The 135111-nt window shown below is 36.6% G+C and overlaps 1 protein-coding gene across 5 annotated transcripts; it reads left to right on the top strand.

Moving 5' to 3' along the window:
* Nucleotides 1-21935: 21935 nt before the first annotated feature.
* Nucleotides 21936-109332, top strand: MRPL1 (mitochondrial ribosomal protein L1). 5 transcript variants are annotated; one of them, XR_015725436.1, is made up of 10 exons: nucleotides 21936-22114; nucleotides 38385-38496; nucleotides 48363-48621; nucleotides 51371-51454; nucleotides 52824-52895; nucleotides 56572-56683; nucleotides 66755-66861; nucleotides 78994-79156; nucleotides 98434-98515; nucleotides 106933-106987. XR_015725436.1 is itself a non-coding variant. In XM_087864055.1 (10 exons), exons 1-10 carry the CDS (start codon nucleotides 22075-22077, stop codon nucleotides 109329-109331), a joined length of 960 nt encoding a protein of 319 aa, XP_087720181.1. In that variant the 5' UTR covers nucleotides 21945-22074; the 3' UTR covers nucleotide 109332. The 5 variants fall into 5 exon arrangements, 4 of the variants coding, with proteins under 4 accessions (XP_087720182.1, XP_087720181.1, XP_045646138.2 ...); XM_087864055.1 differs by lacking the exon at nucleotides 78994-79156 and adding an exon at nucleotides 109285-109332 and having other exon boundaries at nucleotides 21945-22114; nucleotides 106933-106977; XM_087864056.1 differs by lacking the exon at nucleotides 78994-79156 and having other exon boundaries at nucleotides 21943-22114; nucleotides 48363-48513; nucleotides 106933-109332.
* The last annotated feature ends 25779 nt before the right edge of the window (nucleotides 109333-135111 follow it).

Raw genomic sequence — 135111 nt, 5'->3', positions numbered from 1 at the left:
TATAGTCCTCCCTGCTGGAAGTATCCAACATGAGGTGCCATGATTCAAGTCTGGGGATCATTAAGGACCAGCTAAAGCCCTGTGAAGAGTGATGACCAAATTTAGATACTGTGATTATTTGGAAGTTTTTAACTCTTACTTTCATGGTCATCAACAGGACTAGTAAGGGGCTGAAGATGCCAATTCTCTGTACCTTGCTACTCATACACTAGTGTGGCAAGGAAGCACAATAGACCACTGATCAACTAGGAGAAGCATACAGCACTGGAAATACACTGCTGGCAATCTTTGAGTAACTTAAGACTCTCTTGGGTTCTCATCAATTATAGAAGAGGTTTGACTGTCAAATTTCCTAGTACTTTGGGAATTTCTACTTTCTTGAGTCATCTATTATAATTTAGTATACAGAAAAACAAAGTCTGGATGAATAAACATGTTCACAGTGGTGACTCCTGGGGAATGGGATTGCTGGGGAGAGACTTCCATATTTTTTTTACTCATTGGATTTGTATTACTTTTGTAATTAAAAAAAAAGAATTTTAATGTGCTATATTAACAATCTTAAACTGAAAATAGGCTTGTCATCCAGACATTTCAGGCAATGGGTGTCATTCTCAGGCTGAAAAGAATTATTCTCTATTTTCTAGAGTAGATTTTACCACAATGGCTTAGGTTTGTAGGTATTTGGAAGAAAATTATTTTCATTTGCTTCCTTCTCTTCACGAGTATTTGATTATTTTATTGTATCTAGAGATTTCTGTGTGTTTATTTTGTCAAGGGATAGATTGATACATGTATTCTTGGTACGTAGCAAGTGATCAATAAATGTTTGTTGAAGGACTATATTAAGTAAACCTTAATCCTAGTCTATTTTGAAATCAGAAAAACTTTTAAAGGAGAAGGATACCAGTTTGGGTTCTGGAACAGTGTTGTTATTATTGTTGTTGTTTTTCCCAAGTAACCTTAAAGATTTTATAATAGTCTCTAAAAGTTATCTTTTTAATTTTCCTACTTACTTTCAGGGAAATCTGATTTAACAAATAAGTTGATTGTGAAAAAAATCAGACTTAACAAATTAAGTCATTTACGATAGCTCAGTTTCTAAAGAAATGATTAAATAAAGCACTTTATGTTGGCAAAGCACTTGTGTATTATTTAATTAGCTGTTCCTCACAGCTACTCCTCTGGCGCTGTTATCTGAGTTCAAAGGGAGTAATCAAATGAATGAATGGATGAATGAATAAATGCTTTGCTTAAAATCCCAAAGGTAAGGAGCAGCAAAGACAAGTTGGTGTTCATTGGCCCCTCCCTTGCCTGTTTCCTGGAGCCCTGTCGTCTCCCCAGAACAGGGAGGTAGAACTGCAGAGCTTTCTTCATGGCAGTAGTAGTGGGTCATTTGTTAATGCTTGGCAGGAAAAGTTGAAAGACTAAGCCAGATAAGAAATGTCTGCTCGCTACAGGTATGGTTTAGCATCTTGGTTTATAACGTACCTATAGTAAATATTATGATCACTATTAGCTAGGCTTTGCATTTTTTTTTTTGGCTTTGCACTCTTTAAATGCACAAACTCACATTTCTTCTCCAGTGCCAAAACATAATTCCCTTCTGTTCTATGCCAAGGAGGGAGAAACGGAGAGGAGGGAGAGAGAGAATAAGAACAAAATTTAAATGGATCTGAATTACCAAGGTTTCTTTGCTATATGTTATTGAATTTCACATTTTAAAATTGATGGAACAGTTCTTACTGAAAAAAGTATTGGTATTGATAGGTATACTTTGAAGGAAAAGAGGGAAAATTATATTTTTGGCAGTAGGTCAGCTTTTACTAAATCTATTTTCCTTTCTTTTCCTCTCCTTGTTACATTTTATTGAGTGTTTTCCTGGAGCTTTTTTGGAATTCACCGAGTTGCTCTAGCGAGAAAATTGTTTGCATGCAGAAATGAGGATTTTTTCCTCAATTCATTTAATGTTCACAGGAATTTTTATTCAGTTTCTTTGGCTTTGGGTATTCACCTCTCTTCATCTTCTGTGTTCTGAAGAGCATTTTCCCTTCCACCTATTGTTCATGTGAATGAGGCGTTCACAGTTGCATTTACAAACTGTTCTGGAAATTAGAAGTTTTCCTTTGTGGCATGCAACTCTTAGAACACAATCTACTCTTGGCATGTGCTAGTTAATGCTTAGACCTTTCCAAGGCTAAGCAACAGTACAGGTGATTGAGAGATGTCGATGTTGAATTAAAGCTTTTGGCTAATAGGCACAAAACTCTTTTGTTGCATAGCTGTATTTCGAACATGAATTCTCTGAGCGATTTCTGGGTGCTTTACTTTTTTCAATTCCAAACTCTTGTTTTTAGGTTTACCTGCCTCTTTGAAGTATTGACCAGCATTATGCCTCTGTGTAATCACTGACAAATGTACATTATTATTGTGCTGGCTTTAATTCCCTACTAAAATTTAAATATACTTGAGATATTATTAATATCCATTTACAATGTCCTTGTGATTCTTAGTATGGAACAAATCCTGCTGGATAACATTATACAAACAGCAATTTGATTTCCTGAAAGTAAACCTAAGTAATGAAAATTCCTACCCCTCGGGCTTATGCATTATTTTAAATGTCAAAATCTGCCTAGAAAAATCAAGTATATTCCCCTCCCAGGTAGTTAGCTACAACCAGAAAGGAAGAAAGAATTGAAATACTTTTATTTAAATGTTATTACAGCATTAAATAAATTTGTCTTGAGTTTCTAATATAAAATGCCTAATAGAAGTCCCTCTGTTTGGGAGATGCAGCCCACTTCCAGACTTTTGTTTGGGAAAAGATTAGTTAGCAATAATTGCCTTTAGTCCTTTTGCGTTATTAAGTTCTATTTTTCTCACTTTTTTTAAGGACTGTGGCAGGTATCCCCACCTTTTATGGTGCCAAAGGAGGTTTGTGATGAAGCTACTAGTTTCTCCCTTGTCTTTATTAAAAACCTTCAATCCCAAGGACTGGTGACAAGTCAAGCTCCTTATCCTAGCAGACAAGGGCTGCTTTTTCCGTCGGGTCTCTCACCCATCTTTCCTAACTTACAAACATCCTATACCACTTGTTTTCTGAGAAGCCTTTCTAACAGTCCTTGCTTTTGTCAATGCCAAACCCCTTCCAGAATCCACTATGCCTTGGATTTTCGTTACAAATGCCTTCCATTACAAAGTCAGCTGTGAAGGCTTCTCAAATACCAACCTTCCTCCCAGTTAGTGATTCCCCCACGGCAGTGGGTTTCCTAAGTTGAAGGTGACTTATCAAAGGCACCTCATCACCCTGGAAACTTGCTAGAAATGGAAGTTCTCTGGTGCACTTTAGACATAGTGAATTAGTAAGTCTAGGGGTGGGACCTTTTGTGTTTTAACCAGCCCTTCTCTGGATTCTGACCCATGGCCCTAGGGCATCAATTTATAGCCGTACAAATATCTCCAGACTCTCACTAGTTTTCATAGCAGGTGCTCAAGAAGACTTTCATATAAAACCAATCCTTCTAAACAGGCAAATAAAAACAAAAATAGTTACCTAAAATGGGTTAACTCATAATAAATTAGCCTCAACCCAATTTTCCCAAATGTTAGTTACTTAATGATCAGGACTCTTAATGAACAATTTACCTAAAGTTCAATCTCTTTTGAGTGCTTTTTACTTCCTTATCAGTTTCCACACCTACACATTCTTTAAGCCACTGATGATTTCTCAACTTTCATTTGAAACCTGATCTTTTCCCCACCTGCGCTAAGTCGTTCTCTTTTATTTGTTCCCAAAGTGAGTTAGCTGCAGTTTTGTCCCGTAACATTGTGAATTTCTCATGAGTAAAACTCTTGTTTTTCTTGTTATGTCTGATATAATGCCTTGCATGTAGTAGACATTTGAGGAATGCTTGATGGCTTCAGTGACAGTTCACAGAATAGTAGATAGGATAGACTGGAGCCACGCCTTGTGTTCAAACGGCGCTTTATTTCTCAGCCACGTGACTTTGGGCAAGTTTTTAAAAACCACTCTATGCCTCAATCTCTTTATCTATAAAATGGGCATAATACATAATAGTACTCATGTCATAGGGTTGTCATAGAATAAAAGGAGTTTATATATGTGAAGTGCTTAGAACAGTGCCAGTATAGAGTAAGCATTATATACGAGTTAGTTATTTCTTGCGTATCCAAATCCTAGTTCTGCTTTTATTCTTCTATGGGTTCTACTCACCTATCTTCATTTCCTCTTCGATGTGTCTTGTTCTTATAGCTTGGGTGCAGGGGAGCAAGAGTAACTAGCTCCAGGGGTCCCAAACAGACTAGGTTTAGCCACTCACTGCGAACAAGATCCAAAAGCAGAGAGAGGAGGAGCAGCGGTCTAAGAAGCAAAGAATTCAGTTCAGTGAGGCTAACACCGCGAAGTCGGCGGACTAGCCTGGCACCTTGAAGACTGTCTCCAAAGTACTGAAAATACTTCCAGGTTTATATGAGGAATCTGTGGGACAAAGGTGGGTGGATACGTGCAGGTAGGCAACGGAGGTCAAATCGATCATTGTCTTGGAGTCAGTCATGGGTCTGGTCTTGCTGGTTCAGGGCGGTCCTTATGGCTTGAAGGGGTAGTTTCAATTCCCAGAAGGGGACACGTTGCTGTCAAGGTTTTCTCCCAGAGCCAGGAGACCAGCTGTAAATGAGAACCCAACGAGAAAGTCTGAGGTCAGAGTAGAAGCAGACAAAGTTCTCTTCCATTCTTATTTTACTGCCTCTGCCTCATTTGGATTTAATAGAATAATTAATTTTGTCACAAAAAAATAAAATATTACCACTTTTAGAAGTTAAGATGCATGCTTTAAATAGCTCATATTCTCTGACCCAGTCATTGTCCTTATAGAATTCTGTTTTCTTTTTTTTTAAATGGTCAAACACTTAGCAAAAATTTATGGACAAAATATTCATTTTGGCTTTATTAACAATACTTAAGTTCTTTAAATATTTTGGATATGTCTTTTATCAGATACGGGGCCTGCAAATACTTTCTCCCAGTCTGTGGTTTGTCTTCTCATTCTATTAATATATGTTTCACAGAGCAAAATCTTAAAATTTTAATAAAGTCTAATTTGTCAGTTTTTTCTCTCATGGAACGTGCCTTTGGTGTTTTATCTAACATGTTATGGACAAAACCAAGGTCACCTAGAGTTTTTCGTATGCTTCTAGAAGTTTTATAATTTTGTGTATCACATGTAGGTCTATGTTCCATTTTGAGTAATTTATGTCAGGCGTATGCCATGGGTTAAGGTTCATTTTTTTTTTTTTTTTTGCATTTAGATATTCAACTGTCCTAGCATCATTTGTTGAAGAGACTATTCTGTTCTTTTTAATGTCAAATTCTATTATTTCTCTTATGAGAAAACACTCTATTTTTATAGTGTGTGTTGAAACAGGTTTCTAGACCCAAAATGGAGCTTGCATCTACATGGGATGCCGTGTCAGCAAACTGAAACTGGGGTCACTTTTGTGTCCCTGTAAATGCTCTGCTTGGCTAGAAACATAGCATATCAATCAGTTGATCCACAAATGCCAAGCCAGCTTGGGCCTTCTCACCACAAACAAGGCTGACTATTTGGAACCGCCAATCAGATATTTTCTGTTTTTCATTTCCTTCTTCTTTATCCCTTATCCTATAAAAGCTTCCCATCTTCCACCTCATTTTACAGTTCTCTGAAAGAATAATTCATGAAGTGCTCATTTTTCTGCATAACCTAAATTGTCTTCTTTTTTTTATTTAAGATTTTATTTATTTATTTGACGGAGAGAGACAGCGAGAGAGGGAACACAAGCAAGGGGAGTATGAGAGAGAGAAGAAGGCTTCCCGCTGAGCAGGGAGCCCGATGCGGGGCTCAGTCCCTGGGATCATGACCTGAGCCGAAGGCATATGCTTAATGGCTGAGCCACCCAGGCGCCCCCTAAATTGTCTACTTTAATGACTTTTTAACATGTGACTGAATGTTTCACTTCTTTGAATAGAAGAGAGTTTTTTATTTAGCTCATTTGGAATGAGTAGCTGGTTAGTTAATCATATAAAATTATAACTACATACCTTAAAGATTTTTTTAAAATTTAAAATGTATAGAACTCATTTGTTTGCTAAACTTTTCTTTGAATATGGACCTGCTGATCGTTGTTCTAAATTATCTTTTTTTTTCATAAAAGACACATACAATGCATTGCCTATGATAGCCACATGATAGTGTTTTCAGCTAGAATTCAGACTTAGGTTTAAAAGTGGGTTCCACCACGTAATTATCCAGAGCATCTTACCTAGCCTGTCTGGGCTTTAATTTCCTCATCTGTAGAATGAGAGTAATAATAGTCCTTATCTCATAAGAGAATAAGTTAATATATGTTAATCACTGAGAACACTTATCGTACACATGGTTAAGTATGCAATGGGTGTTTGCATTAAAATGGAACAAGAACTTGTGGCACAATCTGAAGGAAGAATCTTAGATTTTTATTCTTTTTTCTATATTTTTAGAGTTGCCTTGTTACCCCAAATTTGGCAGCAATGGTTTTTAGCGGGTTTTAGCAGCTTTATCAAAATTCCAAAGCACTCAGATACATTTTATATATATAAAAAAAAGTTTCTTGTACGCACACATTTCATCAACAAACATGGCAGATTTGGGAAAACAATGAGCTCTTAGGTATAAAATGGCGCTAGTGGGATAATTAGTGGGCAGACTACAGAAGAGATGGGAAGAGAACTTCAGCTGACTCGATTTTGGCCTCAGACTTTCAAGTTGGGTTCTTTTTACCAGCTGGTCTTCTTGCTTAGGCAGAAAACCCTGACAGAAAGAGGGCAAAGCATCTCCTGATGGGAATCGAAACTACCCCTCAAGCAATTCAAACTGCCCAGAGCCAGCAAGACCAGACCCGTGATTGACTCCAAGACAATGATCGATTTGACCTTCGCGTACCCCACCCACCTTTGTCCCACATATTCCTCATATAAACCCGGAAGTATGTTCAGTACGTTGGAGACAGTTTTTGAGATGCTAGGCTAGTCTGCTGTCTTCCCGGTGTTGGCCTCACTGAACTAAATTCCTTTCTTGTTTCACCACTACTCATTTCTCTGTCTTTGGATTTTGTCAGCAGTGAGTGGACCAACTTGGTGTGTTTGGGACCCCCGGAGCCAGGTGCTCGTGCACCCCTGTGCTCCGGCTACAAGATTACTAGCCAGGTTTTCAGGGTGCAATGGAAATCAGTCATTTGTTTACAAAGGCGCTGGTCAGGTTCAATTAATTTGGTTAACTGATTATACAGCGGTTGGTTAATAGGTGTACAAATGCAACAAGACCATCTTTATCGGTATTTTTAAGCCAGCAGTGACCAGACCATGGCAATGTTTAAACGGGCTCTGTGAGATTTCCCAGTGAGCAAACTAGTCTTAAAAGTTTTAGGACTTTATTTTGAATTCCCCTGATGGCTAATGATTTTGAAAACCACATTAAGATACCACCTTATGCCAGTTAGAATGGCAAAAATTGACAAGGCAAGAAACAGCAATTGCTGGAGAGGATGTGGAGAAAGGGGATCCCTCCTACATTGTTGGTGGGAATGCAAGTTGGTACAGCCACTCTGGAAAACAGTGTGGAGGTCCCTTAAAAAGTTAAAAATAGAGCTACCCTATGACCCAGCCATTGCACTACTGGGTATTTACCCCAAAGATACAGATGTAGTGAAGAGAAGGGCCATATGCACCCCAATGTTCATAGCAGCTCTGTCCACAATAGCTAAATCATGGAAGGAGCTGAGATGCCCTTCAACAGATGACTGGATTAAGAAGTTGTGGTCCATATATACAATGGAATATTACTCAGCCATCAAAAAGAACGATTTCTCAACATTTGCTGCAACATGGACGGCACTGGAGGAGATAATACTAAGTGAAATAAGTCAAGCAGAGAAAGACAATTATCATATGGTTTCTCTCATCTATGGAACATAAGAAATAGGAAGATCGGTAGGAGAAGAAAGGGATAAAGAAAGGGGGGGTAATCAGAAGGGGGAGTGAAGCATGAGAGACTACGGACTCTGAGAAACAAACTGAGGGCTTCAGAGGGGAGGGGAGTGGGGGATTGGGATAGGTTGGTGATGGGTAGTAAGTAGGGCACGTATTGCATGGTGCACTGGGTGTTATACGCAACTAATGAATCATCAAACCAGGGATGTACTGTATGGTGACTAACATAATATAATAAAAAAACATTTAAAAAAAGTTTTAGGACTTTAAAAATAAATATAAAGTTTTCTTGACAATGGAGATTACATTTTGAGCATACAACTTCAGTACAAGTATAGAGAGAAAAATGGAGTCTCTCACGTCAAGCAGGGTCCTGTGTCAAGCGCTGATGCAAGCCGTTAAAGGTACTGCAGCTAGGAGATTTCACCAGGACCAATGTCAGCTGACCCCCTAGAACTGATAACAAGCAGAACCAGAGGAGGTCTGCAGAGACCCTAAACCTATTAAATCCCTTTAAAAAGGGAAGGATTTTGGCAGCAATCTGTCAGACTCTTCAGAGCTGACCCTTCTGTGTTTGACCACTTAAAAAAGGCTCTGCCTGATGGATCTCCGAACAGAACCGAGATCCTTCACTGCTTGAACATGAGAAGCCGTAAGTGCTGAGAGCTGACCTGAACTAGACCGGACTAGACCGAAGCCTTATCTCAACTGTGTGCCCATAGACTGACTTCACATTTGATTCGTTAACTTCCTATACTCGTCTGTTAACTTGTTTATTATGCGGCATGTCTTCTGTCCTGCTTTGTGTGCCGTGTTGGAAGCCAAGCTTCACCACATGGTGAAATGTCATTGAGTTTAGAATCCTGAACCTGCTTCATAATTGTGATTTAACTTTGCTTTATGATTGAATAAAGCTGACATTGTGGAAAGACACAACTCGTGTGTGTGCCTTCATAGCATGCTCATGGCAACAGCAGACCTAATAAATTAAGTGTTTCATTATATTTCCATACGTAATGCCAGAAGTTGAGTTTAAGTAATGGGTTGAGATTATAGTGGGCAGGCTACAAAGAAGAATTCTGGACTGGGGATTTAAAAATATCTCAACTAGCACTGATGCAGACTGGCCTGGTCCAAGGACCCAGATGGGGTGGGGATCCCATAGATCCAGCCAAGGGGGTTTTTGGCTTTGCACAGGATAGAAATCAAATGCAAGCTGGAAGGAAGTGAGAGTAGAATTTATTGAAGATATAGAAAGAGCAGATAGTGTCTGGGAGACTCGGGAGGAAAGGCGAATGACTCTTGTTTTTGCTTGGGGTCTGGGGTTTTTATTGAGTATTGTGCTCTGGTGTATAGGTCTTCTCACGCATCCAGGAACTGGTTAAAACAAAGCTGAATGCTCAGTTGTCCTCCATAAGTCACTTACGCCCTGGAGCCAGGGGTCTTGATGAATCAGTGGTTTTGGAAAATGCACATGCAGAGCGTGCCCAGTCACTCCTTAGATGTTATCTAGTGTGCTGGAAGACTCCAAAGAAATCACTAACTCCTTGACCGTTACTAGGAGAACATACATTATCTGTACGTAAGGCATATATGGGGCAGGGTGCAGGTCCTAACAAGAATAGAAGCGGGAAAAGGAGCAAAAAGCAGTCCATCAAGGAGTCCCCTCGATTTCCCTGACATTCTGCAGCATATAAAACTGAGTCAAACTGGACAAAACCCACCCAAGATTCAAATGGAAAAAACATTTAAAATCTCATCCACTTAAAAAGTGTAATCGAGTGAGCTCAGACCAATTCACTAAAAGCGTATATCTTGGGGCACCTGGGTGGCTCAGTTGGTTAAGCGTTTGTCTTCAGTTCAGGTATGATCTCAGGGTCCTGAGATCAAGCCCCACATTGAGTCCCACAAGCCCCATATTGAGTCCCACGAACCCCACATTGAGTCCCACATCGGGCTCCGCAGTTCTGCTTCTCTCTCTCCCTCTACCCCCGTCCTGCTTATGCATGCACTCAGTGCTCTCTCCCTCTCAAATAAATAAATAAAACCTTAAAAAATGAATAAATAAAACCTAGTTTATCCAAACCACTTTGACTAAGAGTGGTGTTAAAAGTATATAAAATAGAAAAAGATAGCAACAGGATATAAAATATCCACCCCCTTAACACAAAGTGCAAATTGTATAAATAATTATCAAATATAATAAGAATCAGATGAAAAGACCCTTAAAATACGGAAGGCGAAAGGACTTTCTCTAAGAATTTGGTCAGACCCTTACAAGTGGTAATTTTGCAGCTTTGGCCTGGTGTTTGGATGATGGAACTACCATTAAGAGGTTTATTCTTCAGCAATAGGCCTATTTGTTATTCTGATAGACATCAGAGCAGGACATTTGAAAAGGAGTGGGATTAGGGGGTGCAGACTCAAGGGTCTACAGGGTCTTGGCTGACTTTGTGAGTGAGTGAAATGCCTCTAGAGGCAACAATGATTATGGTGCAAATGCAGCTTGACCTGCCATCTAAAAAGCGTGATGCCTACTCAGCTCCAGTGGGTCATGGCCATGTAGCAATATGGGCCCAGTATGGCTTGGTCTGCTGATTACTTTCAAAAGAAGACAGAAATGAAAAATGTTAGCTTAATTAGTTGTCAGTATAATTTAAAAAAATATTTGTGGGCCAATAGTGTATTAACAAAGCATATCGTCTAAGAATTCATATTTCTCTTTAGGATATGTGTGCATGTCTGTACGTGAGTGTATGAATAGTCTAATAGCTTTCTGCCTACAGTTGAAGGAAGAATGTGACATTTTGGCAACTCACACTAGAAGGAAAAGTGAAAGAGGGTCATAGTCCAGCGGCTAAGCCCTCCTACTGTTCTATGGGCCCTGGAGCGTGCTAAAGAACGCGAAGAACTATCTTGGAGCATTGGAGTCTCCAGGCCATTACTCTTAACCAAACAACTACAAATATTGAATATGTACTGTGTTGGAAGGGGTGTACGTCATGGGGGTAAGACCATCTCTTTTATGTACAGAGGGGTTCAGCAGACTGGTGTAGCACTGCAGTTTGGAAAGAAGATGAAGGTGGTGTTCTTACCATAAAACATAAGCCTCAGGGCAGAGTGAAGAACGAAAGTCAACCATAAGACAACCTGCTATGACTTCTTGCCTGTGTTTCCTTTGAACTGTGGAAATTGTTATTGTTAGCATATTGTTAAAAATTTTTTTGCCAACACATGTAATTCTCTTTGTTTATCCCACCAGCTCAGTTAAAATCTGATCTAACAATATAGTGACCAGGTGTCTGTATTAGTCAGGGGCCTGGCAGGAAACAGATGGCAAATTCAGAGTTTAACCAAAGAGAGTTTAAAAGGGGGACTATTTACATAGGTGTGGGCAGGGTTAAGGGCACTGACAAGGGATGTTGAAATAAACATAGAGGAGAAAGGGAGAGAGCTACTACCACGCCAGGCCTGAAGAACAACGGGAAACATGGTGTGAAATGAGGTGAGAGGTAGAGCTATGGAAGGAAAGCTGCCTCAGAGAACCAGGGGCCATCGACAAAATGCAGCCACCTCCAGGACCCCAGCTAACCAGAGGGAGCAGGGCAATACCTTGGCTTCTCTCTCTTCCTGTGCTCTGTCTCTTGCTGGAGCTGCCTACTGCCAAGCCCAGTGAGAATGCAGAGGCAAGGGAGCCCCGGAGGCGCAGTTTAAAAGGGTCGGTCTCTAGGGGTACACCTAGCAGGGTGGACAAAAGTGAAGAATAAATGTGGCCGGTGGCAAATGGAGTATAATCAATACATCATTCTGTTAAAATAAGAAATTACCAGTAATTTACCGGATTAGAGCAAGGAAGGAAAAAAATCTGTTAGGAAAAAATGAGTAATGATAATGAAATATTTTTGTAGCAGGTGGATTTGTGCCAACATGATACGGACAATTTAGTAAAACTAAGTAGCTTCTTTGTAATCTACTAAATTATTTGGAAGAGATAATATAAATGACAAAGAACGGTTAGCCAGTGAATACAATTTATTCCGATTTTGCAATGAATTATGATAATGCCTTCTTGTAGTTGATGAAGGATACTTAATTCTCATGGAATAAGGGATAAGGTAAACAGTCATAGGTAACTTGGTAAGATTTAGTAAATTAGTAAGAAACAAAACAGATGAACGAAGAAAAAGAGACAAACCAAAAGAACAACAACAAATCCACAAACTTTTTTTTTTGTTTTTTAAGATGTTATTTATTTGACAGAGAGAGAGTATAAGCAGGAAGAGCAGCAGGAAGAGGGAGAAGCAGGCTCCCCGCTGAGCAAGGAGCCCCATATAGGAGGCTTAGTCCCAGAACCCTGGGATCATGACCTGAGCTGAAGGCAGACACTTAACTGACTGAGCCACTCAGGCGCCCCAAAACCACAGACTCTTTTTTTTTTTTTTTAAAGATTTTATTTATTTATTTGACAGAGATAGAGACAGCCAGCGAGAGAGGGAACACAAGCAGGGGGAATGGGAGAGGAAGAAGCAGGCTCATAGCGGAGGAGCCTGATGTGGGGCTCGATCCCATAATGCCGGGATCACGCCCTGAGCTGAAGGCAGATGCTTAACCACTGTGCCACCCAGGCGCCCCAAAACCACAGACTCTTAACTATAGAGAACATACTGATGGTTACCAGAGAGTGGGTGCGGGGCTGGGTGAAATAGGTAAAGGGTACACTTTTCATGATGAGCACTGAGTAATGTATAGAATTGTCGAATCCCCATGCTGTACATCTGAAACTAATGTAACACTGTATGTTAACTATTCTGGAATTAAGATAATAATAATAATAGTAAAAATAGCAATAATAATAATAATAATAATAATAATAATAATAAAGATTTAGCAAGTTAGACAAGGATTTCATATTACAATGGTCCCTCAACATGGATTTGAACTGCCTGGTTTCCCTTAGAGGCAATTTTTTTTTCGATAGATACAGTGTAGTACTGTAAATGCATTTTTTCTTCCATATGACTTCATTAGTGGCATTTTTTTCTCTAGTTTACGTTACTGTAAGTATACAGTATGTGATACATACAACTACAAAATATGTGCTCATCGACTGCTTATGTTATCCGTAAGGCTTCTAGTCGACAGTAGGCTACTAATAGTTAAGTTTTGGGGGAGTGAAGAGTTATTCATGGATTTTTGACTCCAAAGGGGGTTGGCACACTTGACCCCCATGTTGTTCAAGGGTCAACTGTAATTCAACTAATAGTAAGTTAAGATATAGGGTACTGTGTGCCATATTTCGATTTTTTAAAAATATTTTATAAAAAGGTACAAGGAAAAAAACCTGCTAACCTTGGCCAAAGGAAATCTAGGAAAATCAAACATTGGATGAGATCTAATAAACTTCATAAGTGGGCAACATTATTGTAAAAAATAATCATAGTTGCTTGTCTTATTCTGAGATGGGTCTCTACATGCAGCTGGTGTTTTCCAGACCAAGGGTGAGCTAGAGCCTTGGTATTTCTCTGCTTTTAGGACCCCACTAATAATGAGTGGCTCTACCTGTCACCCTCCAGTGCTCCTGAACTCTGGCTGGATGCACTGATTGTTGCAAGGGACTGTCACATTGAGTGGTCCCGAACACATCTGCTACTACATTGTGTCTATCCTTTTTATCCTCCTCTGCTGTTTTTGGTTCCTTTCTGTATGTAAGAAAGGAGCCAAAGCCATCAAAGCTATCACTGTCCCAAGTGTGTCAGACTGCAGCATGGTGCATTCAAGAATTTCTCACATGTCCTCTTTGTTACCACCTGGTTCCCATAAACAAGTCCTGTGCTCACGGGTCCCTGGGTGGTTACAGTGAAATGTCTCTTTTACACATTTTTCTTTTGCCTCCCTGACCAGGGTATAACACTCATGCTTGTAAGGCACTGGGCAGAAGCAGGGCCCTGAGGCACATACACTCAAGCCTGCCTTCTCTTCCACACTGGTGCCGTGTCCTTCGAATGCTCTCACCTCCCTTACAAGGAATGGCTCCTCAGAGCCAAGCAAAGACACCCTGTAGCTCTTCTGTCTGTCCAACGGGTGTCTAAGTCTCGAGAAGCATACAGCTTGGGTTCAGTGAAGCCCTCCTATGACACAGCCACTACTTCCTGAATCTATTCTGTATGCTATAGAAGTGGCGAGTTGTGGTAACACTGCAAAAATCCCCACTCACCGTCAACCACAGAAGGCTCTGGGCCTCTTGCGAGAGTGGGACATTGGGAACCAGGGCATCTTACCCTCCCTGAATTTCTGCAGCCCTCCTTCTGGAGAGAGTTCAGAAAAGCAATGCATTCTTGTGTCTTCTTGAAGAATTACATGTTTTATATCAGTTTGGGTGGTATTTTAGAATAGATTATTACAGTTGAAAATAAATGTTATTTAGGAACCCATCTATCCTTATTTCTAATCCCAGCCATTACTGTTTTCCTTTGACCTAGGGAGACATTTATTAATTTTTCTAAATACAATATACTTTTCCTGATGGAGAGGATGCGCATTACTCCCTTTCCTTGGGCCCCTGTGTATGTCTTTGATCTGTGTTTGTTTTGTTTCCTTGGGTTAGAACCGTGTCATCTTTCCTAGAGGAGCCAGAAACATCTTTTATTTGTCCATTAAAAATTAACCCTTTACAATTATTCGTAGTTGGTTAGCATAAATTAACAATATGTCACTGACGCTTAGGAATACAATGAAGAATCACGTGCCACAAAAATGTTGTCATCCCTATTTTCAGATGGAAAGATTAAGGCACTGAGTGGGGACATAACTTGCTAGCGTTGGCCATGCTAGGAAAGCCTGACCCGAACCTCCGGCTTCTGGATTATTAAAGGTTCCTCCACTCTGAGTCCCTTTCCTCCCCATCCTTCTCCCACCATTCCCTCCAACCCACCATTCTACCTCCAACCCACCTTTCTACCTCCACCACCTGATAAGTAAGGGAAGAAGACAGATGCTAACCCAGTTGCAACACCAGAAAATTTGTTAGACAGAATAAGACAATGTGGACAAAGATGAGATGCTACTGTACATGGGTGAAGAGTGGAGTATTTAGGCCCAATATTTTTCAGATAAAATGACTAAGAGATAATTCCCAAGATTCCCTAAAACCCTTGGGCTCATTTCCTGAAGCAGTAAAAAGAAGATGTCTGGAAATATAGAAAGAGCTTGTTAACCCCTAAGACTGGGACTTGAACCCAGCCTTGGTTTGACCTTATCTAAAGGAAAGACAGGACCTGAAAAAGTGCAACAACAAAATGTCAAGTTCACTTCTAAGTCTACAAAACAATAAAGCCACACAGTACAAAAGGGAGGAAGAGAGTCATATCCTTTCAGTTACTTACAGCCTCCCCTTGTGGGTTGGGCACACTCTTCTATAAAAATAAAACATTTTCCCGAGAATTGCTTTGTTGGTATTGTTACCTTTCTCAGAACCATAAAATGTTTAAAATATGCATTTCCAGGGGCACCTGGCTGGCTCAGTTGGTAGAGCATGTAACTCTTGATCTCAGGGTCATGGGTTCGAGCTCCACATTGGGTGTAGAGATTACTGAAAAAATAAATAAATAAACTTGAAAAAAAATTTTAAAAAGTTGGGTAAGAGAGGCTCTTAAAAAATAAATTTAAGAAGTAAAAATGCATTTCCACATTTAGATAAATATTTCAAGCAAGTTTTACCACTGCATGCGTTAAAGATAAAAATTAACTCTAATTAGTGTTTTGTTGGTGCTTGTGACTTACATGCTCGGCTTTGAAGATCAAAAAATAATACACATGTGCTTACATGTTATTTACTTTCTCCCACACACTCTGATATTATCTGGCCATTTTCTAATTTAAAACATCGGCATCGAAAATATTGAGTCACAGGTGTATGTATGTTTACACAGCAGAGTTTCAGGGAAGTGAAGCAGGAGGAGGGTACAGTGGTCAAATATACTGAACTGATATTAGGCTCTAACACTAGCTGTGTGGCCCTCAGCAAGTCACTAACTTCTTGGAGCTTCAGTTTCTTCATCTCTAAAATAGGAATTACGCAAGATACTCTTATGTATCGTGCTCAGCACAGTGTCCAGCATGAAGGATGTGTGTGATCATGTATAATAGTGGTTAAGAATGGAGTCTCATCCTGGGTTGAAATCTCAACTCAAGTACTTATTACTTGGGCAAGTTACTTAACCTCCCAGTGCCTCTGTTCCTTCATCTGTAAAATGAGAATAATTATAGTGCCTATCGTATAGGGTTGTTGTGAAGATTTAAACAGTTAAAATATGTAAGAAAAGTGCCTGGCACACAGTATGTTTTCAGTAAGTGTTAGCTGTTATTCTTCTTCTAAAATTGTGTTACTGTGGCAGCCACATGTGGCTATTGAGCATCTGAAATGCACTTAGTCCTAGTTGTGATGTGCTCTATGTGTAAAATACGTATAGAACTTCAAAGACAGTATCAAAAAGTAATGTAAACTATATCAATATTTTAATATTACACATTGAATTGATATGAATATATTGAGTTAAACAAATTGTGAAAATGAATTTTGTGTCTTTTTACTGTTTTAATGTAGCTACTAGAAACTTATAAGTACATATGTGACTTGCATTATATTTGTTTTGGACACAGGTCTTCTAAAATATGGAAATCTGACACCGTAGAAAGATGTCTGGAGATAGAGAAAGAGCTTGTTAACCCCTAAGACTGGGGCTTGAACTCAGCCTCAGTTCGACCTTATCTAAAAGAAAGAAAACCATCTGACCCAAGGAAAGTTCATCAACAAGAACCTTACCTTTTGGTTTAGCTCAAATCTGGGATATTTGTGGTATGCTTTTAGTCATAAATAAAGAAGTACTGCGGAGAAGAAAAGGAATTGCAATGAACTAAGTGAAGCCATTAGAAGTTGCTGCAATTTCACGTTGTGTTAATTTTTCCAGGAGTGATGCTCCTTTCTCCTCTGGAGTGTTTTGTTCAATTTTGGGATTACTTTTTAAGAGACACATAGGCAATTCAGAATATATCTTAGGAAAATGAGAAGATTTCATCACCATGCCATGCAAGGGAGGAACTGTGGGTGGGTAAGAACATGAACATACTCACCTAAGTGAGGAGAAGACTTAAGAGGCCTGATAGCTGTCACCAATACCAGGAACGTGGATTTGCCATGTGGAAATGGAATTGACCCAAAGGGTTCAGTTGGGTCCAAGTTAGAGGGAAGATGATTTCAGCTTTAACATAGGGAGCAACTTTAACAATTAGAATTGTCCAAAAATGGAGTGAACTACCTTATAGAATATTCAAAACTTTGCCACTGTAACTTTAAGCAAAGAATTATAGATAGGGTTAATACATCAGGTAGATAGAAAACCTCAGAAGCTTTTCAAACTCTGAGATTCCATGATTAAGGCTTTGCCACTAATTCTGGTAGAGAGCTGCCAATTCATGCATCATGACCAGAATAACTAGAATTCCATGATTTTAATTAGTTTTTTTTTTTTTTGGTTTTGGTTCTTTGTTTGTTTAGAAGATACAGAAGTTCACTGGCACTAGCTCAAGCAAATAGGGGTTATTGTGGGGATATACATGGTAGATAGGGATCTTACAAGAACACAGGGACAGGCATTGTGATACAGCAGACTTGACGGAAACTGTAACAGGAACTGAGGCTGCATCCGCTATCTCCCTCTCAGGGGCCGGCTGATCTCTTCTTCATGATAACTCTGCTTTCCTTCACATCCTCGTTCTAGTCTATTCTTAAAACTGACTGGCTTCATGTAACTCTGTTCATGCGCCATCTCTGCTCACTAATAATTTCAGCTTGTCTTTCAAAGCTTCTCTGGCCTCGAATCTACTCATGACCTTATAGGTTGGGTTTTCCCACCTAAACGTTTCTGTCTTTCATTTTCCCCAATTCCAGTTTTGTGAGAAAAAGGATTGGCCTAGCTTTTTTCAAGCCAGCTCAGTGGCTACAGAATGGATGGACTTTCCTTGGGTCAGATGGCTTCAACTGGTCCCGATAGCAGGGGTTGGGGAATTTTCTTCATGTGGGAGGGGGAAATTTCCACCAGAAACAGATGTGGGTGGGTCAGGGAGTTACTGATATTTCTAGTATCACTACTGAAAGATGGAGGCCATGGAGTTTATACCCAGAAATTTAGGAATCCACTTCAGTTTATTCTGTGTATTAAGAAGAAAGAGCCTATTCAAAAGATTCTGCTTTGAGACTAATGATAGAAATATGAATTTTATTCTAGGATGTGTTCTGGGAACTTGCTGCTCAAAGTGTGGTTCATGGATTGGCTGCATCGACATCACTTAGGAGCCTGTTAGAAATTAGAAGCTCAGGCTCCACCCCAGACCTACTAAATTAGAATCTACATTTTAATAAGATTCCCAAGTGATTTGTATTCACATTGAGGTTTGAGAAGTGTGGCTCTAGGATAAGTTGGTCTGGTTTAGGTCTTTTAAGTCACCAAAGGCTTTTACTAGGAAACCCCTGGTAGTGTGCTGTAGCTGTGGGAGAACCAAGTGCTACTTGTCAGAATTTTGTGGATCGGTTGATTTTATGTAGAGCCAGTTGTTAAACATTTACCAGCATTCCACTGGACAGTTCTAAATCTCCTAATTCAATCTGGAATTAAAATAGTCTCCGAGGGGCTGTGGGACAGAGTCACTTCCATATTGGAATGGGTGTGGAGCAAGACAAAATGAGCTCTAATTCCTCCCCAAATTTTCCACCTTAGGACTAAGAAATCATTATTCTAGGTAGACATTTCTGTATAAAAAATAATTTGAGTTTGCAGTAAGCACAAGGAGGGAAGGCAATCTAGGATTTGGTAATACTTAAAATCCAAATAGACAAATAGGCAGAGACCAGAAAATCTCCCAGCTGGCAGCTGGACAGTTTTGGAGCTGAAACCTAGGTATGGAATAGCAGTTTCTGTATAGAGGAGAAGATAAGAGTGGGTAGATTCTGGTCCTAGAGACGTACCACATATGGGAATTAATGCTTTTATTGCCTATATTATACTGAGTATAAAATTGTTGAACAAAACAACTCCAAGTTAATGATAGGTATGGATGCAAATGTTTCATGATATTACATAGGGAGTGGTTTTTAAAATGTGGTCTCTGGACAACTACACCAGTTCTCAGCACCACCTGAGAACCTATTATAAATACAAATTCATGGACCACACCCAGGCCTACTGGATCAAAACTCTGGGGGATAGAGCCCAGCAATCTGTTTTAACAAGACTTCTGGGTGATTCTGATGCATACCATTGAAGGAGGAAATGTTATCGAGTTCCTTATTTTTGTCCAATGAGAGAATCCATTTTCAACTTGAACCCAGAATGGGAAGTGACTCTTCTTGCAAAGGAGTTTCCAGAACAACTGAAAGATGGTTGAAGAAAGCAAAGAGCACAGATCAAGGGAACTATAGGGCTAGGCAAATAATCAAAAGCTTTTCCCAGGGAAGTTAGTGAAGCAGGCAGGCAGCTGGCATGTTGCCAAGACTCCTGGAGAGTATAAACCTTCCTAGAAATCAACTGGGAAAAGTTGCGTTAAAGTGAACTTTAAGGAAGTGCATAAACAACAGCCTAAAGACTTCCTGCAAATACTAATCAAAGTTCTGATATAAAGAATGTGACATCCTAGCACATGTATCATACATGTATCAGCATGTATTATAGTAAGAATTTAGCAGATAATGGAAAAAAGGTACTAGTACAACTTATTCATTTTGCCTCTCTGGTTAAGAGCTCTCACTGGTTCCTCACTAATGACAAGTTGTAGCATTTAATGAATGTTTACTCTGTGCCAGGTACTATAGTAAGTACCTCAATAAATTATCTCACCAGCTCTGTATCCCAGATAAGGAAACTGAGGCCCAAAGAGGTATAGTAACTTGCCCCAGGTCACACAGCTGGTAAGTGATGATACTGAGATTCAAACCCAGAAAGTCTGGTTCCAGAGCACCATTGCTTAACCAAGAGCTCTACTGCCCCTCTTTAGAGAGAACTTCATTACATATTAAATATTTAGAGGCCTGGAGTTCCCATTTTAGAGTGTGGATTTTTGTAGTTTTTAATAAGTCTCAAACTAAATAACCTCTTTACATATTGTTATATACGGATAACTGAATTCTGGACCCCATCTGACTAATGCCATCCAGTTCTGGTGGCCAAGTGGGCAATCAGAGAAGTTGCACCTCTACAGGACATGGCTTTAATACGGCCACTACTACAAGCATACTACATGTTACTCTGAGTCCCAATATTAAGTGTTTAAGTTATCTCATTATAACAGGAGGCATAAAGAAGTACACAGATGGGGGCCAAATGACCCTGGGTATAGAAAACGGGAATTGTAGAGGCTAAGGAAAAGCACCTTTAATCACCTTTTTTTGTCTGAAAATGGATTTGGTGGACTTGCCCCAATTCTTGAATTTACCCTCAAATGAAATTAGTCTTTTAAAAAAGATTTTATTTATTTATTTATTTGTCAGAGAGAGAGAGAGGGAGAGAGCGAGGGCACACACAAGCAGGGGGAGTGGCAGGCAGAGGGAGAAGCAGGCTCCCCGCTGAGCAAGGTTCCCCTGCAGGACTTGATCCTAGGGTTCCAGGATCATGACACAAGTGGAAGGCAGACGCTTAACAGACTAGCCACCCAGGTGTCCCTTGAAATTAGTTTTTAAGCACCATTAGAGCAATGGCTATGTTGGTTTTGTTTGCTGCATGTATGCATAGCCAACCAAGCACACTGCTTGACACATGTCAAACAGTCACATATTTGTGAAAAGGGAAGAGAAAAGAAAAGAAGGAGGGAGAAAAGGAAGACAGTTATAAAGGTAGATTCAAGTTCTTTGAGTGTGTGTGTGTGTGTAACAGTCATAAATGGGTATGGAACCTTTGAAGTAATTGCTTAGGTGTTAATTGGACAGGGGAATAAATTAGAAATCTTATTCTTCATTTAGTTGGGTACAATATATACATATGAAATAAATCATCTGGAAAATTCCTACTTTGATCCAGTCTAACTTCTCATGGGTAGCTTCATGGAGAAGGGAGCTCCAGTGTGTGTGCGTGTGTGTGCGCGCGCACGCGCGTATATATGCGCGCGCGCTTATAGATGGACAGAGGGACGTTGGCGGTGTGTTGAGGCTGGGGAGATAAGCTGAGGCCAGAAAGAAGCTCCAGAAGCAGTTACTGGAGGGTTTTATTTAAACTGGGAAGAGATATAATCTGTAATAAGATTTTTTTTAGATTAAACTACGCTGACAACAGCTGTGACGTAATGGAAAGGATACTGATATTTTTTTTTCAGTCCTAATAACCTGTGCGCAGGTCTCAAGACCTGCCATTTTAATACCAGAAGTTATATAACTTTTTTCAAGTATTATTCAATTGATCCTAATGGCCTAGCTTGCCAGTAGAGGGAAAATGTAGAGCTGATTAATATTACGATGAGCTTAAAACCACGCTGATCTCGCGTTGAGATGAAAAGAAAGTTTGTTAGTGAGTGGGGCACCCGCGTTGGGTGGTAGTGGAAAGTTTGGCGATTTTAAAGTTTTTGCAAGGCTGGAAATGGGGCGATGGAAGCTGGTGAGATTCTTCAGATTTTGTTTTTCATGCTTCCCTGGATACTCTCTCAATATATTAAAATTATCGTCCTGAGTACATACGAAGACTCAAAAAGGAAATAAAACAGGGCAACGCCAACAGGACCGTCTATTCCACGAAGCGCAGATTTCTCTGAAGTTAGTTTAAACTGCCGTACCGGAACCACGAAACACAGGGTCCTAGCACGGGAGACTAGCACGGAAGACTGACTGTAACACCGCCACGGGGCACCCGCCTCGTTCGCGGTTCCCAGCCGGCTTGAAAGCCTATTTTGGTTCCCGCCCCTTTTCCTCTTGCTCTTTCTAACCCTTCCCCCTCTGCCAATTCCGGAGCGGAACCCCTTTTAAATTTGTTCTAAGTTGAAGCGTAGGACCAATTTCGTCAACACAATCCGGAATGGTCAGCATGGCGGCCGCCGTAAGATACCTCGGTAGAGGTAAAGCAAGGAGTTTTTGGGCTTGAGGGGAAAATAGCTCTGGTATGGAGTCTCCCGTTGTATGCTGGATTCTCCTAGGCACGGGTCTGCATTGGGTGCTCGAAAAGCTCAGGGCTCTACGTTCTTCAGGTCGCTTAAAAGCGACCTTATCAAATGCTTCACTCCTTTCTGGAGCTGTCTTTCCTAGGGGTAGAGTGGGAGGGGGATGTGGACCGCCAGTCCTCCAGCCACAGGTGGGGACGAAGGTGAAGACGCGGTTCTGTCTCCAATACTGGGGGTGTGGGCTGCGCGGGAGAGTGTGACAAGCCAAGTGAGTTCTGGTGTGGAAAAGGTGGTATATTTAAGTGATCTACGTCTATAAACTTCAACGCTTTACAGAATTCTTGTTGGTGCTTTGGGAGTACATCGTTGCAGGCAATTCTAATTCTTAAACGTCCAGACGTTGTTTAATTTGCATCAACATTTATCATTTGGAGACTAATTGTGTAGTACTTCTTGGTAGCAGCTCTTTCAGCAGTTAGTAAACTCCAATTTATTGTCTAGGAGGAAGCCCTTTTTTGGTACAATGCTGTTTTATGGTTTTTGTTTTTTTACAGTGCTTTTTAATTTTTGTTCTGTGTTTTTGAAACACTGATATTGTTATTTAATTAAGATAGCTCTTTAGGTGGAAGCAGCAGCCAGCATCACTCCCATTTTGCAGGGGAATAAACTGATCCTGTTAAAGTATGTGGTAATGAGCATATAACTAGTAAGTGGCGGGGGGGGGGGGGAGGGGGGACTGAAGCTTCACTCCTAGGCCAGTGATTTTTTTTTTTTTTTTAATTTTAAACTACATACTAGTTTTCTCTTTGAGGTTCTTATAGGAACGTTTAGTGTCAAGACAGGATTCTGTTTTTGGGGTAGTTGTTTAAAAGAGTGGTGGCAAGAGATCACAGCAGACCTGATAACTACTAAGCGAGCAAACCAAAAAGTATATCTTTACTGAAGAGACTTACAGTATTTTCTTCATGTGTGACAGAAATAACATTATTTTAGATAAATCAAATAAACCAAAAAGAGAACTGAAGATTATCATTCTCTCCTTGCCACGTTTTCTTCTCTCGGCTTCTAGAATTCCTCACTCTTGATTTTCTTTTTATCTCACCTGTCATTTCTCACATTACTTTGCTGGTTCCTCCTCCTCTCCCCAATCTCTTACCTTGGAATGTCTCAGGAGCCAGGATCTTGTCTTTCATCTTCATGTCTATAAATTCACTCTGGTGATTTCATCCAAGTCTCATGGCTTTGACTATTTTCTATATCGTAATGGCTCTCAAATTTATATCTACAGTTGGGACCTCTTTTGAATTTTAAAGCTTCTTAAACTCATCTGCCAATTCTAGATCTCCACTTGTGTATCTCATTAGCAGTTAACACTTGTCTAAAATCAGACTCATCATAACCTGCAGTCTTCCTCATCTCATTTGATGGTAACTTCATCCTTTGAATTGTTTGGGCCAAAACCTCAGAACATCCTCAACTCCCCCTCTTTTTCCCCACACTTTACATTAAATACTTGACAAATCCCATTGGTTTTACCCTTGAAATAAATCCAAAATCTAACTTCTCACTACACTACTGCAACTACCTTGCATGTCATTACCATTCCTTACCTGAATTTCACTACATTCTCAACAAGTAATGAAATCGGTCCTTTAAGAACCTAAGTCTTGTTACTCTTATGCTTGAAACTCTGCAGGGCCTCCCCATTTTTCTTAGTCCTTAGAATGGCCTACAGTTGTGCTGTCTTTATTGTTATCCACTGTTGAGCACTTCAGATGTGGTTAATCTGAATTGAGTGTGTCAAATACACATTAGATTTTGAGGACTTAATACCCGAAATAAAATACCTGAATTTTTTATATTGGTTAACTGTTGAAATGATAATATTTTGGGGTATTAGCTGTAATAAAATATGTTAATCTTTATTAATTAATTTCACTGGTTTCTTTTTTACCTTTTTAATGTGGCTATTAGAAAATTTAAAATTATACATGTAATTTACATTCTACTTCCATTGGACAGCACTGGCCTGGGGTCTTCACATCGTCTTGTGCCTACCTTGTTCCCGCCTCCCCTTACCCAGTTTACTTCTCTAACTTCTTCTCCAGCTACCCTCCCCCTCATTCTGTGTGCTCTAGCCACACTGGCTTCCTTGTTCCCTAATCAACACCAAGAACATTTATGCCTTGGAAGACTTTTTCTCCCAGTTAGGGTGAGTCTTGAACACTTTTTCTAGATATTTGTGTGACTTATTTTCTCATTTCCTTCAAGGCTTTGCTTAGGTGTCACCTTTTTGATGAAGTCTACCTTAACCATCTTACTTAAAATTACAACCCACTTTCCCCCATTTTACCCACTGGGTCCCCTCCATCACTACCATTTTGTGTTTATTAGCGTTGTCTCTCCCACTAGGATGTAAGCTCCATGAGGACAGGGATCTTTGTCAGTTTTGTTCACTAAATGTTTAAAGTGGTGCTAGCACATGTTTTTTTGGCATAGTGTGCTGAATAATGAATAAATCAATGGATCTTCAATGTGGTGCCACCCCTCTTCCATGTGTTGTAACAAATAATATTTAAAGTAATTTGAATCCAGTTTTTGCTTTCATTTGTTCATATTTCCTTCCTCCATTCAACCATGGTGAATAAGCTATACACATTCCCTCCCCGTGATGCTTATTATTTATGAGGAGCAGGCATGAACTGGTTGATTATTTTCTTTAATTACAGTTGTTCTAAGTGATGTGAGGGAAAAGTACAAGGTGCTGTAAGAGTGTCAGAGACCTAGTCTATTCTGAGTCTTCAGGGAAAACTTTTCTGAAGAAGTAGTTTAACAGAGTCCCTGAAAGATCACTAGCTAATTAGGAATTAGCTATGGAAGGGGGAGTGGGACGTGGCAGGGGAGAATGTTATGGATGGCAGGGAGATTATATTTGAAATACCAAAGTGGTTAAGAAACACAATGTGTTTAAGAAACGGAAAGGTGGGAACACCTTTATGCCTCAGTCCGTGAAGCGTCTGCCTTCGGCTCAGGTCGTGATCCCAGGACCGAGCCTGCATTGATCTCTCTGCTCAGCTGGGAGCCTGCTTCTCCCTCTGCTCCTCCCCCCAGCTCGTGTGCTCGCGCTCTCTCTGTCTGTCTGTCTGTCTGAAATAAATAAATAAAATCTTAAAGAAAAAAAAAGAAACTGAAAGGAGACCAGTGTATTATTTGAAGTACGGCAAGCATGAGAGAGGGTAGTGTTAGATGCAGCTCACTATAGGTTAGGAGTAGCTCATGGAGGACCTTGTTAGGAATTTACTCTATTCAAAGAGCAAGATGAAGCCATCCAGGTGTTTTAGGGATGTGATGATATTTTCATTTTTAAATGATCCCTCCTACTAGTATGTAGAAAAGAAATGGAGGAGACCAAGAGTGGAAGATTGAATAGTTTGGAATTTGTTGCAGTAATCCATGTGGTAGATGATGGTGGCCTGGACTATGATGGGTGCAGTGGGAAGGCAAAGACTAGATGGATAAGACCTCGTAGGGAAATTGAGGATTATAGAACTCTAAGCTTTCAGTATCAGCCATAAGAATAAGCTAGGAAAGGAGATGGAGTAATTTCCATCTCACTGCCAAGGGGTGGGATTGGAGATGGGGGTGAGAGAGACTTTTGAGAACGAGTACAGATTCAGGTAGGCTCCTAAGTCGTTGAGATAATTCTGTTTCCTCTGAAGTAGCAAGTGAGGTTATCTGCTAAGAGTGAAGGGAGAAGAAATGTGTTAAATAAGTGTAATAATAACAGATAGACGAAATGACCTTAGAGGGATTGAAAATACAGATATTATGGTTTTACAGTGCTATTTAAATATAGTTAACCCTTGAACAATGTAGGGATTAGGGATGCCCCCCCCCCCAATCCCATGCAGTTGAAAATCTGCATATATTTTTTTGAGTTTCTTTCTTTATTGAGTCTACCCCCAGCCAGGGAAACAGGGACAGACCATGATAACTGTCACACACCCACCCTCCCCGCTCCCCCCCCCCCCATAATTTTTGACTCCTCAAAAACATAACTAACTAATAGCCTAATGTTGACTGGAAGCCTTACTGATAACAGTCGATTAACACATATTTTGTGTGCTATATGTGTTATGTTCTGTATTCTTACAATAAAGTAGAGAAAAATGTTATTGAGAAAATCATAAGGCAGAGAAAATACACTTAGTACTGTACTGTATTTATTGAAAAAAATCTGTATGAGTGGACCCACGCAGTTTAAACCCGTGTTCAAGGGTCAGCTATAGTGGTATTTTTGTGATTTAGTTTTTATTAGTCTGTCACAGTTTCATAGATTTCTGTTGAAAAGTTTAATTTCTGGTTGTCATGACTTGGGATTTTAAATAGTAGTGGTTGATTGCTTTATAGTAGGTTGCATTTGATGTATTCAAGATGATTATTATTTTGAGGACCTTACCAAGGTTGTTGGGTTCTTGTTTAGTACAATTAGAATTATTGTTTATTGTTTGGAAGTGTTTGCCAAACCTTGAATGGATAATTGCTGTTCCTTCATTTACCATGTGTGATATTTTGAAGGTAGCTGGCTTCTTTGAAATGTGGAGGATCTCCTCTTAAATTGTTGCATACCAGCATAGCCCACTAAATTTGAGATTTTTGAGGGCAGGAACTAGATATCTTAGTCTAGTTCCCTCTTCTTCCTTAGCCTTTAGAACCCCTTGTGGCTATTGTACCACACAGAATTCCCAACATTAAACAGGTGTCTTACACTGCCCCAAATGTTATTCCTGTATGTTCATAGAATTCAGTTTTGGTGATTATCTTGTACTTCAACTTTTTCTTGAAAGATGAGGGATGAACTTAAGTTGTTAGGCATGTGACTTTGATGGCATTTGAACTGATGATAAGGAGTAGGCTAAGGTAATATATGAAGATGGTGTATCCCAGTCAAATGGAACATTAAATGCAATGGGACAAACACAGCAATTAACTTGAGGGATTCAAGGGTTAGAAAGTAGGATCATGGTAAACAAGTAGAAGAATGCTATTGAGGATAGGCAGGGGCCAGCTCACAGAAAGCCTTGTAGACCTCAGTAAGGAATTTGTACCTATTCTGCATGTACAGTGCTATGCACTTGGAAACTTAACTAATGAAATGAATTCACTTGATGTGTAGACAAGTATTATAATTCCCATATTATTGGTTGTTGCATGGTTTTATATAATGAATGGATTTTAAGATTAGATTTTAAGTCATTTTATATGAAAATCTCGTTCTAGAGTACTAACTTAAAAAAATTGAGTTGAAGTTTGTTCAACAGAAAAGACAATATAGAAGTCCAAAAATATGGAAACTTACTCTAATGTATAAGAAAAATACAAATTAAGACAACTCTTCATACCATCTTTCATTTACTAGATTGGCAAAGACCAAAATGTTTGGTAACACACTATGTTGGCATAAGTGTGTGGAAATAAGCAACCTTTCCATTGCTGGGAGAAATGTATATGGTGCTATCATTATGGAGAGCAGTATTTATCAAAATTACAAATGTTCATATCCTTTGACTCAGCAAATTTACTTGAAATTTATTCCATAAATGTATTTGTCTGTGTACAAAATGATGTTTACACCAAGTTATTTAACACAGCACTGTTTATAATAGCAAAATATTATAAATGACCTAATGGTTGGTTACTGATTAAGTAAATTATACAACCATATAGCGGAGTGCTTTGCAGCTATAAGAAGATAAAGTCTTTATGAACTGATAGGAAATTATCACTGTAACATATACACGTACACACACTTTTATGAAAGGCCTATGTGAGATTATGTATGTATATCTCACATAAATGTATTTATATCTATGTGTGTGTGTGTGTGTGTGTGTGTGTGAAAATAGACTCTTAACTACCTTTAAATGAGAAAGTGAAGTGTATAGAATAGTGAGTAGAATGTATTACCATTTTATTGGAGAGGAGGGAAATAATATGTCCACAAAGAGGCACAGGAAATTGCTAACATGGGACGGGGGAATGCTGGGGGCTAGTGATGAGAGGAAGACTTTAGTTTTGAAGATTTTATTTATTTATTTGTCAGAGAGAAAGAGTGCGCACACAAGCAGGGGAGTGGCAGGCAGGGGGAGAAGCAGGCTCCCCGGGGAGCAAGGAGCCCGATGAGGAACTTGATCCCAGGAGCCTGGGATCGGGACCTGAGCCAAAGGTGACGCTTAACCAACTGAGCCCCTCAGGCCTCCCAAAGACTTTTTGTGGTTTTTTTTTTTTTTTTTTTTTTTTTTTTTTGTGGTTCTTAAATAAGGAGATTTTCCTCATATTTCTGCATGCAAAAGAATATAACCTATATAAAGAAAAATGTAAAATTCTGAATACTCACTATTAATCTTAAAGAAATAGAGCATTATTGATTCTTTAAATGCCCAAGTGTCTTTTTCTTTCATCTGCTTCTTCCCCAGTAGTAAGTACTTTCTCTGAATTTCTGTTTTATCCTTCCCTTGTTTTTCTGTATAGTTTTAATGCACACACATACATACAAATAGTATATATATATCCATAAATACAGTATTGATTAGTTATGTATGTTTTTGAACTTTAAGTAATACTAAATGAATTCTTCTGCTACTTACTTTTTTTGCTCAAAATTATGTTTGTGAAATTCATCCATATAATACATAGTTTAGTCATTTTTACACCTCTCTAGCTTTCCTTTATAGGAATATACCACAATTTATTTATCCATCCTACTGTAGATAAATGTTTGGGTTCTCTTCTGTAGTTTTGCCATTTACAAAGATGTTATGATGATGATGATGATGATTTAATTCCAGTATAGTTGACATACAGTGTTATATAAATGTTTCAGGTATACAGTTTAGTGATCCAGCAATTCTGTATATTGCTCAGTGCTCATCGTGATAAGTGCACTCTTAATCCCCTTCACCTGTTTCATCCATCCCCCCATCTACCTCCCCTCTGGTAACTATTTGTTCGTTCTGTATAGTTAAGAGTCTTTTTTTTTTTTTTCTTTTTTTCTGGTTTGTCTCTTTTTTTCTTTGTTCATTTGTTTCTTAAATTCCACATTGGGTGAAATCATATGTTATTTGCCATTATAATTTTTAAATCCATCCATGTTGTTGCATATGTCAAGATTTCATTCTTTTTTATGGCTGAGTAATATTTCATTGTATGTGTACACATGCACACACGCACATACACACACAAACCCCACATCTTTTTTATCCATTGACTGATTGATGGACACTTGGGCTATTCCCAAAATTTGGCTCTTGTAAATAATGCTGCAGTCAACATAGGGGTACATATATCTTTTCAAATTAGTGTTTTCATATTCTTTGGGTAAATACCCGGTAGTGGAATTAGTGGATCATATGATAATTCTATTTTTAATTTTTTTTTCTATTTTTAATTTTTTGAGGAATCTCCACACAGTCTTCACAGTGGCTACACCAGTTTACATTCACCAGTAGTGCTTGAAGTTTCCTTTGTCTTTGTATCCTTGCCAACACTTCTTTCTTGTGTTGTTGATTTTAGCGATTCTGGCAGGTGTGAGGTGCTATCTCATTATGGTTGCGATTTGCATTTCCCTGATGATGAGTGATTTTGAGCATCTTTTCATGTGTCTGTTTTATGTCTGTTTTGGAGAAATGTCTGGTTATGTCTACTACCCATTTTTTAATTGAATTATTATTGTGGGGTTTTTAAAACTCTTTATATGTTTTGGATATAACTCTTTATTGGCTATGTCATTTGAAAATATCTTCTCCCATTTTGTAGGTCATCTTTTAGTTTAGGTATTTCTTTTGCTGTGCAGAAGCTTTTTATTTTGATGTAGTGTCAATAGTTTTTTTGCTTGTGTTTCCCTTGCCTCAGGAGATATATCTAGAAAAATGTTGCTATAGCTGATGTCAGAGAAACCACTGCCTGTTCTCTCTACTAAGATTTTTATGGTTTCTGGTCTCACATTTAGTGGTTTTTTGTTTTATGTTTTTTTTTTTAAGGTTTATTTATTTTAGATAAGAGTGTGTGAGCAACAGGAGAGGCAGTGGGAGAAGGAGAGGAGAGAAAGAAACTCAAGCAGACTCCCCTCTGAGCGTGGAGCCTGATGCGGGGCTTGATTCCACGACCATGAGATCATGATCTTAGCTGAAACCAAGAGTTGAACATTAAACCGACTGAGCCACCCAGACACCCCTCACATTTAGGTTTTTAATCTATTCTGAATTTTTTTGTATGTATGGTGACGTAAGATAGTGGTCCAGTTTCATTCTTTTGCATGTAGCTATCCAGTTTTCGCTGCACCATTTGTTGAAGACATTGTCGTTTTCCCATTGCATATTCTTTTTTCTTTTTTCTAAAGATTTTATTTCAGAGAGAGTGCAGAGTGAGAGAGAGTATGTGTGCATGCACACACACGAGTGGGGGGCAGGGGTTGGCAAAGAGAGAGTGAAAAGCAGGTTCCCCACCAAGCTGGGAGCCCAATATGGGGCTCGATCCCAGGACCCTGGGATCATGACCTGAGCCGAAGGCAGATGCTTAACTGACTGAGCTGCCCAGGTGCCCCCCATTGCATATTCTTGCCTCCTTTGTCAAAGATTAATTGATCATATAATTATGGGTTTATTTCTGGGCTTTCTATTCTGTTCCATTGATCTATGTGTCTGTTTTCGTGCCAGTACCATACTGTTTTGATTACTGCAGATTTGTAGCATATCTTGAAATCTGGGATTGTAATACCTCCAATTTTGTTTTTCTTTTTCAAGATTGCTTTGGCTATTCAAGGTCTTTTGTGGTTCCATACAAATTTTAGGATTATTTGTTCTAGTTATGTGAAAAATGCTGTTGATATTTTGAGAGGGATTGCATTAAATCTGTAGATTGCTTTGGGTAGTATGGACATTTTAACAATATTTGTTCTCCCAACCCATAAGCATGGAATATCTTTCCTTTGTGTCATCTTCAATTTTCTTTCTTCAGTGTTTTATAGTTTTCTGAGTACATGTTTTTCACCTCCTATGTTAAGTTTATTCCTTCATATTTAATTATTTTTGGTGCAGTTGTAAATGGGATTGTTTTCTTTTTTCTTTTTTTTTTTTTTTTAAAGATTTTTTATTTATTTATTTGACAGAGATAGAGACAGCCAGCGAGAGAGGGAACACAAGCAGGGGGAGTGGGAGAGGAAGAAGCAGGCTCATAGCAGAGGAGCCTGATGTGGGGCTCGATCCCATAGCGCCGGGATCACGCCCTGAGCCGAAGGCAGACGCTTAACCGCTGTGCCACCCAGGCGCCCCTCTTAATTTCTCTTTGTGCTATGTCATTATTAGTGTAAAGAAATGCTGTGGATTTCTGTGTATTGATTTTGTGTCCTGCAACCTTACTGAATTCATTTATCAGTTATAGTTTTTTTAGTGGAGCCTTTCCTGTTTGCTTTATATAGTATCATGTTATCTGCAAATAATGAAAGTATGACTTCTTCTTTACTGATTTGGATCCTTTTATTTCTTATTGTTGTCTGATTTCTGTGGCCAGGACTTCTATTACTATGTTGAATAAAAGTCATGAGAGTGAACATCTTTGTCTTGTTCCTGATCTTAGCAGAAAAGCTCTGGTTTTCCTCACTGAGAATGATGTTAGCTGTGGATTTTTCATATATGGCATTTATTATGTTGAGGCATGTTCCTTCTAAACCTACTTTGTTGGGGGTTTTTATCTTGAATGATGTTGTGCTTTGTCAAATCCTTTTTCTGCATTTATTGAAATGATACTGTGTTTTTTTGTTCTTTCTTATTGATGTGATGTATCACATTGATTGAATATCGAACCACCCTTTCATCACAGGAATAAATCCCACTTAATTGTGGTAGATGAGTTTTTTAATGTATTCTTGGATTCAGTTTACTAATAATATTTTGTTGATGATTTTTGCATCTATGTTCAGAGATACTGACCTTTAGTTCTTTTTCTTTGTAGTATCTTCTTTCAGCATCAGGGTAATGCTGGCCTCATAAAATGAATTTGGAAGCATTACTTTCTTTTATATTTTTTGAAATAGTTTTGAGAAGAATAGGTAACGGTTCTTTAAATGTTTGGTAGAATTTTTCTCTGAAGCCATCTGGTCCTGGATTTTTTTTTTGTTGGTTGGACTTTTGGTTACTGATTCACCTTCGTTGCTGGTAATCGATCCATTCATTTTCTGTTTCTTTCTGCAGTTTTGGTAGATTATGTGTTTCTAGGAATTTACCTATTTCTTCCAGGTTGTCCAATTTGTTGGCATATAATTTTTCATAATATTCTCTTATAATGCTTTGTATTTCTGTGGTGTCAGTTGTTATTTCTCCTCTTCCATTTCTGATTTTGTTTGAGTCTCTGCCTCTCTGCCTCTCTCTCTCTCTCTCTCTCTCTCTCTCTCTCTCGTTGAGTCTGGCTCAAGGTTTATCAATTTCATTGCTCTTTTCAAAGAACTAGTTCCTGGTTTCATTGATCTGTTCTATTGTTTGTTTTTAGTTTCATTTATTTCTGCTCTAATTTTTGTTATTTCCTTCTACTGGTTTGGAGTTTTGTTTGTTCTTTTTCTAGCTCCTTTAGGTGTAAGGTTAGGTTGTTTATTTGAGATTTTTCTTGCTTCTTGACATAGGCCTGTATTGCTATGTACTTTCCTCTTAGAATAGCTTTTGCTGGCTCCCAGAGATTTTGACCACTCTGTTTTCATTTTCATTTGCATGTATTCTTTAATTTCCTCTTTGATTTCTTGGTGACCCATTCATTGTTTAGTAGCATGTTATTTAACCTTCATATATTTGTGTTTTTCCCAGATTTTTTCTTGTGTTTGATTTCCAGTTTCATAGTGTTTTGATAGGAAAAGATGCATGGGATGACTCTGATCCTCTTGAATTTGTTGAGACTTGTTTTGTGACCTAATATGTGATCTATTCTGTAGAATGTTCCATGTGCAGTTGAGAAGAATATGTAGCCTTTTGTTCTGTTCTGAATATATCTGTTAGATACATCTTGTCCAGTGTGTCATTCAAAACTGCTGTTTCCTTTTTGATTTTCTGTTTGGATGATCTATCCATTGATATAAGTGGGGTGTTAAAGTCTCCTACTATTATTGTATTACTATTGATTACTCCCTTTATGTTTATTATTAGCTGCTTTGTATATTGAGTCCTCCCATGTTGGGTGCATAAATATTTACAATCACTATATCTTCTTGTTTTGTTTTTCCCTTTATGATTATATAGTGTCCTTTTTTTTTTCTCTTGTTACAGTCTTTGTTTTAAAGTCTATTTTGTCCATTATAAGTATTGCTACCATGGCTTGCTTTTCACTTCCATTTGCATAATAAATGCTTTTCCATCCTTTCATTTTCAATTTGCATGTGTCTCTTTTTTTTTCTTTTTAAAGTAAACTCTACCCCAGATCAAGAGTTTCGTGCTTTACTGACTGAGCCAGCCAGGCACCTCAATCTGCATGTGTCTTTAGGTCTGAAATGAGTCTCTTATAGGCAGCATATAGTTGGGATGTTCTTTTTTATCCATTTTTTCACTCGCTGTTTTTTGACTGGAGCGTATAGTCCATTTATTCAAAGTAATTATTGATAGGTATGTACTTATTGCTGTTTTGTTACTTATTTTATGGTTGTTTTTGGAGTTCTCTGTATTTTTCTTCTCTTCCTCTCTTCAGTCATGGTTTGTTGGCTTTCTGCAGTGATATACTTGGATTCTTTTTTCTTTTTCTTTTTGCATAGCTATTACTGGTTTTTGATTTGGTTACTATTGGGTTTGTATATGACATCTTATGCGTATAGCAGTCTAAATTAAGTTGATGGTTGTTTAAGTTTGAATCCATTCTTTACTCCTCTCCTCCCCATGTTATAGGTATGTGGTGTCATACTTTACATCTTTTTATTTTTGTGAATCCCTTGACTGATTTTTATAGATATACTTATTTTTACAGCTTTTGTGTTTCCTACTTTTCATACTCCCACTTATGGTCTTTCCCTTTCACTCAAAGAGTCCCCTTTAACATTCCTGTTGTGCTGGTTTACTGGTCATAACTTCCTTTAACTTTTGTTTGTCTGGGAAACTCTCTTCCTCTATTTTGAATGATTGCTTTGCTGGATACTGTATTCTTGGCTGCAGGCTTTTTTCTTTCAGCACTTTGAGTATATCATGCCACTCCCTTCTGACCTGCAAATCTTGCGCTGAAAAGTTTGTGCTGCAAAGTTTGTGCTGAAAGCTTTCCCTTATATGTAACTCTTCTGTTGCTGCTTTTAAAATTCTTTGTTAATAACTACTTTTTGTCACTATAATTGGTATATGTTTTGGTGTGGACTGCCTTAGTTTGATTTTGATGGGGGATCTCTGTACATCTGTATCTGGATTTCTGTTTTTTTCCCAGATTTAGAAATTTTCAGCTGTTATTTCTTCAAGTAAATTTTCTGCCCCCTTTTCTTTTTCTTCTTCTTCTGGGATCCCTGTAATGCAAATGTCATTATGCTTGATGGTGTTACTGAGTTCCCTAAGTCTATTTTCATATTTATTATTACTTTTTCTTTCTCTTGTTTAGCTTGACTGCTTTCTATTATTCTGCCCTCCAGGTCACTACTGTTTATTCTACCTAGTGTATTTTTAATTTCAGTTATTGAGTTCTTCATCATTATTTTATGCTTTCCACCCATTTGTTAAGGGCCTTACTAAGATTCTCTTCTTTTTCTTAAGTCCAGTGAGTTATCTTTATGATCGTTACTTTACATTCTCTATCAGGTGTATTATTTATCTCCATTTCATTTAGGTCTCTTGTGATTTTGTCCTGTACTTTCATTTGGGACATATTGATCTGTTTCCTCATTTTGTCTAACTCTCTATGTCGTTTCTCTTTGTTAGAAAAGTCAGCTATGTCTTCTGCTCTTGAATGTAGTGGCCTTATGAAGAATAGGTCCTGTAGTGTGCTGCAGTGCAATGTCCCCTGTTCATCAGAACCTGGCCCTTCAGGATGTCTTCTCTGAGTGTTGCATGTGCCCTGCTGTTGTGGCTGAGCCATGTTTGCCTTCAGTCCAGTCATCTGCAATGGCTCCCTTTGCCTGTTGTGGGCAAGGTTTGGTCCCTGTGTTGTTAGTGGTCCAGTCTGGGGACACCTTGGGCTTTAGTTAAGTCAGACCAGGCATTTGCCAGAGATGCAGTAGCACCGAACTGCAGGTGAATGTGGGGGCAGGGTGCTTGGTGCCAGCAAGGTCCAGATTGACAGGACTGGACCTCCAGCACTGGAGAGTGAGGCAGGTTGTGTTGGAGGGGGCAGATCTGCAGAAGTGCTCTGGGTTGGGATGCATGGTGTTAGCAAGGTTTACATGGGTTTCTTCTGGAAGACCTGGATCAGAGGCCTGGCTGGAGGGGGCATGTCAGCTGGAGAATGGGGGGGGGGGGTGCACTGTTAGCAAGTTAGGTACCAAGTATTGGTGCTGCACTGGTTACCAGATGTGTTGGTGTGTTTATGCTGGGGGTGAGTCATGAGAATGGTGCCTGACGGTAATTTTGTTCCTGGAGAAGTCTCCCAAAGATCCCTGCCTCTCCAGCACATGCTCTGAGATTTGTATAAACAAGTCTCCTTCTTGTCACTGCAAGCATTTTTCAAACTGCTGCTTTTGTGCTGTATCTCCATGGGGGCTGTTTGTTTTGCTGTCTCTTTAAGGGTGGGGACTCAGTTTCTCTTGCCCTCCTGGCTCCCTCCTGTCTTTCTCCCTCCTGTCTCTCCCATAAGCCTGCTGATTTTTAAAGTTCCAGATGGTAAATCTTACTGATTGTTAAGAACTCCTAAAATTCAGCTCCTCTGGTTTTCAAAGCCAAATGTTGTGGGGATTGGTCTTCCCTGTGTGAGCTCCGTGGTGTGAGGTTCTCTTTCTCTCTCCTCTCGAGCCCATGGTGTCCCTCCCTCCTGTGGACAGTCCTGCAAGTCCATTTACCTCCCAGCCACATCTCTGTCCTTCTTACCTTCTTTGAAGTGGCCTCTCCTCTACATTTAGTTGTGGAGAATATGTTCTGCCAGCCTTTGGGTCATTTTCTGGGTTATTTATACTGAATTGGCTGTTGTCTAGTTGTGTCCCTGGGATGAGGTGAGCTTATGGTCCTCTTACTTTGCCATCTTCCCAGAAGTCTCCTGATGTTATGATGTTGTTATTTTTGTGTATGTTTCTTAGTACACATGTGCAGGAGTTCCTCTAGGGCATATTCCCAGAAGTGGAATTACTGCATCATTGATATGTATATGCCCAGCTCATTGAATTATGCCATATTGTTTTCCAAAGTGGTATTCCAATTCATACTCTTATCTACTATGTGTAAAATTTACCCTTACTTAACATTTTCAGCAATCTCAGACTTTTTTTAAAAAGTTGCCAATCTGACGTATGTAAAACATTGCTACTTAAGTGCTTGCATCTAGAAACTGTTACCTGTCCACAATTTAGTCAAAGCACTGCTTGCTTTACTGAGGAAGTCTTGTGAAAAAAAATATTTTCAGCTGCAGTAAATAATACACTTAGTGATGTGGTTGATTTACATGCTGGTGTAGTTTTAATTTATGGGCCAACTGACCACTCTTTAAATAGCACTGTGGAATGATATTTTATTGTGGTTTAAATTAATATTTACCTGATTACTAATGAGATTTTGCATTTTCCCATCATTCATGTATCATTTATGTTTCCTTTTAAATTAGAAGCTTGTTCATCTCTTTTGTTTATTTTTTAATTGGTTTGATCTTGCATATTCTGGATATTAATCCTTTGTTATATAGGTTGCTATTCTGTTCTCCCGGTTTTTGGCTCGTCTTTCACTTTCTTTAATAAACAGAAGTACTTAACACTATTAAGTCACTTTTTGGCTAGTGCTTTTGGATTTTGTTTGTGAAATTGTTCCCTCCCAAACAGTCAAAAAGATATTTTCCTGTATTCTAAAAGCCTTTAGTTGTACCATTCAAATGTAAATCCTTAGTCCACCTAGATTTGATGTTTGAGTGTGTGTGTGTGTGGTGTGAGATAGGGATTTAAATATACTCTTTTCCCTATGGATAATCCCTTTCCTTAACACCACTTAATTGAATTATTCACACAAATGTAGTAACATTTGTCATATTTCAGATATCCATATGTGTATGGATTTGTTGCTGGGCTGTTTTTGTTTTATTAGTTTGTCTTTCTATATTTGTGCCAATAGCCAAATGTCTTAATTACCATAGCTTCATAACAAGTTTATATCTGGTAAGGCAATTCCCTCCACTTTGCTGTTATTCTTCAGAAGTACCTTAGGCAACTCTGTGAATGTATATGTTTATATATGTAAGTAAAGAATAAATTTAAATTATAATTTTTTTTTTTTTTGATTTTATTTGTTTGATAGAGAGACAGCAAGAGAGGGAACACAAGCAGGGGGAGTGGGAGAGGGAGAAGCAGGCTTCCCGCTGAGCAAGGGAGCCCGATGCAGGACTCTATCCCAGGACTCTGGGATCATGACCTGAGCTAAAAGGCAGATGCTTAATGACTGAGCCACCCAGGCACCCCTAAAATTTAAATTATTAAAAAGAAATTCAGGATATGTATACATATTCCATAACAGTAGAGCTAACATACTCTGTTGAACCTGAATTGGATTAAGTTAAAAATAAGTGAAGACAGGGGTGCCTGACAGGCTCAGTTGGTAGAGCATGTGACTTTTGATCTTGGGGTTGTAAGTTCGAGCCCCATGTTGGGTGTAGATATTACTTAAACATAAAATTAAAAAAAAATAAATGAAGACAGAATAATTCAGTTAGATGTTTAATTGGCTTTAGTTTCAAGAATTGCAGTTTCTGCTCTTAAACTTTTTTGTTTTTAAGATTTATTTATTTATTTGTGAAAGAGCACAAGTGGCAGGGGTAGAGGTAGGGGGAAAGAGAATCCCAAGCAGACTCCACGCTGAGCACAGAGCCCAACACTGGACTTGATTCTGCGACCCTGAGATCACGACCTGAACTGAAATCAAGAGTTGGACGCTTAACTGACTGGGCCACCCAGGCACCCCTACTATTATGCTTTTTAAAGAATGGTTGAGACTCATAAAAAATTGACTATTTTTATTTTGGACAACATTGATTAAGAATGTAAAATTGATGGATGTAATGGTTAATATTAATATTTTACATGTTTTTTTCTCTCAAGTCTTGATACATCATCAAAAGCATAGTCTTTCCAAGATGGCTTATCAGACACCTCTTTATCCTTGCTCTGTATGTGTTCACGTGCCCAGCAGACATTTTGCTGCTGCTACAAAGTAAGTATTTTTTTTATTAATTTTGTTTGCTTTCATTTAAAGTTTTGATTAAAGAACATTATGCTTTGTCCCATAAAGATGTACAGAGACATACAGTTGTGAAAGTTTATCGTCTCTGCTTTTTTGACCTTTTATAGTTGTAAAGGAAAATATGACTTATTATAGTAATGCTTAACATTTATTGAACACTGACATTCAATGACTGATCTGATTTAGTCTCCACAGCTACTTTATGTGGAAGCTGTTGTTATTATGTTCTTTTTTGAGTTGAAAAGCATGGCATTGAAAGATGATGTAACTTGCCTAGGTTCACAGAGGTAGTAAGTGTTGGAGTTATGACTTGTGACATAATAAGAAATATTTATATTCGTCTCTGCCTCCAGTTCCTGATACAGAGCTCCTAAACTTCTGTAATCTTCTGAGTGATAGGGATACTAGGAGCATCTATTATTCTAATATTTGGTCTTTGACCCAGTTCCTGATACAGAGCTCCTAAAACCCTTGTAATTTTCTGGGTGATAGGAGCATCTTTTGTTCCAATAAGGCACTCTTGGTGGGCTCCTAGATGGAGGCTGGTCACCAGAACGACCAAACCATGATTAGAAGTTTTCAGCCCCACCTGTCATCCAGAAGGGTGAGAGGAGCTAGAGATTGAATTCATAATTGATCATGCCCCCATAAAAATCCCTGTACTGTGAGGTTCTGAAAGTTTCTGGATTGGTGAACATATACATATGCCCAAAGGGTGGTGCACCCAGACCCAACGGGGACAGACACTCTTGTACTCCAGACTTCTGGACCTTGCCCTATGTACCTATTCATCTGTATCCTTTATCATATATTTTATTATATAATAAACTGATAAATGTTATATAAGTGTTTCTCTGAGTTCTGTGAGCTATTCTGGCAAATTATGAAGTCTGTGGAGGGGGTCATGTGACCCTTTGATTTATAGCCAGTTGGCCAGAAATAGCCAGAGGCCTTGAAATGCGATTGGCATCTGAAGTGGGGGCAGTCTTATGGAACTGTGTCCTTAACTTGTGGGATCTGATGCTAAATCCAGGTAGGTAGTATCAGAACTGTCTTCAATTGTTGGATACCCGGCTTGTGTCAGATAGTTAGTTGGTATGGGGGAAATAATCCACATATTTAGTGTCAGAATTGTTATTTCTTATTTAACTGTATACCCTGTTCTCCATCTTGCTTCTTATTATATTGTTAAGTTTTAACTAAGTTAAAACTTAACAATATAACTTGGAGATTGTTTCAGATGGAGCTGTCTAGTTATTTTTTTTTGATTGCGATATAACTGAAATATATTAGTGTCAGGTGTACAACATAATGATTCAGTATTTGTATGTTTTGGGAAATGCTCACCACAGTAAGTCTGGTTAATATCTGTCACTATACAGAGCTACAGTTTATTTTCTTGTGATGAGAACTTTAGAAGACTTACTCTCTTAGTAGCTTTCGGGTAGACAATATAGTATTATTAACTATAGTCACCATGCTGTACGTCACATCCCCATGATTATTTATTTTATAACTGGAAGTTTGTACTTTTGACCACTTTCGCCCACCCCCACCCCTGCCTCTGGTAACCACCAATCTATTCCCTGCGTCTGTGAGGGTTTTTTTTTTTTTTTTTAATATTTCATGTATAAGTGAGATCATATGGCATTTGTTATTCTCTGACTTATTTCACTTAGCATAATGCCTTTAAGGTCATCCATATTGTCTCAAGTGGCAAGATTTCATTTTTTTTGTGGCTGAATAATACTTCATTGTGTATCTATACCATATTTTCTTTATCCATTCATTCGTTGATGGACACTTAGGTTGTTTCCCTGTTTTGGCTGTTGTAAATAATGCTATAGTGAACATGCATATAATATTTCATTGTGTGAATATACCGTAATTTATTTAACCATTTCCCTGTTTCCCCCTATGGTACACATTTATCTTTTTAATCATTTGCTATTATAAAAGAATAATCATGTACATAGATCTTGTCAAAGATTATGAATGTATTTGTAGTATAAACTCTGAGAGAGAGAATTTTTGAATCAAAAGATATGTGCATTTATAATTTTGGTAGGTAATACTAAATTGCCTTCATAGAGATAGTGTCAGTTTATATCCTTACCAGTAAATTGTATTAGAATGTCTATTTCTCCATATACAGTATAGTTAAAATTTTTGAACTTTCCAATTTGATAGGTAATAAATGGTATCATCAAGTTTTAATTTATATTTTTTGTTATTATTGAGGTTGTATATCTTTTCATGTGTTTAAGAGCCATGTATATTTTGTTAACTGAATTTTCCTCTCTGTATTATTCCAGCTTTAGTATATGTACTGCTGAAGTGAGCACTGATGACTGTGAATTTTTTGTTCATGTCCTATTCCAATTCTTTGTGGTTGATTAGTAAGACTTCTTTATATATAATAAATTAGCACATATCTGCACTATAATTTTATATTTTAACTGTTATGGTAGAGAAATGGAAGAAGTGCTATGGGATCACAGATGAAACGTAAATTAATTCTACCTGGAAGAGGGTATCGCAAGAAGTACTTGAGCTGGGTCCTAAAAGAATTCTGCAGGGGGATTGAAAGAAACATATTTCAGTAGTGCAGAAGCATGAAAGTGAATGATGGACAAAATACAGTCGGCCATGGCTTGAATATAGGATGAAGAGGGAGGTGGCAGAAATGTAACCTTCCTTTGAGTGTGCATATTATCTGGATTCTTTTTTGTTTTTGAGAAGTTGGAGGCATATTAGTTGTACCAGTTTACATTCCCATCCCCATCCAGCAGTGAGTGTCTGCATTCCTAAAAACTCTGAGTAGCATCAGTCTTTATGTTTCTTCATCGTATTTCTTATTTATATCTTTTGCCTGTTTTTCTGTTGGAATATTTGGTTTTTTTTCCTGCTTTTTGAAAATATTTATTAGGGATATTAATTACTTTGAGAATATTTTATCTTTAAATGTTTCTTTTATCCAGCAGAAATTTTTCATTTTATGTCTTCCCCATGTTCTATTCCAGTGCAACTTTAAAAGCAATTTCACTCACCTAAAAAGTATAAGAAATACGCATACTTAAAAAGACCTGAAAAGTTTTTAGCAATTTTTTTCATATCTGACAATGAGAGTTATTCAGTAGGTTGAGAGAATCATAGAATTTATAATTTTAGTTGTGATTTTTTAAAGATTATTTATTTATTTATTTATTTATTTATTTATTTATTTATTTATTTGAAAGAGTGCCCAAGCATGCATGCACGCTGGGGGGGTGGGGGCAGAGGGACAGAGGAAAGAGAATCCCAAGCAGACTCCATGCTGTAGAACCTGATGTGGGGCTTGATCTCATGACTCTAGATCACAACCTGAGCTGAAATCAAGAGTTGGATACTTAACTGACTGTGCCACCCAGGCGCCCCTGTGGTTTTGATTTTTTAATATGCTGACTTTATAATATACTAAAAAATAGTTTTTGTATGGCAATTTTTTTTTTTATCAGGATCTAAGACAGGATGGAGAGGCTTGTGCTTGCTTCTCTCTTTTCTCTTGTCATTTTGAATCTCTTCATTTGTCCATGTATGTGCATATACTCGTGGTTTGCCAGTGACAAATGCTGATAAAAAAGGCCACTTTGGTCATCTCTGACTTTGGTTCTGTTTCTCTGTTGATAATAGGTTCTTTTTCTTCTTCACGTATCTCAGAAATTTTTATTGACTGTCAAACATCTTGTGTAGAACAGTTGAAACTGAAGTACCTAGTATTCATGCCCAGGAATCCTGTTGTCACAGTGTTGAATCAGTCCACTAAGAAGTTGAGCTAGGTTTTGGTTTTGTTGTTGCTATGGTTACCGCCAGCTTCAAATTTCTTTATCTTATGTGTAGGATGGGGGCTGGGTTGCTGGACGTTTTTTCTCAGTGTTCCTGTTTTATGCTCTGTTTTCTGCTTACCCATGCAGCTGTGCCCCAGAGGCGGCGGTGGGGGGGGGGGTGTTCTCTCTTTATACAATTGCTCCTTCTCTAGAGTAGATTGCTGTTGCTTATTAGTGCTTGCTAGTCTGGAGATGGATGCAGGAGGGATTCTATTTTCCAAACCAGCCTTTATCTTAAGTGGGCCCAGTGTGGCTGGACCATCAGGATGGGGTTTTCTCAGTATTTCTGTCCCTTCTCCCCGTGGTATTTATCTACTGCTGGTCTTTGCCAGAGTATCCAGGCCCTTCCCCAGGTTTACTCTACTGGTAGAGGATACTGTGCTCCGGATGGTTTCCTGATCTACGCCTAAGGGTAGAAGTTTTTGTGTTTTTTCCTTCTTTCCTTTCCCTATACATATGGGTGTTTATCTGTGCCCTACATGGTTTCAGGGTTACATGCCTTCCTGGCAGCAGTGGCTAATCTCTGTGCCCATACTCTTTAGGGAGGCTTTCTAGTCTCCTGGCCTGCTTCAGTCTTTCCCAGGAGCATCTGGTGGAGGTCTGTGGAAAGGGCCTACAAACTGTGAACTCCCGTTGTGTGTGGATGTCTCAGGGGCTTTCCAGTAGCCCTAACATTCTTACCTGTTTGCCTTCTCTTATACTCTGCTACAGATGAGAGTGTCCTGAGTATGCATGCATGTGGAGTGGGAGTAGGGAATGCGGGCTGATTCTTCTTAGATTTAAGGCTACTTGGTTGCCCTGTGATCTCAGCTTTGTGATGCATTCAAAAAAAGTGGTTTTATCTACTCTCTATTGTTAATACTCTTCACAGGTTTTATTTTTAAATTTTCATTTATTTGTATTATTGAGTGGGTTTTATTCTTTTGCCTTTCATGGTGTAAGCATAAGCAGAACCTCTGCATTTAGTTTCATGAATAAACCAGTGTCAGAGATATTAGTTAATTTATTCACAGGATTGTACTGAGAAATGAGATGTCCAGATGTTTGCATTCCATTAATAATTACATGCCCTAGCCATTTTCTCTTTAGTTCTGTTTAGTTCAGTTTAGTTTGACAGAAGTTGTGTATCACCATGCGCCCCCAACTTCCATCCCCCTATTTCTCAATGTAAAGGGTTTTTCAGCCTCAAAGGGACTTGAATCTCGGGTCACAGATCTTCAAAGGTCTTGAAGTGAGCTTTATTGTAGCACTGATTTTTTTTTTGTTTGAGTATGACGATGGGATTATTTTTCCTTTCATGCTTTTGGAGTTAAGGGACAGGTGAGGCGGGGGGGGGGGGGAAGTTATTATCTGAGTATAATCTCTTACTACTCATTTAATCTATGTAATTTAGGTACGCAGGTAATCGCAGCAAAATTCTCTTTGATTCAGACTGCCAGGTATTTTTCCCTTACCTTTGCAAAAACCTTTTTATTTTATTTTATTTTATTTTATTTTGCTTTATTATTTTTTTAAGATTTTATTTATTTGTCAGAGAGAGAGAGCACAAGCGGGGGGAGCTGCAGGCAGAGGGAGAGGGAGAAGCAGGCTCACTGAGCAGGGAGCCTGATGCGGGGCTGAATCCCAGACATGGGGCTTGATCCCAGAACCCTGAGATCATGACCTGAGCTGAAGACAGAAGCTTAACCAACTGAGCCACCCAGGCGCTCCTTGGCAAAAACCTTTTTACTGTGATTTATTTTTATTCCCCAAGAATCATAGTATTTAGGCTCTCCTGATAGGGCCTTACATAATTGCATGAACAACATAGATCTTCTGGATATGATTCTAATGAATAAAGATAGACATTTTTTGGAGGGTCATGGAAAACTGGCAGTGGGTATATAAAATTAATTATTGACAGATTTTGTTCAGTTGTGTTTTTTTTTTTAATTTTGGAAGAAAGTGTTTTTTAGAGTCCTATTTGATCTGTTATAATATTATGCTTTTTTTCCCCCTTTAAAACAGTGTTCCATTTGTAACTTAAAAGTATTTTTACTGAATCACCTCAAATATTTTGTGAAACAAGGAGCAAAGTATAAATAAATTCCTGTATACTCAGCTCATTCTGTATATCAGACTTCTTTTGGGTGTTGCATATATTTATTAATTTAAAAATCATATTTCAGTCCTTGGGAATTTGATATTAATTATAATTTATATGGACAGGTTTGGCCATGATTAAAAATTTCATGCTGAAATCAGTGTTTATGTAAAGTAAGTCTGTAGGTTACAGCTAGGACATTTATTTGTTTTGTTTATTTTAGATGGAGAGTATTTTACCAACACATGCTCTTTAGGCTCCTTCTTTTATTGGCCTCCCTATTCTTTTACTAAATGTAAAATGAAAATGTGATTTCTCCAGTTGGGAAGATTCGAAATTTTGTGGAGTACTTCCAAAGTAGCTATTGGGGCATGTTGCATCCATCCGCTTGGACACCTGCTTAGACTTGTTGTCATCAGTCCAGAAGGACACCTGTGTCCCATTAAAAATGAGCATTGTCATTATCTGCAATTCTGTTGAATTGCTTATCAGCTGGGAGGATGCTGTTATTTGTGGTAATAAGGATTCTTTGAGAGTGAGTGAGAATGGAATTATACATTCAATTGGATTTTTGAGTTTCTTTTTTAAAAATTTATTTTACTGTCATCTATTTCTTTCCCATACATTTTATAGGACCCCGTATTTGTTTTCTGTTAACAAATTATCACAAACTTTGTGGTTTAAAACATCAAAAGTTTGTTATCTTGCAGTTCTGTAGGTCAAGTCTGTCATGGATCTCACTGGGCTAAAATCAAGGTGTCAGCAGGGTTTCCTTCCTCTCTAGAAGCTCTAGGGGAAAATCTGTTTCTTTTCCATTCCCACTTTTGAGAGGCTACCCACATTCCTCAGCTTGTGGCTCTCTTCCTCCATCTTCAAAGCCAGGAATGGCAGATTCCCTTTCATGCTCCAATTTCTTCTCTTTCTTCCCATCTCTTTCAGATGTAGGTGGGAAAGGGGAGAGTTTCTCTGCTTTCAAGGACTTGTGTGATTAGATTGGCCCCCTGGATTTTCTAGATAACCTCCCCATCTCAGAGTCTTTAGCCCTAATAAGCACATCTGCAAAGCCTTTTTTGCCATGTAGATATAACATCTTCGGAAAATCATTATTCTGCGTACAACAGAACTCAAAACGTTTTTCTAGAAATATTACTTAACTAATTTAAAACTCTGTGGTTGAAAGATGATAGGTGTGATTTGAAATAGTGTTGAGAAAATACGTCATATTATCTCTAGCTCTTTTTTTTTTCTGTCTTTTCTTCTTAGTTTCAAACTCTTATCTGGAATTATCAGTTGAACATGTTTTCCTAGATATTTTGTAAACACCTTGTTAGCTTTTGTTATATACCAAACCACTCAAGAATTCTTCATCATTGCACATACATCTGTGGGTCAACTGATCTAAGCTGGGTTTGGATGGGTGTCTCTTAGGACCTTGGCTGGGCTTGCTGCACATCTGTGAGCCTGCACATCAGTTGTGAATTGTCCAATCTAGCCTGGGGCTTTGTGGGGGCAACTCTGTTTCACATATCCCTTATTCTCCTGCCTTTAGGGTGGCACAAGCATGTTCTTATGGAAATGGCAGAAATACAGGCATGCAAGTGGAAACATGAAACTTCTTATTGGCCTAAGCTTAGAGCAGAGGAACTGTTACTTTTCCTTTATTAAGTGCTTTGGCCAAACTAGTCACATGACCAGTCAAAGTACTGGAAAACATGTGCTACCCCTTTAAATGAGAGGAACTGCAAAGTAACTCAGCAAAGGGACTTGATGAAAAGAGGGGATAAAGAACTGGGGCCAGTGCTACCCCACACTCAAACTCTGTATTGCCCTAAATTGAACTCATCTCTGTGAATACCTCTCTTACAAAAAACTGTTTTGCCTTCTTTATTTCTGGTCTTAATGATATTACTCTATACCTAGTCACCCAAGCCAGAAACGTAGGACATATTGCGTATAGTCTTCTTTTTCCATCTTTCTTCTTCTGCAGTATTTACTTTATAAATATCTAATCTCTCATCTTCTCTGGCCTATTACCACCACTGCTCTAGAGGCTGTCATATCTCCTTGAGAAGAAAGGGAGGGATTAGTCTTTATATTGTCTCCAGTCCATCTTCCTTCAAATCTATCTCTTATATTGTAGCCGGAATACTCTACTGGAAATACAGATGTTACTCCTATTCTGTGGCTTCTCATTGCCTCTAGTGAAGGCATCTATGATCTAGATTCTCCAGCCCCATCTTCTGATGTTTCTTGCCTTCTGTTTTGTCCTGTAGTTCAGGAGTCAGCAATATATGTCCAGGGGGCCAAAAAATGTGTTCAGCCATCTATTTTTGTATGATTCATGAACATGGTTCTTACATTTTTAAGTGATTGGATTAAAAAAGAAAAAACAGTATTTTGTGACACATGAAAATTATGAAATTTAAGCCATTTGTTCATAAATAAAGTTTTATTGGAACATGGCTACTCTCATTCATTTTTCAATGTCTGTGGCTGCTTTCACATTACAGTGGCATAATTGAAATATTGAGATAAGAGACTATAAAATATTTGCTCTCTGGTCCCTTAGGAAAATTTTGCCCCCCTCTGCTCTCGTCAGTTAGAATTTATAATAACTCTCCTTATGTACTTGTATTCTGTTTCATGACTCAATACTTTTATTATGTTGTTTCTTTGCCTGGCTAACTGTACTTTTTAAGATAATAGCTTTATTGAGCTATAATTTACATACCATACAATTCACCCATTTAAAGTGTACAATTCAGTGGTTTTTAGTATATTCACACTTTTGCCACCACTACGGTGTCATTTTTAGAACATTTTTGTTAGCTTCCCCTGAAACCTCATGCCCATTGGCAGTTACACCCCATTTTTCTAACCTCCTCTCCCAGCCTTGGACAGTCACTAAATCTACTTTCAGTTTCTATGAATTTGCCCATTTTTGATGTTTCATACAAATGGAACCATAAAATATCTAGTCTTTTGTAACTGGCTTCTTTTACTGGCATAATGTTTTAAAAGTTTATACTTATTATAGCTTGTATCAGTACTTCATTCCTTTTCACTGCTGATTAATATTTTATTGTATGGATATATCACATTTATGTATTCATTCATCTGGGTTATTGGACATTTGGGTTGTTTTTACTTTTTGATTGTTATGAGTAATGCTGCAATGAACATTTGTGTACATGCTTTCATGCGGTCATATGTTTTCGTCTCTCTTGGGTATATACTTGGGCTAACTCTTCCTTATCCTTCAAGAATTGATGTTAGGGTCATCTCCTCTAGAACACTTCCCTAGCTTCCCAGACTGGATTAAATGTCTTCCCAACAACACTGTGTCAAAGTACTTACCCATTGTATTGAAATTATCCGTTTGCATGTCTGTCTCCTCCATTCCTCTAAATTTTTGGAGGGCAGCATCAATGCTTTATCCAACTTTGCATCAACTGAAAATGGTACAAAAGTTCACTTAATATTTGTTCAAATAGAAATGTTGTAAAGCAGTCTATGCTTTTTAGTTAAACTTAAAAAAATAAAAATAAAATAAACTTTATTTTTATTTTTTCTATCTTATGTACTTTGGCTTTTTTTTTATTTTTTTAAAGATTTTATTTATTTATTTGAGAGAGATAGACCAAGGTAGCGACAGAGATAGCCAGAGAGAGCATGAATGGGGAGAAGAGGGAGAAGCAGGCTCCCAGCTGAGCAGGGAGCCTGATGCAGGGCCGGATCCCAGGATCCTGAGATCACGACTTGAGCCAAAGGCAGATGCTTAACTGACTGAGCCACCCAGATGCCCCTACATTGGCTTTAAAAAGAAAAAAAAAAGTTTCTTAGAATATGTATTGAGATAACTGATCTTGAATTTGTCTCTTTTTAAGGCCTGGAAAGAAAACAAAAAAAGGTGTGAAAGACAAAGCATCAGATGAGAAAAAAGATGAGATAGAAAAAATAAAGTCATACTCCTTTATGGAAGGCGAACCTGAGGATGATGTCTACTTAAAGCGCTTATATCCAAGGCAGATATATGAGGTGGAGAAAGCTTTTCAGTTACTTAAAAAATTTCAAGCTCTAGACTTTACTAATCCAAAGCAAGGTGTTTATCTTGATCTGACACTGGATATGGCACTGGGGAAGAAGGTAGGTAGACTCAACTAACATAAATTTATTTGTGAACAGTGGCTGTATGAATTGCTGTTTCTTAATTTTTAAAGTTCCTTGTTTCCTGTAATAATTTTTGGGAAATCTTATGCTCTTTCAATACTGTGGGATGAAAAACTTTGTTTTTATTTTCCAAATGTAAAAATATAATGTTGAACATACTCTGCAGTGTCAATGGACATGTATCTCCTACTCACCTGAAAATCACTGGTATAAATTTCAGCAAAAGTAGTGTTAAAATTAACTGAGGAATTACTGTAACTTTGAAAAATGACTTAAGCTGCCTGGGTGTCAAAAATACAGAAAAGTATTCCTTTTCTGTAAATGAGGGTTTGGGATTAGAGGTATGTTCCTTAGAGTCCTGCTTTGAGACTGTTTGCAGGTGCCAAGCCCTTTACTCTTGCTTCAACCAAAACTTTCTGCTTTATCTGTTTATATGCAGTTCCTTGGATGACTTTTGTTTATAAACCTCTAAAAGTAGTAAAAAAATACTGAATTAGAGTTGAGGTCCATTACAGGCTAAATTTTGTATCTCATTTAAGAAATCTGATTTTCTTGGAAATGGTATTTTCATTTTTATTCTGAGGATGTCTTTTTTTGGTCAGACTAGAAGGTACAAATTTTTGAATACAATTTAACAACCTCAATAACAATAATAGTTGAACACTTAGGAGGAGGCAGTACAGTGTAGTACTTAGGATCATGGGCTCTGGAGTCAGATTACAGTACAGACCAGAATCCTGGTGTCACCACCACTTACTTGCTCTTTGACTTTGGGTTTCTGGTTTAACCTCTTCAGATCTATTTTTCCACCTCTTTATAAAGGGAGATAAAATACTTAGTTCATACGTTTTTTAAGAGGATTAAATGAGATAATGCATGTGAAGTACTTGGTAAGAGTTTAATAATCACAATCAACATTTACTGGAAACTTTCTGTGTACCAGCCACAATGCTAAGTGCTTTGCATGCATTTTCTCATTTAATCCTATAATAACCTCAAAAGAGGAAGCTGAGACAGAAAAACTGAAGTAACTTGTTCAAGGTCACAGAATACGAGGTGAAGTTAGGATTTGAATCAAGGTCTATCTCATTTCTTAGTTCTTATTTATTAGAAATAGTTTATACCAGCCATGCTGTAATTTTATGTAATAGTACAGTGTTACTGTTCGTTCTTTTATTTTAAAAATGTTGTAGTATCTAAGATGATCACTTTCTCAGTCAGCCGTTAATGTACTGTTGACCCTTGAACAACATAGGTTTGAACTGTGAGGATCCACTTGCGCAGTTTTTTTGATAAATACAGTAGACTACTGTAATATATTTTCTCTTCCTTAATAACATTTTCTCTTCTCCAGCTTTCTTCGTTTTAAGACTACAGTATCTAATTCATACATACCAAATATGTGTTGGTTGACTGTTTATAGTTATTGGTAAGGCTTTTGGTCAATAGTAGGCTATTAGTAGTTAAGTTTTGGGGGTGTCAAAAGTTTATGCAGATTTTCCACTGTGCTGGGGGTGGTGCCCCAACCCCTGAATTCCTTAGCAGTCAACTGTGGTTCATAATGAAGAGTTGTAGGACCACAGGCTTCATTTCATAAATGAAAGCCACTTGTAAACTATTAACATTGAAAGGGTACTGTTGTCTTTCTAAGACATTTTTTGTTTTTGATAGAGTGCTTTGCAAGAAGCCAATATTCCCCCAGGGGATACTTTTATTGTGATTACTTGCCACTGAAAAATTTACTGAAACCCCTTGTGACATGTTAATGGCATAGGAATGCCAGTCAATAAAATTGAGTTGCCTCTCTGGTGTCAAGTGTGCTTAAGAGTTTGTGCCTTCTTGTCTGAAAAGAAATCCTCAGGAGGTTATCTCTACTCAAAATAAAGTTTTGCTAAAAATTTAACCTTTCAATCAGTTTTAATTAGGGAACATCCCTAATTCCCTTTCTTCTAGACCTTAGTGCACCAAAACTATGGGGTTAGACCTTCCATGTGAAGTCTCTCTAAGTGATATGAGCCACAGGGCTAGACAGGTCCTTAGCTAGATAACTGAACAAAGAAGTTCTGAGGCCCTGTAAATCTCTATCCATATTTGGGTGCCTTAATGCATGCCATTATATGTTTTGGATTTTCCAGCTGACTTCCCAGGTATCTTTGAAAGTGGCGGGCAGTTCATGTTGTTTCAAAATAAACTCACTCAGAAGAGCCTTTCAGGCTTTGCATTCTGTCTTAGGTTTAGAGTTAATAGTGACCTACTAAGCAGATTAGCTGGATATTTTCTGTCATCTGTTATGCATAGCTGTGCTCATGTCCTCCTTGATGGTGTCAAAAAATTACATGTTCTTTTGAATTTAATTAGAGTAGTAAACTTTTATTGATATCCATCATGTAGATAGCATTGTACTAGGTGCTGAGGAAGATATGGATATGCAAACAGATCACTTAATATATGAGAGATTGTGATGAATGATATAGAGATAGAAGCCAAGTGCTGTGGCAGTACGGAGGTGGGGAGAGAGGTGCAGATTTTCATTATGATTTCTTAGGAAAGAAATATAGTCTCTTATGCTTTAAATTGTAATCACTGAATAGTTCTAGATTAATTAGAGGACATATGGTAGAATTAAAACATTGAAAACAAAACCTACCAGTTTTTTATAGATGTGACAGATACAGAAAAGATGAATGAGTTTTTCATAATTATTTTTTCATTGTTGTGTATTTAGAAAAAAGTGGAGCCATTTGCCAGTGTTCTTCGCTTTCCATACCCGTTTGTTTCAGAAATCAATAAAGTTGCTGTATTTACAGGGGTGAGTAACCTTTGTCAACTTTTCATATCATTTAATTTTTTTTACATATCACATTAATCAGTGCTTAGATTAATTGAATGAGTGGACTATTCATGTAGTCTTATTTTCCCCATCTGAAGCAGTTAAATGACTTATTTGAGGTTATGTCATTTGAGAAAGCTAAACTAGAATATTAATTTCATCATTATTAATCACTACATTATGTTTCTCATAAGAAACTGAAGAGAAATAGAGAATTTGTCCTACTAGCTCCTGCTTCCTACTCAAAGTACTCTCTTCAAACAAAAACAATAAAATTATTATTTTTAAAGATTTTTATTTATTTATTTGACAGAGGGAGAGAGGAAGAGCGTGCGCCTGTGCGCAGGCACACAAGCAGGGGGAGTGGCAGAGGGAGAGGGAGAAGCAGACTCCCCGCTGGGTGGGAGCCTGATGCAGGACTTGATCCCAGGACTACAGGGATTGTGACCTGAGCCAAAGGCAGACGCTTAACCGACTGATACACCCAGGTGCCCAGTAAAATTGTTTTAAAGCCATGGATCCATTTAGTGCTTGAAGACACAGAAACCACACTTAAAAATATCTATAGTCTGGAAAACCAGGAAGGTTGAGGCTGTAACAAATAGAGTCATATGGCTCTTTGTCAGTCTTTTTGTATCATAAACGTTTGTTTGTAATGTATTTATGAATTTCTTTTTTAGAGAGTTTTCATTTTTCTGTATCTGCCTCACTTTCAAGGAAGAGATTCTTTACTTTTTTTTTCTAGAAAAGTGGAGAATATAGCTGTTGGGATGCTACAGAACTTGAGTGACTTAAGGAAGTGATACATTTTCACAGTAAAACCAAATGGCATAAGTGGAGCATAGAAAATAACTAATACTGTGTATTTTTCTTTTGAATTTTCAGACAACTGGCTAAATTTTTTTAAGTTTTTAATTCTGGTTAGTTGATTAGTTTCAGGCATACAATATAGTTATGATTCTATCATTTCTTATGTAATTTCTTCTCTTTAGTTTGTTAAGATGTCTCCAGTTAAGTTAGCAAAACTAAATATATTTTAATCTTTTACCTCTGGAAGATGATGTATTGATGGCATTGAAGAGCTAGATTGAGCCACTTCTTAGGTTCATAATATGTCATTTCAATATATTTCCTCATGTGTTAGTCAAGAAACACCTTAATCACCTACAAAGTAAACATGTTCATGATACAGTATCTCTGATACATCTGATTGAGAAATGATGCATTTTCAGTTAAAAGTAGAAACCACAATTTTTACTTTGAACTGTGATAAATTTTTTGTACAAAATACTTGAAATCAGACTGAATTTGTTTAAAGATTGATGTTCAAACTATTGTATTTTTGTAGAATGCATCAGAGATTAAAATAGCAGAAGAAAATGGAGCTGCGTTTGCAGGAGGAACTAATCTGATTCAGAAGGTACAATGTTGTTTTCATTTTCATTAGTTATAGAAATTGTTCTCTTTGCCATCCATTGATTTTTTTCATGTGGAACATAACCACTATGCCTAGATCTTTTGACAAATGGTTAGTAAAGCTTTGTAGAACAGTGAAAAATTTTCCTACTCTTTTGAGTCTCAAAGTCAAGCTAAGAAAAAACTATCCAGACAGTCTGATACTAATTATGCTTGATTTATATCATGATTTCCCCCCCTTGCTTCCTACATGTTAATGTGAGTTTTTGTGGGTAGACTGGAAAGGGCAATGTGAGTTTTTGTGTGTAGACTGGAAAGGGCAATATGACTCTTTGTGGTTTTGAATGCAAGATTTAAAATGAAATATAAAAGGTAGCACTCATGAATATCACTGTTCATGTTTTGAAGATCAAATATTTGTTTTGCCTTCTTGGAGTGAAAAATGTGATTAACTTTACAGGTCACAAAGGATAGTATCTGACTTCTGTACCTTTAACTTTTACTCTTCAGCCACTTCAGAGTGGTGTAGGCTCAGCATGAGGCAACAAGTGGTTATGTAGTCTGTGTTGAGAAAGTAACAAAGAATTTGTGGAGCTGGTTTGCGACCAGAATGTTTTTTTTGTTTGTTTGTTTTGTTTTGTTTTTTAAGAGGTAGAAAGAAGAGGCACGTCTGTTGAATTTTGGGCGTTATTTCTGAAATTACAAGAGATTTTCCTTAACAGTTTCTAAAATCTTCTAAATTTAATTGTTTAAGTTATAGAATACCTTTTTGGTTTTAGAACAGGAGAAAGTGATTTGAAAATTTCTCTTTGTTTCATATCCAGATTTTTTTTTTAAAGATTTTATTTATTTATTTGACAGAGAGAGAGGCAGCGAGAAAGGGAACACAAGCAGGGGGAGTGAGAGAGGGAGAAGCAGGCTTTCCGCTGAGCAGGGAGCCTGATGCGGGACTCGATCCCAGAACCCTGGGATCATGACCTGAGCCAAAGGCAGACACTTAATGACTGAGCCACCCAGGCGCCCTCCGTACCCAGATTTTGACTTGGGGAAAGTTTGAACTGGGCCCTTCCTTTAGGATGTACAAGAGTGCTGTTTTTTTTTTTTTTCCCACCCCAATCGTACTCCAAATGTGGGGGGCATTCTGGATTTTTGAGAGTTTCCAGGATGATTTTTGGAAGTAGCACTAATGGAAAATACAAAGAAATTATGCTTTCATGCAGACTCTGGGTCAAAGTCAGAGGGTGGTACCCAGTTCTTTCTAATGTATCGTAAACTTTAATTTAATAAAATTATTAAAATTCTTTTAATTTTTTAAAAATAAGCAATACCACAGATTCTTTGGAATTAGAGAATAGGAGCTTAGTTTCTGGAGCCAGAGAACTAACTATTCTTATTAAATTAGTGTACCGCCTTCCATCTGTTTTTTTTTTTTTTTTTTTCTGAAAGCATAAGAGTGTCTTTTAGAACTGTCAAAACAACAATAGAGTTTAAATGAAGTTAAATGTTAAGCAAGAAATTACTTCTCAAGAAAGAAATGGTAAGGGAGCAGAAAGTGTTCTGTAGCATTAAGCTTATTAAATAAAACATATTTGAAAAAGTAACCCAAATAAGGAAACCAAGTACATTTTGAAATTATTTGGTAAATAAAATATTACAGGTACAGAATTTCTCTTTAAGGATGCCAGCAGTGATTGGTTACTAGAGGGAAAATGCCAGCTGTATAAGGCATCACTAGCACATTCTTGCAAGTTACTCCATGGAATCTTTCAAAGCTTATCCATGTTATTTTTATTTTATTGTTTTAAAGATGTATTTTTTTACCTGAGAGAGAGAGAGTGGAGGGGAGGGGCAGAGGCAGAGGGAAAGAATCCTCAAGCAGAGTCCGCTCTGAGCTTAAGACCTGAGGCAAAACCAAGAGTCAGCCCTCCAGCTGGCTGAGCCACCCAGGCATCCCTCATCCATGTTATTTTTAGAAGACATTCAGATTATGAAATAAATTCAAGATGGTTTTGGTAAATAGTATCATGGCTGTAATTTTTTTTTTACACATTTCTTTTAGTTAGGTTAAATACTATTTTACTTAGCACTTATAAAAGGTAAATGGAGGGTAAATTTAGTGAACTAATAGTCCTTTCTTAAGTAAGGCCTTTAATAAGTTCATTTTGTTTCATTTTGAAATATCAAATATATTTGGTTCTGAGAGATTTTAAAATAACTTGATTTTTACTTGCCTCTAAAGCATGGTTTTCATTTATGTAGTTTTGTATTATTCCAAGAGGTGATCTTAAGGTTAACTATAACATAACTTTTAAACATAATTTTAAATTTAAAGGAACATGTCATAAAATCTGTATTGGAAGGTCTTAGAGTAGAAATTTCACATGCAGTTCTTTGACATTTCAAAAATGCCTCTGTTTTCATATTTCTATGAATGAGAGCCCCGGGTTCTGGAACCACATTGCATGTGTTTGAAATCTGTGTCTGCTCTTTATAAGTGCACAGACTGACTAATCTGCCCTAAGCCCTCAGTTTCCTGATCTGGGTGGGATGTATGGTCAATATTAGTACTGGCCTCATAGAGTTATTGTAAAGACTGAATGAACTAAATCATTTGACATGTTTAGCAGAATGCTTGGTACATGTAGTAATTGCTCATTTAATGCATGTTGTTATTGTTAAGGGGACCACAGTAAGTTATATAGGGAATAAAGAATTTGGAAAAATAAGAACAGTAACAGGAAGGTAAAATTCTAGAATCACTGCTTAATTTTACCGTGGCACAAGATTTTAGGGTTCACTGTGAAACCCCAAACCACGTCTTTGAATGACACATATTGTGGTAATATATGTAAAAAGAATCATTGGTAAAATATTTATTGTCCAGGCAGTATTATTCTAAAAAGTTGCTTTTTTGTAATCAACTAAATGTTTTTGTAATCATTTTATAATCAACTAAATGTTTAAATGGAGTATATTTTAGTAGTCTAATAATTATTTTGGATGTTTGCCTGAATTAATTAAAACTGTCTTTTAAAATTGAATATTATTCTTTTTGCTATTAAAATGGAATTAGAGTGTGGATAAATAAATTACAAATGAATTTGTCTTTGACTATCCCACTCTTTTATTTTTAGTTATTGGAGGCTAATATAGAATTGTAGTTTCAGTTCTTTGTGAAAATAATTATAGATTAGTTCTCTTGATGCTCTAAATTTAGCAAAGTATTGTGGTTGCTAGTGATTGGTTGCTAGTGATTTGAGTGTTATTAATTTTACATATGATATGTTGCAAAATTTTCAGCATTGTTTCTTCAGTTTTAATGGACATATGAATTCAACTTTGTAGGATTATATGAGCCATGTACACATCAGTGCTATCTTCTAGTTTATTACACTTTTGCCTAACATAACCCCACAGAAGAATTAAACCCAGTAAATTTTTTTTTTTTTTTTTTTTTTTTTAAAGAATGTGGCTATTTTTAAAAGAACATCAGAAAATGTTTTGGTTCTAATGGTTTTCATAATTGGTAAATGTGTTTGTAGGATCTTTCTTTGAAGGAAAGAATTGTGCTTAATGTCTGTTTTCTAAATTATAAGGGAAATTACTACATTATACTTTATTTTCAGAAGGATAAAGCTTTTCATGTAATCTAAGGTTATCTTTTTTCCCTTGATTTTCAGATTTTGGATGATGAAATTCAATCAGACTTTTATGTAGCTGTTCCAGAAATAATGCCTGAGCTTAATCCATTAAAGAAAAAGCTGAAAAAAAGATTTCCAAAACTAACTCGAAGTAAGGGAGAATTCTTTTTACTATTTTAATATATGTCAACAACTTTCTAATATGTATGTTTAGTTATAAAACAAAACTAATATATATGTAGAGTAAATAATATGTTCTGGTATTTAAATTTCATGTTGTGTAAGAACATGTGGATTTGATTTTTTTTCCTTTGGCATTTATATTGGTAATCTAATAATTTGAAAACCCAGTTACTTTATAATACCAGTTCTTTAAATTTAGGCTTAAAATTAAATTAAATTCAGGTTTGAAATTAATGGCACATATTACCCACTAGGTATGTTATCATACTGCTTTATACCTCTTTATCGATATAATACATGTGGTTATTGTGTCAGCATTCAACATATATATTTATATATTATGTATACACACATATTTATATACATACATGTATATATATACACACACACGCATATATGTATATATATAAATGCTTACTGTGTACATGGCTCTATAGATATTTCCCTTAAGGAACTTTCCTCTTATGGATATTTCCCCCTTATGAAATCTAGTAAGAGGTAATGTCACTATGTAAATAGCCATAGTGTGGAGTATTATATGATAAATTCACAGGATGCTGAAGGTATTTAGTAGAGGAGGAATTTACACATTGGTGGGGAAATCAGAGAAGGCATGCTGAAGGAGATAACATTTAAACTATAACTTGAGGGGCTCCTGGCTGGCTCAGTCGGTGGAGCGTGGGACTCTTGATCTTGGGGTTGTGAATTGAGGCCCCACATTGGGTGTGGAGCCTCCTTAAAAAAACAAACAACAAACATAAAAACTGTACCTTGAAAAATTAAACGAGTGGATTAAGGGTGATATTATTTTAAATAGAAGGAATCTATTAATTTTATACGTTGAAGTAAGTAAGTAAGAATAGGCCATGTACAAAAAATATCAGTTAATTCTCTTTAGCTTATAGTGAATGGTACCCCTACATTGAAGTGAAAGAGAATAATGGGAATCATATTGGATGATTGATACCATATTGAGAAGGATCTTGAATAAGACCTTAGAAGCTTGGACTTTTATTTTGTTTTTAGCAGGAATTTCTTAAAAGTTTTTAAAGTGGGGAGTTCCTTAGAGCTTTAATCTAGAGAGAACTCGTAACATGTATTGGCATGAATCAAAACTGGAAGTGGGGAAACTAGTTTAAGTGCAATTGCCAGAGTCTGATAAAGGTACTATTTAAACTAAAGTCTTCATAATGAGACTGGAGTAAGGAGATAAATGTCAAAGACACTAGGTCTTTGTGCTAACAGTTAGGAATGGACAGGTTGAGGGGGAAAAAGGGGGAGTCATGATGCTGGGATTTTTGAAGCCTAGGGATCTCCTAATAAGTTGATTGTTAATGGAAACGGAATAGATTTGGGAGGAAAAATAAGTTCATTTGCTGAGATAGTTTGTTTTAGGTGTGCTGGATTTGGGATAAATTTTATAGTATAAACAGAACAAGTATTTCAAAATTGTTTTAGTAGATTCGTGTTCAAATTTTAATTCAAGTTAAACTAATTCATCATACATGATAGCCACTAACACTTAACCTGAGTTATAGATTGTGTTCTGTACTTTAAGCAAATTCAAATGTCCTCTCCGATTCTTTTGTCATAGAGTTTTATTTGTTTATTTTTGGTAACCTGCATTGAATAACACATCCTCATTAGGTATCTGACTGAGGTTTGTTGCTTTTTATTATGGATATCCGTTATGGGAGTGTTTGTTGTAATGGAATCAGACTTATACTCTTTCCTAAGTAAAACCTGAAACTGAACATTATTTTAAAATTTAAACCAGAATTACAGTTGAATTTGATGAAAATATTTCTCATAATTTTTTTTGTTTCTAATTAAATTCAAGCTCACTAAAACCAAACAATACTAAATATAGTCAATTAAAAGTGAAACTGAATACCGAATGTATCAGTATCCCGTCATCTCCTTGCTTGCTTGGCACAGTGAAGTGATTTTTCACAGAAATTAACTCTGTCACCTTCGCTACTTTTCCATTCTTTGAATAATCCTTTTGCCCTCTATTTTCTTTATTCTTTAGCCTCGAGTTTTTTTACTACGATTTTCATCATAAAACTTGAGACTATTGTTTTTTAGCCTGAAAGGTTTTCAAATAATGTATTTCTTTATTTCAAATAAGAAAAGTGTCCCTTTAAAATATTTATTTTTTTTAATTGACTTTATTTGTACTTTCATAATGACTCATAGCTTCCGTATACCATGGTCAGATTTCCTAGGTACGAGTCCCCGTGCCTCCATTTGCTTTAACAAAGCATCTTGAAAAAATAGACCTTTCTGGAATTTTACATCAAAAAATTGGGATGTACTGTATGGTGATTAACATAACATAATAAAAAATTATTATAAAAAAAAATAGACCTTTCTCCTTCTCTAACATTGTCTTTTCACCCCCCCCCACCCCCCACCCCAGGATCTGTTTAACAGCACTGGCAAAACATTTGTGTTCTTTAAACATGAAGACAAACGATTAACCTGTCAAAAATGTTGAAACTGAATACACCAGATGTGCATTAGAACAAATGAGGCTTGTATTATGCATTTTCAGAGCTTATTCTGATTTTTGTTTAGGAACATTTGATTCCCCTTATATCCAACAAAAGACTTTAGGGTAAAATAGAAACTACGTTTTGAGCAAATGGATGAAATTAAAAAACAAACAAATAAGCCCCTGCAGCTGAGCTCATTCTTTTCCCATTTTGTCTTACATTTTGTTTTACTAATGGGAGTGGGTGTAACTGTCTTGGCTGGATTGAGTGTGCACATTGTGCAGCATGTTTAATGCTGCATTTTTATTCATTGCTTACGTAACTGTAGGCAAGTTCTCTGTTTTTCAAATGCACATTAGGCTTCTTTTCCTAGTATTATTTCTTTTTTATTTAAAAAAAAAGGCATTTAAAACTTGCTTTTTTGAATTTCTTGAAAGAAATTGGGCTTCATTTTGCTTGTCAGCTAGCTTTTTTCTTCCAATGTAAGTGCCTTCTGAAATTTTCATCTCTAATATATATATATATTTTATTGACAAATTAGATTTTTAAATTGCTAACATATCTTTTAGCACTTACTAAACAAAAAATACGAGTATGAAAAATACCTTGACTTAATGGAATTAGTTTTTTATTACATATTAACCCATGGGTGGGTATTATGGCGTATATGGAGAAAGTTGAATTCTTTTAAACCATGCTTAGTTATTGGCAGGTAGGTGAAAAAGGAGCATGATTGGGAAATTGGACTCACTAATGGGTATTCCTCTTAATGCATAGAATTGAACATCAGTGCTCAGTTGGAGTCTTGTCAAAAGGATGTGGTAGCAGTCTTGTCCAAAGAGTATTCACATCTACCGCTTTCTGTATGGAAGTATCGTATTTGAGACTAGTGGATGTGAACTTACTGAAACCTAATGTGAAATATTTTTAACTCATTGACATGCTGTACTTAAGAGTATTGCTTGGATTATTGAAACAATTAGAACTCTGGTTATATAAAGAAAAATACTAAGACATAGAGAATTTTTGCACAGTAATGAATTTGAAATTTTTCCAAATTTCTCCCCTCATGTATTAGTTTAAAAACTATGTGTGAAAGATTCCAATGATTATTATGAATAATTACAATTATTAGAGATGAATTATTGATATATTACAGATGGTTCTATTACTCTTTCCTTCATTTCCTTTACTCTAGCTATAGTGGCCTCCTTGCCCTTCCTCACACACACTAAGTGTTCTTCCTTCTCTGATCTTTGGACTTATTGTCCCATCTGTCTATAATGTTCTTTGCTTATTAGCCTGGTTCACTTTCTCATTCAAATATCACCTACACAGAGAGGCCTTCTATAACTATCCTATATAAACTGTTATCCCCTACATTCCCTTATCACTCACTGTATTTTTCATTATTGTGGTTTTTTATTTTTTAGGACTTAACAGTCTTAGCATCTTACTCTGGCAACCACCATATTGTTCTCAGTATTTATAGGTCATTTTTGCCTTTTTGTTTGTTCATTTGTTTTGTTTTTTAGATTACATATGTAAGTGAAATCATGCAGTATTTTCCTTTCTCTATCTGTCTTATTTCATTTAGTATAATAATACCCCCTGGGTCCATCCATGCAGTCACAAATGGCAAGGTCTCATACTTGTTTATGGCTGAGTAACATTCCATTGCATATATATGTACACCACATCTTTTTTTTTATCTATTTATCTATTGATGGACACTTGGGTTGCTTCTGTATGTTGGCTATTGTAAATAATGCTGCAGTAAACATTGGGGTGCATATATATATATTTTTTTGATTTAGTCTTTTCATTTTCTTTGGGTAAATAGCCTGCAGTGCAGTTACTGGATTGTATGGTATTTCTGTCTTTGAGGAACCTCCATATTGTTTCACACAGTGGCTGCAACAATTCACATACCTATCAACAGTGCACAAGGGTTCCTTTTTCACCACATCCTCACCAGCGCTTGTTATTTCTTGTGTTTTTGATACTAGTCATTCTGGCCAGGTGTAAGGTGTTGTCTCATTGTGGTTTTGATTTTCATTTCCGTATGATTAGTGATGTTGAGCATCTTTTCATGTGTCTTTTGGCCCTCTGCATATCTTTTTTGTAAAAATGTCTATTTAGATCCTCTGCCCATTTTTAATTGGATTGTTTTTCTGGTGTTGAGTTGTGTAAGTTCTTTATATATTTTGGCTATTAACCCACTATCTGATATATCATTTGCCCATATCTTCTCCCACTCAGTAGGTTACCTTTTTGTTTTGTTGATGATTTTCTTCACTGTGCAAAAGCTTTTTATTTTTTTGTGGAAGTCCCATTAGATTATTTTGCTTTTGTTTCCCTTGCCTGAGGAGACATATCCAGAAAAATGTTGCTAAGGCTGATGTCTGAGATTACTGCCTATGTTCTAGGAGTTTCATGGTTTTAGGTCCCGCATTTAGGTCTTTAACCCATTTTGAGTTTATTTTTGTATCTGGTGTAACAGTGGTCCAGTTTCATTCCTTTGCAGGTAGCTTTCCAGTTTTCCCAGCACTATTTATTGAAGAGACTGTCTTTTCTCCATTGTATATTCTTGCCCCCTTTGTCAAAGATTAATTGACCATGTAAGTGTAGGTTTATTTCTGGGTTCTCTGTCTTGTTCCATTGATCCATGTGTCTGTTTTTGTGCCAGTACCATACTTTTCTGATTACTACAGCTTTGTAGTATATCTTGAAATCTGGGATTATGATATCTCCAGCTGTGTTCTTTTTTTTTCAAGATTGCTTTGGATATTCAGGGTCTTTGTGGTTCCATACAAATTTTAGGATTATTTGTTCTAGTTCTGTGAAAAATGTTGTTGGTATTGATAGGTATTCTATTGAATCTGTAAATTGCTTTGGGTAGTATAGATATTTTAACATAATACTTAATTTTAACATAATATTCATTCCTTCAGTCCATGAGCATGAAGTATCTTTCCATTTGTTTGTGTCATCTTCAGTTTCTTTCACCCATGTTTTACAATTCTCAGTCTTTCACCTCCTTGGTCAAATTTATTCCTAGGTATTTTATTCTCTTTTGGTGTAATCATAAATGGGATTATTTTCTTAATTTCTCTTTCTTCTAATTTATTGTTAGTGTATAGAAATGCAGCAGAGTTCTGTGTACTAATTTTGTACCCTGCAAGCCTACTGAATTCATGTATTTTTTTAAAGATTTTATTTATTTGTTTGAGAGAGAGAGAGAGAGAAAGAGAGAGGGAGCTAGCAGTGGGAAGAGGCAAAGGAAGAGGGAGAAGCAGACTTCCCACTGAATGCAGAGCCCAATGTGGGGCTTGATCCCAGGACCCTGCAGTCATGACCTGAGCCGAAGTCAGGCACTTAACCAACTGAGCCATCCAGGCAACCCTCATTTATTACTTTTAATAGTTTTTGGTGGTCTTTAGAGTATTCTGTATAGTATTATATCATCTGCAAATAGTAACAGTTTTATTTCTTCCTTACCAGTTTAGATGCCATTTATTTATTTATTTTTTTCTTGTCTGATTACTGTGGCTAGGACTTCTAGTAGGTGTTGAATGAAAGTGGCAAGAGTGGACATCCTTATCTTATTCCTGATTTTTGAGGAAAAACTCCCAGTTTGTCACCACTGAGAATAGTGTTGACTGTAGTTTTGTCAAATTCAGCCTTTATTAGGTTGAAGTATATTCCTTCTGTATCGATGTTGAGAGTTTTTATCATGAGCAGATGTTGAAATTTGTCATTGCTTTTTCTGTATCTACTAAGATGATCATATGATTTCCATCTTTCATTTTATATTTTTTGTTGTGGATGTGTATTTGATTCTTCTCATTAGAGAATGAGCATTTTTTGGTTTTGTTCACTATTCTATTCCCATGGCCTAGAGTATGTGGCACATAGTGGGACTCAACAAATATTTGTACAATGAATGCACATTTAATGCAACATTCAGTTGATAGAAGATACAGCATTAAATTAATCAACTGAGGAATGAATTATCTATAATTTATAGATTTTTTGGATTAGAATAACTGTATGTGTAGTTATTGAGTATCTAGTACATCCAAGCCTTGAGTGTGGTGAGTATGAACAACACAGACAAGGTCCTTGCCGTCACAGAACTAACAGTTTTTGGTTTTCGCAGCAGGCAAACTGGTTTAATTTAATATTTAATCATGTTCAGATTCTCTAGTTAAACAAAGGAACAAAAACCAAAACACATACCCCCAAAACCTTTGATTTAGCTATCCTTTCTAGCTATGATCTTCTCTTTTCTGTTGTTTTATACCAAGTTTTTTAAATAAGTGGTCTTCACTGGTTGGATGTCTCCATTTCTTTACCAAGTCTTATTCTTTCTTACATCCTTTTCTCTCATAATTCAACTAAAATGTTACTCTCAGTAATAATCATCAGTCTTTCTTTTGCCACAAAGATCTCTTCTTAGTTTTTTTTGTTTCTTGAAACTTTCTTTTACACTGTACGATCTTTAGTCACCTCCTTTCTTACTAACTGTTCCTACTTTGTCGTCCCTGTATTGTTTTATTCTACTTGCTTCTTCCCTATGGTATTCTTGGGTAGAGAAGAAAAGAGAATATTAGGGTGAAATACCTGATCATATAGTTTAGTGCTGATTATGTTCATTATGGAAATTGATAGAATTAGAGGAAGAGAAAGGGAAAGGAAGAAAGAACAAGGAGAGAGAAGTAGAAGAACATAAAAGTACAGAGAAAAGAGAAAGTGAAGAAGAGCGCAATTACATAGCAGTAAGGGCTAGGAGAGGCCTAGAAATAGCAGTGAAGGTTTAACATTGGGCTATATTGAAAAGCAGAATAGAACAGTAGTTAATATAAACCTCTCTTGTCTTGGGTTTGTTGCTTACTATGACCTTGAACCAGTTTTTTAAAATATTTTTGTGCCTCTGTTTATTCTTCTGCAAAATGGGTTTCATGGTAACATCTCTCTGTAGTGTTTTTGTTATAATGTATGTAAGAGCTAGCACAGGCTGGGTAATAAGTACATAATATAAATGAACTGCAATTATTATTGACTCCCTGCAATTCCTAAGGTAGCTATTTATTCTCTGCAATTAATTTAGGAGTATTCATTCTTTTTCATGCCTTTGTATATCATTTCTACTTTCGTAATTTATTTCTTGAATAAGCACATAACAATTGAGTACCTACTATGTGCCAGGCAGTACACTTAGTACTGAGGGTTGAAAGATGAAAAGATAGTTCCCATTTTTAAGGAGATAGAAATTGAGAGGTGAGAGTGATAAGAACAAACTGCTGCACTACAATGCAGAAAGTGTACCGAGTACAGTGTACAGAGTGCTGAGAGGAGTGAGGGACTACTTTGTAGAATCAGATTATATAAAGAAGATAGCAGCTAAGTTGAGAGGTTAAGCATGAGTATTTTCTTTTCTGACATGCATGGGGAGAACATTCCAGGTAGAAGAAATGGCCTATACTAATGCACAAAAGTATGAGAAACTCAGTTGTGTTTAGGAACTTATAAATACCTTTCTATCATTTGGCACATAATGTTTTATCAGATAGTGGTGGTCAGTGGGGTTAGACAGTGATAGGCAGTGGGCCAGATCACCAAGGGCTTTGCGTGACGTACTGTGGAGATTAGATTTTATCCTTTATGCAGTTAGGAGCCATTGGAAAATGTTGCTCAGAAGAATGATGTAAGATTTGTATATTAGAATGACTATATGTGGGAGCTGTCTAAGTGACAGTGTGCTAATGGGGAAATGGTGAAACTTAAACAGCGACCAGTAGGAGGCTAATGCAATAGTCTAAGTAAAAGATGAATAAAGACAGAATCTGAGCAGTGGCAATAAAGACTGAGAGGAGGAAAACTGTTGTGGGATATTGAGTTTAAGTTTAAGTAGAGATATAAATGATTTAACTAGGTTCCTATTTTTTGTATACCACTGTTAGCATTCATTGTTTGTATTATACTATTTTTCATAACTGTTTAGTACTAGTTACATCAAAATGTGATACTAAGAAAAAGTAGCGTTTTTTTAGTAGTTGTTCTATCTGCAAGTCCCTTTTCTCCCCATCAATTACAATTAGATTGTAACTTCCTTGTGGATAATTGCTTTCATTTATAGTGAAATGCTCCTGAGCCATACTGAACAACTCCCCAGATGATCCTTGGAAGTAATGTATGCTGAAGATATACTGTACTCTATTTAATGAGATCTTCACGTTGACTTATCATGGGAAGAATTATTGGAGATGTATAAGAGTGGTGTGTCTTTAGTAGCACATCCCTTATTGTATTTCTTACTCTTCAAATAATTCATATTTTCTATGTACAAAATTAAAAAATTTTCGAGTTCAGGTATGGTGTCATGAAATATTAAAAACTTGTATTTTTGTGTATTAAATTTGAGTTAAATGTTAATGACTAATATTTGGAAGGTACAGTTTATTTTTGAAGTCTTCTGTGTGGTCCTTTGAAAATTCTTAATTTTTACCTTTACTTCATTTTTTTCCTTTCTGTATTCAGTTGTACTTCTTTTTCTACCATAATGGAGGACAAAGTGACATTAGAATCCAATAAATTGAGTTTCAATTCTTAACTCTTTTTCATGCCAGCTTCTGTAGCCATTTATGCCATAATGAACTGCCTCTAGACTATCAGTCACTGTGATTATTATTTCTACTGCTAAATCTTGTGACTTCTAGTTTCTTTCCCTTTTATGGTAAGGCAGGTCAGGTGAGTTTCACATGAAAGTAGGTAAAAACTTCATAAAAGATTTCAAAACTGTGCTGTTTGCTTTTATCACAGAAAATCTTACAGATTTTAATTTGTCCTTAATTAGGTTTCTAAAGTGTGATAAACATCATCCTTGCATATACTTATTTATTGGTTATCTATTAGTGTGCAACAATACTACCATAAATTCAATGGTGTAAAACAACACATATTTATTATCTCATAGTTTCTGTATGTTAGGAATGTGTGTACAGCTAAGTTGGGTCCTACAGTAAAGCTTCAGTGTCTCATAAAGCTTTGATCAAGGCATCAGTCAGGACTGTGGTTTCATCTGAGACTTGACTGGGGAAGGATCCACTTCTGGACTCATGTGGCTTTGGGGCAGGATTCAGTTCCTTGTAGGCTGCTAGGTTGAGGGCATCAGTTTCTTGTCTTGGGGCCCTTTTCCTATGTCAGCTTCAAACATTGCAGCTGCTTCTGCTAAAACCAGTAAAGAAGAGAGTCTCCTCCAAGATGGGCATTATAGTTTTATGTAATGTAATCATGTACCTATAAGCATCCTGTCTCTTGGTTAGAAGCAAGCTGTAGCTCCCATCCACACTCAAGGGGAGGGGGTCATGAAAAGGACATGAAACCAGGAAATGGGCATCATGGGAGCCACTCTAAAGTCTGTGCGCCACGACTTGTGTGCTATATCTTAATATAGGATGAATGTTTCTCTTACTCAGTAATTTTTGTTACTTGTTTATATGTAGTAATAACTTTGGATTTTTAATTTTTCTAACCAGATTCCATTGGCCGTGACATCCCCAAAATGCTTGAATTATTTAAAACTGGACATGAAATTAAGGTAGATGAAGAAAGGGAGAACTTTCTCAAGACCAAAATAGCAACAGTAAGTTACAGTTGAAATTATTAAATAACCATCTTTGTTTTTTGCTTGAGTGACTGATAATTTATAATATAATATGCCAGTCCTTTGAACTTGTTCTTGGCACTGGCGTCAGGAGTAGCACTAAATATACGGAGATAATTTTTTAATTCTTTAGATTGAACTCATAAATTTTAACGGTATTTGAGAATTCCTTCATGTGCCACTCAGTGATATTGTATTTTGTTTTATTTGATTATTCTGAGTATGTATTTTTTGCTCTCTAATATTCTAAGTTTATTGAGAGTAGGGTTAGATCTGGTATATCCCCTGTGAAACATTGCCTATTGCTGAGCCCATAGTAGGTATTTAATGCTATAATGGAATTGAGTAATTTGCTTTATTTTTATGAACTGTTTGACTATCCTTGCTTGTGTTTTAAAAACTGCCTACTTATAGAATATGTCAGGTTTATAGGACTGTGTTTTTAGATACATAGTTATTTGCTAATATCTTCTTTATGCTAAGGAATCTCTAAAGTACTTTTTCCTGTTCAGTAACCATAAGAATAGTAGTGATATTGATAATAAGATTTAAACTGTGCCTCACAAGTGCCAGGTACTATTCTAAAGTCTCTTCATTTCATATATTCTCTCTCTTAATCTTCAACACTATGAGAGGACGAATTATCATCCCCATTTTATGCTTGAAGGCCAAAGAGGTTAAATAATTTTTCCAAGGTTTCACAGCTACTATGAGGCAGAATAGGTATTTGAATGTTGGCAGTCTTTTCAAGAGTCCAGGCTCTTTGCCCAGCACCATCTTGCCTCAGGCCTGGAATTATTTGAATAGCTGTTACTCCTTTTCCCATCCTGCTCTTAAGAGGAATTCCGCATTATAGCCAACAGCTAGTAGTCCAGGCTAATTAAGCTATGCCCACTATAGATGATCAGAAGTAGAGACAAGGCACTCAGCTAGTTTTATGGAAGGAAAACTTGCTTTAGAAAGAGGGCAAAACAGTTTAATTCAGTCAGGGATTGGGAAAGCCTTCATTGCTGTCATTACGTCAGAGCTCAGCACCAATTGTGTGGCATTGTGTCCTGCTAAAATCTGATGTTGCACTTCCCTTATTTCCAAAAGGCCCTTGGCAGTGCTTCTTGTTTGTTAAGAATGATAACATTGTAATGTAAAAAGCAAATGAAAAAAATGGAAATTTTAAGAAAACATTCTAGAGCTGTAGAGACCGAGGTTTGAATACCTATTCTGCTACTTATGGGATGGCAGACTTTAAATAGGTTTCTTAATGTTGTGTCTTGAGTTCCTGAGCTATAGAATTTTTAATATTTAATATTTATTTCACAATGTGGTTTTGAAGATTAAATAAAAATTTGAAATGGTAGCAGCAGTTGTTACTGTTTTTTGTTTTTAGAGATGCATTTTATTTTATTTTAGAGAGAGAAAGAGAGCAGAGGGAGGGAGAGAGGGAGAGAATCTTCAAGCAGATTCCCCGTTGAGCAGGGAGCTTGACACAGGGCTGGATCCCACAACCCATGAGATCATGAATTGAGCCAAACCAAGTTGGATGCTTGACTCACTGAGCCACCCAGGTTCCCCATTGTTACTGTTTTGATTGGACTTTTGGGGACTGTAGGACATCTTTATAAAACTATTTCTTTTCAGCTGGATCTTTTCTTTTTACTGAGTAATGTTTTCAGTATATTCAGTAGTTAATAGTTTATATGGATCCTGACTCAGTATATAGGAAACTGTGGCATCTCATTTATTCTTCTCAACAAATACCATAGTTCTTAAGTGATTACATGGGCCCCAGGTCAGACTGCTTGTATCATTTAGAGGGAGAATGCTTTTTCTTAATGAAAAATAAATTAATTTCTGTGTTTAAAGAGAATCTTTTTGAATACAACTTAAATATTATAGTATTATATAGTATAGCAGATTAAGAGAGTGGATTTTAGATTTATGCTGTCTGGATTCAAATCCTAGTTCCAGACTGGAATTGTGTTCCCTTGCTCTCTGGGCCTCAGTTTTCCCCCATTCCCCATTTCCCCTAAATGCAAAATGAAGTTAATAATGATGCATACTTACTAGGCTAGGAAAGAGTGATTGAAATAATGATTATAAAACAGACTTCTACTTCTGCCTAACGTGGATTAACAGGGGCCTGATTTACTCTTTCACCTAATGATAATCAGCATTACCTTGATACCAAAACCAGGCAAAGAAAGATATAGTCCAGTATCATTCCTGAAAATACATGTTAAGATTATAAACTAAATTTTAGCCAATAGAATCCAGCAATATATATAAAAAAGGATAACATGTCATCACCAAGTAGGGTTTATCCTAGGAATACTAGTTAGTTTAACATTCAATGATCAATCATTAAAATTCACCATATTAACAAAGTATAAACCAAAAGCCATCTGATCATCTCAGTAGATACAAAGAAAGCATTTGACAGAATCTAACATTCATTCCTGATTAAAAAGTCTCAGCAAACTAGGAGTAGAAGTTAATGTCCTCAACCTGAAAAAAGGCATCTAAAAACAACAGCTAACATTATACTTAGAGGTTAAAGACTGAATACTTTTCTTCTAACACCAGGAACAAGTTAGGGATATCCACTTTCCCCACTTCTGTTCAGCATTGATCTAGGGATTCTAGGCAGTGAGATCAGGCAAAAAAGAAGCATCCTGATGAGAAAGGAGAAAGTAAAATAGTTATTATTCGCGGTTGATATGATCTAGCTACTAAAACAAAGAAGTAAGTTAGGGTTGCAGGATACAAATATACAAAAATCAGTTTTGCTTCTATGTAACAGCGACAATTAGAAATTAATTAAAAAAAAATTAAAATTTAAAAATAATAATTCATAGTAATATCAATACTCAGAGGATGAATCTGACAAAAGATGTGAAAGATCCATACACTGAAAATTTCAAGACATAGTTGAGGGAAATTAAAGACGATCTAATAAATGATGAGGGGTATGATGTTTATGGATCAGTAAATCCAGTATTGTTAAGATGTCACTTGTCCCCAAAGTAATGTATGGATTCATCACATTCTTGATCAAAATCCCATATAGCCATTTTTTTGGTAGAAACTGGCAAGCTGTTTCTAAAATTCATATGGAAATACAAAGGATCTAGAATAACTAAAACAACTTTGACAAATAGCAAAGTTAGAGGTTTATGGGATTTCAAGATTTATAAAGCTACAGTATTTAAGACATTGTAGTATTGACGTCAAAAAAGACAAAATAATAAAGAAATAGAATAAAGTCCCCAAAAACCGAAACAAAACATATATGGACAACTGATTTAAAACATGTTGCAAAGTCCTTTTTAATGGAGAAACATTAGTCTTTTTGAGAAATGGTACCAGAACTGTTGAATATCTAAATACAGTAAAATGAATTTTGACCCATAACTTCATACCATATATAATTAGCTCTAAATGTATCCCAAGACCTAAACGTAAAGCCTAAAATTATAAAATTTGTGGAAGAAAAAGTTGAGTTAGAGAGGTTTTTTTTTTTTTTTTTTTTTTTTTAGATGTGAAATGAAAAGTATAGCATGATTCACAAAAAACTGATAAATTGCACTGTATAAAAAGTAAAAGCATTTAGGGGCGCCTGGGTGGCACAGTGGTTAAGCGCCTGCCTTCGGCTCAGGGCGTGATCCCGGCGTTATGGGATCGAGCCCCACATCAGGCTCTTCCGCTACGAGCCTGCTTCTTCCTCTCCCGCTCCCCCTGCTTGTGTTCCCTCTCTCGCTGGCTGTTTCTGTCTCTGTCAAATAAATAAATAAAATCTTTAAAAAAAAAAAAAAAAAAAAAAAAAAAAAAAGTAAAAGCATTTGCTCTTTAAAAGACATTGTTAAGAGAAGATAAATCACAGACCGGGGTAAAATATTTACAAATCATATAACTGATAAATCCATAATAAATGAAGAGCTCTTAAATCTCAGTAATTTAAAAAACCCAGTTTTAAAAATCAAAAGATTTAAACATACCTCATCAAGGTGTGACAAACACATGACAGGCAAACAAATGACAAACACATTGAAAGATGCTCAACATTATTAGTTGTTACAGAAATACAAATTAAAACCACAGTGAGATATCACTACACATCTGTTGGAATGATTAAAATTAAAAAGACTGACCATAGCAAGTATTGGTAAGGATGTGGAGAGACTGGAACACTTACACTACTGTGGCAGTGTAAAATGATACAACCTCTTTGACAAACAATTTGGCAGTTTAAGAAATTTAACATCCAGGGGTTCCTGGGTGGCTTAGTCGGTTGAGCGGCCAACTCTTGATTTTGGCTCAGGTCATGATCTCAGGGTCCTGGGACTGAGCCCCACATCGGGCTCTGCACATAGCAGGGAGTCTGCTTCAGGATTCTCCCTCTCCCTCTGCCCCTTCTCCCACTTGCTTGCTCACTCTCTCTCTCTAAATTAAATGCATACATCTTTAAAAAAAAAAAAAAAGAAATTTAACATCCACCTGCTAGATGATCCACCATTCCACTTTTAGATATTTATCCAAGAGAAATGAAAACATATGTCCATACAAAAGACTTAGGAACAAATGCTTATAACAGATTTATTTGTAATAGCTAAAAACCAGAAACATTCCACATGTCCATTGACAGGTGAATGTATAAACAATGTATAAAAATGTATAAACAATCTTTGTTATATCTATATAATAGAATATTCTTTAGTAATAAAAAATAATTGATGCTTTAATGTGGTTGAATTTAAAAATGATTATACTGAGTGAAAGCTAGAGGAGTACATACTGTATGATTCTATTTACATAAAATTCTGGCAAATGTAAATTTATATAGTGTCACTAATGTATAGTGATAGAAAGCAGACCAGTCATTGCTATGGGCATAAGTGGTTGGGGAGGGGTGGGAAGGAGGGATTATAAAGGAGCACACGGAATTTTGGAGAATGATTGACATGTTTGTTATTTTTTTTTTTTTAAAGATTTTATTTATTCATTCGACAGAGATAGAGACAGCCAGCGAGAGAGGGAACACAAGCAGGGGGAGGAAGAAGCAGGCTCATAGCAGAGGAGCCTGATGTGGGGCTTGATCCCACAACGCCGGGATCACGCCCTGAGCCGAAGGCAGACGCTTAACTGCTGTGCCACCCAGGCGCCCCCCCCTTTTTTTTTTAAAGATTTTATTTATTCATTCGACAGAGATAGAGACAGCCAGCGAGAGAGGGAACACAAGCAGGGGGAGTGGGAGAGGAAGAAGCAGGCTCATAGCAGAGGAGCCTGATGGACATGTTTGTTATTTTGACTGGTGAGGTGTTCATGAGTATATGCATATGTCAAAACTTAATAAGTTGACACTTTAGGAATGTGCAACATATCCTGTGGAATACTATTCAGCAATGAAAAGGAAATGAACTATGGGTACCTGCTCTGGTGTGGATGATTCACAAAAGCATTATGCTCAGTGAAAAATCAGACATAGAAACCACATACTATGTGATACCATTTATGTGAAAAGGCAAAACTATGAAGACAAAAAATAGATAGGTGGCTGCTTTGAGCGGGGGGGGGGGGGAAGCAGTAAGTATAGGCATTAACAGTAAATGCATGAGGGATCATAGTGGGGTGATGAAGATGTTTTAAAACTGACTTATGGTGATTGTTGCACAATCTGATAAGCTTACTAAAAAATCAAACAAATTAGAAAATGATAAATAATATGATATGCAAAATATACCTCAATCAAGTTAAAAATGTTCATTTTTTCAAGTATACCTCAATATAGTTATTTAAAAAGGAATAAAAATGCGTTTATAATTGTATCTAATATAAGTATTACATGAATTTTATTTATAATTATCAGAGGAAAAAAAGATTTTAAAGCAAAGTAATACATCTTTCTCAAAAGTTTGAGATTTGTATGAGTGATGTTGGTTTTTTTAAGATTTATTTATTTATTTATTTGAGAGAGAGAACACAAGTGGAGGGGTGCAGAGGGAGAAAGAATCCCTAAGCGGACTCCTCACTGAGCATGGAGCTCCGCATGGGGCTCGATCCCAGGACCCTGAGATCGTGATCTGAGCCGAAACCAAGAATTGTTCGCCCAACTGACTGAGCCACCTAGGTGCCTGAGTGATGTTATTCTTACTATACAGTTGGAAATATTGAAGATGTTGGGGTTTTTATTTGTTTTTGCCACCTGTATGATATGAGGACTGGATTTAGAAGGAGTATGCAGATGAAGGAGCACTGACAGTACATGCCTATTAGGGGTCCTCATTTTGGTATATAGAAGGAAAGCAGGTATCTAGATTGAGGGGGTCAAAAAACTATAGCCCATGGGCCAAATCCAATTGCAGACAGTTTTTGTACAGCCTGTGAGCTAAGAATGCTTTTTACAACTTTAAAGGTTGTAAAAAATAAAGAATTTGCGACAAAGATTATATGTAGCCTGCAAAACCTGAAATATTTACTTTCAGGCTCTTTAGAGAAAAAGTTTGCTGACCCCTGATCTAAAAAGTTGTTTTTTGGAAGAGCGAAATGTATTAATTTTGCGTTTCTATTTGCCTGTAGAAAAGAGACTGTCTTACTTCAATTAAATCATTTTGATATCCCTTGTTACAGTTCTCAAAGGGTCTGTACTGCCACATGGCTTCAAGATCCATTTCTAGTATTGATGTAATATAAAATTGATCTTGATTAGTTTAAGCTGGCTTTCCTTCTGTATCAAAGTGATAAGTACAATCAGTGTAATGATCTTCCTTAGTTATCTGACTTGAAGATTAGTGTCTTGGGTATTAGAACTCAATGCTAATGCCCCTGTATATCAAACCTGTACAAATGCTCTTATAGCCAGCCAATATCTAACATTTGTCAGTAGTGTTACTTATAGGTAAATTAGTTTTTTTGCTAATCTTTTCTACCATTTGTGCCTATAATTTTCATATTCATGATATTGGTTATGGCTGCATGCTGTCAGATCAAATGCTTATTATCAGTGAAAATGCTATTTACTTTTTGAGAGAAAAAATATTTTTATATATATTTTCCTTCACTTTTGGCTCAATATTCTTTATTTTTTATTTTTTCAAGTTTTTATTTATGAAAATGCCATTTAAGTGATACGTTGAACATCATGCAGACACAACAGGTTATCATTGGAATATTTTATTTTTCAGTCAACTGACTGTCAAGTAGTCACCATTTATTTTTTCTCAGCGTGAAGAATATGTTGGTTGGGATAAAAGTAAATTGCTAAGTGACCAAATTTAAGGGAAAGATTTTAAAGCATGAAACTAAAAATAAAGATTCACATAGGAGAAAAACACATTTAACTGGACCCTAACTTACTTTAAAATTATGGTTCTTTCCATGAAAAAGAGATGAAACTAAGGTAGATTCTCTAAAAATGTTGAGACATAATTATGTACCTGGCTAGCCTGGCTAGTATATATATTCTAAATAGCAGTTCAATAAGAACTAGGATGATCGGTAGGGGAAGAAAGGGATAAAGAAAGGGGGGGTAATCAGAAGGGGGAATGAAACATGAGAGACTATGGACTATGAGAAACAAACTGAGGACTTCAGAGGGGAGGGGGGTGGGGGAATGGGATAGACCGGTGATGGGTAGTAAGGAGGGCACGTATTGCATGGTGCACTGGGTGTTATACACAACTAATGAATCATCGAGCCTTACATCGGAAACCGGGGATGTACTGTATGGTGACTAACATAATATAATAAAAAATCATTAAAAAAAATAATAATAATAAAAATAAATAAATAAATAGCAGTTCAATTTCAGATAATAATTAGATAATTTTAAAAGTTTCTCTGAGTTTATAATATAGAAAACAATATAATAGTCATAATTTTCCTGTCCAGATAACTCTGCTGACATTTTAAAATTTTCAAATTAATATATGCACTTGGTTAAATTCGAGCAGTTTACAAAAAGAACACACTAAAGCCCCTCTCCCTGCAATGTTTTCTCCTAGAACAAGTTATTAATAGTTTTTTGTTGGGGTGCCTGGCTGGCTCAGTCAGAAGAGTACCCAATTCTTGATCCCAGGGTCATGAGTTCAAGCCCCACATTGGGTGTAGAGATTACTAAAAATAAATGCACTTTTTAAAATGGATTTTTAAAAATTTATTATTTTAGAGAGAGCATGTGAGCATGGGGAGGGGCAGAAGGAGAGGGAGAGATAATCTCTAGTAGACACTCTACTGAGCGTGGAGCCCAACATGGGGCTCCATCTCCGTGAGATCATGACCTCAGTTGGAATCAGGAGCTGGAAGCCCAACTGACTGAGCTATTCAGGCGCCCCTAAACTAAATACATTTAAAAAAATAGTTTGTCCTTCTAGAAATGTTAAGGCATAACATAAACACCTTTATAAAAATTCACTCACATACAAGATAAGCCACACACACTGTTTCATACCTTTCTTTTCCGCTTAAAATAGCATGGATGTCTTCAAAGCTGCAAAGAAATCTGTTCTGTTCTTTTTAATGGTTGCGTAGAGTTGTATTCCCTTGTGTGCATGTATAATAATCATTTCCTGTTGATGGACATTTAGATCATGTCCAGTTTTTTGCTATTACAAATAATATTTTAATGACAGTCTTACAAATACATATTGCCAGTTTTTTTCAAGTATACCCCGAAGGCAAATTTCCAGAAATAGAATGTATATTGAAAATGTTATTGGGGTGCATGGGTGGCTCAGTAGTTAAGCATCTGCCTTCGGCTTAGGGCATGATCCCAGAGTCCTGGGATCGAGCCCCACATCAGGCTTCTCTGCTCGGAGTCTGCTTCTTCCTTTCCCACTCCCCCTACCTGTGTTCCCTCTCTCTCTGTCAAATAAATAAATAAAATCTTTAAAAAAAAAAAAAAAAGAAAAAATGTTATTGTAAGTATCGCTAAATTGCTCTCTAAAATGTTCATATTATAATTCATCCAGTATTGTGTTATGGTACCTCACATACTCACCAGAATTAGGTATTGTCAAATGTAATCATTTTATCAGTTTGTTGGTGATAACTGATAACTGATTTTATCCGTTACTGGTGTGTGTGTGAGTGTGTGTGTACTTTTAATAGCTTAAAAATTCCAAGGTAAATTATTACCATTGTTTTCTTCTTTGGTTGCAGTCTTCTTCTGTTCTACTTAAGATTCGGGGTTTCCTCATCTGTTCCCCCCCCCCCCATTCTTCTGTATTTCTCACATTTCTAGGCCTGCTATGATTCTCCACCACTCTCTTTTTTTTTCCGTGTGGGCTCCTGTGACTCCCTTTACTGTGGACCCTGTCTGACTCACCTCTACCATGAGTTGCTTTGTTTACTAGTGCCTACTAAATGAAATTGATAAGAACTATGGTCACTGAAAGTGCTTGTAAACTGAAGTGTTCACATACACTGAGATTGCATGGGATCTGCTAATTACTGAAAATAAGGCCTTTTCTACCCAATGTTTTTTTTTGAGCCATAATGTATTAGAGATTTTCACTGCATCCTATATAAAAAATATCTTCATTTATTGATTTTTCTTAAACTTTATTCTTTGAATAGGAAAAATTAGTAGTTCATTTATAACCTAACCAAAAAAAAAAAAAGAAAAGAAAAAACAAAACAAAAAACCAATCAATTTAATGTGTTTTATTTAATAAATATTAAGTACTCTGTGCCAGACATAGTGTAATACAAAAAAGAATAAGACCTTTTTTCTTAAGAAAGATTCATCTAATAGTGAGATAAATATGGAAATAAAGTATAGTAGAGTGTGATAAGTGTAATAATAGAGATACATGTAAAATATGAAGAAGTTGCACGAAAGAAGCAGTGATTAATGTAATCATGGCATGGAGTAGATCAAGGATGGCTTCTATGAGGAGTCTGAAAATACATACCAGGTAAATTAAGGGTCATTATTCATATTTTAAAATAATACACAAAATGATGAGTGGACTCCTGCACATCTATATTAGTTTAGCTGTTTTAAAGGGACCACATAACAGTGTCTTAACCATGGTAGAAAGTTATTTTTCTCCCAAGTTTGAGCTAGTGGGCAATTTAGGGCTATTCTGCTCCAGAGTCATCCAGGGGTCAAGGTTCTTCCCCCTGACCCTTTTATTTTTTATCATCTCCTAGGGTGTTTTATTCTGTGTGGCTGAATCTTGCTGGTACCATGTCTGATTTGTAGCCTGTGTAAAGGAGGCAAGAAGGGGGTGGAGAGCAAGCAGCTAGCTTTCTTTCAAGCATGTGAACCATTGACCTCCTCACGTCTGCCCCCATACCATGGTTCAGAGCTTATGCAATTGGCTTAGCTGAAAATCTGTGCTAGCTGAGTGGCCGTGAGTCCAGAAAAACTTTATTTAAAAGAAAACCGGCTGGACTTGAGGAACGATTCAGGCTTTGGCACAGCTGAGGAGGAGCCAAGAAACCTGAAAGAATAAAAAAATAAAAGGCATTTTTGTTCATTTTGTTTATTGCTCTATCTCTAGTTCTTAGAATAAATAGTAGGTGCTCAATAAGTAATTGTTGAAGGAATGAATATACAGATGTATGAATAACAAAAGCTACTGTCAATTGAAGATCAGTTAGAAATAAAGACATTTTAAATGTATATATAGTGAATCGATGTTTTATAAAAATTTGATTTATACCAAACTTTTCAAACAGTACTAATGGAGTAATATTGAAAGTGAAAATTTTAATTCCTGGAATTTCTCAGAATGAGGGAATTAAGAATCCTCTCCTTTATTCGTAGAAATGCTTAGCCAGGTGTATATTTTGATATTAAACAAGAAAATGAAACTATGTCCAGATATTATAGCATAAACCTGCCAGAATAAAGACTTTGAAGTAATTTTCAAAGGGTGCCCATTAGTATTTTATAACATACCACAAATTCATTTTATGTTAGCTGTGAGGCTTTCAGAACATGCCTTGTTTTTTTTCTCACTGATAGATTTCTTGTGTGATTTAAGATACTTGGCCTCCAGCCTACATTTTTTCGGACTTCTAAGTGTAATTATAGAGCAGCTGCATTGTTGGTTGCCTTTCTTATTATTTTCCTTTATTTCTTATTGTTTTCCTTTTTTATAAGGTAAAAGTTCTAATTTTCTATTAATATGGGATTTCCCATTTTACAGAGATACACATAATACTTTTATATTTGTCAAATACTAAAATGTCTCTCTTTGTCTCCTTTCACTTTGGTTGATGTTGACTGCCTCACATATTTCAAAAACAGGTGTGGTAATGTAGTTGCTGAGAATGGTGGAGATTAAGGGACAGAACTTTTCATTAGGAAAAAATTACTAGAGCTATAAAATATGGTACATTAAGACTTGAAGTAGGAAGCATTTATCCGGAACTGAGGACATGCGCTGTAGTTTAAAGGAAAATTTGCAGTGTGCTTACTTGGTGTATTTAGCCTAGCATAGTATTTAAAACCATAATAAATTATATTACTCTCGTGGCCTGTTATATATACGCCTTACAGAGCCTATAAATCAGCCCCATGTTTCTGTATGTATGTTTTCAACTAACAACTAAGCTAACTTTTTTTTTTTTTAACCTGGCCCCCTCAACTAAGCTAAGTTTTATGTCTGAATCCAGTTTATTAGAATCTCACATATGTAGAAGTCCTCATTGTAGTTTCCATGGATTTTAGGCTTTGATTTTCAAATCAGTTCTAATTGAAAAATCTTTTGTGATTAACAAAGTTGGATAAAGTTTGAGGATAAAGACATAGATTTGCATTGTAATGCACGCTGGACCTTTTAAAGTGTGCAATGTACTGTGAATCTACTTAATTTCAGATAATTTTTTTAATAGTCTTGTTTCCTTTATTAAGTGTTTTGCTGTTAGCACAGCAACTTGTCAGAATTTTCCACACTTTATAAATAAAGTGTTTGGCCTTTGGAAAATGGTTAGTGAAGACCTGCTATATTTCCAGTCAACGGTTTCTGTTTTAATTTTTCACTTCGAAGGAATTCAAGTATAATGTACATAAAGTGAGGATTTTTATTTTATTTTATTTTATTTTATTTTATTTTATTTTATTTTATTTTTTTTTTTTTTTTAAGATTTTATTTATTTATGTGACAGAGAGACAGCCAGCGAGAGAGGGAACACAGCAGGGGGAGTGGGAGAGGAAGAAGCAGGCTCCCAGCGGAGGAGCCTGATGTGGGACTCGATCCCGGATCGCCAGGATCACGCCCTGAGCCGAAGGCAGACGCTTTAAGGACTGCGCTACCCAGGCGCCCCTAAAGTGAGGATTTTTAAAATGACTTTTCATTATAGTATTTTCTGAAAAACCATAAAATTAGGAATCTTGATGTTTTATCTTCATTTTCTCTTAGAACAATGGGGTCCTGGATTCATAGCACTTTAGAAAAGAAAATCTGAATTGCACTTAAACCATATTCATTATGTTTCTGGTAAGAAAGTAAAGAAATTAAATACCACACATTTTCTTGGAATTTATTGCTTTATAAATTCTTACCTCTAGTTAAGCTCCTATTTATAAATGTCCTCAATGTCTGCTTATTTTCTTCAGTTTTTTTATTCTGAAAAATTTTAAATGAATAGAAAAGTTGAAAGAATAGTGCAGTGAAAACACCTATATACTATATTCTCATCACTTAGATTCACTAATTTTGCCACATTTGCTTAGAAGAACTAGTAAAAGTAGTTTGCTTAGAGAAAGTAATAGATACCTTTTTTATTTTCTGAAGCACAGAAGAACATTCTCCTGTACGTGTTTTTCAAAGTAGTTTTATTTTTTTAGTACGGCTTTTGTAATTTGTTTTTTGGTACCTTTTTCTATATATAATTTATTGATTTGCTCTTTTTCTTTATCCTGTTACCCTAAGATTTTTGCTGTTGTTGGTTTTCTAATTTTCTAAGTTTTATATCAGATTTGTTCTTTTTTTGTTTGTTTGTTTCAGGTTTTTATTTAAATTCTAGTTGTTTAACATATAGGATAGTATTGATTTCAGGAGTAGAATTCAGTGATTCATCACTTACATATAACACCCAGTGCTCATCCCAACAAGTGCCCTCCTCAATAGCCATCACTCGTTTAGCCCTTACCCCTACCCACCACCTCCAGCAACCCTCAGTTTGTTCTCTATAATTAAGAATGTCTTATGGTTTGCTTCCCTCTCTTTTTTTCCACCTTTCTCTATGTTCATCTGCTTTGTTTCTTAGATTCCAAAGAGTTTAAATCTGTGAATTTGCCTTTCATTATATGTCTTGATATTTAGCTTTCTTGTCATTATTTTTTAAATAATGTGACATGGTACTTTTTAATCTTATTTGGCACAGTTTTTTAAAATTTGGAACCTTTTTAAAAAATATCAGGAAACTTTTTTGACTTGTTTAAGTTTTAGTTATATTCTAGTTTGCCTTATTGTTGAAGAATGCACTGTTTGTAGTTTCTACTTTTAAAAATTTCTGGAGTCTTTCATTATGGCCTGTGGTGTAAGATTGGTATTCTTTTTTTCAAGTATAACAGTGACATTTGAAAATAACATGTATTGTGAGGCTTCCAGGTCAAGATAGTATATTGAACATTGCAGTGATAACTGATTAGAAAATACCAAATCTAAGCAATGGAGAAAGCCAAAAAATTAGTCTACATTTCAGGATCTTGCACAAGGCACAGGATCTCCCTCTAGATACCTCTGAAACTGGGTGTTAGTGGTATGTCTGGGGATGGGACAAAAACCCTCTGAAATAGGGAACGTTATTTAAAACTGTTGAAGATTCTTAAATACTTCATGACACTGGGTAACTGCCCTTTCCCATGCTGGCAGGTGGGTGGAAAGATTAAAACAGAGAGTTTCTAACCTGGGGGAGTTTGGGAGTTGAGAAAATTGAAAATGAAGAATAAGTGAATCTGTGTATACTGAATGCTGAGAAATCTTTCCCTTATCACTTGTCCCTCCCTCCCCTGATTTGGCTTTCAGAACTCTGGCAGGAGGGAATTAGATGAGGCTTGGTTCAGTAATAATAATAATAATAATAATAATAATAATAATAATAATAATAATAATGATGATGGCAGGAGGGGGATTAGATGAGGCTTGGCTCAGTAATAATAACAATAATAACAACAACAGCAGCAGCAGCAGCAGCAACAGTAGTAGTGTTTGTTTTCAGGTTCCCCTTTCCCTTCTTTCTTCTTCCCCTCTTTCGCTTTCCTTTTTTTTTTCTTTTTTAATAGCTCTTTGGTTTTTTTTTTTTTAAGATTTTATTTATTTATTTGACAGAGAGAGAGACAGCCAGTGAGAGAGGGAACACAAGCAGGGGGAGTGGGAGAGGAAGAAGCAGGCTTCCAGCAGAGGAGCCTGATGTGGGGCTCGATCCCATAACGCCAGGATCACGCCCTGAACCGAAGGCAGATTCTTAACGACTGAGCCACCCAGGCGCCCCATCTTTTAATAGCTCTTTGAAGTTTTTCTTTTCTATTTTCTTCCTCTACTTTTTGCTTTTCTTTTTTTTACTTTCTTTTCTACTCATCCCTCCCTCTTTGTCCACCTACATATTGGAAAGACGAAAATATAATTAAATTTATGGGAAAATTAGTATGAATTCGTGGGAAGTGAATACCACAGAAGAGTTTTTCAATAGCATTCAAGTTAATTAACTTTGATTACATAGGGTATCTAATCACGGAATGTTGCCTGGTAGATGCTACCTGAGTTAATAATGCTATATCATTAATAAATCACAAACATCTATTTAAAAATGTTTTTAATATAAAAGTTTATTCTCAAAAGATGTTTAAATGTTTTCCTGTAATCTTATATTATTCATATGTTACATTATAAACTTTTTAAAAGCGTATTTGACGGTCTGTGAATTATTACTAATTTCCAGATTAGTGGCATCAGTAAATTTATTATGAAATATTGATTCCTCCTGTGAGTGACTGGAGTCCTACTCTTCCTATTTATTTTCTTATATTACAGGACAAGATACCAGTAGTATACTATAAAACCAAGTAAATAAAAAAGAGTATTCTAAAGCAACTATATACTTTAAAAATATGTGTGCCATTTGTTCTGTTTCAGTTTAGAAACTGTTTCTAGTCTTTTAATTTATTAATATGTACCCCTTCAAATCACTGTGTTTGTATCCTTTGGATAATTAGAACATAAAATCTTGAATGATTTGGAATGAAGAGACTTGTAAAAACTTCACTAAATAGGATTGAAATTTTGAAGAATATTTTTAAAATATGCATTATGTAATAGACTGGCTTTGACATGAGCAGTTATCATAGCATTAAAGAAAAACAGCTATAGCCCTTTTATAGTCATATAAATAACCAGATTTTGAAGACTTGTAAATGATAAAGGTATCAGCAAATAAGAATTATGCTCATTTTCTAAAAGGGAAAAAACAGGGTAAGACAGCTCAGATTTACATTTATACCAAATCATGTCAAGACCTGATTTAACTAGTGTTTCTTGTTCAGCTTTCAAAAATACTTGGATCTTTGACACAATTAATTTAAATGCAGTTTCTTTGATGTGCTTTTTTTCTCCTTTTTAAAGTTGTAGACATGGTTCATTCATAGGCTTGTATCACTATGCTTTGCTTATGTAATAGTGAATTGTTTTGCAGCAAGAAATATAGTTAACCTGGCAGCTGATAAAAGCTGAAGTATATTGTAACAAAAATAAACAAGTTCAGGGTAAGGGAATATAAACATAGTAAAATCTTGTGTTGATATCAGAGCCTCCAGTTTTAGCGAACATGTTACAACAGGAAAAGTGGATGTGTTGAAGTTCAGTTCAACAAGATGTGGACAATATAGTACGTGGAAATTGAAGGCTTATTATTTTAAAGCAACGAGGCTCATAAGTTGTGCAATTGGCAAGCAAAGAATATTGCTTAAAGCAGTTAGATACAAACAATAGTTGGTTAAAGGTGGTAGCGCATTGGCTCATAGCTCACTGCCACTTCCGCTCCTCCTTTTCCTCCATTCCTTCCAGTTGATAATTAACTTTTCATTTGTTGCATTATTTTTGGTATACTACAGTATGCCGTCTCATAGGTAAGGGAATTATAAAGAGAAGAAAATAAACTGTAGAATGTAAAAGTCAAATTCTGTACTTGTTAGTTCTCATTAAAAAAGAAGGAAGTAGATTGATGGTAGATCTTAGATCTTCAAGAGTATGGGGCTAAGCAAAGAGGAGAGAGAAACTAATATTTATCCACAACCCAATATGTGCCAGCATTCTGCTTGATACTTTATTGTGAGAGATGTGTATTTAAATGGGATGAATAATCCTTGTAGTAGGTTATGTTACATCCCTTGAATGGATATTCATCAGTGTTATTACCAGTAAAAGTATTAGGTCAAGAATCGTTTATCATCATTTCCAATTTTCTTACCTATGTTGTCATGAAAGTAGAGGATAATTTCCCAGAACTTTTGGGAATTGAAGGTGTGACTTTCCTCTTCTATCAGATATAAATAATAGCATAAGAAAAACCATACCATTTGGAAAAAACCGCTAACTTTTCTTTTTAATTCATTGCATTAACTCAATAATGTAGTGTGGTCATTGATTAATAGAATAACATGATGAAAAATATGAGTGTGTCATAACATGTAAAAGGGGAGTACACTGATTTGCTTTCCTTTGTTAATCCATTTGTTAATAAGTAGTTGTCAGTATACTGCACACACAGCTTTCTTGTGTTAACTTTATTTCAAAGAAATAGTGATAAGTTTGATAGCTTTTATTGCAATCTGTTTTTATCCAAATGCTGGGAGAGGAAATTGAATGGATCTGAAAGATGATTACTTGTGAGTTTCATCAGTGTTACTTTCAAACAAACAACATTCACTAATATAGTATATATAGTAAACAGTAAAATACCAATAAGACCCTATTATGAATTATTAAATAGAAACAAAAAATTAAGCATTTTCTGAATAACTTTCGCATAAGCAATGATGAAAGCTGCTATTGCCTGAGAGCACCCTCCTTCCCCCATTTAGATTTTGGTAAAATTAGGAATTTCTTTCTAAAGATTTTACTTATTTATTTGAGAAAGAGAGAGAGCACGAGCAGGGCAGGGAAGGTCAGAGGGAGAGGGACAAGCACTCTCCTTACTGAGCAGGGAGCCCGACATGGGGCTCGATCCCAGGACCCTGAGATCATGACCTGAGCCAAAGGCAGATGCTTAACTGACTGAGCCACCCAGGTGTCCTGAAAGTTAGGAATTTGTTAAAGTGATGTCAAGCATAACTCATACTACAACTTGTCTTTTGCATGAATTTTTATATATTTGGAGACAAATAGTGTATTCTAATACAGGAGTTGGCAAACAGTGGCTCTGTGAATCTGTTTTTTGTACTACTTGAGAGCTTAGAGTGATCTTTTAAAGGTTTATGGGGGAAAAAAAGGAATATGCAGCAAAAATCATATGTGGCCTTAAAAGCCTAAAATATTTACCATCTGGTTCTTTGCAGAAAAAAATTTGCCAACCCTAAAATATAAAAACATAACACATAAGCCTGAAGATCTGCTTCCAGGTGATATGGTGTAATCACATGACAACTTGCCTCTTGTACTGAATGCAGCTATTATAAAACCTGGACAGAATGCATGGAGTAGCAATTTGGAGACTCTGAAAAGTAAACAATAGCAGGCAAATTAGGGAAGACCAGAATTTGAAGTGCCACCACTCACTACTGGTGGTGAGTTTGCCATTTTTCTCCTTGTGTTGTCACATGAACTGGTCTCACCATAGTCTGAAACTGGGAAGTGGACATTGGTGCAGGCAGAGAGAGCTTCAGGAGAAGCCCTTTACTTCAGGCTTGAGAAGTAGAGATCATGGATCCTAGTGGGGACAGTTGGTGCAGGAAAGGGTACAGGTATCTAAATTTAATTTGAGAAGGGGGAACCTTCCTTTCCAACTGGAGGATCTGTGGTCACAAGGGGGGGCACACTATCTTTGCTTCTTTTCTCTGTCCTGCCAGTTGGTCCCCAATGTAGGAACAGTTACAGAGAGTAAATGGCAAAATAGGGTATATAAAGCCCCAGCTTTCTGGCCAGCGTTCCAAAAGGAGAGCCTTAGGAAATGAGAAGGTACTGGGAAGATCAAGGAGAGAGGGGAACCTGGGAAAGGGACCTCATAAAAATTATTTTGATGAAATTAATGGAGATGACAGAGGAAAGAAAGAACTCGAAGATAGATCATAGGAATTATCCAATCTGAAAAACAAAGACAAAAAATTGGAAAAAAAAGAGAAAGCCTTAGTCCTACGGACCAATAACAGAGATCTAATTTTCCTCTTACTGGTGTCCCAGAAGGAGAGGAAGGCCAATATGGGGCTTGAACTCATGACCCTAAAATCAAGAACTGAGCTGAGATCAAGAGTCAGATGGTTAACTGACTGAGCCACCCAAGTGCCCAAGAGTTGAAACATTTAAAGTGAAATAAAAATTTACATTCACACAAATATCTGAACACATGTTTATAGGAACTGCATTGGAAATCATCAAAGCTGGAAAAAACTCAGTTGTCCTTCTACATATGAATAGATTAAAAAAACCCATCTGGTATATCATACAGTGGAATACTACTCAGTGATAAAAAAAAGGGGTATGAACTATTGATAGAACAACTTAAGTGAATCTCAAAAGGTTACATTCTATAACCCAAGTGAAAGTAGTCTCAAAAGGTCACATACTAACACCGAAAGCACAGGCAACAAAAGAGATAAATGGGACTTCATCAAAATTTAAAACTTTTGTGCATCTAAGATCACTATCAACACAGTAAAAAGGCAACCAACAGAGTGGCAGAAAATATCTACAAATCATATATATGGTAAGAGACTTGTATCTAGAATATACGAAGACCTCTTATACAATGGTCCCCCCCCACCCCAGTCTGTGGTTTCACTTCCCACAGTTTCAGTCGCCCACAGTCAACTGCGTTCTGGAAGTAGATGGCCTTCCTGACACATTGTCAGGAGGTCAGTAACAGTCTAACGCTATGTCACAATGCCTGTGTCACTCACCTCACTTCATCTCACCATGTAGGCATTCTTTAAACGATTTATTTATTTGAGAGAGAAAGAGACAGTGGGCAGTGGGGAGAAGCAAAGGGAGAGGGAGAGAGAGAATCTCAAGTAAACTCCCCACTGAGTGTGGAGCCCGGTTCAGGGCTTGATCTCACAACCCTGAGATCATGACCTGAACTGAAATCAAGAGTTGGACACTTAACTGACTGAGCCACCTAGGTGCCCCACCATTAGGCATTTTATCATCTCACATCATCACAAGAAGGGTGAGCATAGTACAGTAAGAGGGAGAGATCACATTCACATAACTTTTATTACAGTATATTATAATTATTCTATCTTATTAATTTCTTACTGTGCCTAATTTATAAGTTAAACTTTATCACAGATGTGTATATATAGGAGAAAACATAATATAGAGGTTTGGTACTATCTGCAGTTTCAGGCATCCACTGGGGGTCTTGGAATATATCCCCCATTGATAAGGTGGGGACCACTGTATCTCAATAATAAAATGATAAATAATTCAAAAAATAAGCAAAGGATCTTAGTACACATTTCTCAAATAAGATATACAAATGGCCAATAAAGACACAAAAAGAGGCTTAGCGTCATTAGCCAACAGGCAAATGCAAATTAAAACCAAAATGAGATACTGCTTCACACTTATTGGGATGGCTATTATAAAAAAAAAAAAAAAAGAAGAAGGAAATGTTGGCGAGGATACAGAGAAATTGGGACCCTTGTGCATTGGTAGTGGGGATGTAAAGTGGTGCAGTTGTGGGAAATAACATGACAGTTCCTCAAAAAACTAAACATAGAATTACCATATATCTATAGATTCTAGTTATAGATAATGTACCCAAAAGAATTGAAAGCAGGAACTCAAACAGGTGTATGTATAGCCATTTTCATAGCAGCATTATTCAAATAGCCAAAAAGTGGAAGTAACCCAAGTGTCCATGACAGATGAATGGATAAACAAAATGTGTACTCAGGTGTACTTTGGAGATACTGCAGGTTCAGTTCTAGACCACTGCAATAAAGTAAATACTGCAGTCAAGTGGGTCAAATGAATTTTTTGGTTTCCTACTGCATATAAACGTTACATTTATACTATACTGTAGTCTGTTAAAGTGTGAAATAGCATTATGTCTAAAAGAAGAATGTACATACCTTAATTAAGAATTACATTATTGCAAGAAATCCTAACCATCATCTGAGCTTTCAGTGAGTTGTAATCTTTTTGCTGTTAGAGGGTCTTGCCTTTGTGGGTGATGGCTGCTGACTGATCAGGGCAGTGGTTGCTAACGGTGAGGTGGCTGTGGAAATTCCTTAAAATCTGTCAGCAGTGAAGTTTGTTGTATCAGTCGACTCCATAACAAATATAATAGTGAAAAAGTTTGAAATATTGTGAAAATTACCAAAATATGACAGATATGAATTGAGCAAATGCTGTTGGGAAAATGTTGCCAGTAGACTTGTTGGACAGAAGGTTGCCACAAACCTGCAATTAGCGAAAAATGCAATATCTGTGAAGAAAATAAAGTGAAACTCAAGAAAATGAGGTGTACCTGTATGTGCAATGGAATATTATTGTCTTAAAAAGGAAGGAAATTCTGATACATGCTATATGTATGTATGAACCTTGAAGACATTAAGCTAAGTGAAGTAAACCAGTTGACAAAAGATAAATATTCTGATTCCACTTGCTTGAGGTACCTAGAGCAGTCATATTCATAGAGACAGTAGGATGGTGGTTGCCAGGGGCTGGGGGAAGGGGAGAATGGAGAATTAGCGTTCAGGGGGTATGGTTTTAGATGAGGAAGATGGAAAAAGTTCTGGAGGTGGATGGTGTTGAGAGTTGCACAACAGTGAATACGTACTGAATGCCACTGAGCCACATACTTCAAAACAGTTAAAATGGTAAATTTTATGCTATGTATATTTTACCTACCACACTTCTAAAAAATTACAGAGGAAAACACAGAGATTGCATACTGTTACTCCATTTATATGACATTTTTGAGAAGATAATGTGATAGTGACACCAGGGTTGCAGGGGTTAGGAGTGGCTAAGAGAGATCAGATGAAGTTGTTTTGGTTGTTTATCATGTATTATGGTGGTGGTTCCTCAAATATATGTGTGAGTTAAAATTCATGGAACTGTACACCTAAAAAAGGCCAATGTAACTGCCTTTTAATCTTGAAAATACAATTAAAAATATCTAAGCTGTAACAACATAATTAGCCTGTTGCAGCTGTGGTAGTGGTGAGGGTGGGGGTTTTGCTCTTTCCTCTATTACCGCTATGAATGAGTCTCATTTCAAAAAAACATTAAGAAGTAAAGTATGCCTTGTAATTTGTAGCATCATAAAGGACTGGTTTTGTAATTTTAAATGCTAAACTGTAACTAATTTTTTTTTTACTAACAGTGCATAATAAAATATTTGAAAAATATTAAATAGCAGAAGAATATAAAATTCATTCAAAGATTGCCTTTGGTAACATTTTAGTACTTTTCATTACTGCTCTGTCTCTGCTTGTATTTTTTGTTTATGTAGTCGCTATCATACTATATATTAACTTTTGTATTCTCTTTTTCCTTAAATACTGTTTCTTGAATACTTTTCCAAATTATTAAAATTCTTGCAAGATAGAATTTTTTTTTAAAGATTTTATTTATTTATTCGACAGAGATAGAGACAGCCAGTGAGAGAGGGAACACAAGCAGGGGGAGTGGGAGAGGAAGAAGCAGGCTCATAGTGGAGGAGCCTGATGTGGGGCCCGATCCCATAACGCCAGGATCACGCCCTGAGCTGAAGGCACACGCTTAACCGCTGTGCCACCCAGGTGCCCCGCAAGATATAATTTTAATAGCTATATCATGTCATGTAGATATATCATAATTTATTCAACCATATTCCTTTTCTTGGGCATTTAGACTGTTTCTGGTATCTCTCATTATATACATCATTCCTGTGAATGTAAGTTCACGTCTTTCATATGTACAGAAATACAGTTCTGTGTATAAATGTGTAACTCTTTATTAAAAACTCTGAATTTAGTGGTTTACAAACATGGAATGGTTTTCTCGTTCTCTGATTCTAGCTGTGCCATGTGTACGATTTCCTTTCTCTGTTCCCTTTTCTGGCACATTAGATAGATCTCATAATTCCAGTGACTGACAATAATTAAAAGTGCAATCTGATCCAGTTAAGAAATCTAATCTCCTATGCAAAGATTTCCCTTGCTCACTTTGGAACCAGGCTTTTATGGCTCCTGTGATCTGAAGTAAGGAGGGCTTTAAGTTTTGGGGTTTTTTTTAAAGATTTTATTTTATTTATTTGACAGAGAGAGACAGCCAGCGAGAGAGGGAACACAAGCAGGGGGAGTGGGAGAGGAAGAAGCAGGCTCCCAGCGGAGGAGCCTGATGTGGGGCTCGATCCCATAACGCCAGGATCACGCCCTGAGCCGAAAGCAGATGCTTAACGACTGAGCCACGCAGGCGCCCCAAGTTTTTACTCTCACCTCCTCCCACTCTAGACATGAAGAATGCTGCAGTGACTTGATTCAGTTCTGAAATACCTTGCCCCAATCGCTTCCCAGGCTTGACAACTCTGGGGTAGAGGCCTGATGAAGGGAATAAGGGCGAAAAGGCACATGCCTCTGCTTACCTACCTATGTTTCTTGTCCCTACTTTGATTATTGCTACTTCTCTTTGATTATTGCTACATCACAGCTTATTGGTGTGATGTCCTTCATAGCACATGTTCAGCCAGCTAGTCTACTCTCCTGACAGGTGCCCCCTATCTCTACAGAGTAGCTTCTTGGAGTCTTGCCTCTTCGCTTGGCCTGCTTCTGCTCAGATGGATGTTAATTATAATGGAATCTTTTTGGCGCCTTTAATTTTTGGCATCTTTCTTTAGAGTATAGGGTACTACATGCCCTTTTTTTGCTTTCAGATTTAGGACCTAATCATCAGTCCTGAAGAAGCTTCCAGAAAAGCTCCATACAACATCTTCTTCCAAACACATATCTAAGCTTAGGACAGCTGTTAAAACAGTTGCTAAGCTTTTTTCCTACTGTTACTTTAAATGGCAATGCAATACTTAGCCTGACAAAACATTTTTTTTGCTTCATCTGCATAGTAGACAGATACATAGTAAAAGTCTCTCAGCACGCAACGAAGCTTTCTGTTAACAAAACAAAAATTTTTTTTGATCTAGCAAAAATTAATGGCTGTTTTTGCCCATTCACTCCCTCAAACATCCTTCAGTCTGTCTTCCACACCAGAAGCTCGCAAGCTGGCCTGTGCGCCATTTCTGGCTCTTTACCTGTTTTTGTAAGGCAAGTCTCATTGGAACACAGTAGCAGTCATTCATTCATGTGTTGTCCATGGCTTCTTTCTTGCTAAAAGGAAAGTATTGTTGAGTATTTGCAACACAGACTGTTTGGCCTGCAAAGCCCAAAATATTTGCTGTCTGACCATTTATAGAGAAAGTTTGCCACCTTCTGTATAGACCCTTCCTGTAGAATTCTTTCTAAAACCTAGATCAGATATACCATTTGTCTGCTGAGAAACAGTAGTTTCTCCCTGCTTGCAGTTCTAAATAAAATCTTCAGCTTTACATTCAGATATTTCTGTGGTGTCCAATCACTATGTCAAGTTCAAATTCAGTATTTCTTGCTATTCTCAGTGATGCAGGCTGAAGATTGGCAGCTTTCAGGCTGAATTTGGTCCCCATGCTTATTGGGTACAAATAGTGGTTTGGTTTTGTTTTCCTGAATCAGCATTTAAAAACTAGATACTTTCACAAAGAAATTCAGATTTCTAGTTCTTGACAAGTCAGGAATTCTGTTAACATTGGCTCCACAGCCCTCAGTGTAACAGTCCATTAGTGCTAAGTAGCTTCCTGCCTCCCCTTTATGGAGTGGTGCTGTCCACCTCTGCACAGCCTGTGTCACACAGGTGTTACAAGAATATGCACACTAACCTAGTCCTGAATCCTGCACATTACCTGCTCTGGCCACTGTAGGCATTTGTTCGCAATGCTGGGCCTAGATATAGTGAGCCACCTTATGTTCACCTCTTCTGCCTTGCTATCACATTACCTCATGCTGCTCCTCTCTCCTAGAAGATCCTCATTGTTCCTCAAAACTCTTCATCCTCTAAGACTCAGTTAATCATTAAGACTCATGTGTCCCCTTCTTTGGGTAGCCTTCTCCATCAACATCAATCACTACTTCTTCTGTGCCCTTGTACTACGCCGTTCATATAGTTAAAGTGGCACCTGTGATGTTGTATTTTAGCTACCAGATTGTAAGTTCCTTGAGGGCAAGGTTTGTATCTTATTCATCTTTTATTCCTAGTTCCCAGCATGATGATGGATAGAGTGGGAACCAAGAAAGGGTTGCTGGATTGCATGGTGTTACCACCTAAAACCTGGGAAGGTAGTAAAGGATTCATTTGGCAGAGAGAAAAATTCATATTTTTCCCACTTAAATGCATCTTCTTTTCCGTTAAGCATTTCACTTCATTTCCTCTCTTTCTACCCTATGTTTATAACAAGTTGATTGTGTTTTCCAGGCAATTGCTACTTAATTTTTCATAAGGGTTACCAATACTTAAAAACTGTGTCCAGGGTCAGAAGCTAGTAAGTAGTGTAAGTGGGCTTCAGATTCAAATTTCTCTGCCTTTAGAGCTCATGCACACAGCTGCTGAGCCGCTCCTTACCAGGGGTGTGAACCCTTGGATGAGTTACAAAGTTTTCCAAGTCTCAGTTTCTAATGGTAAAAAAGGAATCGAAGTAGTTCCTATCTCAAAGGATTCTTGGGAGAAATGAATGAGAATATTTACGTAATGCTTAGAGTAGAGCTTGGCGCAGAGTATTTGCTCAATAAATAGAGCTGCTCAGTCAGTTATTCTTATTATTACCTTCCTTAATGTTGTATAGGAGACTCACAGATTATCTTCCCTTTTCTTGGTTGTGACTCTTAGGAGTCATGGTGATTAAGACCATGGGCTCATCTGCAGAAACTGTATGCTAGGGCATCCTTTATTTAATCTTAGAACATTACATTTGGAAGAGATTTTGGAGATCAGATGTTCTAACAGGTGCTTGCCAAAGGAGCAGTCCTCTCTCCAGTTTCCAGTTAGAGATCTCATTCATCTACGGGCTGTCAGAACATTTACAGTGACAGCAGCTGGCCACTTTGGGGAGGATCATGTGATTGTTAAAAAATCATGTGTAAATACTTTGCCTGTCATCGTTTGTTTTTTAGTTTTATTCCCCTGTAAAAGGTAAAAAATCAAGTCAAATCCTTTTCCTATACTGTAGTTGTTAGTCCTCCAAAATATTTTAAGACTTACTTTTTGTCTAGCAGTTCTCAAAGTGTGACTAGGGATCCTGAAGCCTTTCTTCCCTCTTCCCCTTTCTTTTAATCAGAGAATCCAGGAAGACCCTGAAAACATAGGCTAATTTTTTTGTGTGCCTGTGTAGTTTTCTGGAGTGAGGTTTGATAACCCAAAAAAAGTTTAAGAATCATTGCCTTTGAGAGAGATAGCTAAAATGGTGGTGTAGTCGGAAGACCCTAGGCTTGCCTTGTCCCTCGGACATGGCTAGATAACTGTCAGATCGTTCTGAGTACTCAAGAAATCAGCATGAGGACTGAGAACAAACAGCACAGCTAGAGGGAGAGAAGAGGCCACTTCAAGGAAGGTAGAAAGTGCCAAGACATGGTTTGGGGGAGACACGGATTGCGGGTGCTGGGGAGGGAGCGGAGCCCTGGTCACAGAGAAAGGCAAGAGAGTGGAGCACACAAGGATAGGTACAAGGAGAACACTTCCCCAAAGCCATTGTCTGGGAAGCAGAGGGGGGCTGAATTTTGTGAGTTTTTGCAACCAGCAGGGCTCAATGGAGTTTCAGAAGTTCCCCGGCTGGGCTGTGATAGAGACCTGAGGACACTGTCCTACTCGTGGAGTGGTGGCAGGCAAACAGCTCTGGTACAGACTATCTGAGAATTGCTATCTAACTGAGAATTGGGCTCTCTGAGAATTGCCTAAGGGCTGTGGGGAGAGACTGTACTTTTTGGAGCGCATCCCTGAGAGGTGGCATTGCTTCTCTATGGATGAAAGAACTGGTGGGTGCCATTAACCTCCCCCACCCTTCAGCAGAGGTGCAGAGACACCTGCTGAGGGCAGCTAACTGGGACACTCCTGTTGCCTGCTTGCTCCAAATCCCATGCCCCTGCAGTCTGGTGCCACTGCCCTTCTGGACAAACCTGTATCAGTCCCAGCGTGGTGAGACCATTTCCCAGAACACCAGTGCAGGTCCCTGCCACACCAGTCTCTGAAGTTTGGAATTTTAAAAGTCAGCAGGCCTGATTAAATTAGAGCCCAAAATGTGCTGTGCTGCTCCAGGCAGGCAAGCCACCCAGAGACAGGCAATGTGAAATCAGTGATCTGAAAAATGCCTGTGACACATGAGGGGAAATTATTCACTCCTCCAAAAGTGCTTTCCTAAGAGTAGCAAGCACACACTCCTCTCTCCAGGGACAAAGGAGCAGGCTGGTGCCATTTCCTTCCCCTGCCCCTTGGCACAAACCAACTTCAGTAAACAGCACAGCGCCAACACTGGCTGCCTCACCTGCTTGTACCAAGCCCTGCCCACCCTCCCCCCTGTGCCACCATGCTCCACTGGTACTACTTTTCTAAAACAAGTGTGCCTGAAGACCAGTGCAGTGGGCCCTTCCCCCAGAAGACCAGCACAAACCCGCAAGTGTACCGTATCTGCTGACCATAGAGTGCTGCAAAGCTTCAATTCTAGGGGAAAATAGCATCAGGTCTCTTTAAGCAAGTTGACCAGAGCATGCCTCATTAAAACTTGCCACACTCTGGTCAAGGTCCAAACACTCCCCACTGTAGGCAGGGAGAAATTCTGCAGGGGACTGACCTGAGGGATAGAGCAGCCATAACACAGCAGCAGGGTGCACACAGCACACACCGGAGACACTTCCTGAAGTGCCAGGCCCTGGACATTATATTACCTCTTTTTCATAAAGCCATTACTTTCAGGTTCAGGAAACATAACAGGCTTTCCTCACACCCAGAAGACAGAAACCTAGACAAGATACCAAGACGGAGGAATTCACCTCAAAAGAAAGGACAAGAAAAGGTCATGGCCAGGGATCTAATACTTCTGAGGCAAGGGAAACAAAAGCAAAAATAAACTATTGGGCCTTTGTCAAGATAAAAAGCTTCTGCACAGTGAAGGAAACAACAAAACTAAAAGACAACCTTCAGAATGGGAGAAGATATTGGCAAGTGACATATTTGATAATGGCTTAATATCCAAAATATATAAAGAACTTATAAACTCAACACCCAAAAAACAAATACTCCAGTTTAAAAATGGGCAGAAGACACGAATAGACATTTTTCCAAAGAAGATATCCAGATGGCGAACAAACACATGAAAAGATGCTCAGCATCCTCATCATCAGGGAAATACAAATCAAAACCACAATATCACCTCACATCTGTCAGAATGTCTAGAATTAACAACACAGGAAACAGTAGATGTTGGCGAGGATGTGGAGAAAGGGGAACATTCTTACAGTTGGTGGGAATGCAAACTGGTGCAGCTACTCTGGAAAACAGTATGGAGATTCCTTAAAAAGTTAAAAATAGGACTACCCTACCATCCAGCATTGCACTACTAGGTATTTACCTAAAGGATAACAGATATACTGATTCGAAGGGATACATGCATCCCAATGTTTGTAGCAGCATCATCAACAATAGCCAAATTATGGAGAGAGGCCAAATGTCCATCAACTGATGAATGGATAAAGAAGATATGGTAAATATATACACTGAAATATTACTCAGCCATAAAAAAGAATAAAATGTTGTCATTTGGAAACACATGGATGGAGCTAGAGAACAGTATTATGTTAAGTGAAATAAATCCGAGAAAGACAAATATCATATGATTTCACTCATGTGGAATTTAAGAAACAGACGAACATAGGAGTAAAAAAAGAGGCAAACCAGAAAACAGACTCTTTAAAAAAAAAAGATTTATTTTAGAGAGAGAGATAGCACAAGCAGGAGGGGTAAAAAGAGAGGGAGAGAAAATCTCAAGCAGACTCTGCACTGAGCTTGGAGCCCAACGCGGGGCTCAGTCTCACAATCCCAAGATTACGACCTGAGCTGAAACCAAGAGTTGGATGCTTAATAGACTGTGCCACCCAGATGCCTCTACAGACTCTTAACTATAGAGAACAAATTGAGGGTTGCTGGAGAGGAGGTGGGTGGGGGGATGGGTTAAATGAGTGATGGATATTAAGGAGCGCACTTGTTGAGATGAGCAGTGGGTATTTTATGTAAGTGATGAATCACTAAATTCTACATCTGAAACTAGTATTACACTGTATGTTAACTAACTGGAATTTAAATAAAAACTTGGGGGAAAAAGAATCATTGTGTTAGACACTCATGACTACAGTTTTCTTTGCATACATCTGCATCTCAAAGGGCTGAAAAAATGGTCGGGAACCACTAATTTTTAGTTTTCTTGTAATTGTAAAAACTGGTTGAAGACAAAGGTTAGGATTTGCATGGAAAGAGGAAAATCTGAGAGTTAAAGCAAAGGGGAACATAGAGTTCACCTGTATCCACTGAGCCTCCACCCAAACATCTTTGGTAAGTTTTCCATGTAGTCTGCTTAGGGAATTGTTTTTCTTTAAATTTAATTAACCAACATGTAGTACATCATTAGTTTCAGATGTTCAGTAATTCATCAGTTGCGTATAACACCCAGCGCTTATCACATCATGTGCCCTTCTTAATGCCCATCACCCAGTTGCTCCATCCCCCCCCTCCTTCCACAACCCTCAGAGTGTTTCCCAGAGTCTTATGGTTTGTCTCCCTCTCTGATTTCTTCCCATTCAGTTTTCCCTCCCTTCCCCTGTGATCCTCTGCACTATTTCTTCATATGTCCACATATGAGTGAAACCATATGATAATTGTCTTTCTCTGATTGACTTATTTCACTTAGCATAATACCCTCCAGTTCCATCCACATTGATGTAAGTGGTAGGTGTTCATTTAGGGAATTATTTCTGACATAATAAGGGATGTTAAGCAGAAGGTAGGATTCAATAAGGTAGTCTTTTCTTGAAACCGTATCTGCTACAAAATGAAGAATAACTATCTTGTCCTGGAGTGGGCAGTCACTTCAGCTAAACATAAGTAGTATTGTAACTATTAGGTATGCAAATGCACACATGCAGATATGCAAATACGATGCTTACCATAATTCAGGGTCCACCAATCCCAGTTTTTTTTTTTTTTCTTTCCCGGTGTACCAAGTCTTATGCTCTGGTACTGAGAATCTAATAGATAATATCATCTCAAAATGGTCCATCCTTACCTTCGTAAGACTACAAAATGTTATTGCATGAGAGCACCATGGAAATGCAGAGTAACTGAGATGTAGGTAGAGAAGCTTGCATGTTTCTTTCCTGAGTTATCTCTAGGTTATTGTCAGCCCAAATACATTTCCTATGTAAGTTGTGATAAAATTTATGCATGCTTTTTTGACCATAATTAGCACCAGTAGCCAATTAAATAATCACGGTTACTATATAAACCATAAAATATATAGATTTTTCATAATTTTGTATATTATCTTTAAAAAAGATAAAATGAAGTATTATGGTTATAAATATTTTAAAATTCAACAGAGAACACTGTACTAAAGATTAGAGGTGCTAAAATTGGGACAAAAATGTGAACTGTGTTTAAAAACACTTTTATATATTTTAGAACTTAATGAAATCCTTGAAGTCATCCTAATAATGAAAGTCACAGAGGAAGTATTTCCTCTGTATTTCTTAAGCATATGTTGTATGTGTTTAGCATCTTATTTTAGCTAACTGTTGGCAGTATAAGTCCACAAAAGTATAGTTGAGTTTAGTATATTATTTAGTACATTATAGTATAACAGTGTAGAGCATAACTTAATAGTAAATAGTGAAAGCATATATTGGACATTTTGCTTTTTCTTGCATCTATTACTTTCCCAAATTTAAGGTAGCTATAGGTCTTTAACAAAAGGTAGAGGAACTTACTAGAGCTGTGGTGGGTACTTCAGTTGATAATAGAAAAAGGGCAATTTGATTAATGTGGAGAATTAAGAGAGGAATGAAGGGAGACACGTTGATACCCTTAGTTTTTGTTTTATTTTGTTTTGTTTTTTAACATAGCAAATGTAAGGTGCCTTTTCTGCCAGTGAACTACCTGATTAAATCCTTTAAGTTCTCTGGACTTAAGAAGGTGAATTTAAGCATTGCTTGATTTTTTTTTTTTTCCTCTCAAAACTCCCACTTATGGATTGGCTTAAGTGAAAATTCCTTCAGTAATGTCCAGACCTTCCCATTTAGGGTTTGGTATTGTATCATGTCCAAGTCAGTGTCAAATAAATGTTGTCTGGTGATGATGAGAATAATTTTTTTTCATGAGGACTTCTCTTCATGCTTACACAGCACATTTTTCACAGGGGTCTCAGAGTCACTGGAAAATAGGAACCTTGCTTGAACTTGAACTATTACCATGTTCATTATGAATTTTACATGAATTTTTAAAAATTGATTCATTTGGCAAAGTGTAAAATCCTTTAAACTTTGGGATGTAATATAACTGATTTTAACTGGTGTATTTTAGAAGAGTAACATGCATTGAATTTGAATGATAAACATAAGGACTTTCCAAAGTTGTGAGCTAGGTTTTGGAGTTTTATGAATAGGGCTTATTCACTATATATTTACTTACTGTAATTTTTTGTTGAATAGCAGGATATTTGGTATTGCATCGAGTGTTACGATAGCATCCTGAAAATGTCTCTATATCAGATATGTGTTGTGTCAATGTGTGGGCGCGCCTGAATGGTTCAGTTGGTTAAGGGTCTGACTTCTGCTTAGGTCATGATCTCTGGGCCCCATGTCGGGCTCTGCTCTCAGCGTGGCGTCTGCTTGTCCCTCTCCCCCAACTCCCTCTGCTCTCTCTCTAAAATAGATAAAATCTTAAAAAAAAAAAAAGTAAAAAATAAAAGTAAATCAACAAAAAACTTCAAGAGGAACTATCCCTAAATCCTTGGGTGTAGAGATCAGGAGATGTGCTTTGGGGAAAATACTTGGAAATCAAGGAATCTCAAGTAGAGCAACTTCAAAATACTTTACTATGACATGTTCCATAAGGTAATTAAGTCTTGACATGTAAAGACGTGTGAAGGTAGCATTCTAAATGAAGAGTTACAGAAGTTTTTTCTTTCACAGTAGGGTCTCTTAATAGTTTGCATTAGATTTGATTTGCATTAGTTGAATATTTGAAAAATACTGTCTAAAATAAATACTTATACAGTTACCAGAAGTTGTATTATCTTCTCACTTTCACATTATCAATGTTATATGTCCTTTTCTTTCAGCTGGATATGCCAGGTGACCAGATAGCTGCAAATCTGCAAGCAGTTATCAGTGAAGTTTGTAAGCACAGACCACTCAGTTTGGGTAAGTGATTTGGTGGGGTAGACTTCCCCATAGCTCTGGGATTCTTTAAAAATGTAAAATATTAAGGAAACAATCAAGTTAATAGCAAGTACAATATAAATTGCAGCAATATTTTCAGGGATTAAATAAATAAAACTTAACTATCCAAAGGATTCATAATTACCTTATTAAAAAGTTGTAGTTGTTTGGAGAGGAGACCTCTGTAACATTAATAAGGAATACATCCTGAAATCTTTGTAAATTCCATTATTTCTATCATTAAATGTAATAGACTTTGAAAGAAAACTGTAACTGATTGCCTTAAACTTGCAATAGTGTTAAATAGAAACTAAAATCATTTATGAAATATTTTCGGGCTAGACCATTCACTTTGTCACTGGCATTAGCAATTGTCTTTCTTATTCTTATTTATTTTTCAAAAAAAGCAAAGTTTTTAATCATGTCATGAGAGTCACTTCTTATAAACAGGGTGATTCATGGAGAGCAATGAAACTTGATTGAGATGCGGAAGCTGTTTCATTGGCTACGAACACATAGCCAGACCCTTCGTGTCACATTATGTACCATGCATGTTCTCTCCTCAGACGAACTTCACCCCTGGCCGGTTGTAGCCCAAAAAGGGTTCATTATCCTCAGTAGACTCTTCATTTATAGACTTACCATGACAGGACTCTGTCAGGTTTAGATTTATAACCAAATGTATAATTAAAACACAGTCTTAACCAATTTTTACCTTCTTTGGGAGTGAAACACACTGGTGAATAAATACTTTGTTAGTTCTGCCGCTGTAGTTATGGCCATAGCACTTAGTAATTGTGTGTGTGTGCATTCTTACATTCCATGGGGCACTTTGATTTCAGTATAGGATCTTCTGAGACCATGGCAGGAGTGAAATGATAGATAGCAAATCTCTAAAAGCAGTGGGTCCTCTTTTTGCCATTTTTTAACTTGAACTGTAATTAACATACAGTATCTTTTAGTTTCAGGTGTACAACGTAATAATTCAACATTTGTATATATTGCAAATTGATCACCACCATAAGTTTAGTTACCATCGGTCACCATACAAAGTTAATACAATAATACTGACTGTACTCCCTGTGCTGTACATTACATCCCCTTGGCTTATCTATTTCATAACTGAATGTTTGTACCTCTTCATTCCCTTCACCCATTTTGTCGCCTCCCCCAACTCTCTTCGCCCTTGGCATCCACCACTTTGTTCTCTGTATCTATGACACTGGGTTTGGTTTGGTTTTATTAGTTTGTTTTGTATTTTAGATTTCACTTATAAATGGAATCATTGATATTTGTCTTTCTCTTTCTGACTTATTTCACTTAGCATAGTATCCTCAAGGTCCATTAACATCACAAATAGTAAGATTTCATTCTTTAATATGCCTGAGTAGTATTCCATTGTGTGTGTATGTGTGTGTACACCACATCTTCTTTATTCATTCATGTATAAATGGACACTTAGGTTGTTTCCATATCTTGGCTATTGTAAATATGCTGCAAGGAACATAGGGTGCATGTATTTTTTCAAACTAGTGTGTTCATTTTCTTCTGATATATACCCAAAAGTGGAATTGCTGGGTCATATGGTCATTCTCTTTGTGATTTTTTGAGGAATTCTCATACTGTTTTCCAGTGTCTGCACTAATTTACATTCCCACTAACAGTGTATGAGGGTTCTCTTTTTCTCCACATCCTTGCCAACATGTTATTTTTGATAATAGCCACTCTGACAGGTGTGAGGTGATTACTCATTGTGGTTCTGATTTGCATTTCCCTGGTGATTAATGATGTTGAGCTTCTTTTCATGGGTCTGTTGTCCACCTGTATGTCTTTGGGAAAATGTCTATTTAAATTCTCTGCCCCATTTTAAATTGGATTTTTTTTTGTTATTGAGTTGTATGAGTTCTTTATAAATTTTGGATATTAATCCCTCATCAGTTATATGATTTGCAGATACCTTCTTCTGTTCACCAGGTTACCTTTTCATTTTGTTGATGGTTTTCTTTGCTGTGCAGAGCTTTTTAGTTTGATGTAGTCCCATTTGTTTATTTTTATTTTTGTTGCCCTTTGTAGTCATCCAAAAAAAACAAAACAAAACTGCTAAGACCAATGTTGAGGAGCTTACCAAATGTGTTTTCTTCTAGGATTTTTATGGTTTCAAGTCTTACTTTCAAGTGTTTAATCTTTTTAAGTTAATTTTTGCATGTGGTGTGAGGTATTGGTTCAGTTTCCCTCTTTTGCATGTAGCTCTTCAGTTTTCCCAACTGAACCATTTATTAAAGAGACTATCCTTCCTCCATTGTATATCCTTGCCTCCTTTGTTGTGAGTTAATTGACTATATATGTATGGCTTTATTTCTGGGTTCTGTATTCTGTTCCACCAATCTATATGTCTTTTTATGTCAATACTATACTCTTTTAATTACTGTAGCTTTGTAGTGTAGTTTAAAATCAGGAAGCTTGATATCTCTGGTTTTGTTCTTTCTCGAGATTGCTTTGTCTGTTCAGGGTCTTTCGTGCTTCCATACAAATTTTGGAATTATTTGTTCTATTTCTGTGAGCAATACTATTGGAATTTTGATAAGGATTGCATTGAATTTGTAGATAGCTTTGGGTAATATGTACATCCTAACGATATTCTGCTAATCCATGAGCATGGAATATCTATTTCTTTGTATCATCCTCAGTTTCATCACTGTCTTACAGTGTTCAGTGTACTAATCTTTCACCTTCTTTATTAGATTTATTCCCAGGTATTTTATTCTTTTCAATGCAATTGTAAATGGGATTGTTTTCTTAATTTTTCTTTCTGATAATTTGTTTTAGTGTATAGAAACGACTGATTTTTGTATATTGATTTTATACCCTGCCACTTTACTGAATTTGTTTATTGGTTCTAACAGTTTTTTGGTGTAGTCTTCATGTTTTTTAAATATATAGTATCATGTCTTCTGCAAACAGGGACAATTTTAGATCTTCTTTCCTATTTGGGTGACTTTTTTTTTTTTTTTTTTCGGGACTAAGTGCTGTGACTAGGACTTCCAGTACTATGTTGAGTAATAGTAGGGAGAGTGGGCATCCTTGTCTTGTTCCTGATCTTAGAGGAAAAGCTTTGAGCTTTTCATCATTTAGTATGATAGTGATTGTGGGTTTGTATATGATCTTTATTATGTTGAGGTGTGTATATTCTCTCTTTAACCGCTTTGTTGAACGTTTTTATTGTAAATGGATGTGACTTTTGTCAGATGCTTTTTCTGCATCTGTTGAGGTGATCATATGATTTTTATTTTTCATTTTGTTAATCTGTATCACATCGATTGATGTGCACATGTTGAACCATCCTTTCATCCCTGGAATAAATCCCACTTGATCATGGTGTATGATTCTTTTAATGTATATTTGAATTTGGTTTGCTAATATTTTATTGAGAATTTTTGCATATGTGTTCATCAGGGTTATTGACCTGTAATTTTCTTTTTTTTGTGGCAGTGTTGTCTAATTTTGGTATCAGGGTAATAATACTTACCTCATAAAATGAGTTTGGAAGCATTCTGTCATCTTTAGTTTTTTTGGGAGAGTTTAAGAAGGTTAGGTACTAAATCTTCCTTGAATGTCTGTTAGAATTTACCAGTCAAGCCATCTGGTCTTAGATTTTTGTTTGTTGGGAAGTTTTTAATTACTGATTCATTCAGTCTCTTTGCTATTATCAGTCTGTTGAGATTTTTTGTTCTTCCTGATTCAGTCTTGGATGTTTGTTTGTTTCTCAATATTTGGTAATTTTTGATAGCTTGTGTAGTTTGTTGGCATATAATTGTTCATAGTAGTCTCTTATGATCCTTTGTATTTCTGTGGTATCAGTTATAATTCTCTTTCATTTCTGATTTTATTTATTTGAGCCTGCCCTCTCTTTTTCTTGCTGAGTCTAATTAATGGTTTGTCAATTTTGTTTATCTTTTCAAAGAACCAGCTCTTAGTTTCATTCATCTTTTCTGTTGTCCTTTTAGGTCTATTTCATTTCATTTCTTTCTTTTTTTTCCATTTATTTCCACTCTGATCTTTATTATCTCATTCCTTCTACTAACTTTGTGTTTCATTTGTTCTTCATTTTATAGTTCCTTTAGGTTTCAAGTTAAATTGAGATTTTTCTTGTGTTTTTGATGTAGGCCTGTTGCCATGAGCTTCTCTCTTACAACTGCTTCTGATGCATCCCCTAGATTTTTGTATGTTGTATTTCTGTTTTCATATGTCTCTAGGTATTTTTAAATTTTTCCTTTTATTTCTTTGATGTCCCATTGTTGTAGCATGTTATTTAATCTCCATGTTTTTGTGGTTTTTCCGGTCTTCTTCTTGTAATTGATTTCTAGTTTCATACCATTGTGGTCAGAAAAGATTTTTGATAGGGTTTCAGTCTTAAATTTACTGAGAGCTGTTTTGTGGCCTAATCCATGATCTGTCCTGGAGAATGTTCCATGTGACTTGACAAGAATGTGTGTTCTGTTTTGGGTGGAATGTTCTATATAAATCTGTGAAGTTCATCTGGTCTCATGTGTTGTTTAAGGGTGTGTCCTTATAGATTATCTATTTAGATGATCTCTCCATTGATGTAAATGGAGCATTTAAAATCCCCTACTCTTGCTGTCAGTCTCTTCCTCTAGGTCTGTTAATATTAGCTTTATTTTTTTTTAAAGATTTTATTTATTTATTTGACAGAGATAGAGACAGCCAGCAAGAGAGGGAACACAAGCAGGGGGAGTGGGAGAGGAAGAAGCAGGCTCCTAGTGGAGAAGCCTGATGTGGGGCTCGATCCCATAATGCTGGGATCACGCCCTGAGCCGAAGGCAGACACTTAACCGCTGTGCCACCCAGGTGCCCCAATATTTGCTTTATATATTTTGGTGCTCCCATGTTGTACCTCGTATATCTTCTTGCCAGGATGACCCTTTTATCATTATGTAATGCCCTTCTTTGTCTTCAGTTATAGTCTGTTTTAAAATCTATTTTGTTGGGTAAATTCAGCTATACCAGCTTTTTGTTTGTTTGTTTCCATTTGCATGGAATATCTTTTTCCATCGCTTTACTCTCAGTCCTTACTTTTTTTTTTTTTTTTTAGATTTTATGTATTTATTTGATAGGGAGAGCACACAAGCAGGGGGAGCAGCAGAGGGAGAGAGAGAAGCAGGCTCTCTGCAGAGCAGGGAGCCCGATTTGGGGCTTGATCCCAGGATGCTGGGATCATGACCTGAGCCAAAGGCAGTCTCTTAACTTACTGAGCCACCCAGGCGCGCCTCAGTCCTTACTTCTGAGCTGAGTCTCTTATAGGCAGGGTATAGATGAATCTTGTGGTGTTTCTTTTTTTTTTTTTTTTTTTAAGATTTTATTTTATTTGTCAGAGAGAGAGCGTGAGCATAAGCAGGGGTGCGGCAGGTAGAGGGAGAAGCTGGCTTCCTGCTGAGCAAGGAGCCCAATGTGGGGCTCGATACCAGAACCCTGGGATCATGACCTGAGCCAAAGGCAGATGCTTAACCAGGTCAGCCACCCAGGTGTCCCTTGTTTTTGTTTTTAAATCCATTCAGCTACTCTCTGTTTTTTGATTGAAGGATTTAGTCTATTTACATTTGAAGTAATTATTGATAGGTGTGTACTTATTGCCATTTTGTTCATTGTTTTCTGGGTGTTTTTCTTCCTCTCTGTTTCTTTCTTTCTCTCTTTCCTTCTGGTTTGGTAATTTCCTTTAGTGTTATGTTTAGATTCCTTTCTCATTTTCTTTTTATATTCGTGATAAGTTTTTCTCTTTGTGGTTACCATGAGGTTCACATAGTGAATGAACCATGCCATTCTATGGCAGTCTGTTTTCAGTTGGTAGCAACTTAATTGAAACTCATTCCGGAACTCTACATTTTTATTCCACCCTCTGTATTTTATGGTTTGTATGTCACATTTTACACTTTTTCATTTTATGTAACCCTTAACTAATTATTATAGTTTTAGTTTTACTACTTTTGTCTTTTATGCTAGCTTTATAAGTGAGTAAATTTACTACCTTTACAATGTATTTCCAGTGAGATTTTTACTTTAGTATGTTTTCTTGTCATTAGTACTATTTCCTTTCAGCTTTAAGAAGTCTCTTTGACATTTCTTGTAAGGTTGGTTTAGTGATCATGAACTCCTTCAGATTTTACTTGTCTAAAAAACTCTATCTCTCCTTCTATTTTGAATGATAACCTTCTTGGTAGAGTATTCTTGGTTGTATGTTTTTTCCTTTAAAATATGTCCCACCAGCACTTTTGGCCTTCAAAGTTACTTCTGAAAAATTTTCTGATAGCTTTATGGGATTTCCTTTGTATGTATCAAGTTGTTTTTTTCCTGCTGCTTTTAAGACTCTCTAACTTTTGACATTTTAATTATATCTTGGCGTGAATCTCTTTGGTTTCATCTTATTTGGAGCTTTCTGACCCTTTTGGATCTGGATGTTGATTTCCTCCCGCAAGTTAGGGTTTTCAGTTATTATTTCTTTGCGTAAGTTTTCTGCCCCTTTCTCTTCCTTCTGGGACCCCCAGAATGAGAATGTTATTCTGCTCGATGTTGTCCTGTGTTTTCCTTAAGCTATTTTCACTATTTAAAACTCTTCTTTCTGTTTCCCTGTCTGGGTGAGTCCATTGCTGTGTCTTCCAGGTTACTGATCTGTTCTTCATTCAGTCTGCTGTTGAACCCCTCCCAGGTAGTTGTCAGTTCAGTAATTTTATTCTTCAGCTCTGTGATTTTTGTTTGGTACTTTCATATATTTTTTTCTCTTTGTTGAAGTTCTCCTTGTGTTTGTTCATTCTTCTCCTGAGTGAGCATCTTTATGACCATTAGTACTTTGATCTCTTTATCAGGTAGATTACTTATCTCCATTTCATTAAGGTCTTTTCCCCAGGTTTTGCCTTGTTCTTTCATTTGGAACAAATTCCTCTGTCTCCTAATTTGGCTTGATTCTGTGTATTTCTGTGTATTGAAATAGCTCCCTCTCCCAGTCTTGAGGGAGTGGCCCTGTGTACAAGATTTTCCGTTGGGCTTAGAAGTAGGAGGGAGCCATGCACTCAAGGTGCATCCCCTGTGTGGGCTTCACACACCTGCCAGCTCTGTGTGGGGTGGGGTGGGATGGGTGTGGGGTACTTGTCTGTCTGTGGCACAGTAGGAATGAGGGAGCAGGGGTGGGGTCTCAGCTGGCTGGCTGTGCAACAGGTTGCATTTTTGGGTGGGGCTGCTCACCTGGCTGGTTGGGGTTTGGCTGCAGCCCAGCTGGGTAATAGTACATGGGGCTCTTGCCCACCAGCTGTGTTGTGGCTGTGGCATGGGGACGCAGAGCATGCCCAGTGGCATTAGCAGGTTAGAGTGGGATTGCCAACATGCTCCAGCACTGGCATTAGAAAGGTTGAATGAGATTGCAAAAATGGCATCCACCTGCACTTTTATCCCCAAGAGAGTCTCAACAGGTTCCTGCTTTCCAGCTGTTGCTTTAAGATTAATAAGGGGGTTTCCTTCACATATGGTCTAGAGGCTTTTCAAACTGCTTTTGAACCGGATTGTGGAGTGAGTTTGTGTGTGAGCCCTTTAAGAGTAATTTCTCTGTTCTTTCCAGTTCTGTGGTCCTCCTGGATGCACTCTGTTGGTTTTCAAAGCCATATATTTTGGGAGCTCATCTCTCTGGTACAGGACACAGTGGTTGGGGTGCCTGGTGTGGGAGACAAAACCCTTGGTCCTCAGGGAAAAGTTCTGTATTTTTGAGATCCCTCCTGATTGTCGGTCACCTTACCTGGGGTGGGGTTTTTGCAGAGAGTGTCATCTCTGACTTTCCTGCCTGTCTCAGTGCAGCCCTTGTATGTAGATTTGCTGTGTCTGTGGGAGGAGGTGAGTTAGGGATCTTATGCTGCCATCTTGAACTATCCATCTTTTTTTTTGCCATTTTAAATGAAGTCCCTTAATTGTTCTTATGAAAAGCTTTTTTTTTAATTTTTAGGGAATTTTACTAAATGTTCGGTAACACAGACATAGCATCAGTGCTATTTCAAATAAATATTTAGAATATTGCCATCAAATGTAAATATTACCACCTGCTCCCTTCACTTTCAGCTTTGCAGTAAAATAAATTCTAGGTGGTCATCTTCTGGAAGAGAGAAATGAATTATTACAGAATATGTAGTTTTAAGGATAAATTTCTAATATACTAGAGTACAGTTGGTTTGTCTTCTCTAGACATGAGATGATATTCCTTATGATTCAAAATATTAGTTCAGTAATATCAGTACTTTTCAAGGGGAAAATATAGCATGAGTTTTATAAGATTTGTTGTTGTATGTTTCTATTTGCTCATATATTTATGGAATAAAATAAAAGTTGATTCTTGTCTTTGTTTCCAGGACCTTTCGTGGTACGAGCTTTCCTTCGTACTTCAACAAGTGAAGGTTTGTTACTAAAGATCCAGCCATTGTTGCCTAAAGAAGTAGAAACTGAAGAAAGTAACAAAGAAGATGCCTAAAAATGTTATATTATGAAATTATTTTCAGTTTATTAAGAAGCAACAGAGAAAATTATAAAACTGTAATTTCTACATTTGGTGTGTTGTTATTTCTCAGTCATCGTACTTGACAGTGAATTTTAACACTTGGAAAATCCTACAATAACACTTTATTTTTTTTTCTTCTCTCTCTTTTTTTTTTTTTTAAAAGGTCTTATTTATTTATTTGAGAGAGAGAGAGCACGAGCAGGTGAGGGGCAGAGGGAGAAGCAGACTCCCCACTGAGCAGGGAACCTGATGCGGGGTTCGATCTTGGAACTCCAGGATCATGACCTCAGCCAAAGGCAGACACTTAACTGATTGAGCCACCCAGACACCCCACAACAACACTTTCAAAAATAAGAAAATAAAATTTTCTCTGTCTGAACCTATATTTTAAATCCTATTAAAAATTATCTTCCTTAGAATTCAGATTCTGCATGCTGGTAATTATAGCAGCAATTTCTAGCTTAATAACTTTCCCTTGAGAACCATACCATCTGAGGGAAAAGTAATATTCTCAATTTTCATAAGACAGAGAATGACAGAGTCATGAGCTATATCACAAATATGATTATTTTCTAAAAAAAATGTGTGGCAAGTGTTCATTCTAAAGATTCTAAATGTCGTTTGTGATAACATGAATATAGAAAATGACTAAGACATTAAAACATGTGGGTGGGAAATCTTTTTTCATTTTAGGAATTAATTTATAATATTTGTGGTTTTTTATAATAACCATACTATATAACTTAATGGTGCTTTGCAATATACATATAGTGTATCGTGTTTTCATATACTTAACCTCATTTGAGCTTGAATTCCTTTGCTTAATAGCAAGTAATAGGTTAACCTTGGTTAGTGTTTGTTGAATGAACATCCCACGATGTAGATAGAAAAACTTCATTTAATGGAGAAGAATCAGACTAGGAAGTTGAGTGTCTTTCATCAAATGTCAGTTTACAAACTGTTGTTGGTCTAAGAATACTGGTAGGTGACAAAATGGAAAACATAAGGATAATTTAGGCACGCAGTTGCCCACTGCCCTTTCTTTGGAATGATTTCCTTTACTCAGAGACTGCCTTTTTTTTTTTTTTTTTTTTTTTTTAGCAGATGTTCAAATGCTGCTTCTTCATGAAACAATAGTGTTGATAAATTTGTTGGTGGGTTTTAGTAACACCCACTTTGTAAAGAGTATTTTGGCAGCTCCCAAATTGGTTTTGAAATAGAAGTGGTTGGAGGAGTCCAAATGATTGTGAGCAACCACTGTACCTCATTTTTTCCCACAGGAAACCACTGTACCTCATTTTTTCCCACAGGAAGATTAAAATTTGAGGGCTGTTTATCAAAAAGAACTTCTTAAAAAGAAGAATTTATTTATTTGAGAGAGAGCAAGAGAGCACATGCAGGCAGAGGGACAAGCAGACTCCCTGGTGAGCAGGGAGCCTGACACAGAGCTCGATCCTAGGACCCTGAGATCATGACCCAAGCCGAAGGCAGATGTTTAACCGACTGAGCCACCCAGGCACCCACCAGAAACAATCTTAACATTAACTACAAAACAGTAATAGCAGTTACCTCCTGATGAGTGCCTACTATTATCTTATGCTTTACACGCATCCTCTCATTTCACCCTCATAGCAGTTCAGTGAGGGAGGATTGGTACTCCCACTTACAGGTTAAGGAAATTGAAACCTGTGTGGGCTCCCCTAAAGTATGACTCAAACCTAGATATGTCTGTTCTCTTAACCATTGGGGCATTGATCTCCTTTTTACATATTCTAAGATAAATCAGACCATTTAGCCAAACAGTTTAAAATTGTAAAAACATTGGATAATTATACTTCAGTGTCTTCGTATCTCTAGTTACAGGGTTATGGCAGAGCTGATGTGAAGAAAGTACAAATAAAAGGGTTAGAAGGAGTGGTATGAGAAAACAGTAGTGTAGGATAGGGAGAGGAAAAAGATACTTGTTTTCCCCAGTTACTCTTTTGAAAGCTTACTGATTAGTCGTTATTTGAAGATCCTAATTCAGAGTAAAAGCTCTTATTATTATATTTGTAGATCTTCTGATTAGTAGATTAAGTGTACTCTTATGATGGGAAGTTTTAGAAACATTAATAAATATAAAAAATTAATCTATTCATAATCCTATTACTCAGAGATAACCAGCATTAATATTTTGGTGCTCTTCATTGTCTTTTTCAATTGACAGGGAGACAGAAAGAGAGAGAGAGAACATACACACACATGATGCTATAAAGTAAGCATTTTTCCATATTATTTAAAATCTCATTTGGAAAGCATCATTTTAATGGTTGAGCAATATTCCGTCTTGTTGATGCTGTAATTTATGGATTCGTTTCTTAACTGTTGGGCATTTAACTTGCTTTCAGATCCCCCTCCTCTATTATTTACAGAGCTTTGGAGAAGATCGTTGAGTATAATTTATTTTCTTCTCTATTCCTAGCAGTGACATTCCTGGGTTAAAAGGTATGATATGGCTAGAAGTCTTAATTATGTCTTAGAAAGGTGCCTTTGTGATCAGAACAAACCAGAACAAGGAAATATATGGTTGGAAAACTTGCTCTGGGCAAGAACATTCCAGGGTTTTATTAACTGGCCTGTTGATAAATTATTCCCTAGCCTTCCATTAAGCATTTTTCCTATTGGCTAACTAGAACTAATGTTGAGTGTTTATATGGTTTATTTTTGGAAATAGAACTGTACTAGATTATCCTTAATGTAAATATCTTTCTCTTTTGTATTATTATATTTTCTTCTTAGAGAACAGAAAATTAAATCTTGTATTTAAAGAGATTAAAAACTTAATACTTTTATATTAAGTACCAGTGATATTCAAACTTTAGCCTGGATCCAAGTCACCTGGTAGGCTCACAATCATATATTTCTGGGCTCTGCTTAGCAGTCTTGGGTGGCCCTTGAAAATTAACATTTCTCACAAATTCCCATGTGATGATATTGCTGTTCCATGACAACATTTTGAGAACCTCTGTTATTTACTAATGGCTCGTTTAATCCTGGCTAGATTAAAAAAAAAAAAAAATCTCTGGCTGTGGTACCAGCAACAGTTTATTTAAAAATTCCAGGGGCACCTGGCTGGCTCAGTCAGTAGAGCACACGACTCTTAATTTCAGGGTCCTGAGTTCAAGCCCCATGTTGGGCATGGAGCCGACTTACCAAAAACAAAAACAAATAAAAAATTCCGCAGGTAATTCTAATGCACCACGATTGAGAATCACTGGTATATTCAATTAGCTAGGTTATAAAGAAAAGTAAAATTTGCAGTTAAAAGTTGTGAGTGATTTTTAAAACTGAGATAATAAAAAGATAATGCACCAAATTTAAGAGCCAGGACTAATTTATAGGTTTCTGGTCTATCTCTATGAGAAAATAATTTAAATTCTGGGTTCTCTGTGAGAAAGCAGTTCAAAATCTGGAATCTTCCGTAAAATAAGGACATCATAAAATGATCACTGTACTTTCTGACAAAATTTTATATTACATTTTTTTGCAGGTGGCATTTCATGTTGTTAGAAGTTATATAATAAACACTATTAATTAATATTACTAATATACATGTGAACATAAACTTAATGGTATTATTAGGATTATCTTGTGAAGGACCAGGTGCTTGGCAGGAGATGGGGGCGCTTAATAATGGTCGTTTTTCTGTAGCAAGCAGTTAATCGCAGTGTCCAGTAGGTGGCGATCATAACCTATCATACAACTTTTAAATAGCCTTGTGCTTATTGGTAAACACTTGTTTTTTCATTTGACTAGAAAGATAAAGAAGCAAAATTACTATATAGACCAGTTGGAGCTTTGTTTTCTAATGGGTCTTTTCTATTTGTTCATTTTATTCTGTTTTGGACGTACCATGGAGTTTGCTTTAGTTGTCATTGTAAATAGTGCATTTAGAATTCTTTTATTCCTGTTTTAACTTTTACCATAGGATTTTTCAAACATACAGTAAATTTTTAAAAATAACACCTATTAATCACCCAGCCTCAGCAATTATCAATATTATGCAGCTGTGCTAGTTACATCTATCCCTTTCATCTGTCCACCAGACCCCACTTTGTCCTTATGCCTGCTAGAGTAATTAAAAGCAAATCCCATATATCCGAAGTCAGACGCTTTATCCATTAGGCTACATGGCTCTCTGAAAAATTCTATATGTCATATCTCTTAACTATAGTGTTTTAAGAATAATCAAGCAATAATTACAAGAAGATTTTTTATAATTATAGCTATAATTACAACAAGAATGGGTCTCAGAACCCATTGTTTTTGTGTTCTACCCTGGCCATTGAGAGCATTTAGTTTTTATTATATTTTTCATGTAATACTGAGCAGATACCTATATATTTTTCATGTAATAATGGGCGATATCTATTTCTCTTGCTCTGAGAACTCAGTGCATAGTAACATAATTAGCTATAAAAGGTTGTATATAAATATCAATACTTCAAAATATAAGGAAGAAGTTGATATCTTCACTTTAATTTTTATTTTATTTTATTTATTTATTTTTTTTAAGATTTATTTATTTATTTATTTATTTGACAGAGATAGAGACAGCCAGCGAGAGAGGGAACACAAGCAGGGGGAGTGGGAGAGGAAGAAGCAGGCGCATAGCGGAGGAGCCTGATGTGGGGCTCGATCCCAGAACGCCGGGATCACGCCCTGAGCCGAAGGCAGGCGCTTAACCGCTGTGCCACCCAGGCGCCCCTAATTTTTATTTTTGAATCAAAATATAAAATCAGAAAGGTAACTATTGTAAGGAATAGGTTGAAGTAATATTTTCGTCAGAACGTATCCAAAGGAACAAAAAGTTTTACTATATTGTTTTATTTTAAAAAATAAAAGCATCTTAAATAAATTTGGCAAAGTAGAGAGAGTAAGAACAACAGTGAAAAATTTAAAGAAAACAATGACCCATAATTCCTTAAATAATCACTTAACATCTTGTTATACTTCCTTTTTTTTCCTTTTCTCTATGTGGACGTCACCTTTTTCCCTGAAATAGCGTGGCTGTGGCCATATTGGGTTCAGAGTAGAAGGGAGACTTCTTGGCTCTGGCAGTTTCCCACATCACCAGCTCTTTAGTCACTTCCTTTTGGAAAAAGGCAACCAAAAACAATTACCAAGTATTTGCTGAATGAAAGGTCTAACACTTTCTGTATCTCATTATACGTTACATAAATTTTATATTATTGTTTCCTAAGTTGATAATGACTTTAATGAAAACTAATTTATACATTTTTTTTTAAATAGAAAAAACCCAGCATTTCCCAAAGGGCAATAAGTATATACCATTTAGTGGCACAAAAAATGAATTTTAATGGTAAGTGAACCACATTTTAAATTAATAGTAAAGTATACCGTTACTGTATCATAGAAAAATGTAACATATAAAGACCATGATTTTGTGTGTATCATGACATGGATGACATTACAATAGGTGATTATTTGTAAAGCCCATTTAACAACATTAAGTAAATTGTATAAATATGTAAACTGCTTTCCAAAGCGGCTATCCCTATTTTACATTCCCCTCTAGCAGGGTAAGAAGTTTCCAGTTTCTCCACATTCTTGTCAACATTTGGAACTGTCTTTTTTTATTAAAGCTATTTCTAGTGAGTGTTTAGTAGTCATACATATTTTAATTGAGAAAATGAGTTTTTTGCTGAGAAAGTATTTAGGTATAAATGATAGTAGTTTTTAAATACGATTGCAAGCTGGAGCTTGGATACTATGAAGCTCTACAGGTAGAGCTAGAACTAATGCAGATTTTAAAAAGAAGCAAATTCTGGCACAAAGTTAAACAAAATTTCAATGCTGTGGACTCTATTGAGTGTGTTTACATCCAGCTGTGTCCATTACCATCAATGGAAATTGACTGACTTAACCAGAGAAGGAATGTGTCATAAGGATTTGGGATGATTCACAGAATCTAAGAAAAAGTCAAACAACTGGTATTGGGAAAGGATAGGAAGCAGCTTATGGAATCTAAGTGGCAGGAACCAATGGACAGTTTCCTCAGAGAGCTACTAAATCAGCTCTGTTTTCTGACCTTCTGTCATTCCACTCAAGATTTAAGTTCTCAAGGCAGAGCGTCTACTTGGCCTAGTTTAGTTTACATGCCCACTCCTTGGTCAGGAGAAGACAGAATTGATCATCTCACCTAAAGTGCATGCAGTAGGGTGAAAGAAATTCCCCAGAAGAACATCAAAGTGTTTTTACCAAAAGAAGCAGCTACTGCGTGCTGGGCAGGAAAACCAAATAGATGCCCACTACATTAAGTCACTACAGACTGGATGGATATTTAGGAAGAATTATGAGCACAGATCAGAGGGTCTACAAATCTCTAAGGCCGATTCATTCCTTGAATTTTTATTAAATGTCTCCTGTGATTTCTGTGAAATCAATAACTATTATCTCTATGAGCTCAGTATTTGTTAGTCAAAGTATTTTTACACACATAGCAAATATTTTTTGAATGCAGAAAAAAATGTTGCCCATTTATTTTTTTGGAGGGGAGAAATGTCGGTTTCATTGTGTTAAACATAAATATAAACACATGAACAGATTCCCATGGTAAAAATATTCAATCAGACCAAACCTGTGAATCCCCCACCCAACCTCTCTGGTGGCTCCATGTGAATCTTCTATACTTATGCAAATTCTCTTCTCACATCTAGACAGTTAACTGCCTGTTGACATATGGATAAAAATCGATCATATTATACTATATTTAATGTTTTACAATTAACTTTTGACTCAATAATCTCTGGAGCAACATAAAAACTTTTCAAAAATATAGTAGTCGTGGAATAAAGATGTATGTTACCAGTTCCTATTGATAGACATTTAGGTTGTTTTCCAATATGTCATATTGATGAACATCATTGTCATGTGTGTCTTTGTGAGTATGAGCAAATACTTCTCTAAGGTAGGTTGCTAAAATAATACAGTGATTAAGAGCACAGACCCTGGAGTCGAACTATAAGGATTCAAATTCCAGCTCTGCTATATACCTGTACATTGTTGTTATTGCCCAGTATTTTTAAGGCAAGTTTTATTGACTTAAAACCTAAATTCAGAAATAGGAACACCTTGATGAATTTTCCCAAAGCGAGTATGTACCTGGCACATAGATCAAGAAATAGATAATACCAGCACCCCAGAAATCCCTTCATTCCTTCCATGGAAGCTACTATTCAAGGTGACCAATATTATGACTTCTAAGACCATGTATTTGTTTTATCAATTTTTAAACTATGTAAATGGAATAATAATTATGAGTATTTTGGGGGGAGGTCTGTGTTCATTCAACAGTATGTTTATGAACTTCATCATATTGTGTGTAGTTGTAATTTTGCTCACGTGCTAATTGCCGTAGAATATTCCATTGTGTGAATGTATCACAGTTTTTCCATTCTACTGTGATGCATATGTGGATTGTTTACCGTTCGGGGTATTACAAATAGTGCTGATATGAACATTCTTGTACATTCTAGTGAAGTTTTAGGGTTACGAATAATGCTTATTAATAGCCTTGTCCATTTCTTTTCGTGAACATATATATGCATTTCTGTTGGATATATACCTAAGAAGTGCATTTACTTGATCATAAGTTAGGTATGGCACAAAGCTAAACAAAATTTCAATGCTATGGACTCTTAAAAAGTAGTGGTGACCTTCTTATTGAGTGTATTTACGTCCAACTGTATCCATTACCATCAATGGAAATTGACTGACTGACTGACTTAACCGGAGAAGGAATGTATCATAAGGATTTGGGATGATTCACAGAATCTAAGGAAAAGTCAAACAACTGGTATTGGGAAAGGATAGGAAGCAGCTCATGGACTACAAAGCAGCTTTATAGTCGATAATGCTCAACAGTTTTTCAAAGTAGTTGTGACAATATACACTCTGAACAACATGTAAGAGTTGTACCTCCTCCATGTCCTTGCCAATAATTGGTTTATCTTTTTCATTTTGACCATTTTGCTGAATGGACATTGTCTAGTAATATTTGAAGAATTTTTAAATTCCTTTAGTAGAGGAAACAATTTAGGATATCACTCTCCACAGATTAAAGTTGTAATTTGGTGATCTAGAGTTTGCTGGGATTTATAAAATAATTTTTTCTTAAAAGATTAAAAGGTGCTGGAAATAATGATTTTATGATTCCAACAATTTACTGGCTTCATGGGAAGAAATTAATTTTGTTTGGATTATCCTATGTAATGAAGGGTTCTCAGACTCTAGAACCTGGGTTTGAACATTGCCCCCCTTTAAATCTGAATCCCAATATTCAATAAAATTAGGCCTTTAAAATTTTAAAAGTGTTGTTTCTGGTACATTATGCAATTTCAAATATTACTATTCAACCTAGAATTAGGACTGCAAATTCATGGCTTACATTCTATCATCCCCCATCTCCAACCAGGCAAATTGTAACAGATGGTGTGAATCACAGAATTCATTCCCACTGACTTCTACATGGTCTCAGATTTTTTTTTTTCTCAATCCAGTGCTCTACACAGTCACACTGTTGATTAGAAGTGTGGTAGAACATTAAGACACCTTTTTCATCCTGTATCTCAAGGTACAAGGTAATTTGCTGAGTCTTAAAATTTTCTCAAGTGCTGCCATATTTGTCAGCCCTATATTAGGCTAAAAGAAATGAGTCTCATTCTTAGAAAGCTGTAATTTAAATCTATTACTTAATCATAGTGATTGAGGAGCTGGCTGGCTTTTAGTTTAGTATTGTTTCATTTTTAAATTTTCTTTTGTCTTTCTATTTAATATTTAATCAAAAAAATTTTTTCCATTTGGACTAGTAAAAATTCTGAGAGGTTTGCTACAGCTTCATAGGTCAAATTAAGTTTTGCCTAGAGTCACTTTCCAGATCGGGTACAGAAGGGGGGAAACCAAGGAAAGCATGGCAGTTTCTGTGTAGAAGACACTGAAATCAGATTATGGGAGGTCTTTGGCAGCTTCAGTTTGTGGGACACAGCACCCAGAGATATAGGTGCTCTGTAGAGAAGCTCTAGGAATCTGCAGGGGTGTCAAAGGGCTTTTGCTGTTTGCTAAAGAGCACATGCATAGAATGAAATGCCATAAGGTCAGACAAAAAGCTGTTACTGGGGAACTGTAAATTGGACAATTCCCAGAGCTTACACATGGGGGAGAGACATTTGAATTTTTGCCACCAGAGTGGCAAGACTTTATTGAAATCTTGGGTGCTCAGTAGGTGCCTCAGAGTCATGCCTTAGAATGGATCAAAAGGACTGTAAGTAAAGGCTACTCTAGACTAATACTAGCAAAGTTTAAAAACAACTTAAAAAGGATCAGGCTGATTAGCAAGTAACTGCCTGCCAAATTCAACACTTCAAATGAATAAAACAAAATCTAAAATCTTAACATAGGATTTATGGTGTCTGGTATCCAATAAAAAATATGACAAGCAAATAAGCAGGAAAATGCAAAGAAGAAAATCAATAGGAACTGATTTGAAATGACAGAGGTTAATGTAGTAGCAGATAACACTGAACTTTAACTGTTACACATATGTTCAAGTACGTAATGGGAAACATGAACATAGTAAGGAGAGAAGTGGAAGATATTAAACAGAAGCAAAGGGAATTTAGAGCTATAAAATTCGGTATCTGAGTGGGAAATTCACCTATGGATTATCAGCTGATTAGGCACTGCAGAAGAAAAGAATAGTGAACTTGAATATACTGCAATAGAAACTATTCAAATTGAGCTACAGGGAAAAAAAAAGTAGTAATGAAGAGAACACATTCTCAGTGACCTGAGAAATATTTCAAGTGATCTAATGTATATGTCATTGGAATTCCTGAAAAGAGCAGGGGAGAGAAGCAAGAAGAAAGAGTTGAAGGAACAATGGATTAATTTTTTTTCAAAAAAGGTGAAACCTGATTCCTAAATCTAAGAAACTCAACAAATTCCATGCAGGATAATAGAAAGGAAAACTTATAAGGCATATCATATTCAAATTGTTGAGAACGACTGACAAAGTGAAGCTCTGAAAAGCAGGCAGAGAAAAAAAAAACATTAAATACAGGAGTACCAAAATAAGAATTACTACTGATTTCTTGTCGGAAATAATCAAGCCAAAACAAGGAATGGAATGATAACTTTAATATGCTTTTTTAAAAAGTTAATCTAGGATTCCATGTCAAGTGAAAATATCCTTTAAAAATGAGAGCAGCATAAAGACATTTTTGGGCAGACAAAAGCGAAGAGTTTATTTCCAGCAAACCCGAATTACAAGAGATGATAAAAGAAGTTCTGGAGGAAGAAAAGTGATACCAGATACAAACCTAGTTCCATACAAATAAATGAAAAATGCCACAAATGGTAAGTATGTGGGAAAATATGAAAGATTTCATTTTTTAAAAAGATTTATTTATTAGAGAGAGAGAGCACGAGCAGGGTGAGGAGCAGAGGGAGAAGCAGACTCCCTGTTGAGCGGAGAGCCCAATGCGGAGCTCTGTCCTGGTACTCCGGATCATGACCTGAGCCAAAGGCAGACACTTAACTGACTGAGCCACTCAGGTGCCCCTGATTTTTTTCATTTTTCGTTAAAAAAATTACCTTTTAAAAGCAAATGTAGTAACTGTATGGTGGGGTTTATGACAGCTGGAAGTAAAATATATGAAAGTAGTAGCGTAAATGTTGGCGAGTCCCATATACATGTCTCACTTCAGCTGGGTACAATTTTCTGTGTTCATCTGGTGTTTTTTAGTGCATGAAATAACACATAAAATCAAAATTTAAGTTATATTAAATTTTTTTGTACTGTGTTAGAACAAATTTGCATTGTCAAAAATAAGCATTATAGTAGAACTGACTGTACAGTTCACTGAGTATGACAAAAGTTTATACTCATGTGACCGTGATGAAAATTAAGATGCAGAACATTTTCATCACCTCAAAGGGTTTACTTAGTGCACTTTATACTAATTCCTGCCTTAGCGTCAAGCAACAGTAGATTTGCGTTCTGTCACTAGTTTTTCTTACTCTAGACTTTCATATGAATGGATCATATGATGTGATGCATGTATTTTATGTTTGGTTTCTTTTGCTTAGAATAATGTTTTGAAATTCATCCGTGTTGCTGTGTATATCAAATACATTGTTCTTTTTTTATTGCTGAAATATATTCCCTCATGTAGGTATGCCAAGTTTATTTATCCATTCAACAGATGGGTATTTGTGTTGTTTCCAGTTTGGGGCTATTATGAATAAAACTTGTGTGAATATTCATGTACAAGCTTTTTTTTTTTTTTCTTTGTGGACATTTGCTTTCATTTCTCTTGGATAAATAATGGAACTGCTAGGTCATATGATAACTGACAGCTTTCTTAAGAAACAACCAAATAGGTCTACAAACTGACCTTACCATTTTATACTTCCACTGGCAACGCCTTAAGAGTTGAAATTACTTCATACACTTAGTTGGGTTTTTCATCTGTTTAATTTTAGCTATTCTAGTGGGTGTGTAGTGGTATCATTGTGATTTCAATTTGCATTTCTCTGGTGACTAATGATGTTGAGCTTCTTTTCGTGTGCTAATTAGATGTTCTCATATCTTCTTTTGTAATTAGAACAAGGTGTCTGTTCAAATGTTTTGCTCTTTAAAAATTGGGTTGTCTTACTGAGTTATAAGAGTATTTTATATAATCTGGTTTCAAGTCCCTTGTAATACATGTGTTGCAAATATTTTCTTCCAGTTGTGAACTGACTTTTCATTTTCTTAGTTATGTCTTTCAAAGAGTGGAATTTTACAATTTTCATATCTATTTTATTAAAGTCTTGTTTAGTTAATGCTTTCTGTTTCCTAAGATATCTTTTCCCTTCCCAAAGTTGCAAACATTTTCTTCTATATTTTGCTGTATTACATTTCATCTATAAGATTATAAGTTTTAAACTTCATTTTTAGGCTTCTGAGTTATTTCAAATAGATTTTTTTGCCTGATAAAATGATTGAAGTGCATTTTTTCCATGTAGATCTAATTTTTCTAGCACCATTTGTTGAAAAGACCATCTGTTCTCCCATCTTTGGCACCTTGGTCAAAATTAATCAATCATATATATATATAAGTATATTTTTGAACTTTCCATTTTGTTCCACAGACCTGTTTGTCTGTACTAATACTGCACTCTCTTGATAACTGTAATTTATGGTAAGTCTTTAAAAGCAGATAATGTAAGCACTCCAACTTTATTTTTTAAAAAATTTGTTCTTGCTATTTTAGGCCATTCGTAGTCCTATATAAATTTTAGAATCAGCTTGCCAGTTTCTACAAAATGGGCTGTTGTATTTTGATTGAGATTTCATTGAATCTGCAGTTTAATTTAGAGAGAAGCAGTATGTTAAGAGTTTTGTCTTATAATCCATGATTGGTATCTCTCTCAGTTGATTTAAATTTTCTTTAATGGCTCTCAGAAAGAGAAAGATTGAGGAAGTTCTTTTCTATTTCCAGTTTGCTGAGAATTTTTTGTTATTGTTGTTCATGATAAGTGTTAAATTTTATCAAGTGCTTTTCCCACACTTACATAGAAAACCATATGGATTTTCTTTTTTAGTTTACATGATGAATTACATTGGTTGTTTTCAAATGTTAGACCAACTTTCTGCTTCTGAGATAAATCCTACTTGGTCATGCTGCATTATCTTTTTTATATGTTGCAATTTAGATTTGATAAGATTTTATTAGAAACTTTTCCAGCAAGGTTCAGGAAAGATATTGGTCTTTAATTAATTTATTTATTTTTTATTTTTTTGTAATAGCTTTATTTTTAGCATCAGGGTAATGCTGGATTCAAAATGAATTGGGAAGTACTCCTATTTTCCGAAACTTTCAGTAAGATAACTATTATGTCTTCCTCAAATATTGGATAAATGTTAACCAGTGAATCCATCTGAAACTAGGATATTTTTTGTGGGAACATTTTAAATGACTAATTTCATTTCTTCAAATGATGCAGGGCTATTCAGGGTTTTTTAAAAAATATTTTCTTGTGTCTGTTTTGGTTTTGTCTGTTTCTTCTAAATTACCAAATTTGTTGCAATAAATGTCTTTAAAGTATATCTTTATTATCTTTTTAATATTGATAGTATTTATGGTGATGCCCCTCTTTTCTATACTGGTAATTTGTGTCTTCTTTTTTTCTTGATTCTTCTAAGCTAGAAGTTTATTATTTTATTGATCTTTTTTAAAAAGCAGCTTTAGATTAATTGATTTTTCTCTGTTTATGCAGTTCATATTTAATTGAAAATTTTATAGCAGCTTTATTAAGATATAAGTGACATACCATACAATGCACCCATTTAAGTGTACAGGTTTTTTTAGTATATTCAGAGTTGTACAACCATTGCCAACATCAATTTGAAAAGAAATGTGTAACCCCCAAAGGCAATTTCCTATCCATTCATTCTTTGTTTTCCTAACATACTTTCTCCAGCCCTAGGTAACCACTAAACATTCTATCTTTAAAAAGTTTGCCTATTCTGGATATTTCATATAAATGGAATCATATAATATATGGTCTTTTGTGACTGGCTTTTTCATTTAGCATAATGTTTTTAAGGTTAATCTATGCTATAGCATGTATCAGTACTTTATTTTATTGTTGAGTAATGTCCCATTGTATGGCTACATCACTGTTTATTCATTCTTCAATTAATGGACATTTGGATTATTTCCATTGTTTGGCTGTTATGAACAATGGTACTATAAACATTTGTATACAGGTTTTTATATGGACATATTTTTTAATTCAATTTAATTAACATACAGTGTATTATTAGTTTCAGAGGTAGAATTTAGTGATTTATCATTTGCATATAACACACCCAGTCTCATCACATCAAGTACCCTCCTTAATGCCCATCACCCAGTTACTCCATCTCCCGACCTACCTCCCCTCCAGCAACCCTCAGTTTGTTTCCTATAGTTAAGAATTTCATAGGTATGGACACAGTTTTAATTTCTCCTGGATATTTACCTACCAGTGGAATTGCTGGACCAAATGGTTACTCTTTGTTTGGTCGCTATATCAGGCTGTTTTCCAAAATGGATGCATCATATTATAATACTACCGGTGGTGTGTGAGGATTCCAATTTCTCCACATCCTTACCAACACTTGTTATTATCTGGGTTTTTAAAATAATAGAGCCATTTTAGTGGGTGTGATTTGGTATCTCATTGTGGTTTTGATTTGCATTTCTTGGATACTTAAAGATGTGCTTATTGGAGATTTCTTCTTCTTTGGAGACATGTATATTCAAATTTTTGCTCATTTTTTAAACTGGGTTATTTGTTTTCTTTATTGATTTGTGGGGTGTCTTTATGTATTCTAGATACAAGTTTCTTATTAGATCAGTGTTTTGCAAAATTTCTCTCCCATTGTTTGAGTTGGCTTTTTCACTTTCTTGATGGTGTCCTTTGAAGCACAAACGTTTTTACTTTTGATGTCTGATTTGCTTGTTTTTGTTATTTTTGTGTTTTTGGTATCTTATCTTTTCCCAAGGTCATGAAAATTAACACCTTGTTTTCTTCTAACTGCATTAATAATTGTAACTCTTACATTTAGGTCTTTGATCCATTTTTAGTTAAATATTTATATAGTGTGAGGTAGGGGGTTCAACCTCATTCCTTTTGTGTATGAGTATTTGGTTGTTGCACCACCATGTATTGCAAAAACTACTACTTTTCCCATGCTAATGGTCTTAGTACTCTTGTTACAGATCAAGTGACTAGAAGTGTGAGGGTTTATTTCTGGACTTATTTTGGATCTTTTAAGTTTCCATACAAATTATATAGTCAGTTTGTCAATTTTTGCAGAGCCAGCCGGAGTGTGTGTGTGTGTGTGTGTGTGTGTGTATGTGACATGTGTGACATTTTTTAACTTTTGTTTTATTTTATTCTTAAACTTTTTTTTTTGAAAGAGAGAGAAGAAGAGAGCACACAAGTGGGGGGAGAGAAGGACAGAGGGAGAGAATCTTAAGCAAGCTCCACTCAGTGTGGAGCCTGAGGTGGTGAGGTGGGACTTGATCTCAAGACCCTGAGATGGTGACCTGAGCTGAAATCAAGAGTCAGACATTTAACCAGCCGAGCCACTCAGGTGCCCCTGACACGTGGGACATTTTTTAAAAATTGAGATATAATTGACATACAACATTATGTTGGTTTTATGTGTACAGTATAATGATACGATATATGTATATATTGTGCAATGATTAGCACAATAAGTTTAGATAACATTCATCACCACACATAATTCATTTTTTTTTTTGTAATGGAACTTCTAAGATCTCTCTTGGCAACTTTCAAATATATAATATAATAACGTTAACTGTAATCACCATGCTGTGTATTACATCCCCAGAACTTATTCACCTTATGAATAGTTTGTACTATTTCAGTTTGTACTGAAAGTTTGTACTTTTGACCATGTTCACCCATTTCAGCCACCCAACCTCTGGTAACCACTAATCTGTTCCTATTATGCATTTCTGTATGGTTGGTAGTAATGTCTACTCTGTCATTCCTGCTTTTGGTGATTTGAGTCTTCTCTTTGCTTGGATAATCTAGTTTAATTTAGTTTGTCAATTTTATTGATTTTTTTCAAAGAACCAAGTCTTGGTTTTATTAGTTGTCTTTATTGTTTTTTATTTTCTAGTGATTTATTACCAGTTTAATCTATTGTGTCCTTCTTTCTGCTCGCTTTAGGTTTAATTTACTCCTCTTTTTCTAGTGTTTTAAGGTAGAAGATTAGGTTATTGATTTGATATCTTTCTTTCTTTTTTAATTAAGGCACTTAAAACTATAAATTTTCCTTTAAGTGCTGCTCAGGCTGCACCTGTAAGTTTTGGTTTGTTGTATTTTTATTTTCATTCATCTTAAAGTATTTTCCAATTTCCCTTATGGTTTCTTCTTTGGCTCATTGGTTATTTAGTATGTTCTATGTGCATTTGAGAAGAATGTATATTCTGCTATTGTTGGGTAGAATTTTTCATAAATGTCCATTAGTTCTAGCTGGTTTAAAATTGTTCAAGTGTGCTACCTTTTTATTAAGGTTTATCTTTTTTTTCCCCTCCTCTCCCTTGCCCTCCTTCCTCCCCTTTTCCTGTTGTTAAAGACATAGTCCTTGACTCTTGCTTTCCTAACCCCATTTTCCCTCTGGGCCCTTTGTTTTTTATTGTGGGAATTTGCACAGCACTGATTTTTAGGAATATTTATGCTGAGTTATAGAAGAAATGACTGCTTAAGATGGGTGCATTTTATTTTATGTAAATTATTTCTCAAAGTTGATTTAAACAGAAATAAATAATTCTGGGAAAAAGTTATTTAAGGTGGTAAATTATAAATTTCTTAGAGTTAACAAACTATTTTGTTTAACAGAAGGCTTCTGAAAACTTACCCTTACAAGAGATTTTTAAAAATCTATCATTTCTTTTCTAATGAGTAGTTACATCCATTTTTCTACCAATCCACTAGTCTTGGCATATAAATCCATTTTTTTCCCACAAAGGCTTAATTACTCTTTTCTCTTAAATTGTTTAGTAAAATGATTCTGCCTTCAGTATTATTTTTTTAAGGTTTCAAAAAGTTACTGATAATTGGCAATATCTGACCTTAAAATTTTAGCTGTCAACCATGTCAGGCTAAGGGAGCATATTTACCAACAGTTGCTCTTTAATCCTAAATACAATGTTCCCTTTATATTTATTTTAAAATAAAGGGTTGATTTCAACTCTTGCTCTTCTCCCAATATTGCCTACAAGGTAGAAAGCAATTTTAGATTAATGTAGATTAAATGTAGATTAGATTAATGTAGATAATGTAGATTAAAAGCCTAAACCCTTAAAAGCAGGTGGATTTATCAAGTCATCTCAATAGATTCATTGATAAATCAAAGGAATAATAAATCAGAGCCTTCATTACACGTCTTTAGTTTGGGAGAAATCCTTTTTCAATGAGAAAGCTAATCATTTAACAAATATGTGTTCCCATGGGAAAATAATGTTTGACTATAATGGTGATAACCCTCGATATTTTAAAAGAATAAAATTCAAAACAACGGAATCCTTTGAGTTCATACTAAAAGTAAGGAATTGTATAAGTTTGTTTTTAGGATAGTTTATAATTCTGAAGACATGTTTTGAGACTTATAGCCAAGTTTTATATTGAGGTCAGCAAATATTGAGCATCTAGTTGTGAGAACTAAAATGACAGGAGTGAATGAATAATGCTGTCGTCATTTTTCCAAATTTTTATTTTAATAGATCTGTCTTGGATGGTTAATTCTAGATGATACTAAGTGTCTCCTGATTTGGTGATAGCTAGAAATAGTGATATGTATAAAAAATGAATGAACATTCTCTTAAAATATACATCTTATCAAAATGAACTGCTTTTGTTGATAAGTTTTAGCTTAAACTTTTAGTCTAGATGTAAATTAGGAAACCCTCTCATTCTCTCATCAGATGCTGTTCTTTCTTTATAGCCCTTGTTAAAATTTATTTGTATGTTCATCTATTTAATGCCTATGTCCCTATTTGTTTTTTACTACTATATATTCTGTACCGAGCACCTTGCTTGGCATATAGTATGCACTCTAAAAAAATTGTTGAATGACCAGATAAATAAAATGCCTAGACCTTGAAAGTCAGCCTTAACTCCATTCTGACTTAGGAAATAATTTGAGCAATTACTTACCCTCTTTCTGCCTTTTTTGCCTTCCACAGTTTAGTGAATAATAATGATATCTTACATATAATACATTACATCTCTATAACAGTCAAAATGTTTTTATAGCATTCATTGAGTGTTCACCATGTGCCAGGTACACTTCTAGGTATTAAGGATACCTGCTGCTCCCCTCTGCTTGTGCTCTCTCAAATAAATAAATAAATAAAATCTAAAAAAAAAAAGATAAACAAAATCTGTTTCTTGGTTTGCCTCCCTCTCTCTTTTTTTCCCCTTTGCCCATTTGTTTTGTTTCTTAAGTGCCACATAAAAGTGGAATTGTGTGGCATTTGTCTTTCTCTGACTTACTTCACTTAGCATTATACTCTCTAGTTCCATCCATGTCATTGCAAATGTCAAGATTTCACTCTTTTTTATGGCTCAGTAATATCCCATTGTATATATATACCACATCTTCTTTATCCATTCATCAGTCAATGGACACTTGGGTGTTTCCATAATTTGGCTATTGTAAATAAGGCTGCTATAAACTGGGTGCATGTATCCCTTTGAATTAGTGTTTTTGTATCTTTTGGGTGAATACCCAGTAGTGTAATCACTGGATCGTAGGGTAGTTCTATTTTTAATTTTGAGGAACTCCATACTGTTTTCCAGAGTGGCTGTACCAGTTTGCATTCCCAACAACAGTGCATGAGAGTACCTTTTTTTCTCCACATCCTTGCCAACACTTGTTATTTCTTGTGCTTTTGATTTTAGCCATTCTGACAGGTGGGAGGTGATACCTCATTGTGGTTTTGATTTGCATTTCCCTGATGAATTCTGTTGAGCATCTTTTCACGTGTCTGTTGGCCATCTGTATGTCATCTTCGGAGAAATGTCTGTTCATGTCTTCTGTCCATTTTTTAACTGGAATATTTGTTTTTTGGGTGTTGAGTTGTATAAATTCTTTATTTTGGATACTAAACCTTTATCAGATATATCGTTTGTGAGGATCTTCTCCCATTCCTTAAGTTGCCTTAGTTTTTTTGATTGTTTCCTTTGCTGTGCAGAACATTTTTATTTTTATGAAGTCCCAATATTTTATTTTTGCTTTTGTTTCCTGTGCATCAGGAGACCTATCTAGAAAAAAAGTTGCTACAGCCAATTCAGAGAAGTTACTGACTGTATTTTCTTCTAGGATTTTTATGGATTCAGGTCTCACATTTAGGTCTTTAATCCATTTTGAATTTATTTTTGTATGGTGTAAGAAAGTGGTTCAGTTTCATTCTTTTGCATGTTGCTGTCCAGTTTTCCCAACACCATTTGTTGAAGAGACTGTTTTTTTCCCATTGGATATTCTTTTCTGCTTTGTAAAAGATTAATTGACCCTATAGTTTTGGGTTCATTTCTGGGTTTTCTATTCTGTTCCATTGATCTATGTGTCTATTTTTGTGCTAGTACCGTATTGTTTTGATTAATATACAGCTTTGTAATATAACTTGAAGTTTGGAATTGTGATGCCTCCAGCTTTGCTTTTCTCTTCCAATGTTGTTTTGATTATTCAGGGTCTTTTGTGGTCCCATACACATTTTAGGATTATTTCTAGTATACTGCTGTTGGTGTTTTGATAGGGATTGCATTAAATGTGTAGATTGCTTTGGGTGGTATAGACATTTTAACAACCTTTGTTCTTCCAATCCATGAGCATGGAATGTTTTTCCATTCTTTGGTGTGTCATTTTCAATTTCTTTCATCGGTGTTTTATAGTTTTCAGAGTACAGGTCTTTTACCACTTTGATTAGGTCTATTCCTAGGTATCTTATTGGTTTTTGGTGCAATTGTAAATGGTATTGATTCCTTAATTATTCTTTCTGCTGCTTCATTATTGGTGTATAGAAAAGCAACCAATTTCTGTACATTGATTTTGTATCCTGTGACTTTACTGAATTTGTTTATCAGTTTTTGGTGGTGTCTTTCAGGTTTTTTAGATAGGGTATCATGTCATCTGCAAATAGTGAACGTTTGACTTCTTCCTTGCCAATTTGGATGCCTTTTATTTCTTTTTGTTGTCTGATTGCTATGGCTAGGAATTCCAGTACTATGTTATATTAAGTGGTGAGAATAGATATCCCTGTCTTGTTCTTGACCATAGAGGAAAAGCTTTCAGTTTTTCCCCGTTGAGGGTGATATTAGCTGTGGGTTTTACATATATGGCCTTTATTGTGTTGAGTTATGTTCCCTCTAAACCTGCTTTGTTAAGGGTTTTTGTCATGAATGGATATTATACTTTGTCAAATGTTTTTTGTGCATCTATTGAAAGGATCATATGGTTCTTTTATTAATGTGATGTATCACAATGATTGATTTGAGAATACTGAACTACCCTTGTATCCCAGGAAAAAATCCCACTTGATCGTGGTTAATGATTTTTTAAATGTATTGTTGGATTTGGTTTTCTAGTATTTAATTGAGGCGTTTTGCATCTATGTTCATCAGGGATATTGGCCTGTTGTTCTCTTTTATAGTATAGTCTTTTTTTTTAAAGATTTTATTTACTTATTTATTTATCAGAGAGAGAGAGAGAGAGAAAGAGAGAGAGCACAAGCAGGGAGAGCTGCAGGCAGAGCAGGCAGAGGGAGAAGCAGGCTCCCAGCTGAGCAAGGAACCTAATGCAGGACTCGATCATGACCTGGGATCATGATCTGAGCTGAAGGCAGACGCTTAACCAAATGAGCCACCCAGGTGTCCCTGTAGTATAGTCTTTGTCTGGTTTTGGTATCAGGGTAATGCTGGCCTCATACAATGAATTTGGAAGTTTTCCTTCCTTTTCTGTTTTTTTGAATTGTTTGAAAAGAATAGGTATTAACTCTTCTTTAAATGTTTGGTAGAATTCCCCTGTGAAGCCATCTGGCTCTGGACTTTTGTTTGTTGGGAGATTTTTTATTTCAGATTCAATTTCTTTGCTGGTTATGGGTCTATTCAAGGTTTCTGTTTTCTCCTGCTTCAGTTTTGGTAGTTTATATGTTTCTAGGAATTTATCTATTTCTTCCAGGTTGTCCAATTTGTTGGCATATAGTTTTTCATAATATTCTCTGATAGTTGTATTTCTGTGGTGTTGGTTGTTATTTCTCCTCTCTCATTTGTGATTTTATTTCTTTGGGTCCTTTCTCTCTCTTTCTCTCTCTCTTTCTCTCTCTCTCTTTTGATAAGTCTGGCTAGAGATTTATTTATTTATTTATTTAAATGATTTTTTTATTATATTATGTTAGTCACCATACAGTACATCCCCAGTTTCCGATATAAAGTTCGATGATTCATTAGTTGCGTATAGCACCCAGTGCACCATGCAATACATGCCCTCCTTACTACCCATCACCGGTCTATCCCATTCCCCCACCGCCCTTCCCTCTGAGGCCCTCAGTTTGTTTCTCATAGTCCATAGTCACTCATGTTTCATTCCCCCTTCTGATTACTCCCCCTTTCTTTATCCCTTTCTTCCCCTACCGATCATCCTAGTTCTTATGTTCCATAGATGGGAGAAATCATATAATTGTCTTTCTCTGCTTGACTTATTTCACTTAGCATTATCTCCTCCAGTGCCGTCCATGTTGTAGCAAATATTGAGAACTCGTTCTTTCTGATAGCTGAGTAATATTCCATTGTATATATGGACCACAACTTTTTTAACATTTTATTTATTTGACAGATAGAGACAGCCAGCGAGAGAGGGAACACAAGCAGGGGGAGTGGGAGAGGAAGAAGCAGGCTCATAGCGGAGGAGCCTGATGTGGGGCTCGATCCCAGAACACCGGGATCATGCCCTGAGCCAAACGAAGGCAGACGCTTAACCGCTGTGCCACCCAGGTGCCCCTGGACCACAACTTCTTAATCCAGTCATCTGTTGAAGGGCATCTTGGCTCCTTCCACAATTTAGCTATTGTGGACAATGCTGCTATGAACATTGAGGTGCATATGGCCCTTCTCTTCACTACGTCTGTATCTTTGGGGTAAACACCCAGTAGGGCAATGGCTGGGTCATAGGGTAGCTCAATTTTTATCTTTTTAAGGGACCTCCACACTGTTTTCCAGGGTGGCTGCACCAACTTGCATTCCCACCAACAATGTAGGAGGGATCCCCTTTGTCCACATCCTCTCCAACAATTGTTGTTTCTTGCCTTGTCTATTTTTGCCATTCTAACTGGCGTAAGGTGGTATCTCAGTGTGGTTTTGATTTGAATTTCCTTGATGGCTAATGATTTTGAACATTTTTTCATGTGTCTGTTAGCCATTTGTATGTCTTCATTGGCAAAGTGTCTGTTCATATCTTCTGCCCATTTTTTGATTTGTTTATTTGTTTCTCGTGTATTAAGTTTGAGAAGTGCTTTGTAGATCTTGGATACCAGTCTTTTATCTGTAGTGTCACTTGCAAATATATTCTCCCATTCCGTGGGCTGCCTCTTAGTTTTTTTGACTGTTTCCTTGGCTGTGCAGAAGCTATTTATCTTGATGAAGTCCCATAAGTTCATTTTATCTTTTGTTTCTCTTGCTTTTGGAGATGTGTCATGAAAAAGATTGCTTTGGCCGATGTCGTAGAGGTTGCTGCCTATGTTCTCTTCTAGAATTTTGATGGATTCCTGTCTCACATTGAGGTCTTTCATCCATTTGGAGTTTATTAAGGGGGGTTCTATAAAGGTAAAAAGGCCCCAAGAGTGATACAGAACAGAAAGTCACAACTGATACAAACAAAGACTTCACTGGCAACATGGCATCATTAAAATCATATCTCTCAATAATCACTCTCAATGCAAATGGCTTGAATGCTCCCATAAATCGCCACAGGGTTGCAGATTGGATAAAAAGAAATGACCCATCCATTCACTGTCTGAAAGAGACTCATTTTGAACCCAAAGATACATTCAGACTGACAGTAAAGGGATGGAGTACCATCTTTCACGCAAATGGACCTCAAAAGAAAGCTGGGGTAGCAATTCTCATATCAGATAGATTGGATTTTAAACTACAGACCATAGTTAGAGACACAGAAGGGCACTACATTATTCTTAAAGGTTGTATCCAACAAGTGGATATGACAATTATAAATATATATGCCCCCAACAGGGGAGCAGCAAGATACACAAGCCAACTCTTAACCAGAATAAAGAGACATATAGATAAAAATACATTAATAGTAGGGGACCTCAACACCCCACTATCAGAAATAGACAGAACACCCTGGCAAAAACTAAGCAAAGAATCAAAGGCTTTAAATGCCATACTCGACAAGTTGGACCTCATAGATATATATAGAACACTACACCCCAGAACCAAAGAATACTCATTCTATTCTAATGCCCATGGAACATTCTCAAGAATAGACCATGTTCTGGGACACAAAACAGGTCTCAACCGATACCAAAAGATTGAAATTATCCCCTGCATATTCTCAGACCACAACGCTCTGAAATTGGAACTCAACCACAAGGAAAAATTTGGAAGAAACTCAAACACTTGGAGACTAAGAACCATCCTGCTCAGGAATGACTCGATAAACCAGGAAATCAAAAATCAATTTAAACAATTTATGGAGACCAACAAGAATGAAAATACAACGGTCCAAAACCTATGGGATACTGCAAAGGCAGTCCTAAGGGGGAAATACATAGCCATCCAAGCCTCACTCAAAAGAATAGAAAAATCTGAAATGCAGTTTTTATATTCTCAACCTCAAGAAGCTGGAACAGCAACAGAGGGACAGGCCTAATCCACGCACGAGGAAGCAGTTGACCAAAATTAAAGCTGAAATCAATGAATTAGAAACCAGAAGTACAGTAGAGCAGATCAACAGGACTAGAAGCTGGTTCTTAGGGATTTATTAATTTTATTAATTTTTTCAAAGAACCAGCTCCTGATTTCATCTGTTCTTTTTTTTTTTTTGTTTCTGTATCATTTATTTCTGCTTTTTTTTTTTTTTAAAGATTTTATTTATTTATTCGACAGAGATAGAGACAGCCAGTGAGAGAGTGAACACAAGCAGGGGGAGTAGGAGAGGAAGAAGCAGGCTCATAGCAGAGGAGCCTGATGTGCGGCTCGATCCCATAACGCCAGGATCACGCCCTGAGCCGAAGGCAGACTTAACCGCTGTGCCACCCAGGCACCCCAACTGCTCTTAACCTTTATTATTTCCTTCCTTCTGCTGGCTTTAGACTTTGTTTATTGTTCTTTTTCTAGTTCCTTTAGCTATAAGTTTAGTTGTTTATTTGAGATTTTTCTTGTTTCTTGAGGTAGGCCTGTATTGCTATATACTTCCCTCTCTTAGGACAGATTTTGCTGCATCCCAAAGGTTTTAGACTGTTGTGTTTTCATTTTCATTTGTTTCCACGTAAGTTTTTATTTCTTCTTTGATTTCTTGGTTGACCTATTCATTGTTTAGTTAGCATGTTGTTTAACCTCTATGTATTTATGGTCTTTTCCAAATTTTTTCTTATGTTGACTTCTAGTTTCATAGTGTTATGGTCCAAAAAGGTGCATGGTATCATTTAAATCTTTTTATATTTGTTGAAGCCTGTTTTGTGGCCTAATATGTGATCTCTTCTGGAGAATGTTCCATGTGCACTTGAAAAGAATCTGTATTCTGTTTTAGGATGGAATTTTCTGCATATATCTCTTAAGTGCATCTGGTCCAGTGTGTCATTGAAAGCCATTATTTCCTTGCTTATTTTCTCTTTAGGTGATCTGTCCATTGATGTAAGCAAGGCGTTAAAGTCCCCTACTACTATTATGTTATTATCAATTAGTTCCTTTATGTTTGTTACTAATTGCTTTATATATTTGGGTGCCTCCATGTTGATTGCCTGAATATTTGCAATTGTTATATCTTCTTGTTGGATTGTCCCCTTTATGATTATATAATGTCTTTCATTGTCTTTTTTTACAGTCTTTGTTTTAAAGTCAGTTTGTATAAATTTTTCTACTCCGACTTTCTTTTGATGTCCATTTGCATGATAAATGTTTCTCTACCCCCTCACTTTCAATCTGCAGGTGTCTTTAGGTCAAAAATCAGTCTCTTGTAGGCAGTGTATAGATGGGTCTTGGGTTTTTTTTTTGTTCTGTTTTTTCTAATCCATTCTGACTCCCTTATCTTTTGATTGGAGCATTTTAGTCCCTTTACATTCAAAGTGATTATTGATAGATATACATTTCTTGCCATATTATTATTTGTTTTCTTGTTATTTCTGGAGATTTTCTCTGATCCTTTCTGGTTTTTGTCACTTTTGGTCTCTCCTATGCACTTAAAGAGTTCCCTTTAATATTTCTTGTAGGCTTAGTGGTCATGAGCTTGTTTAGTTTTTGTTTGTCTGTGAAACTCTTCATCTCTTCTGTTTGAATGGATAGAGGATAGAGGATTCCTAGCCACAGATTTTTCCCATTCAGCACTATGAGTAGATCATGCCACTCTCTTCTGACTTGCCAAGTTTCTGTGGAGAAATTTCTAGCTAGCCTTATGGGTTTTCCCTTATACGTTAAGCACTTCTTTTGTCTTCCTGCTTTTACGATTTTTTTCTCTATCATTATATTTTGCAAATTTAATTACAGTAGGTCTTGGTGTTGGCCTGCTTTTGTTGATTTTGATGGGAGTTTTCTGTGTCTCCTCATCTGGATGTTTATTTCCTTTCCCACATTAGGGAAGTTTTCTCCTATTATTTCTTGAAATAAAGTTTCTGCTCCCTTTCTGTCTCTTCTTCTTCTGGGATTCTTATAATAGGAATGTTATTATGTTTGATGGAGTCACTTAGTTCCCTATGTCTATTATCATGTTTTATAATTCTTCTTTCTTTCTTTTGTTCAGCTTCATTATTTTCCATTATTTTGTGTTCTAGGTCACTAATTAATTCCTCTGCTTCTTCTCACCTTGTATTCATTGCATCAAGTCTGTTTCCAATCTTGTTTATTGCATTCTTTATTGATTGATTCTTTTTTAACTCTTATCTCTGTAGCGAGGGTCGCCCTGATGTCTTCTATTCTTTTCTCAAGCCTAGTGAGTGTATGATTGTTGCTTTAAATTTTCCATCAGGCATGTTACTTATATCTGTTTTGCTTAGATCTCTGGCCATGGCCTTATCTCGTTCTTTCATTTGGGATAAATTCCTCTCTCTTCACATTTTGTCTAATCTCTGCCTTCTTTTCTGTGTTAGAAAAGCCAGTTATGTCTCCTGCTCCTGAAAGTAATGTCCTTATGAAGAAGAGGTCATATAGTGCCCAGGGTCTGGTGCTTCAGGGAATGTTTCTGGAGTGTGTTGTAGATACTCTGCTATTGTGTTGTCGCTGCTGTATCCTTCAGGCCAGTCAACTGCAGAGGCTCTCCATGTGGCAGTGTTTGGTTCGAGGCCTGATTGTGGTGAGTTTTAACTAGGTATGCTCTGGTTTGCTTGTGAAATGAGATCTGACACCAGTTCTACCAGAACCGAAGCCCTGCAGAACTCTCTGGTCAGGAGACATGGTGTAGGCCAGGGTTTGCGCTGGTTTCTGGCAGAGGGGCCTACCATGTTGGGACTGAAGCAAGCTTGATTTAGAAGGGCAGTCCTGGCAGAGCATAGGGGGTTGGGGTTTGGTGTTAGCAAGTTAGGCAGCCAGTTTCCATGCTAAGCTGCTTTTGTCAGGTGGCTGTGTGTTTATGCCCAGGAGAGGAGTGGGGGGGGGGTGGAGAAAATGGCACAGACAGCTCCTTTGTTCTCCTAGAATGCTGCCTCCCAGGGATGTGCTCTGAGAAGAGCGAATAATCTCCCTCATTGTGCCCTAAGTGTTTTTCAGATTGCTGTTTTCTTGCTGTCTGCCCTTGGGTTGTTTGCCTGCCTTCTTTCCTGGAGAAGCGCAGTGCCCTTCGGGCTCTATCCCAGCCAAGCAGGCTGACCTTTAAAACTCCGGGCTTTAAACCCTGCTCATTGCAAGAACTGATGAAATTCAGCCCCTCTCATTTTCTAAGCCAGTGGCTTTGGGGAAACGTTCTCCTTGTGCATTCCCTTGTGTGCTCCTCTCTAGCCCTTCTCTGTGACTACGGCTCCCTGCCCTCTGCAGCACACATGATCTATTTCTCCCCTAAACCATGTCTCCACACTTCCTACCTTCTTCAATGTGACCTCATTTATCCCTTTCATTATGGAGTTTGTTCTATCAGTCTTTAGGTTGATTTCTGGGGTATTTAGGATGATTTGATAGTTATTGTGTTTGTGGGACAAGATGAGCCTAGCATCCTCCTGCTCCACCACTATCCAGGAATAGGTTCATTCTGCAAATATTGCTTTTTCTGCTGTGTGTCAAGCACTGGGCTAGGTATTTCCTGGCATTGTGGGAAATAGCATGCCTTATAAATCAAAAGTAATACATTCTTTTTATGTTATGTGATCGTATGATGGCCATAAATCAGCATGCATCAAAGAATTATCCTGAGTTAAAATTCTGTGATTACAGGAAACAGACCTATTTCTGATTAACATAACAAATACGGGGGGGGGGGTATTGGAAAGATGCTGGAGGTAGGCCGCAAAATAGAAGGAAGAACTGAACAGCCAAACTTTAGGAATCTTTGGAAAGGACAAGAAACAAGATAGCTCCAGATGTCTAGCCTCAGGAGCTCACAAATATGGTTATCAATTATGTTTCCATCAGATTACTTGGGTAAGTTCTAAGTGTATTTGCTCAAGAGTCAAATTCTTAGGAGGAAAAAAAAACTAGGCCACACTTTAAAAAAAGAAAAAGAAAACTAAAGCTGGTCTAGGATCACATATCTATCTCTTTGGTCAAGATCAGGAAGAAGGTGGTATTAGGAAAGTATTCTAGGAAGACAAAAACTATACCTTCTACAGTTATGAAAATATCTCTCAGGGACTAAGTGTCATGGAGTGGGCACCTAAAAGGGCTTAGTCAACTTCTTAATGATTATTATTTTAATTATCTATTTATCGTGTAGAAGATCCAATAATCCAAGATTTCAGTCTTTGTATCTGATTCATTCATTTATAATTTATATTCATTTATTCAAACATAGAAGATCTATCATGCACTGCTAAGTGACAGGGTTATAAAGATGAATTAAACATAGTCCCTGCCTACAGAGAACTTGATTTTATATGAAAATTGTCATGGTTGGATAGTATGGAGAAATTGGAGGAAGCTTCATAAAAGAGTTTGTGGTAGGATGAAATTACCCACTGGACAGGCAGTAGGAAAGAATTCTAGAAATCCAACAGGGGGAATGGCAGATGAGCAGTAATGAAAACAG

The sequence above is a fragment of the Ursus americanus genome, chromosome 8 (assembly GCF_024610735.1).
Source record: "Ursus americanus isolate L20-20 chromosome 8, mUrsAme1.1.p, whole genome shotgun sequence".
NCBI lineage: Eukaryota > Metazoa > Chordata > Mammalia > Carnivora > Ursidae > Ursus > Ursus americanus.
Note: the sequence above shows the minus strand (reverse complement) of the source record. Positions and strands in the feature narration are given on the sequence as shown.

Excerpts from the sequence above, each read along its gene's own strand:
- MRPL1 (XM_087864054.1), top strand. The coding sequence starts at position 38,336 with ATGGATGTAATGGTTAATATTAATATTTTACATGTTTTTTTCTCTCAA. Across the intron at positions 48,622-51,370 it reads ATATGGCACTGGGGAAGAAG|AAAAAAGTGGAGCCATTTGC; the intron begins GTAGGTAGACTC and ends TTGTGTATTTAG. Across the intron at positions 51,455-52,823 it reads AAGTTGCTGTATTTACAGGG|AATGCATCAGAGATTAAAAT; the intron begins GTGAGTAACCTT and ends GTATTTTTGTAG.